This window comes from Scyliorhinus torazame, chromosome 11, assembly GCF_047496885.1.
Source record: "Scyliorhinus torazame isolate Kashiwa2021f chromosome 11, sScyTor2.1, whole genome shotgun sequence".
NCBI classification, from domain to species: domain Eukaryota; kingdom Metazoa; phylum Chordata; class Chondrichthyes; order Carcharhiniformes; family Scyliorhinidae; genus Scyliorhinus; species Scyliorhinus torazame.
This window is the reverse complement of record NC_092717.1, coordinates 84600512-84744690: the sequence shown is the minus strand read 5'-3', so window position 1 is coordinate 84744690 and position 144179 is coordinate 84600512.

The window sequence follows — 144179 nt, the reverse complement described above, 5'->3', positions numbered from 1 at the left end:
TGACGCATGTTTTCTATTGGTTTATTGTAGTTATTCAATTATGATATTGAGGGAGTTTGTGCCTGTATGCAACAACAGTTGGACTTATGATAGGCAAGCCGCATTTGCACCACACAAGTGCCAGGCAATGATCAGCTCCGACAAGGCAGAATCTAACCATCACCCTTGACATTCAATAACATTACCATTGCTGCATCGTCCATCATCTGCATCTTGGGGATACCATTGATCAGAAACTGAATTGGACTAACGATAAATACAATGGCTCCATGCGTAGGCAAGAGACTGGTAATTCTGTTGTGAGTAACTCACCCCTTGACTCCCAAAGCCTATCCATCACCGACAATGTGCAAGTCAGGAGTGGAATGGAATACTCCCCACTTGCCTGAATGAGTGCAGCTCCAACAACATTCAAGAAACGTGACATCATGCAAGGAAAATCAGCCCAGCTGATCAGCAATCCAATCACCACATTTAATGTTTACACCCTCCACCACTGATGCACAGGGGCAGCAGTGTGCACCACCCATAAGGTTCACTGTAGCAGTTCACCAAGGTTCCTTTGATAGCACTTTCTAAACCTCTATCGCCTGGAAGTACAAGAGAAGCAGGTGCTTGGAAACATTTTCACTTGCAAGTTCCTATCCAAGTCACACACCAGCCTAACGTACAACTATGTCACTGTTCCCTCACTGTCAGTCAGTTAAAAAAGTTACAGCACAATGGGTATATCTGTACCACGTGGACTTCAGCAGTTCAAGAAGGGGGCCTAAAATGTTGGCCTTGCCATTGATACCCACATCCCAAGAACAAAATAACCAAAAATCTGGTACTGGAATTCCCCGTTTTTGGGACTATGTCCCCACGCCGTCATGAAAACTGTGGTCTTTTACGTTGGAAAAACAGGCGCCAAAAGGCCACAGATTCACAGTCTTGCAGGGGGCTAGCAGGGAGCCGTCATGGAACTCGCAGTTCCAGCTGCCGGTACAGCCCCCGCACATCGGGGTCAGAGGTGCACGGCGGCGGCCTCCAGCGACCGCGCCATACTCCATGGTAGATTCAACCAACGGACCTGTATCATGGAAATAGTGCCCTCGCTTGGCCGCTCACCCTCCCCAGACCGCCTGCACATAAAAACCCAGTCCCTAATGAGGCCCCCCCTGCCCTTCGATTGGCCCACCACTGACTGTGGCGGGCGCGGACTGAGTCCGCAGCCGCCACGCGAGTTTCCCGAACGGCAGGACCACATTAGAAATACCGGGTGGGCCTCAGGCAATGGCCTCAGGTGGTGGATACTCAGCATGGTGTACTGCCCGAGTACGCTGCTTTTCGGGGGGGGCAGAGAATCGGGAACCGGCGCCGAGTCCAATTTCATGCAGGAAACTGGATTCTCCGCCCCGTCGCTGAATGCGATTTCGGGGCGGGATGCGGAGAATCCAGCCCATGAAATGCAATGAACATGAGTATTTCCAACCATGTGTATTTTCGGAGATACCTGTCTGTCATAGATCACAAGACACATCATATGGTAAATCTTGGTCTAAATTAATTATTTGCTTGCGTTACACAATCCTGGCACTCGTGTTTGGGCTTTATCTAATTTCATGGGCCCTTATCTTTAAAGATTCTAAGGAGGAAGTAAACTCTGGTTAAAAATAGTTTTCAAATTCAGGTGATGCTTACTTGGACTCAGCAGGAGTAGCATCAGACAAACCATAGCTGGTTCGGCACACTGGGCTAAATAGCTGGCTTGTAATGCAGAACAAGGCAGCAGCGTGAGTTCAATTCCCGCCCCAGCTTCCCCAAACAGGTACTGGAATGTGGTGACTAGGGGCTTTTCACAGTAACTTCATTGAAGCCTACTTATGACTATTAGTGATTCTTATTATTATCAAGCATTCAGTTAGAACATCACTGTTGAGATTTAGGGGTCTATTATGTAGGACTGTGAACCTTTGTCCTCTCACTATTCTATGGCTTGTCCGAATGTCTTATTCTCGTACAGAATCTATTTGCTCACGATCATTAATTGTGACAGTGGTTTAAGAAAGTTAATAATGGATGCATATTTTATTGCAAAAAAAATCAAGGTATTAAGAAAAGATGTTATAAATTCCACAATTTTGTTTATTTTTTTAATGCGTAGTATGCTATTTAGCTTATTTTACCGTAGATTGAGGCATATTGCTTGCAAATAATTTAACTCTTTTATTGAGGATTGTTTAGTCCCAATAGGCAGACCAGTTCTGGAATCTCAAATGCTGCAGTATTCCAAAGAAATGAATTATATTATCAGTACAGTCACATGAAGCAGGAATTGCACAAACTTCACAATTTTCATGTGATTCCTATGACTACACCCACCCACATATTCGGCATTGATGTTATAGTGCTATTTCAACTATATATTGGTTATGCTTTAAATTGTCTCTTTAATTCAGGGTAAAGTGGAGTCATGAAACGGGACGTGTAAACTGCGACTAGTTCTTACCAACAATCGACCTGTGTGACCTGGTTAGCATGGGAACAGGGGACCTAGGTCAAGTGCCATTGAAATCTAAGTGCTAAGTTGAACACCTGAAAACAAAGGTCCGAGCAACTAGCTTTACCTTGGATAGAATTAAAGACTCGCAGGCAGTCCAATTAACAACAAAAAAACCTGGGCAGAGAGAGAGAGTGAAAAAGAAAGGAAAACAGCAACCATTGTAGACTGTGGGGGAACTGCTTTTTTTCATTAGCCACCAAGGAGAGCATGAGTGGGTACATGTTCTCTGGTCCAAGAAGCAGAGATCATGGAAATTTAATGTCATTCAAAAATTTGTCCTGACACAGATGGGTGAAGGAATTGCCAGAGTGAGCCTTGCTGCTGGCAGTTACTTCAAGGGAAGACTGAGGGAAACAATTTTCAAATGACAAATCAATGAAATGGGAGAAGCAAGCCTTTTGGAAGCTGGGAACAACTTTGGACCAGTTCCTGCAATGACTATGGCCAGGATCCTCTGTCCCTACCATGGCGGGGCCCGTCATGGGGTAATGTGGCGAGTGAGTCAAAAGTACATTGGCTTTCAGCAGGATCAGACTACCCAGCAGTGGATGGAGGCAGAAAATCCCTCCTATAATTCTGCTGAGAGTGAAGCAAAATGTATGAACATGACTTGGAACTATGGGTTGTGTTAAGAAGCTAAGGGATATATTTTCTGTAGTTACTTACTGAGTAATATTTATTCAATACTGATTATCGTTTGTTTGTTACAGTAAAAGTTTTAAAACTTGTAATCTCGTGCAATTTTTTTAAGTCGCTCACTGGGAATTCAAATCTCTTTTCATTCTCAAGCTATCATTCTCTACAGTGATCATAACAATAGGCTATTTGGTTAATGCTGCTGAAAAGAGCAGGGCATATTCCTGATCACAAAAATTCCAGATCTGCTAAATAATTGACAAGGTGGGGTCAAAAGCCAACTTAATATATTTAAATGCTCTTGATGTACCATTGAATATTGAACTATTTGAGATGCAATAAAAAATGAAAAATAATCACAGAAGTATGCTCTCCACAATACTGAAAGATTGAAATTCGGACCTAAAAAGAGTAAATAACTCTGAACCTGATACAATTCAATTTGACCCACTTTAGAATTTTTAATTAATATCTTGTTCATCATTACAAATTTATATTTCCTGACTTATATTATTCAACTCCACTGCTGAACGCATACATGCCATTAAGTACACAAAAAGACTTACCCCTACAGGAGGTGAGGGTTAGTTATGTATAATATTTCCAGAATACTCATAATCATTAAGAACACTGTGATGAGAATACTGCCATTGCCTTATTTCTAAGGATAACTTGGTATGGCTGCCTGAAAATCCATCTCAAAATATCTTATAATGTATTAAATACAGTCAACATTTCACAAAGCCACAATCCATTCAAATCCTTAATATTTTCCAGATACGTTAGGAACATGAAATATTTCATAATTTATGCAGGCATAGATTAAGAAACTTTTACAAAGGATGTTTTTAATGGTATTCTGACTAACATTCACTGACACATAAATAATCACTGATTTCACATTTGTTGCTCTGCATAAATTGCGAGTGTAAGACTGTCGGAAAAATGTATGGAGTTACCATAATTAAAAAGGAAGTAATGTACTTTTTAATATTGATATGTTCAAATAATTAAAAAATGCTGGCGTGTCAAAACATTACAAAATTAGTTTTGTATAAAAGTAACTTTCCAAGTATTTTTCCAAGTATCTTTCATCTATCTATGCTGTAGTGTAGTGGCTATTATAAATAATCGTCATTCCCACTGCCATACTTCACACAACTGTTAATCAGAGCACGGATTACATACAAAAAAGATAGGAGCAGGAGGAGGCCTTTTGGCCCTTCGATTCTGCGCCGCCATTCATCACGATAATGGCTGTTCATCCAACTCGATAGCCTACTTTCTCCCCATAGCCTTTGATCCCATTCTCCCCAAGTGCTATATCTAGCCGCCTCTTGCATATATTCAAGATTTAGCATCAATTACTTCCTGTGGTAATGAAATCCGCAGGCTCATCACTCTTTGGGTGAAGAAATGTCTCCTCATCTCTGCCCGAAATGGTTTCCCCTGAATCCGCAGACTGTGACCCCTGGTTCTGGACACATCCATCATTGGTAACATCTTCCCTGCATCTACCCTGTCTAGTCCTGTTAGAATTTTATAAGTCTCTATGAGATCCCCCCTCATTCTTCTGAACTCCAGTGAGAACAATTCCAACCTAGTCAATCTATGACATATGATTGCCATATGACAGTCCCACCATCCCTAGAATCAGTCTGGTAAACCTTCGCTGCACTCCCTCGAGAGCAAGAACATCCTCAGAGAAGGAGACCAAAACTGCATACAATATTCTAGGTACGGCCTCACCAAAGCCCTGTATAATTCCAGCAACACATCCCTGCTTCTTTACTCGAAACCTCTCGCAATGAAGGCCAATACCATTAGCCTTCTTTACCGTCTGCAGCACCTGCATGTTTACCTTCAGCGAATGGTGCACAAGGACACCCAGGTCCCGCTGCACACACCCCTCTCCCAGTTTACCCAATTCATGTAGTAATCTGCCTTCCTGTTTTTCCTTCCAAAGTGGATAACCTCACACTTATCCAAATTATACTGCATCTGCCATTGATTTGCCCATGCACCCAACCTGTCCAGAGCATGCTGTAGGATCCCTGCATCTTCATCACAGTTCATCCTCCCACCTAACTTGATATCATCTGCAACTTTGAGATGTTACATTTTGTTCTCTCATCCAAATCATTAATATATATTGTGAATAGCTGGGGTCCCAGCACCGATCCCTTTGATACCCCACTGGTTACTGCCTGCCAATTTGAAAAGGACCCATTAATTTCTACTCTTTGTTTCCTCTCTGCCAACCAGTTTTCTATCCACCTCAATACATTTCCCCCAATCCCATGCGCTTTAATTTTGCGCAATAATCTCTTATGTGGGATTATGTCAAACGTCTTCTGAAAGTCGCCCCCCCCCCCCCCCCGCACCCGCCCTTGTCAACTGTACTGGTTATATCTTCAAAGAATTTCAACAGATGATTTCAAGCATGATTTTTCCTTCATAAATCCATGCTGACTCTGACTGATCCTGCCACTGCTTTCCAAATGTTCCACTATACAGTCCTTAATTATGGATTCAAGAATTTTTCTCACTACCGATGTTAGGTTTACTGGTCTATAATTCCCTGCTGTCCCTCTACCTCCCTTTTTGAATATTGGAGTGACATGAACTATCCTCCAATCTGCAGGGACTGTTCCAGAGTCTATAGAATCCTGGAAGATGACTACCAATGCATCCACTATTTCCAGAGCCATCTCCTTAAGCACTCTGGGATGCAGATTCTCAGGCCCTGGGGATTTATCTGCCTTCAATCCCATTAATTTTCCCAGCACCATTTCTCTACTAATGTTGATCACCCTCAGTTCTTCCCTCTCACTAAACCTTTCCTTCTCCAACATTTCTGGGATCCGATTTGTGTCCTCTTTTGTGAAGACAGAATCAAACTATGTATTCAATTGGTCAGCCATTTCTTTGTCCCTTATTATGCATTCCCCTGTTTCTGTCTGTAAGGGGCCTACATTTCTCTTTACCAATCTCTTTCTCTTCACATATCTGTAGAAACTCTTAGTGTCAGTCTTTATGTTCCCTGCAAGTTTCCTGTCGTACTGTACTTTCCCCTTCTTAAACAATCCCTTCGTCCTTCTTTGCTGAATTTTGAACTGCTCCCAATCCTCAGACCTATTATTCTTCTTGGCCAATCTGTATGGTTCTTCCTTGGATCAGTTACTATTTCTAATTTCCTTTGTGAGCTAGTGATTGGCCCTCTTACCCATTTTGCTTTTGTGCCAGACAGGAATGAACAGTTACTGTAGTTCCCCCATGCGTTCCTTGAATGTTTGCCATTGGCAATCTACTTTCATTCCTTTAAGTAACTCTCCCCAATCTATCAAGGCCAACTCACGCCTCATATTTTCATAGTTCCCTCTTATAAGATTCAGCACCCTAGTCTCCGAATCAACTACTTCACTCTCCATCTTGATAAAAAAATTCTATCATGTTACGGTCGTTCATTCCCAAGGGGGCTTGCACAGCCAGATTGACAATGATTCCCTTCTCATTACACAGTACCCAGTCTAAAATGGCCTGCTCTCTAGTTGGTTCCTCCATATATTGGGGTCAATAAAACCATCCCTTATACACTCGAGGAATTCCTCCTCTACAACATTGTAGATAATTTGATTTGCCCAATCTATGTGAAGATTAAAATCACCCATCATCACCCCAACATCACCACTGCAGTTTGGGGGTCGAAATATAACACCCACTAATGTTTTTTGCCCCTTGGTATTTCTCAACTCTATCCATTCAGACTCCACATTGTCAGAGCTAATATCCTTTTTCACTACTGTGTTAATTTCCTCTTTAAGTAGCAGTGCCACACCACCACCTTTTCTCTTATGCTTGTTCTTCCTAAATACTGGAAACACTGGGACATTCAATTCCCATCCCTGTTCACCCTGCAGCCATGTCTCCGTAATCCCAATTATATCACACCCATTTATATCTATCTATGCAATTAGTTCATCCATTTTATTGCAAAGTTATCTGCTTCGTGCTTTAAACTTTTTTTTTTACACCGTGAGTTGGGTACCATTATTGTAACTATAAAGTATCATTAAAATATCTGCACAGTCATCTTAAATCAACCTATTGACTAGTTAGTATCTTGGGATCTCTGTTTCCAGCTGCCATTTTATTATTCCCCTTTTTGCTGTCAAACTAATTCACACATACTTCTGATCCAGGCTGTCTTGGGATTACTATTTTTCTGACGGTTGAAGGTCGGGTACGTACTCCCACATGTGCTTATGTCGCTTTTTCACTTTCACTAAACTGCCTGCTCACTATCCTGTTAAGAGCATAATATTTCAATGCTCTTGAACAGCAAATATATGTACAATTTAACTCAGGGTTTCTTTTCTGTTTTTTGTGCATGCAATTCCACCCCACAGTATTACACATCCTTCTAGAATTATCAACGGCTTTTAAATCATTAATGTGAATTCTTAATTTCAAATTAATTGATGGTTTGATTGACCTCAAAGTTCAAAGGTAAAGAGGTGTGAAGCAAAATCATAAATTTATGCAATAATAAATGTGATGATTGAGGTTTAAGTCCATCATAAAGAAAGGCAAGAATCCCACTCTATGCATGATTTCTTTAACATACTTTGCTTCCAACCTTCTGAAATGCTTTAACAATTTAATGTATTGTAGACATAGCTCATGGGCATGATTCAACCACCGCTTTGCCCCCGGCGCGGATCTGGGCGTGTCGGGTAACTAGCGGGAAAGGCCAAAATCGAGATTCGCGCTAGGCACCTACCAGTTTGCAATTCACCAAGGCCGCTCCCGATGGCGAGCTCTGGATCTTGCCCCAAAATGGTGAGCTTATCATTAACCCCCATTTACATTCATTTAAACCTGATCAGTGTGATTGCATTTGAATGCAGCAGCCTCCTGGGAATTATCCGACTCGCCAGCGAGAAATCACGTCTTTTAGTACTCCTTTTTCAAAACATGAAGCTGGCACAATGGCTGCTGAGGGAAAGTAAGGAGGTGAGTAGCTCTTCCATTTTCCAACATGCAGCTCCAAAGGCACTGGAGCTGCTGCGGCAGTGCTCGGTGGAGGGACACGCGGCGGGGGGGGGGGGGGAACCCCTCAGGGCTTGGTCGGGGGTGGAAGCATTTCAGGTCCAGGGTCGCCCCTGGGCCGGGGGTGTGAGGGTCTGTACATCTGTGAGACTTTCAAGCCATCTTCAAAAATTGTCAAGACCCATAACAGAGGCAACCACAGCTGCAGCCCGTCTGTCCCACCAAACACTTCCAGGGCAGAGCCCTGCCGTGCCTTCAACGTGGAAATTCAATTTCACTTCCCTTGACAGCGAACAGCCTCTAGCTGCACAGTTGAAGCTTATTGCAAGTGAAAAATTAACCGTGTTAGTTGTGAGAGCATATCACAGTTGCCGGTTGTGTTTGCTGCTTAGCTGCAAATGCCTCGAGCCTGTAGCTGAGAGTTTGTTTGCAGTTTACCGCTGCCTTTTCTGTTTGCCTGCTGCTCTTCTCCTTGGGCTTACTTACTGCTTTCTGGATGAAGGGGAGGAAGATGGAAGGTAATTGCCTTCCGGTCTCTTTTATCTGGAGTGCGGCGAGGGAAGGATTTTGCCGGCCTACTACCGGGTTGAGGATGTCGGAGGACTTGCACAAAGCAGTCTGTGGATGGTTTTAATGATCTGTTTTGTGTGTTGACAGTATATTCTGTTCTGGACATGTGGATCACCTGTTAATGCCCCCTTAGTTCCTCGGACAGGGCGGTGATGGAAGATCAGATGCTGATACTGCAGGAGCGGAGGGGCGATGGCCTAGCTCGACTGCACGGCCCGGAGGCTGCGTCGGGACAGTTTGGACTACCAGTGACGTTTTATGTTCAGTAGCCACCTGCTGCTCCCATTATGGGAGCTGTGCACGTCACTGGTGCTCCTTGTTTTCCTTTTGTTCTGTGTTTTGTCTATGTTTATGTGTGGGGAGGGAATTATATGATAGATACCATGCCACTGCAGTTATTGTTTTTGTCAGTTGCAGCCCCTCCTGCCTCTGAGACCCAGGATTCGTTGGTACAAGGCGCTGCCAGTGCTAGAGAGGGGGAAATGGTTTTCACTCTCTCTCCCCGCTCTGCTGTGATCCATGTCGGTACAACCTTCCAGTGGTTAGCTCAAGCGGCTTTCCACTGATGCAGGTCCACTGTAGGAGCGGGGTGAGTCATTTTTGTACCGTTGGCAGCGCATTTCTTTTTCTTGTGTCTGGCAGCTGTGTGCTTGTCTGCTGCGTCCTCTCTTGCTTCTATGGCCTGGTCCCCAGGCAAATTACAGTGCTGGAGAATGAGTGGGGTTTTCTATCTTCTTCCAGTGTCTGCGTGATGTTTTCCAGTGGTCTGTGCTGCTCATTCTCATGCACACATACTCTCACAGGCATGCATGTGCACAAACTCTTTATGCATGCACACTCTTACTGATATGCACCCACTGATGTTTACATACATACTTTCCTGTACAAGCATTGTGCGCTTTTCCACAACGTAGGTCTGCTGCTCTTGGGGGCGGGGGCATTGCCCCAGCAGCTTGTGGCGTTGTTACTTTGTTTCTTTTCTTTGTTTTTTGTCCTTGCTGTACGGCTGGTGACTTTGTTGTCTTCCTGCCTGTTATTTGTTCTCCTTCGAGGTTGATCTATGTTTGGTTTTGTTTATAATGTGCCGGATCTGCTCTGGGATGAACTCCTCTTGGTTAGGATGGAATTCTTTCTCTCTCCTCCACCGTGCTGCCTGTTGGAGTGGAGTTTTCCGGTGTGCTGGGCTGGTGTTTGTTTCGGCTGATGTAGGTCAAGGGGGGGGGGAGCGGGGGGGGGGTTTGTGGCGGTGAGTGTGTCCTGTGTGCCAAGTGGACTGGTGCCTCAAAATATCTTTAATACTTTTGATACTGTCAACTGTTCTGGATACCAAGTGATAGGCAGAGGGCCCTGGATGTTCAGGCCCACAGGTTACTGAAAGTGACAACGCAGGTGAAGAAGGTAGTCAGGAAAGCATACAACATGCTTGCCTTCATCAGATGGGGCATTGAGTCTAAAAATTGGCAAGTCATGCTGCAGCAATATAGAACCTTAGTTCGGCCACACTTGGAATATAGTGTTCAATTCTGGTCGCCATGCTACCAGAAGGATGTGGAGGCTTTGCAGAAGGTACAGAAGAGGTTTAACAGGATGTTGCCTGGTAAGAAGAACATTAGCTATAAGGAGAGGTTGGATAAACTTGGTTTGTTTGTTCTCACTGGAACAACTGAGGTTGAGGGGCGACCTGATAGAAGTCTACACAATTATGAGGGGCATGGACGGAGTGGATAGGCAGAAGCTTTTTCTCAGGGTGGAAGAGTCAATTACTGGGAACATAGGTTTAGTTGTGATGCGCAAAGCACAAAGTTTCGAGGAGATGTGCGCGGGAAGTTCTTTTACACAGAGGGCATTGTATGCCTAGAATTCTCTATTGAAGGAGGAGGTGGAAACAGGTACGACATTGATGTTTAAAGGGTTTTGAAAAATACATGAATAGGATGGGAATAGAGGGATACAGGGCCCAGAAGTGTGGAAGGTTTTAGGTTAGCTAGGCTGTGTGGTCAGTGTAGGCTTAGAGGGCCGAAGGGCCTGTTCCTGTGCTGTAATTTTCTTTGTTCTTTGATTGTGTCCTCATTGTATTTTTTTCTGTATTTTTGACACTGTCAATAAACTAAAATATTTGCAGATTGTGTTTGCGGCTGCTTGTGGCTGCAAATGCCTGGAGGCTGCTGTTGCTGTTTCCTTCCTTTTCTGTAGCCGGAAAGAAGGACAATTGTTTCTTAGATACCTGTGTCCTAGAATGGCAGGCCCAGGGGATGTATGAGTCCTGAAGACAATCCGGTTAGAGGCAAGAAGACGCTGTGAGACCTGGTACACGACATTGATCCAAATGGGCCACCTGATGACACCATTGAAGAAATCTTTTTACAAATTGCTGATGCTTTTGTTGCTGGTGCGGTGAGTGAAGCATGTAACTGGCAGGTCACTGCAGGTTAAACACACTAGAGGTTAAGGATGCTCAACTGCACCTTGAGTGCCAGTGGAATATGTAGAGGCCAGGATTTGGTTGCGGTGAGATTGGGCCGAGTCAGATTGGGCCAAATGGGAGCGCCGGCACAGCTGCTGCTCCTGAACGGGGAATGGCACTGATACATGGAACATGTCAACATTGATGGACAGATCATTTCTATGACAAAGGCCTGGACATAATTACATTTTCAGGCCTATCCTCCATTTCTGTTGAGGGGTGATACCATGTGTTTTTTTTGTGAAAATGAGCAGATATTGCTTTGTGTTGGCACCAATATGGAACAATGACATTTCCTTATTGTTTACTGGTTTGTGTGATATGTGGATTGTTACAAAGCTGATTTTCAATTCATTGTTACTGTTGATCGTTTAATAAACAAAATATTCTCCACCCTCAAGTGAAGAGAGAGAGGCAGATTGATCCAAATGAGCAATTTGATGAAGGTGTTGAAGAAACACATTTACAGATTGCTGGTCACTCTATTGTACTGTGGACTGTTTAATGTTTGGAGGATGTGTGTTTGTTTACTGTCATCCCTTTGCTTTTGTGGCCTCGGGTAAGGAAAGGAAGGATGCAAGATGACCTGCCAGTGCTGGAGAAGTGGAGAAGGAACTCTTTCTCTCTTTTGCTGTGCGTCATGTCAGTGTGGCCTTTTGGTGTTGGTTATGCACCCCGGAGTGAATTTCTACTGTTGCGGGTCTGCTGCTGGAAGCTGCAGGAGGGGGCGAGAACGGTGGATTGATCTGAATGTGGAACTTGATGAAGGTGTTGAAGAATTACTTTTGCAGATTGCTCGTGATTCTATTGTACCCGTTGATTGTTTAAGGCTGAATTGAATGGCTGTATATTTGTGTTTGTATCGCTATTCTGCAGTAAAAAGCTGTGTGTGTGTATGGCATGGTGTCTGTTCCTCATTGGTTAATGGTTAGTGTGATGTATGGACTGTTAAGTAGTTTGTTTTCATCTTTTTGTATAAAGGTACTGGTGACAGTTTAAGATGCAAAATATTCTCAAGTACCTGCTCCAAGGACATGTGCCATGCCTCACAGGGTGATTAATGCACAGCACCTTGAGGAAACTTTGAAGCCTGAACAGTGTGCCTGAACTCTAGGAGCGTCAGGACCATAGAGGCAGCTACCAACAATGAAACACTAAAGAGCAGGACTTCAGCACTGGGGATCCTCTTGTGACCAAAGGATAAGTGCATGGATCAGGGGAGGACACTGGAGCACGACATACCTAATGTTCCCGGCAGAGGTCTGGAGGCTAATGGCTCTTGATGTGGCCGGGATGACTGTGCAGCGCAAGGTTTGCCAGCACAACGGGATCGTTGGATGGCATTCCGAGAGAAGGCAGGAGAGCCATGGTCAGGGTTGTTGGTGGTGGTGGTGGGAGGGGGGGTGCTTTGGGATTTGAGGGTCCCAGGCTGCAAAATGCAAGCCCCAATTTGTTTGTCAGTCTCTCTCCATCTCCAATTCCTTCCAGGTTAAAAAGTGTTTGTTGGTGTGGATCCCGCAGAGGGTGCCCTCATATTGCTGGTAGCAGTCGGGCCAGGCAGACGCCAGAGAAGGGGGCAACTGCCATGACATGACAGGAAGTGGCACCCCAGGGGGCAGCAGCACACCATGAAGACACGGCCACACATAAGGCTGAGGAGGAACCCAAAGGGGAGGGGCAGTGACAGCCTAAAAGGTACAGTCGCTGTTGGTCTTTCATGAGATGGCTGACAGCACATGCCTCAGGAGATTCCGTCTCAAAAAAGAGACAATGTGGCACCTGTGCTACCTCCTCGCAGACATGGCACCCCAAGCAAGAGGAGGACACCTGGTCCCGGTCGCCGTGTAGGTCACCGCAGTGGACCTTCACCTCTGTGGTGTAGGCCAACCTCCCTGTTGGTGACTGCACTCTCCTCACTCAACCCCGCAATCTCTAGGGCCCGTTCTTCAAAGGGGGTGAGAACTCGGCTCTCTGGGATTCCTCCCCACCCTCCCATCTTGGCCCTTTTCTGATTATTATGGGCTATCTTCCCCTGCGAGGACAAACAGAGGGTATTGTGAGCCGCACGCTTGATGGGTCAGGAGGGGTCTATAGCAGTGGCCATTTGTGGGCATCGCTCCTAGACATTAAGGGGTTCTGCTGGTGGGTGCCAAGGGGTGCTGAGGAACAAGCACTAAGATATTTGTGGGAGGGTGCAAGGTATCAGCCAGTGATCTGTAGGGATGTGGGTTGGTTGGGAATTTGGGTGGTGGCAGGCAGAATTGATGCCAGGAGAGAGGTGGTAACTTACCCTTGTAGCTTGGTGGAGGTCATTGGTCCTCTTCCACTTCCGACATTTGACAGTGGTCCTCCTAGTCATGATGCCTGTACTAACGGCCGCTGCCACTGTCTCCCAGGTTGCATTTCAAAGCAGCTCCCACTTATTAGCGGTGAGACGCTAAGGTTCCTGTCTGGCTAATCTGGCGGCGAGACATCCAGTAATGGCGAGATTCACATGGAGGCTCATTTTCGGCACAAAGTGCCATTGAATACAGGCTGCTATCTTGCCAATATAGCCATCAAGGACCACCCCACCCAATGCTCCCAAAATGACACTTTGTAATTTTTCAGTAGAATCATGCCAAGTATCTTCTATCTCCACAATTTAATTACTCTGCTTATTTATGGTAGGAGAACATTTTGTGTCAATGTTTTCTATCAGCCTTCCTGTTCGCAATCCGACATCATTCTGCTAGGTTAGTTGAGCAAAGGAAACAAGAAATCCAGGAGCAGGGAATGGAAAATGGAGAGGACAACATAGAAGCAGAATAAATAACTGCTATCCCCACACCTATGAGCTTTTCTGATTTTATCACGTTTATCTTTGGCACAAGACAGTGTTTCAGATGTATAATCCACAATTGAATATCTCCAGTATATAACCTTGAAAGCCCTGAATGCAAATTCTAACAAATAACAATCTTCTCCGCGTTAATCAAAATTGTAAAGTGTTTTGCTATTGTGGTAGTCACCACTGATGTATTGGGCAAGCTAATGGGGCTAAAGGTAGACAAGTCTCCTGGCCCTGATGGGATGCATCCCAGAGTGTTAAAAGAGATGGCTAGGGAAATTGTAAACGCACTAATGATAATTTATCAAAATTCACTAGACTCTGGGGTGGTCCCAGAGGACTGGAAAGTAGCAAACGTGACACCACTGTTTAAAAAAGGAGGTCGGCAGAAAGCGGGTAATTATAGGCTGGTAAGCTTAACTTCGGTTGTAGGGAAAATGCTGGAATCTATCATTAAGGAGCAAATAGCGGGGCACCTGGAGGGAAATTGTCCCATTGGGCAGACGCAGCATGGGTTCATAAAGGGTAGGTCGTGTCTGACTAATTTGGTAGAATTTTTTGAGGACGTTACCAGTGCAGTAGATAACGGGGAGCCAATGGATGTGGTATATCTGGATTTCCAGAAAGCTTTTGACAAGGTGCCACACAAAAGGTTGCTTCATAAACTAAAGATGCATGGCATTGAGGGTAAAGTGGCAGCATGGGTAGAGAATTGGTTAACTAACAGAAAGCAGAGAGTGGGGATAAATGGGTGTTTCTCTGGTTGGCAACCTGCAACTAGTGGGGTCCCTCAAGGATCAGTGTTGGGCCCGCAGTTGTTCACAATTTACATAGATGATTTGGAGTTGGGGACCAAGTGCAATGTGGCAAGGTTTGCAGACGACACTAAGATGAGTGGTAAAGCAAAAAGTGCAGAGGATACCGGAAGTCTGCAGAAGGATTTGGATAGGTTAGGTGAATGGGCTAGGGTCTGGCAGATGGAATTCAATGTTGCCAAGTGTGAAGCTATCCATTTTGGGAGGAATAACAGCAGAATGGATTATTATTTAAACGGTAAGATGTTAAAACATGCTGCTGTGCAGAGGGACCTGGGTGTGCTGGTGCACGAGTCGTAAAAAGTTGGTGTGCAGTTGCAACAGGTGATTAAGAAGGCTAATCGAGTTTTGTCTTTCATTGCTAGAGGGATGGAGTTCAAGACTAGGGAGATAATGCTGCAACTGTATAAGGTGTTGGTGAGGCCACATCTGGAGTATTGTGTTCAGTTTTGGTCTCCTTACCTGAGTAAGGACAGATTGGCACTGGAGAGAGTGCAGAGGAGATTCACTAGGTTGATCCCAGAGTTGAGGGGATTAGATTATGATGAGAGGTTGAGTAGACTGGGACTGTACTCATTGGAGTTTAGAAGGATGCGGGGGGATCTTATTGAAACATATAAAATTATGAAGGGAATAGATAGGATAGATGCGGGCAGGTTGTTTCCACTGGTCGGGGAAAGCAGAACTAGGGGGCATAGCCTCAAAATAAGGTGAAGTAGATTTAGAGCCGAGTTTAGGAGGAACTTCATCACCCAAAGGGTTGTGAATCTCTGGAATTCCTTGCCCAGTGAAGCAGTTGAGGCTCCTTCTTTAAATGTTTTTAAGAAAAAGATAGATACCTTTCTAAAGAATAAAGGGATTCGGGGATATGGTGTACGGGCCGGAGAGTGGAGCTGAGTCCACAAAGATCAGCCATGATGTCATTGAATGGCGGAGCAGGCTCGAGGGGCCAGATGGCCTACTCCTGTTCCTAGTTCTTATGTTCTTATGTATTATATTGTATATATATGGGTTTTACGGTAAGGCCCCTGCACTACAGGTACGGGGGTAGATCCCTGCCTGCTGGCTCTGCCTACTCAGAACATGTGCGGCCCGTGTGCGCCGCCATCTTGCCTCCCCCAGGACACGTGCGGCACATGGGCGCCGCCATCTTACCCGCCTCAGGATCCCTGCCCGTCGGGCACCTCATCAGGCTGCTCATCGCCTGCAACCGCCGATGACCAGCCGTGTCTCGCCTCGGTCACGATCGACCAGTCTCGACCACACAACCTCGCGACTGCTTCGACAAAGGTGAGGGTCGACGGGCACAAGATCTCCTGCCTTCTGGACTCCGGGAGCACTGAGAGCTTCATCCACCCTGATACGGTAAGGCGCTGCTCCCCCGCGGTACACCCCGCTAACCAGAGAATCTCCCTGGCTTCCGGATCCCACTCCGTGGAGATCCAGGGGTGCTGCATCACCACCCTCATCGTCCAGGGCGTGGAGTTCAGCGGCTTCCACCTCTACGTCCTCTCCAACCTCTGCGCTGCCTTGCTACTTGGCCTGGACTTACAGTGCAACCTCCAGAGCCTAACCCTGAAATTTGGCGGGCCCTTACCACCTCTTACCATTTGCGGCCTCGCGACCCTTAAGGTCAACACGTGATGCATGATCAATGGCCACTAAAACAAGGTTGTAGTCCAACTGAAGGCTTTAATGAGCTAAATATTTCCCCCAGCAGCTCAGGTACAGAATGAGGGCTGCTGGAACAGCATGGGTTCTTATACCCCGCCTATCAGGGCGGAGCTATTATACATTTGAGCCAATAGCAAGCATCAAGGTTCTACCAATGGTACTTCAGCCTCTCAGGTACCGTAATACATATAATACCACATTCATCCCTTGTTAAAAAAGAGTCCGACGGGGGTGGTGGCCAGCAACTACAAAACATAACAACATGGTACAATTAGTTATGGAGGTACCGTAATACCCCCGTACAGTGTTTAGTAACTATTTACAAGTCTGGTAGCTATGTACATTCGGTGTTTTATATTTACAGATTACAGTTAAAATGAAGCAATCAGTTGATCGGGAGCCCTGGTCATCCTCTGTGATCATCGGAGCATCTGTGGTGACTCCGGTGGAGGCTCGGGTGTCTGTGACTCCGGGAGCGTGGCTTCGACCTCCATGGCAGCTTCGTCACCCCTAGACGGCGCTGGTGGGGAAAATGGCTGACCTGGGGAGGGAGCGCCTGCGGGTGGCATCGGTGGGTGGGGTGGCCTAGGCAGGGGTGGCGGAAGGACCGATCCTCCTGCTGCTGCGGTGGAGGGGAGGGTGGGACTGGTGGCTGGAATGTGCGTGGAGTTCCGGCGGGTGCCAGGTCCCGTAGGCACACCGTATCTTGTCGGCCGTCGGGGTACGCCACGTAGGCATACTGGGGGTTAGCATGGAGCAGATGGACCCTCTCGACCAACGGGCCCGACTTGTGCGCCCGCATGTGTTTTCGGAGCAGGATGGGTCCGGGTGCTGCCAGCCAGGTCGGGAGCAAGGTCCCGGAGGAGGACTTCCTAGGGAAGACAAGGAGACATTCGTCAGGTGTCTGATTGGTGGTTGTAAAAAGTAGTGACTGGATGGAGTGGAGGGCATCCGGGAGGACTTCTTGCCAGCGGGTGTCTGGGAGGTTCCTGGACCATAGGGTCAGTAGGACGGTCTTCGAGTCCGTTCCGTTCTCCCTCTCAAACCTGTCCGTTACCCCGGGGGTTGTAACTGGTCGTCCTGCTCGAGGCGATGCCCTTGCTGAGCAGGAATTGACGCAGTTCGTCGATCATAAAGGAGGACCCCCTATCGCTTTGTATGTATGCGGGGAACCCGAACAGTGCAAAAATGCTATGGAGGGTCTTAATGACGGTGAAGGCGATCATGTCGGGGCAGGGGATGGCGAATGGGAACCGGGAGTACTCGTCAATCACATTCAGGAAGTACGTGTTGTGGTCGGTGGAGGGGAGGGGGCCTTTGAAATCCATGCTGAGGCGTTCAAAGGGACGGGAAGCCTTTATCAGGTGCGCTCTCTCTGGCCGGTAGAAGTGTGGTTTGCACTCCGCGCAGATTTGGCAGTCCCTGGTGGCTGTCCTGACCTCCTCGATGGAGTAGGGCAGGTTGCAGGTCTTGACGAAATGGAAAAAGCGAGTGACTCCCGGGTGGCAGAGGTCCTCGTGGAGGGCTCGGAGGCGGTCCACTTGTCCGGTGGCACATGTGCTTCCCGGGACGAAACAAGATCTAGTAGTTGTAGGTGGAGAGTTCGATCCTCCACCGCAAGATCTTGTCGTTTTTTATCTTGACCCGCTGTGCGTTATCGAACATGAAAGCCACCGACCGTTGGTCCGTGAGAAGAGTGAATCTGCTGCCGGCCAGGTAATGCCTCCAATGTCGCACAGCTTCGACTATGGCCTGGGCCTCCTTTTCGACTGAGTGGCGGATTTCGGAAGCATGGAGGGTACGGGAGAAGAAGGCCACGGGTCTGCCCACTTGGTTGAGGGTTGCCGCCAGAGCTACATCGGACGCATCACTATTCCCCCCTATTGACAGGGGGAAAACTGGATTGGATCAGGGGACGGGCCTTGTCCGCGTAGTTGGGGACCCACTGGGCGTAGTAGTTAAAAAACCCGAGGCAGCGTTTTAGGGCCTTAGAGCAGTGAGGGAGGGGAACTCCATAACGGGACTCATACGTTCTGGTCGGGGCCTATAACTCTATTTCGCACTATGTAGCCGAGAATGGCGAGACTGTTGGTGCTAAACATGCATTTATCCTTATTGTATGTTAGGCTAAGGATTTTAGCAGTCTGGAGAAATTTTTGGAGGTTGGTGTCGTGGTCCTGCTGGTCGTGGCCGCAGATGGTGACATTATCGAGATACGGGACTGTTGCCCGTAAACCGTACCAGTCAACTATTCGGTCCATCTCGTGCTGGAAGACCGAGACCCCGTTAGTGACACCAGAGGGAACCCTTAAGAAGTGATAGAGCCGCCCGTCTGCCTCAAAGGCAGTGTATTTGCGGTCACTATTGCGGATGGGGAGCTGGAGGTAGGCGGACTTGAGATCCACCGTGGAGAAGACCTTATAATGCGCGATCCTGTTTACCAGGTCGGATATGCGGGGGAGAGGGTACACATCCAGCTGCATAAACCTGTTGATGGTCTGACTGTAGTCGATGACCATCCTATGCTTCTCCCGGTCTTTACCACCACTACTTGAGCTCTCCAGGAGCTGTTACTGGCTTCAATGACCCCTTCCCTCAGTAACCTTTGGACCTCTGACCTAATAAAGATCCAGTCTTGGGCACTGTAGCGTCTGCTCCTGGTGGCGACGGGTTTGCAATCCGGGGTGAGGTTCGTGGATCTGCCAAAAACCCTTCGAGGCATCAAGCTTTGTGAAAATTTTAACCCGGGCCATTTCGCTCGTGATCTCTTCCCGTTTGGGTATGGGGTAGTGTTCCCTCATGATGTTGTTGTTCAGGTCTTTCGGGTCGATCCGGAGTTTGCCAGAGGGCTTCTTAACACACACCATGGAGCTGACCCATGGCGTGGGCTCCGTGACCCGGGATAGCACCCCTTGGTCCTGGAGATACTGCAGCTGCTGCTTGAGGTGGTCTTTGAGTGGTGCTGGGACCCTGCGGGGTGCGTGAATGACCGGGGTGGCATCCGGTTTGAGCCGTATTCTGTAGGTATAGGGCAGTGTGTCCATGCCCTCGAATGCCTCCTGGTTGTGGGCGAGGAGCGAGTGGAGCTGTGCCCTAAATTCTGCATCCGGGAAGTCTGATGTGCCTTCTGGAGACAGAGCGTGTACCGCTGAACGAGGTGGAGAAACTTGCATGCCTGTGCGCCTAGCAGGGAGTCCTTCGATGATCCAACTATCTCGAAGGACAGTGTGGCCGTGTATGTATTGTGTGTCACCTGGAGCTGGCAGCATCCCATGGCTGGGATAACGTTTCCATTGTAGTCGACCATCTTACAACGGGATGGCCGAATTGGTGGTCTGACCTTCAAGGCGTAGAAGGTTGGCCATGTTATTAGGTTGGCAGAGGCACCAGTGTCCAAACGGAATGTTATTGGTGATCGGTTGACCGTTAGGGTGGCACACCATTCATCACCCGGATTGACACTGTTCACTGGCATCGGCTGATGGGCCCTGCTTGCAGACATCCGGTTCCTGTCAATGACTGCAACACAGAAGGCTTCCCGGTCGTCTGTATCACCGGTTTGTATATCGTCCGGGTATGACTCGGAGTACAGAGGCTGAATGGTCCGCACGTCCATGCGAGGCTGTCGGAATTGGGGAGCGTTGGCAGGTTGAGCGTGGGCAGCGTAGTGCCCATCTTGCCACAGCAGAAGCATTGTCGGTTCTTTGCCGTACATTGCCGCTTTAAATGTGCGGATCCACAGTTGCCGCACGTCGTGACGTCATGGCGTTCGTTGCGCCATTGCGCATCCGCAGTTCGGTCCTGCGTAGAGCACGCCTTTTGCGTCACGTCCCTCTGCGTCGATGTCTCTTTTGACGCGTACAAGCGCGGGGAGGCCTCGGAAAGTGCGCAAAATGGCCGACCTCATCCGGGCCGTGGGCCGGGAGGAATTCGATCGCCTGGACGCGCTTGGCCTCGTAGGACCCCCGCCTTGCCGATTTGGCCGTGTAGGACACCTGCCGTGCCGATTCGGCCGCCTGGAATTGGGAGTAGTGGCTGGTCGTGTTTTCATGGAGGACGCAGGCTTCGATGGCAGTGGCTAGGTTGAGGCTTTTAATTTTGAGGAGCTGCTGGCGTAGGGTGCCCGAGGTGACCCCAAAAACTATCTGGTCCCGAATCATGGAATCGAAGGTGGCCTCGTAACCGCAGGACTGCGCGAGGATACGGTGGTGTGTTAGGAAAGATTGAAAGGCCTCATCCTTACCCTGCAGTCGCTGCTGGAAGAGGTACCTCTCGAAACTCTCATTTACCTTGACGCTGAAGTGTTGCTCGAGTTTGAGAAGGACCGTCTTGTACTTCGTCTTGTCCTCACCTTCCGCGAACACCAATGAGTTGTAAATCTGAATGGCGTGTTGCCCTGCCGTGGTGAGGAGGAGGGTGATTTTCCTGGTGTCCGAAGCAGTCTCCCTTTCTGTGGCTTCTAGGAAGAACTGGAAGCGCTGTTTAAACAACCTCCAGTTGACGCCGAGGTTTCCAGCGATTTGGAGCGGCTGCGGCGGCGGGCTGATGGTGTCCATGGCGCAGAATGGCGGATTGCTTAAGATGCGTAGGTAGGTCTCACAGTTACTGGGTTCTTATCCTGGTACTATGTCACGTTGGGTGCTCTGCTACATAGACAAACCAACACGGTTGCGGATGGTACAACTCAGTTTTATTACTAACAATAACAACATCTGTAAACTGGTTACTGTGGTTCGTTCATTACCCTCTAACCTGTGGACCTAGCCCTAACACTATCTTGGAGAAGCACTCAGCACATGGTGAATGTCTGAGTGGCTTGCTGTGAGCTCTGTGCCCTGAGCTGTCTCCTGCTGGAATCAGCGGGAAGTGTCGTGTTCCCCCTTTTATAGTGTGTATGCTCTTGCCTGTGATTGGCTGTGATGTTGTGTGTGTATAGATTGGTCCGTTGATCTGTCCATCAGTGTGTATGTATGTTTGCACCATGATGTTTATCTGAATATCATGACAGTTCGCAAACAGGGAAGGCGGGTCGACCTTAAGGGTCGCGAGGCCGCAGACAGTAAGGGGGGGTATAGGGCCGCCGAATTGGAAGGTCAGACTTTGAAGGTTACACTGGAAGTCTAAACCCAGGAGTGTAGCCACGCAGAGGTGGGGAAGGATGTAGAGACGGAAATTTTTGAACTCCCTTCCCTGGACTGTGAGGTTTGCTAAACAAAACCTCTTTATCTCTACTGAGTGGGAACTGGAGGCCAGTGAGATTTTTTGATTAACAGGGTGGATGAGGAAGGAACAGCGCCTTAAGGTGTCGGGGTGTATGAAGCTCTCCGTGCTCCCAGAGTCAATTAAGCAGGACGTCTCGTGCCCGTTGATGAAAACGGTCGTCGTAGCGGTTGAGAGTGTTCGAGGTCGAGATTGATCCAGTCACCGAGGCCAATCGCAGTAGTTGGGAATTCTGCTCAGGCAGTGTGTGGTCGGCCGAGCTGGGGTCCTGGGGGTTCATCCAAGATGGGGTCTCCCATTGGTCGCACATGGCTGGGGGTGCACAAAATGGCGGCGCCCATCCCTCAAGCGTGGCGTCCGTGGAACAACATGGCGGCACCCGGGGTCTGCACGTGACCCTGGGATATGGGGGTGGCGGCGACCGCTGGCCACACAGGGCCCATGGAGAAGTTTGTGGTGGCGGTCTGGATTCGCCGCTGGAGACCGCGGCCAGCGCTCGGGCCTGCAAAAGTAGCAGCGGGGCGCCTCGGGGTTGGCAGGCCACCTTGCAGCGCAGACCTGCGGGGGAACGGGGGAAGTCTCTGGGTCGGCCGCTGCGGGGTTCCATGCTGCCCAGGGGGCTGCCGCGCGGTCGGGACGTAGGCGTGGGCGTTCCTGGAGGCCACGTCCAGGGAGCCTGCAAGGGCTCGTGCCTCCCTAAGACCCAGGGTGTCTTTCTCTAAGAGGCGCTGGCAGATTTGTGATGAAAGCATACCTGCCACGAAACCGTCCCGGACTAAGAGCTCCGTGTGTTCGCTCGCCAAAACTTGCGGGCAGCCGCAGCTTCTGCCCAGCACCAGGCGTGCGCGGTAGAATTCCTTCAACGATTCGCCAGGGGTATGCTGTCTTGTTGCAAGGAGATGCCGGGCATAGACCTGGTTTACCGGGTGAATATAGTGTCCTTTTAGCAGCTCGATTGCTGCATCAAAGTCTTCCGCTTCCTCGATGAGGGTGTAGATCTCAGGGCTCACCCTTGAGTGCAGGACGTGCAGTTTCTGCTCTCCCGTGGGTGCGTTTTCTGCCGTCTCGAGATACCCCTTACAACACGCCAGCCAGTGCTTAAAGATCGCCGCTGAGTTCGCCGCGTGGGGGCTAAATTGCAGATACTCCGGCTTGATTCGGAGCTCCATCCTTTCTTCTTAAAGCCTAGCTTATTAAATTGATGCACGATCAATGACCACTAAAACGAGGTTGTAGTCCATCTGAAGGCTTTAATAAGCTAGATGTTTCCCCCAGCAGCTCAGGTACAGAATGAGGGCTGCTGGGACGGCACGGATTCTTATACCCCGCCTATCAGGGCGGAGCTATTATACATTCTCGCCAATAGCAAGCAAATAGGTTCTACCAATGGTACTTCAGCCTCTGAGGTACCGTAATACCTATAATACCACAACCCGCCTTCCCTTTTTGCAAACCTAACCCCGGATTGCAAACCCATCGCCACCAGGAGCAAACGGTACAGCGCCCAGGACAGAACCTTCATCAGGTCTGAGGTCCAGCGGCTGCTGCGGGAAGGTATCATCGAGGCCAGCAACAGCCCCTGGAGAGCCCAAGTGGTAGTGGTGAAAATCGGGGAGAAAAACAGGATACATGCAGCTCGACGCGTACCCCTCCCACGCATATCTGATATGGTCAATCATATTGCACAATACCGGGTCTTCTCGACAGTGGACCTGAAATCTGCCTACCAACAGCTCTCCATTCGCAAGGCGGACCACCCATACACTGCTTTCCAAACAGACAGCCGCCTTTACCACTTACTTCGGGTTACCTTCGGCGTCACCAATGGGGTCTCGGTCTTCCAACGGGAGATGGACCGAATGGTTGACCGGTACGGATTGTGGGCCACCTTCCCGTACCTGGACAACATCACCATCTGTGGCCATAACCAGCAGGACCACGACGCTAACCTTTCCAAATTTCTCCACACCGCCATTCTCCTCAACCTCACGTATAACATGGAGAAGTGCGTGTTCAGCACGAACCGATTAGCCATCCTTGGCTATGTGGTCCAGAACAGAGTTCTGGGGCCCTCCCCCATTGCCCCAAGACCCTCAAACGATGCCTGGGGTTCTTTTTGTATTACGCCCAGTGAGTCCCAAACTATGCGGACAAGGCCCGCTCACTCATTCAATCCACCGTTTTCCCACTGATGGCCGAGGCTCACCAGGCCTTCGACCATATCAAGGCCGACATCGCCAAGGCCGCAAAGCACGTGGTCGACGAGACGCTCCCCTTCCAAGTTGAGGGCGATGCACCAGACGTCGCTCTGGCCGCCAACCTCAACCAGGCAGGCAGGCCCATGGCATTCTTTTCTCGCACCCTCCATGCCTCCGAAATTCGGCACTCCTCCATCGAAAAGGAGGCCCAAGCCATTGTTGAAGCTGTGCGGCATTGGAGGCATTACCTGGCCGGCTGGAGATTTACTCTCCTCACTGACCAACGGTCGGTTGGCTTCATGTTAATAACACACAGTGGGGCAAGATCAAAAACGATAAAATCTTGAGGTGGAGGATCGAGCTCTCCACCTACAACTACGAGATTTTGTATTACCCCGGTAAGCTCAACGAGCCCCCCGATGCCCTGTCCTGAGGCACATGTACCAGCGCACAAGTGGACCGATTCCGGACCCTGCATGACAATCTCTGTCACCCAGGAGTCACCCGCTTTTACCATTTCATTAAGGCCCGCAATCTGCCCTACTCCATCGAGTAAGTCAGGGCTATCACCAGAGACTGCCAGGTCTGCACGGAGTGTAAACCGCACTTCTACCGGCCGGACCGTGCACGCCTGGTGAAGGCCTCCCGCCCCTTTGAACGCCTCGACGTGGACTTCAAAGGGCCCCTCCCCTCCACTGACCACAACACGTACTTCCTCAGTGTGGTAGACGAATATTCCCGATTCCCCTTTGCCGTCCTATGCCCCGACATGACGTCTGCCACCATCATCAAAGCTCTCAACACCATTTTCGCTCTGTTCAGTTTCCCTGCATACACACACAGTGACCGGGGATCCTCATTTATGAGCGATGAGCTGCACCAGTACCTGTTCAACAGGGGCATTGCCTCGAGCAGGACGACCAGCTTCAACCCCAGGGGAAATGGGCAGGTGGAGCGGGAGAATGAGACGGTCTGGAGGGCCATCCAGCTGGCCCTACGGTCCCGAAATCACCCGGCCTCCCGCTGGCAGGAGGTCCTCCCCGATGCACTTCACCCCATTCAGTCGCTCCTGTGCACTGCGACTAACGAAACCCCCCATGAACGTCTCTTTGCCTTCCCTAGGAAGTCCACCACCGGGATTTCGCTCCCGACATGGCTGGCAGCTCCAGGACCCGTTCTCCTCCATAGACACGTGCGCTTCCACAAGGCAGACACGTTGGTTGAGAGGGTACAGCTACTGCTCACCAACCCGCAGTACGCTTACGTAGCGTACCCCGACAGCCGCCAAGACACAGTCTCCCTCAGGGACCTGGCACCAGCTGGGTCCCCACACCCCCCCCCCCCCCTGCCCCGGCACCACCCTCCCCTCTCCCGGCGCACCCCACCGCAGCCCCCGCTCCAGGCCAATCCGTCCTCCCCTTGCTCCCACCGGGGATGAAGAGGATTTCGACATGCTCCCGGATTGACTGAAGACCAAGCCGATGCCTGAGTCGCCACCAGCACTGCGGCGCTCTCGACGACAGAACAAGGCACCGGAACGCCTAAATTTGTAATATTCTCTGTGATTTTTAAAAGCAACTTGTCTGTATATAGTTCTCCACCCCCCCCCCCCCCCCGCTGGACTCATTTTTAACAGGGGGTGAATGTGGTAGTCATCACTGATGTATTATACTGTACTGTAGGCAAGTTCAAGTTCAACGCCCGCTACCAGACGGATGAGCCTAGCTGAGCAGCAGTTACTTCTACAGATCTGAACAACGGCCACTGTTCCTCTGACCTAAGCCAGGTGCCTGAAGTTAAGTGCAGGTTGTCATAGTCGATAGGTGTAGTTTAACTAGTAGTGTTTATGTTGCATGATTAATTGTGTGTATAAATAAAATACCCTTGACCTTGAACTATCTAACTGGCGTTTGGCTCTTTGATCGATATCCAGTTGAACCTTTTGGTGGTATCATTTGATACCTGGCGACTCTGAGCATTATAATATTGATTTCCAAAGAAAGGAGGGCAACCTCACTGACTGCCATATTTACAGTAGGTAAAAAAGGCAACACTTCCACAGCTATATAATTTCACAAATGTAAACAGACTTGCATCATTTCATGTCCCCTCTTGTGTTATGACACAGCTGATGATAAATGCTGAGCGGCTAAAATCCCAGAATGGAAACTTGAAACAGCAGCCAAAAGATCTGTATAGTATGAGGACAGGTTCTGAAATCCAGAAATGATGTCCCCATCTATTTGTGATGATTTTATAATGAAGTAGATGTTTATTAAGAACTAAAATCTGTTCAGCTAAAACTATACTGGAAAATAAAATGATTCTTGAAAAATTACTGAATTTGCTGGAGCATGATCAAATTATAAAAAATTGACTGAACTATTAAACCCTGACCATGACTGTCTATAGATAAACGTTGCAAAAGATGTACAGTACAAATGTGGCTGGAGAAGCAATACAAAGGTACATTCAATGAATTTGCAACAATGTAGTAACAATGGTATAAGCTGAGGCTAGGCATGACGCAGAGTTTGACCGTGGGGCACAATGCATGGGAACAGTGCTGTGTCGAGGGAAGGATAATTAATTTGAAGTAATTGATTAATATCTGATTAACTAATCACCTGATAAGTGAATGACTTTCCTGAACAAATCAGGGGGGTCTCAGCTGAGAATTAGAACCAATGAGAGTAAATAAGAGGTTGGACTATCGATGGATTCCCTGAAAAGTAAGATCTCATGGGCGAGGTTTCGTTCTTGAATTCATGCCTTCCTGAGTTCTTGAATCACCTATCTGTTTGTGTTGAAGTAATTTCTTTAATTTTTTATATTTAACACTTTTTGCTCTGTTCTGACCAGTTTATGTATTCTTTTGATCTAAGCTTTTGATTCAGTTTTATGCATGTGCATTAAGTAATTCTTTAAAATTAAAGAGTGTTTTGGACACTTCTTCAACCGGACTGAGTACCTCATTCCAATGAGAAATAAGACGATCTTACAGAGGTTAACAGCCACTATTTCTTCAGCTCTGGCTTTATTCACACTGCTTTCTGGGAGTTAACCAACTATTCCTGCTGCCTGTGGGAAGTTTAAAACAGTTACCTCCCACATAGTTTCAATATTTCCTTCAATACATTATTTCCCTTTGATCTCTCCATTGTCTCCTCCAGTCTCTTTAAAAATGCTCTCTCCAGGAATTCAATAAATTAATTTCTTTACTTTAGCTTTTCGGATTTTAAAGACAAGTAAACTCACCTATCTTTAATTTACTTCCTTACACCTTTCTTTTGTAACCTCTATATAGTCTCCTTTGAACAAAAACAATCCATTCAACTCTGACCCCGCCGGGTCGGAGAATGCGGAGCATTCCGCACCTTTGGGGCGGCGCGATGTTCGTCTGATTTGCGCAGTTTTGGGCGCCAGTCGGCGGACATCGCGCCGTTTCAATATAATTCCACCTCAGTATTAGGGTGACGATAAATGGTGGTCAGGATCCCTAACTTTAACTGTGGGGTGTCAGTGTTATTTTGCGTCATGTACCACAGCGAACTGAGTCATCTCTAAGTGCAGTCACAGCAGCGGTATTTTACCTGGCTGCATTGTGCCTGGTATTATTCTTCTGTTTCACCAATACGTAATACATCATGCGCTACTGCATTGGTTCTGATGGATCTCTTTGAGGAGGCTTGTCAGATTGGAGACATGCAGCCACTAACCCACTGGGGACAATGCAAGTGCCCCTGGACGTTATAAGGTTCTGCTGCAATTGTGATTGTGGATGGACATGTGAAGAGGTAGCACTTTCTGATGCCTGAAGTCAGGATGCCCTCCTCCAGCTAGCACCTCATTTCAGCATGGACACATGCCCTCGAGATTGTCTCATTCTTCAAAACATTGGGTCAATTTGAGTGTGGTGTGCAACGATGCAGTGCACTGTGTAATGATATGTATATAGGTACGCCAGTGAAGGGTTAATTATTACATCTCAGTGTAATTCAAACACTAGAGGGCACCACTAGTTCCCAGTATAAATATCAGGTAACTTAATTGCAATATTAATATAAGCCTACTTGTGACAATAAAGATTATTATTATTAGATGTGAGACCTTTTGGGGAGTGTACTTGAGTGCTCTGTCCAGGCAACAGAATCACACTTTCAGGATTCTTGTGGTGTATCCACCAATGTCCGGGTTACAGCATGAAACGTCTCTCCACATTCGCCCGGCAAACGGAGAATCCCGCCCGAGGTCAATGGTGTTCTCCATTGTACGCGGCTCGCCCGTGGTGCTATTGCGGCGGGCGGGGCGGGAGAATCCAGCCCAATATCTGTGATTTCCTCATTTCAGAAACAATTTGAAACATTTCAGTGGTGTGGATTGACAGGAAATAGCGGGGGGGGGGAGCCTCTGACCCCGGGGCCGGGTCGGAGAATCGCAGGACCAGGTGCGATTCACACGATGCCGCCCCGACGCCAGTCCGCCGATTCCCCGGTCACGGAGAATCGGCGCCATTAGCGCCAGCGCAGCGCCGGTCGGGGGCCGCTCTATGTGGCCCCCCCCGGCGATTGTCCGCACGGGTTGTGCCGCGTGGCCGCCAAGACATCCCGGGTCCCACCGGCGCCGTTCATATGTGGTCTTACCCGGCGGGACCTCAGTGTCCATCCTGCGGGGGCGTGGCCAATGGGGGGGTGAGGGGGCGTCCAACCCGGGGGGGGAGGGGCCTTCCGATCGGGGGGCTGGCTTCTCCTGGTGGGAGCCTCTTTTACTCCGCGCCGGCCCCTGTAGCTCTCCGCCATGCTGCATCGGGGCCGGTGCGGAGAAGGAAGCTAGCGCGCATGCACGAGTTTGCGCAGGTCGCAGCACACATGCGCAGACCCGCGGCGCCCGTTTGACGCCGGCATTGGCAGCTGGAGCTGCGTGAGTTGCTCCAGTGCCGTGCTGGCCTCCTGTAGGACGCAGGATCGCTGCTCTTGGGGGCCTGTTGATGCCATCGTAAAACGCAACGGCGTTTACGACGGCGTCGACACTTAGCCTCAGGATCAGAGAATCCCGCCCAGGGTCTTTCATACTCGCCAGGGGGTTCAGAGTCTGTCTTCATCCTACTTGATGGAGGAGGATGAAGGAAGAATGAGCAGTCAACAGGAGATTATATCTACCCAGTGATTTTCTTCTCTCAATATCAATGAGGAACAATACATGAATGAACTGGTATGACAACAATAATCTTTCCCTCAATGTCAGCAAAACGAAGGAGATTGTCTTCAACTTCAGAAAGCGCATTGGAGAACATGCCCCGTCTACATCAATGGGAACGAAGTAGAAAGGGTCGAGAGCTTCACGTTTTTAGGTGTACATATCACCAACAACCTGTCCTGGTCCCCCCATGCCGACACTATAGTTATGAAAGCCCACCAACGACTCTACTTTCTCAGAAGACGAAGGAAATTTGGCATGTCAACTATGACCCTCACCAACCTCTACAGATGCACCATAGAAAGCATTCTTTCGGGTTGTATCACAGCTTGGTATGGAGCCTGCTCTGCCCAAGACCGCAGGAAGTTACAAAAGGTCATGAATGTTGCCCAATCCATCATGCAAGCCAGCCTCCCACCCATTGACTCTGTCTACAATTCCCACTGCCTCGGAAAGGCAACCAGCATAATTAAGGACCGCACGCACCCCGGACATACGCTCTTCCACCTTCTTCCATCAGGTAAAAGATACCAAAGTTTGAGGTCACGTACCAACCGACTCAAGAACAGCTTCTTCCCTACTGCCATCAGACTTTTGAATGGACCTACCTCGTATTAAGTTGATCTTTTCTTTACACCTTGCTTCAACTGTAACATTATATTCTGCAGTCTCTCCTTCCTTTCCTATGTACGGTATGCATTGTTTATACAGCATGCAAGAAATTTTACTTTCCGCTGTATATTAATACATGTGACAATAATAAATCAAATCAAAATAATAAATCAAATCAAATCTAATTTCTCCATCTCCAACTTGTCCTGTCAATACAATGTTTCAAATCAGTGCTTCCCATGCGTCTTCCTTTACCTACAATTTAAGATTTCCCTCCACTGCGATTGACGTGACCCTCAATCACATCCATATCCCACACTCTGCTCTCACCCCTTTCCCCACAAATCAGATGGCTAGCAGTTCTGTAGTCCCAGCACCAGCAGCACCAGGGAGGAGCTGTGGCCATTGCTGGGATGACAGTTAGTCCCCAATGGAGATTGTCCCTGGAGCTCAACACCAAGGTAAGTCTGGGGGTGGGGGGTCTGGTTGGCAGCGCACGGTAAGGGATGTGAGAGGGGTAGAGCGCCTGGTTTGAGAGTCCATGGAGAGCAAAGGGGCAAATTGACCTTGGGGATGACGGGGTGATTGCCTTCACTGAGCACATGGGCCCACAAAAGAGATGCCCCCATCTTGCTCAATACCAGCCGGTGCAGCTAAAGCTGCCGGGCTGCTCATTTGGCTTGGACCTTTCATGGGTAGATTACCAGCAGTGGTGGGATGAGGTGCTCAAGTGGAAAAACATTGGCCACTTAAGGAACCTAACAGGCCCAAGAGGTGTAGAGCTACCTGTTGCTTCCACCAGCCCTTGTAAAGTTTCATGGGTGTTGGGGGCGGACGGGAAAGGCTACGCACTGGATTTTATAACCACCACCCTTGCTTTCAAACTTGCCACTGGAGGGGCGTACAATCCAAACTATTGAATTTTCTGTTGTTATTTATCCTCTAAACCCAATCTTGACTCTTTTCTTCTTTCCCAACCACCTTCTTTTACAATGCAGTCTCATCACTTTTGTCATTTAAGTGGCTCCATTCTCCCACATTGTCTTCCCTCACATAGCCACCCCTGCCTTTCCCCATGTCCATGCTTGCTTTAATCCTGTTATATCTTTGTCACCATCCAGTTGTGATAATAGGTCACATACTTGCAATGTAATCTTTTATTATTGTCACAGATAGGTTTACATTAACACCGCAACAAAATTACTGTGAAAATCCTCCAGTCGCCACACTCCAGCGCCTGTTCGGGGACATAGAGGGAGAATTCAAAATGTCCAATTCACCTAACAAGCACGTCTTTCGGGACATGTGGGAGGGAACTGGAGCACCCGGAGGAAACCCACGCAGACACGGGAAGAACGTGCAGATTATGCACAGACAGTGACCCAAGCCGGGAATCGAACCTGGGACCCCGGCACTGTGAAGTAACAGTGCTAACCACTTGCTACTGTGCCGCCGAATGTTTCCCTCTCAACAACTGCTGCCTGACCTGTTGAGCATTCACAGCATTTTATGTTTATATTTCAGATTTCCTGTATCTGCGGTATTTTGCCTTTGGGGGAATAGGCATTGTTTGTCTTAAAAAAGCCATTGCATTGTACAAACCATTTAACTGTTGATTTGGGTCAGTGAAAAATTGATGACAAGGCTGAGAATTGAATCACAGTGCTGTAAGATAAAGGATTTGTTCAAATTTGGTTTGGTTTGACTTAAAATAATTCTGAGAGCTTTGATTTCTTGATGTTGGCTCAGGGCTTCAGTTTGCAGTACAGTTGGTGATTTTGGTAAAAATTGGGCAAGTTTTAAAAATGTGACTCTTTTTGCTCAAGTTTTGACTCACACTAATTTGCATATCAACAAATGCAAATTCTTCGATGAACCAGCTTGCTCAGGCAATGTTTTGGAATGTGACTTCCTTTTAAAAATGCACATGAAAAATATCCTTTGATATATCTTCAGATGATAACCCAGTACAGTTTTATTAATAGAGCTGAAAATGGCATTTTTAGAGAACATGCGGGGCCAAAAATGAGTAAAAAGCCCATTTTCAGGTGTGTTTGTCACAAATTACGATCTGCCAATTGTAGCATTGGTCCAGGTAGAGGCCTGTGCGGCTGGCTGCCGTGATTACTCAGCAACTCTTGCTCCTCTCTGTATCTTGCACCATTACTGTCCCAGTCTGTTTGGATAATAAAAGTCCCACATTATAACTGTATTTCTTTCAGCTCTCGTCCCTTATAAATGTGTTCCTTTACATCTTTCCCGCTAGTTGGGCAATGTAATTGCATAATTTTTGCTCCTTAGCTCTGGCAAAAAGAGTCTCTCCTCAGCTCTTCTGGGACATCATCCTCTTTTGCCTCCTGAGCACCATTGGATGGTAAGCTCTGCAAATTGGACATGTGCTCTGCTGCTCCATTGCGTTGTGATGGCGGCTGTGGTTGCAGTAACATGGCCGGAGTTCTGGTTGGTTTTGTCCAAGCGGTGATTGGAGCTACTACTGCAGGTGTGGGAGAGGGAGGGGGGGGGTGGACGAGAGGGTGGCCTGGCCCTAGCTATACTAGCTGCTGATGCTGGGGGCCAGCCTGTGTTGTTGCAACCCCTCAGAGTGCTCTGTAGCCATTCAGTGATGTCCTTGAAACCAGGATGGTGTTACCTCCAGGTGCCAGGCTCATGTCTACAGTCACAGAAATACCTGCTTATTCCACTACCGATTGAATCACCCGTCATTGTTGCTCTTCAAGTCTTCTTTGTCTCTCCCATACAGCTAGGCCAACTGTGGTGCTATGGACTTTGTAAGAATCCTCTTGTAACTCCTTGTCTAATCCTTGTGTCCTTTTTAATCTTAGTTTTGCTGACTGCTTTTTGCTGGCTGTTTTTCTGGTTGCTGTTTTAAAGCTACAGACTTTTGGACTGACCTACGTCTTGATGCAACGTACTCTGTGGCTTAGATCATTAGTCATTTTGATGAACTGGGTTAGCAGCCAATTCCCTCTTCTTAAATTCCGGAACATTTTCTATTTTCTATTGGGATTGGTGGAGCCCTTCAGAAGATTCTGGAAAACCCAGGCAGGTCCTTTTTGGCTTTCAGTTTTCTGCTGAGACCTCAAAGGCAGCACAGCAGGTCGATTCTCTCACTACTCTCTCTCTGGTGATTTAAAAGTCTTCCAGCTAGCCTGTTGAAGTTAATTGGAAGGAAAAGCATATATCTCAACTCTCTGTAAAGCATATATCTCTGGTGATTTAAAAGGCTGAAGCCTAGGCAAGCAAGTTCTGATCAAATGGCTGCAAATAGTCTCCAGGCAAGTCTGTGGAAGCCTAACATCTGGTTGGAAGGCTGGGGAAGGCACAGTGATGATAGCTCTCCCCTGAGAACTCCAGAGGCCTGGAAACGGGCCTTTCATTTTCTCTTCAAGGCAGGTAATCTTGATCTGCAGAAATGGCAGACAAGCATTTGATAAGTGGAGTGGACAGACAATTCATTTAAATTCTCAGGTAGAGAATTCTAGTATTACCTCAGTACGTCTGAGAGTCAGTCTGGTGCAGGCCTGTACAACTTAAATTGACTCTCCGGAGAGAATTCTACAGTCTACATGTTCTAATGGAATTCAAACATTTGACGATCCAAACCAACTCATGATTTCAATTCTTTGCGTCCTTGGAAGATCACCAACTAGAATGTCTACAACTTCAGCAGCAAAGATCTATCACTGATCCGCAGTTTAATGCCTGTTATTTTTAACCTTTCCTTTGTGTGTGTCTGTCTTGTGTGTGTCTGGGTGAAGGGTGGGATAGGGTTAGGGGAATAATTAGATTAGTAGATCATTGTTCTATTTTTCCAACACAGGTCTGTCTTTTATCTTATTATAACAAGCAGTTTTTTAATGTTTTACTTACAATTCTGATGCCTGCAACTCATTGGGCAATCAAGGGTCAAAGATCTCAGGGACATACAGAAAGTATTGGTTAATTCATTTATGTTGGGACTCCAGAGTCTGTGGGGTTGGAATTGACTGCACACTCACCCATGGTGTCTAACAACTTGACTCTGGCTGCATTCCCCAGGTGAATGTCCAAATTCTGACCATGACGTCCTGGAAGCATTGCCGCAACAAATTCAACGACCTCAAGAGGAGTCAAGGTCCGTGAATGCATCTTCAAATGACACCTATCCATCACTCTGCCAACCTCTCAGACTCCTCAATGTTCCACAGGCTCATCATTCACCCAGCAGCATTTCCTTGCACTCAGGTCTCAGGTCTAACATTCACATATTCCACCTCACCCTCACACAACTTCCAATTATGCCAACTTCATCCCCACCTCTTACTGCTCAACATACCTTCAGATATGGCAGGCACATCACCCAAAAAAACTGGTGGAAATAGTTGTCATCTTTCAAAGCAGAACTGAAGAAATTAATCAAATTGAGCGCAATGTGGAAACGAACCTTGGTGTGACATGGTACGAATTAAGTCATGGCGGGAAAACTGGTCAATGGGAAGACTGGTCAAAAGGTTTGATACTATACAAGAAAGACTGAAACTACTCATTCCAGCGCCCAAGGCCCAGGTAAAGAATGCTGCCCTAACCATTTTCAGACTATTATGGCCATAGGCCAACTCTGAATAACTTGAAGTCTGAAAAGATCAGCGAAGGTCGAGCCATTCCAAAACACCGGACCTCGGCAACTCCTGATAAAACTAACTCGTCATAACCCAGGGCCTAGGAATTTAAAACAAAGATAAGTTCAGGAAGAAACAAGTCTATTCTGACCTTTCAATGTTCCCTCCGAGGACTAAATAATGGTATGAGTGATATGACCAATCATGGGCTGGTCTTTGCTTCCATTTGTATTTCCGATCAAACTCCTGACCATACTGTTGTCACATAATCTTGATAAAGATAATGTATAAATATTGATCTAATTCTCCGCGAAAAGCGCGGAACTTGTGAAAGACTGAGCAGTTTTGTTGACTGCTCTCTTACTTCAAGTTTCAGCCATTACTGCAAGCAGTTGCTTTCAAAAATAAAGCTTGTTATTCTGTCTTAACGAGTGTGTTGAATTTTTCTACCACAGAAGCGGGAAAATATTGACTTTGCCATTGGGATAACAAATCTTCCAAGTAACAGACGTGACCCAGTATAGGCTGGTTTTTTTCCCCATCTAGAAGCAATCTAATGCAAACTATTTTCCTTTTCTTTCACAGCCTTCTGACACTTAATCAGCTGGCAGGTGAATGCGTGCTCCTGCGTGAGTGGATGACACGTTCATTCAGCGAGCCCGTATGATCCATGTTTCAAGAACACTCGTCAAATCAGAATGGCAGTTTGGCCTATCTGGTCAGTTGGGATGCTACTAACACACCAACAGCATGTCCACGGTTGCCATTATTCCCAGCTTGACGCATCAGGTAAGTCATAAAGGACCTCATCAATTACGCATCCGGGTGTTTAGTACCATATTCCGAGGTGGTGTGAAATGATGATGCGAGTCTCGCCAACATATCTCGGTGCCATATTTAAAAGGCACCCAACAGCACTGACCCACCACTGAAGAGAGATGGACATCCTGAAAAAGAAAATGGATCTTCGGGAACTTTGAGGCTGAATAACGATTCTTCGTTAAAAGAAGACAGATCTCCAGAAACATTCTGAGGCCAGAAGATGGACCTGTTCGTGGCACTAAATCTGGAAGATACACCTGTAAATGCATCCCGACCTACTGCTGAGGTGCTCCGGGGTCTAGGGTTGCTGGCGACCTCCATCCCAAACTCCAGAGGCAGTCCCAAGCATTGTTCAGGTGAGTCCAGGCTTCTGCACACCACGTTGTTCCTGACGTGTTGTTGACCAGCTTGTATTCCCATTGGCGTCATGGGGAATCGTGCATGGGTGGAAAATTCCAGTGAGGCCTTTATCTGCACACGATTTGCTGATGCAAATCAGTTTCTCACCTACCTTTGGCAGGATTCCTGGTCTTCCCTGGCGGGCACCAACAGAAGATGCTACGGGAAATCCACATGGGCGTAAAAACTATTTTTGAACTGTCGCTGGATTCTCATTGAATTATGCCCAATAATTTCAAAAGGAAATATGACAGACACTCGGAGGAAATAAACCTGCAGTGTTACCAGGATTGAATGAGAGACTGGGACTGACTGGATTGATCTATGAGGAGCCAGTATGGATTAATTGGGTAAAATAGTCTCTTTCTGTGCTTTTGTCATGGCAACAAAGAGTCTACATCAAGTATGTCGAAAGAAAAACTTACATTATTTTAAAATACCTATGTATGCAGCTCTAGTAGTTCCCTACTGGATCTTCTTTAGTCGGTGGCTTACTGGCCAGCTCTTATTTATAGAAAGCCAAGTATTATTAATAGTCCCCCACCACCTTATTGGGGAGCTTGTATTCTGTTAATCATCACTACCCCGTAACACCCATGCAGATTATAATATGTGCCATCTAGACTTGATGCCTGATAAACATAAAAGGCTTAATTTTCAGAACCTTCTTGAAAGCCCACAAATGACTGAAAGGGACAGAAACTCATAATGACGTCTAATTTGATCTGGGGGTGTGGCCAACTTTGTGAGTACTTCCAACTTATAACACACTGTGGATTGGATTGGATTGGATTTGTTTATTGTCACGTGTACCGAGGTACAGTGAAAAGTATTTTTCTGCGAGCAGCTCAACAGATCATTAAGTACTTGGGAAGAAAATACATAATAGGGCAACACAAGGTGTACAATGTAACGACATAAGCACCGGCATCGGATGAAGCATACAGCGTGTAGTGTTAATGAGGTCAGTCCATAAGAGGGTCATTTAGGAGTCTGGTAACAGTGGGGAAGAAGCTGTTTTTGAGTCTGTTTGTGTGTGTTCTCAGACATTTGTATCTCCTGCCTGATGGAAGAAGTTGGAAGAGTGAGTAAGCCGGGTGGGAGGGGTCTTTGGTTATGCTGCCCGCTTTCCCCAGGCAGCGGGAGGTGTAGATGGAGTCAATGGATGGGAGGCAGGTTTGTGCGATGTACTGGGCGGCGTTCACGACTCTCTGAAGTTTCTTGCGGTCCTGGGCCGAGCAGTTGCCATACCAGGCTGTGATGCAGCCAGATAGGATGCTTTCTATGGTGCATCTGTAAAAGTTGGTAAGAGTTAATGTGGACATGCCGAATTTCCTTAGTTTCCTGAGGAAGTATAGGCGCTGTTGTGCTTTCTTGGTGGTAGTGTCGATGTGGGTGGACCAGGACAGATTTTTGGAGATGTGCACCCCTAGGAATTTGAAACTGTTAACCATCTCCACCTCGGCCCCGTTGATGCTGACAGGGGGGTGTACAGTACTTTGCTTCCTGAAGTCAATGACCAGCTCTTTAGTTTTGCTGGCATTGAGGGAGAGATTGTTGTCGCTGCACCACTCTACTCGGTTCTCTATCTCCCTCCTGTATTCTGACTCGTTATTCGAGATCCGGCCCACTATGGTCGTATCATCAGCAAACTTGCAGATGGAGTTGGAACCAAATTTTGCCACGCAGTCGTGTGTGTACAGGGAGTAGAGTAGGGGGCTAAGTATGCAGCCTTGTGGGGCCCCGGTATTGAGGACTATTGTGGAGGAGGTGTTGTTGTTCATTCTTACGTATTGTGGTCTGTGGGTCAGAAAATCGAGGATCCAGTTGCAGAGTAGGGAGCCAAGTCCTAGGTTTTGCAGCTTTGATATGAACTTGGCTGGGATTATGGTGTTGAAGGCGGTGCTGTAGTCAATAAATAGGAGCCTGATGTAGGAGTCCTTGTTGTCGAGATGCTCTAGGGCCAGGGAAATGGTGTCTGCTGTGGACTGGTTGCGACGGTATGCGAATTGCAGTGGATCAAGGCATTCTGGGAGTATGGAGGTGATGCGCTTCATGATCAACCTCTCGAAGCACATCATTACAAGTCAGGGCCACCGGACGGTAGACTTTGAGGCATGTTGCCTGGTTCATACCGGGCACCGGTATGATGGTGGTCTTCTTGTAGCAGGTGGGGACCTCGGAGTGGAGTAGGGACAGGTTAAAGATGTCCGCGAATTCCTCTGCCAGCTGGTCCACGCAGGCACTGAGATCATGACCAAGGATCCCATCCGGGCCCATCGCCTTCCGATGGTTCACTTTCAGGAAGGCCAATCTGACTTCAGAAGCTGTGATGGTGGGTATGGGTGAGTTATGGGCTGCTGGGGCACTCGACAGCGGATTGTTGATTACCTGCACGAACCAAGCATAGACTGCATTGAGTTCATCGGGGAGGGGTGCGCTGCTGCCGGAGATACTGCTCGGCTTCGCTTTGTAGCCCGTCATGTTATTTAGTCCTTGCCACAACCGCCGAGAGTCTGTCTGTGACTCTAGCTTGGTCTGATATTCCCTCTTGGCATCTCGGATGGCTTTGCAGAGGTCGTACCTGGATTTCTTTTATAGGTCAGGGCCGTCTGATTTGAACGCCTCAGATCTGTCCTTCAGTAGGGAATCAATCTCGCGATTGAGCCATGGTTTCCGGTTGGGGAACGCACGTACTGCTTTCTTTGGCATACAGTCATCCACACATTTGCTGATGAAGTCTGTGACGGTGGTGGCATACTCATTTAAGTTGGTCGCTGAGTTCTTAAATATGGACCAGTCCACTGTCTCGAGGCAATCATGTAAGAGCTCTTCTGTTTTCTCGGACCAGCACTGCACGACCTTCTTAGCTGGATTCTCCCGCTTGAGTTTCTGCTTGTATGCCGGGAGAAGGAGCACCGTCTTATGGTCTGATTTCCCAAAGTGCGGTCAGGGGATGGAACGGTAAGCGCCCTTGATGTTTGAGTAGCAGTGGTCAAGAGTGTTGACACCCCTGGTGGGACAGGAGATGTGCTGGTGGAATTTTGGCAATGCACTTTTGAGGTTGGCCTTGTTGAAGTTTCCGGCCACGATGTACAAGGCCTCCGGGTGTTCTGTTTCGTAGTTATTTAGAACTGTGTACAGTTCGTCCAGCGCCTTCCTCACTTTTGCCTGGGGTGGGATGTAGACCGCTGTGATAATGGCTGAAGTGAACTCATGTGGAAGATAGTATGGGCGGCGCTTCACGGTCAGGTATTCAAGATCCGGGGAGCAGTAGGTCACCAGGGTTGCCACATCCAAGCACCAGGAGGAGTTGATGAGGAGGCAAACCCCTCCACACTTTGCATTGCCTGATGACGCGGTGTGGTCCACCCGGTGAATTGAGAAGCCTTCAGTTTGTATGGCACTGTCCGGTGAGGTGGGGGTGAGCCATGTCTCTGTGAAACAGAGCAACAGCAGCTCTTACTTCCCTGTGAGAGGTAAGTCTAGCGTTAAGTTCATCCAGCTTGTTTTCGATCACTTGGACGTTTGCCAGGAGTATGCTGGGGAGAGGGGTATTGAAACCGCGTTGCTTCAGTCTAACCTGAAGACCGCCGCGTTTTCCTCACTTCCTCGGACGGCGGCTGCGGCTGGATGGTGCCAGGATCCGATGGGAGACGTCAGCCCTTGTGGAAGGTAGGTGGTTGCGTCTGGCGGGGTCCAGGGCGCTGGCGGGGACCAGGACACTAGTTATGTTTCCGGGGTCACGACTGGCAGGGTCCCGGGCGCTGGTTGAGGTAGAGGGGTTGCTAGGGGGGCATGTTTGCAATCCGAATGGGTCCCGGCGTTCTGCGGGCACCGGAATACCTTGCGGCGCGTTCGGGTCCTCGGGCGGGGTCTCCGCCATTTCGGGGATCCTGGGTCGTGGGCAAGGGCTTCCTGAGTGATGCACGATCAATTGAACAAAGACTAGAGTTGGATTACAGTTGCTCTAAGATGTGTGGCCTCCCACAGCAGCTGGCGAAATGGCTGCTGAATGGAGGACACGCATATTTATACTCCGCCTACTGGCACCAGCAGGCAGGGACTACCGGTGTAGTGCAGGTCCTACCTTACATCACCTAATAAAGGTGTAACAATGGTTTACCACATTCACCCCCTGTTAAAATTGAGTCCGGGGGTGGGGGGGCGGGGGGGGGGGGGGTGAGGGTGGAGAACTATATTCAGCAATTAATCTATATTTACAGTATTTGAGCAGAAAGAAAATGTCTTTTGAAGTCCGGCGGGCCAGTTAGAGGTTTAACCGGTCCGGTGCCTTGATGTTCCACTGGGAACGACGTAGTGGTGGCGGCGATGCCGATGCTGGCCCGATGTTCGGGAGCGTGCCAAAATCCTCTTCATCCTCGGGCGTGGGCAGGGGAAGGACGGATGGTCCTGGTGGGGTTAATGCTGGGAGCGCCGGGGGAGGGCAGGGTGGCGCCGGGCCGGAGGGGTGTGTGTGTGGAACCTGCTGGTGCCAGGTCCCTGAGGGACACAGTATCCTGGTGGCCGCTGGGGTACGCCACGTAGGCGTACTGGGGGCTTGCATGGAGCAATTGCACCCTCTCCACCAACTGGTCCACCTTGTGGAGTCGGACGTGCCTACGGAGCAGGACTGGTCCTGGAGCTGCGAGCCAAGTCGGGAGCGACACCCCGGATGTGGACTTCCTGGGGAAGGCAAAAAGACGTTCACGGGGTGTGCTGTTAGTGGCGGTGCACAGCAGTGACCGAATGGAGTGGAGTGCATCAGGGAGGACCTCCTGCCAGCAAGAGGCTGGGAGGTTCCTGGACCGTAGGGTCAGTTGGACGGCCCTCCATACCGTCCCGTTCTCCCTCTCTATCTGCCCGTTTCCCCGGGGGTTATAGCTGGTCGTCCTGCTGGAGGCGATGCCCCTGCTGAGCAGGAACTGACGCAGCTCATCACTCATGAATGAGGATCCCCTGTCACTGTGGATGGAGGCGGGGAAACCGAACAGAGCGAAGATAGTGTTTCGGGCTTTGATGACGGTGGCAGACGTCTTGTCGGGGCATGGGATGGCGAAGGGGGATCTGGAGTACTCGTCGGCCACACTGAGAATATACGTGTTTCGGTCGGTGGAGGGGAGGGGCCATTTGAAATCCATGCTGAGGCGTTTAAAGGGGCGGGAGGCCTTCACCAGGCATGCACGGTCCGGCCGGTAGAAGTGCAGCTTGCACTCCACACAGACCTGGCAGTCCCTGGTGATTGTCCGTACTTCCTCGACGGAGTAGGGCAGATTGCGAGCCTTGACAAAATGGTACAACCGTGTGACTCCTGGGTGACAAAGGCTGTCGTGCAGGGCCCGGAGTCGGTCTACTTGTGCGCTGGCACATGTACCTCGGGATAGGGCGTCTGGGGCTCGTTGAATTTGCCGGGGCGATACAAAATCTCGTAATTATCGGTGGAGAGCTTGATCCTCCACCTCAAGATTTTATTGTTTTTGATCCTGCCCCGCTGCGTGTTATTCAACATGAAGGCTACGGACCGTTGGTCGGAGAAGAGGGTGAATCTCCTGCCGGCCAGGTAATGCCTCCATTGCCGCACAGCCTCAACAATAGCTTGGGCCTCTTTTTCGACGGATGAGTGCCGAATTTCTGAGGCATGAAGTGTGCGGGAGATGAATGCCACGGGTCTGCCTGCCTGATTGAGGGTGGCGACTAGAGCGACGTCCGGTGCGTTGTTCTCTACTTGAAAGGGCAGTGTCTCGTCTACTGCATGCATCCCTGCCTTGCCGATATCGGCTCTGATACGGGCGAAAGCCTGTTGTGCCTCAGCCGCCAGGGGAAAGTGTGTGGACTGTATGAGTGGGCGGGCCTTGTCCGCATAGTTTGGGACCCACTGGGCGTAGTATAAGAAGAACGCCAGGCAGTGTTTGAGGGCCTTGGGGCAGTGGGGAAGGGGGAGCTCCATGAGGTGGCGCATGCGGTCTGGATCGAGCCCCAGAACTCTGTTCTGAACCATGTAGGCAAGTATGGCTAAGCGGGTCATGCTAAATACGTACTTCTCCTTGTTGTAGGTGAAGTTGAGGAGAGTGGCGGTGTGGAGAAATTTGGCAAGGTTGGCATTGTGGTCCTGCTGGTCATGGCCGCAGATGGTGCTGTTGTCTAGGTACGGGAACGTGGCCCACATACCGTACCGGTCGACCATTCAGTCCATCTCCCTTTGGAAGACCGAGACCCCGTTAGTGACACCGAAGGGAACACTGAGGAAGTGATAGAGACGACCGCCCACTTCGAAAGAAGTGTATGGACGGTCTGATTTACGAATGGGGAGCTGGTGGTAGGCGGATTTGAGGTTTACCATTGAGAAGACCCGGTACTGTGCAATCTGATTGACCATATCAGATATACGTGGGAGGGGGTACGCGTCGAGCTGCATGTACCGATTGATGGTCTGGCTGTTGTCCATGACCATTCTGCGTTTCTCCCCAATTTTAACGACTACCACTTGGGCTCTCCAGGGGCTGTTGCTGGCCTCGATGATGCCTTCGCGAAGCAGCCGCTGGACCTCAGACCTGATGAAGGTTCTGTCCTGAGGGCTGTACTGTCTGCTCCTGGTGGCGACGGGTTTGCAATCCGAGGTTAGATTTGCGAAGAGAGAAGTCGGATTAACCTTTAGGGTCGAGAGGCCGCACACATTGTGGGGTGGTAGGGGCCCGCCGAATTTGAGGGTCAGGCTCTGGAGATTGCACTGGAATTCCAGGCCTAGCAGTAGAGCAGTGCAGAGGTTAGGGATGACGTAGAGGCGGAAGCCGCTGAATTCTACACCCTGGACCGTGAGTGTGACCGTACAGTACCCCCGGATTGCGACGGAATGGGATCCGGAGGCCAGGGAATAGTCTTTGGTTGGCGGGGTGTACCGTGAGGGTGCAGCGCCTTACAGTATCCGGGTGTATGAAGCTTTCGGTGCTCCCGGAGTCCAGCAGGCAAGAGGTCACGTGGCCGTTGATTTTCACGCTGGTCGATGCGGTGGCCAGGTTGTGCGGACGGGACTGGTCTATCGTCACTGAGGCGAGCCGTGGTCGGTCATCGCTGGTGTCGGATGATGGGGAGCCTGGGGGGCCCAGGTCCTGGAATGCTGTCGGTGTCCATGGCCCGTGGGGGAGACAAGATGGCGGCACCTGAAGATCCTGCTGTGAACAAAATGGCGGCGCCCATGGGCCGCATGTTCCGGGGGTTGGACAAGATGGTGGCGCCCATGGGCCGTACGTGGACTGAGGGGGAGAAGGTGGCGGAGCCCACTGGCCGCGCATGGTCCGGGGAGTTGAAGATGGCGGCGCCCATTGTGTGTCGACTAGGGGCATGGGGGCGATAGCGGCGACTGCGTGGGCCTGGCCTTTTTGCCGTAAGCCTCGGGCCGGGCAGCGTTGGCGTGGGTGTTTCTGCTGGCCGCAGAAGTAACAGCGGGGATCCCTAGTGTGCGCGGGCTGGCGCGTGGCGCAGGTGTACTGGCTGGGTAAGACCCCCGCTGGGGCGGCCGTCTGTGGGGGTCCAAGATGCGTAGGAGGGGAGGGCCGTGCGGCTGTGGGGGGGTAGGCCTGACTGTTGCACGAGGCGACGGTCATAGAGAGCGCTAGCTTCTTTGTCTCAGCTAGATTGAGCGTGGCCCCTTCTAACAGACTTTGGCGTATGAGGTCTGACCCAATCCCCGTTACGAACGCGTCCCGCAGAAGGAGGTTCGAATGTTCAGTGGCCGTAACGGCCTGACAGTCACACTCCCGGACGAGTGGGATTTGGGCCTGCCAGAAGTCTTCTGTGGACTCACCAGGGAGTTGAGAGCGAGTGGCGAGTACGTGCCTGGCGAAGAGCGTGTTCGTCTTCTCTGCGTAGTTTTCTTTGAGAAGCGCCATGGCATCGGCATAGTTCAGTGCATCCTGGATCAGCGGAAACATGTTGGAGTTCAACCTTGAGTACAGGGTCTGTATCTCCTGAGCCTTCGGAACAGGGGTGGTCGCTGAGTTGATGTACGCCTCGAAGAAAGCTAGCCAGCGATTAAAGTCCTTTTTGGCGTTGCTTGATTGTAGATCCAGCTGCAAGCGAGTTTGCAAGAAAAGATAAAAGAGAGAGGTTAGTAATCATGTTAGTATTAGAATTAAATTTGAAAAGATTAGAACGAGTATAAGTTAAGTGATGCGACCATCAATTCACTCGAGACAAGAGTAGAAATAAACTGTTCCTTTTATCAACTAGAACAGTGCCTGCCTGTGACTGATCTAACACTGAGAGCCGCATACAGGTCGACTGCTCTTTATACCTCCCTTCAAGGGGAGGAGCCATGGGCGGAGCCCATACAGGCCCCAATATGTTACCTTATGGATAATGCCATACAATGGCCCATAGGTGGAGCCCACAAGGGTAACAACATAGAACAGGTACAAATGCAAGGGCAACAGCATAGCACAGATACAATGGTGGATTGTTAATATAATACATTCACCACATTCACCCCCTGTTAAAAAAATGAAGCCCGGCGGGGGTGACGGGTTATCAGTTCAGCCGGTCCGGCGCACGGATTGTGTGCTGTGATCGCCGAAGCTCTGGCGTTGTTGCTGGCCCAGGTGCCGAACTCGTCCGTGCTGGCATCGGTAGTGAGGGCGCCGGTGTGGATACAGGCGTGGACTCCAGGTGCGTCTCTTCTGGAGCTTCATTCCTCTGGATCGGTGAAGGGGGGATGAGGGGCGGGAGGGAGTGCGGGAGTCATATAGGGGTGGGGGCGCTGGTCACCCTAGGGTGGGATAGGGTGGAGTGGCAGTGGTGGTGGTGGTGGAACCGGCTGGTGCCAGGTCCCAGAGGGAAACCGTATCCTGTCGGCCATCGGGGTGTTCGATATATGCGTACTGGGGGTTGGAGTGTAGGAGCTGGATCCTCTCTACCAGAGGGTCGGACTTATGGCTCCTGACGTGTTTTCTGAGCAGGACGGGCCCCAGTGTCTTCAGCCAGGATGGAAGCGAGGCCCCTGAGGTAGACCTCCTGGGGAAAACAAATAGGTGGTCATGAGGGGTCCCGTTTGTGGCCGTGCAAAGGAGGGACCTAATAGCGTGGAGCGCATCGGGGAGGACCTCCTGCCAGTGAGAAACTGGGAGATTCCTAGACCGCAGGGTCAGTAGGACGGTCTTCCAGACAGTCGCGTTCTCCCTCTCCACCTGCCCGTTTCCCCATGGGTTATAACTGGTGGTCCTGCTCGAGGCGATGCCCTTACTGAGCAGGTAGTGACGCAGTTCGTCGCTCATGAACGATGAGCCCCGGTCACTGTGGACATAATTGGGGAAACCAAACAGGGTGAAGACACTATGTAGGGCTTTAATGGCGGAGGATGTGGTCATGTCGAGGCAAGGGAATGCAAAGGGGAAGCGGGAAAACTCATCAATAATGTTGAGAAATTATGTATTGCGGTTATTGGAGGGGAGGGGCCCTTTGAAATCGATACTGAGGCGCTCAAAGTGCCGGGATGCCTTTACCAGGTGGGCTTTATCCGGTCGACAGAAGTGCGGTTTACACTCCGCACAGATTTGGCAGTCCCTGGTCATAGCTCTGACCTCCTCGGTGGAGTAGGGCAGGTTGCGGGCCTTGATGTCGTGGATAAGCTGGGTGACCACCGGGTGGCAGAGGTCATCGTGGATAGCACGTAGTCGGTCATCTTGCGCGCTGGCGCATGTGCCGCGGGACAGGGTATCTGGGGGCTCATTGAGTTTCCCAGGACGATACACTATATCGCAATTATAGGTGGAGAGTTCGATCCTCCACCTCAAGATCTTATCGTTCTTGATTTTGTCCCGCTGCGTATTATCAAACATGAAGGCTACCGATTGTTGGTCGGTGACGAGGGTAAACTTCCTACCAGCGAGGTAGTGCCTCCAGTGCCGTACGGCTTCCACGATGATTTGGGCCTCCTTTTCGACTGAGGAGTGCCGAATTTCGGAGGTGGTGAGGGTGCGTGAAAAAAACTCTACCGGTCTGCCTGCTTGATTAAGGGTAGCGGCGAGAGCGACCTCTGATGCGTCGCTCTCCACCTGGAAGGGGACGGACTCGTCCACCGTGCGCATCGCGGCTTTGGCGATGTCCACCTTGATGCAACTGAAGGCCTGGCGGGCCTCAGTTGCCAGTGGGAAGATGGTGGCCTTGATTAGTGGATGGGCTTTGTCCGCATAGTTGGGGACGCACTGGGCATAATATGAAAAGAACCCGAGGCACCTGTTCAGGGCCTTGGGGCAGTGGGAGAGGGGGAGTTGCAGGAGGGGGCGCATACAGTCAGGGTCGGGTCCTAGAACCCCGTTTTCCACGACGTAGCCGACGATGGCTAGTCTGGTTGTGGGGAAAACGCATTTCTCCTTGTTGTAAGTGAGGTTAAGGGTTTGGGCAGTTTGGAGAAATCTGTGGAGGTTGGCATCATGGTCCTGCTGATCATGGCCGCAGATGGTGACATTGTCCAAGTACAGAAATGTGGCCCGCAGCCCGTACTGGTCCACCATTCGGTCCATTGTTCTTTGGAACACCGAGACCCCGTTCGTGACACCAAAGGGGATCCGGAGGGAGTGGGAAAGGTGGCCGTCTGCCTCAAAAGCCGTGTAGTGGCGATCCTCCGGGCGGATTGGGAGTTGGTGGTATGCAGACTTCAGATCCACCGTAGAGAACACATGGTAGTGTGCGATCTGGTTAACCATGTCTGCGATCCGGGGAAGGGGGTACGCATCGAGTTGGGTGTACCAGTTTATGGTTTGGTTGTAATCTACAACCATCCGGTTCTTTTCCCTGGTCTTGATGACCACCACCTGAGCTCTCCAGGGGCTATTGCTGGCCTCGATGATTCCCTCCCGCAAGAGTCGCTGGAACTCGGACCTGATAAAAGTCCTGTCCTGTATGCTATACCGCCTGCTTCTGGTGGCGACTGGTTTGCAGTCGGCGGTGAGATTTGCGAAGAATGGGGGAGGGTCGACCTTTAGGGTCGCGAGGCTACATATGGCGAGTGGGGGTACGGGCCCGCCGAATTTCAGGGTTAGGCTCCTGAGGTTGCATTGGAAATCTAGTCCCAATAGTAGAGGAGCGCAGAGGTCTGGGAGTACGTATAATTTAAAATTGGCGTACTCGGCGCCCTGTATTGCTAGGGTTGCGGTATTGCACCCTCGGATTTGCACCAAGTGCGACCCAGAGGCGAGGGAGATGGTTTGGTGCGCCGGGAAGATTGGGAGCAAGCAGCATCTTACCGTGTCCTGATGAATGAAGCCGTCTGTGCTCCCGGAGTCGAAGAGGCAAGGCGTTTCGTGCCCGTTTACGTGGACGGTCATCATGGAACTCCGGAGGTGTTTGGGTCGTGACTGATCCAGAGTGACCGCGCTGAGTTGCGGATAGTCGGTGTGGTCGGAGGCGCTGGGGCAGTTCCACGATGGCTGCCCTTGTTGGTCGCACGTGTCAAGCGGCGTAGCAGATGGCAGCCAAGATGGCGGCCCCGTTGGTCGAGCGTGTCGGGCGGTGTGGAATATGGTGTCCAAGATGGCGGCCCCCATGGATCGCATGTGGCAAGCCACGTGGGGGAGGAGGGCCACGATGGCGGCCCCCGTGCTGTGTGGGTTGGAAGATGGCTGCCCCCACGGATAGCATGAGGCTGATGACACACCTACAGGGGGCGGAGTCGGCAGACACGTTGCCACACTGCGGGGTCTCTGGGCAGTGCTGTCGGGGGTGCTGGGGCTGGCCGCAGAAATAGCAGGATAGCCCCCCGTGGGGGGCGGGCGGCCGCGCGGCACAGGCCTGGGGTAGTCTTTGGTCGGGGGTCCACGAGGGGGTTGCGTGGTCAGACGGGAACGCGTTAAAGCTTTGGAACGCTACTTCCAGAGAGGAGGCTAATTTTACCGTCTGATCCAGGTCTAGGGCCCCTTTTTCGAGTAGGCGCTGTCTCACGTAGTTGGACCGGACTCCCGCCACGTAGACGTCTCAGACGGCGAGGTCCATATGCTGAGTGGCCGTAACGGCCTGGTAGTTGCAGCTGCGTACCAGGACTTTGAGATCCCGTAGGTAGTCTTCTAACGATTCCCCGGGACACTGGCGGCGAGTGGTGAGGATGTGTCACATGTATACCTCGTTCACGGGCCATACATAGAGGCGTTCGAGCATCGCGAGGGCGTGTGCGTAGGAGGAGGCTGAAGTGTTGGGTACTCTGAGACACAGACGAACCAACACGGTTGCGAATGGTACAACGCAGTTTTATTTCATTTAACTATAGACATCGTAAACTCTGGTACTCAGCACATGGTGACTGTCTGAGTGGCTGGCAATGAGGTCTGTGCCCTGAGCCGTCTCCTGATGGACTGCCCAGGAAGTGTTGTGTTCCTTGTTTTGTACTGTGTATGCTCTTGTCTGTGATTGGCTGTCATGTTGTGTGTGCTAATTGGTCTGTTGATCTGTCCATCATTATGTATGTGTGTATGTGCTGTGATGTTCACTTGAATATCATGACATCCCTCCTTTTTTACAAGATTATGTGCCCACGTGGTTATGCATAGAGATGTGTACTGAGTGCAGCTAAATGTGTGTGTGTGTAATATTTACAGCATGTACATGGGGCTTAACTATATACAAGGGGCGATGTCGGGTGTGACATAATAACGAGGTTGTACCATAACAAAGAACGGGGAAATGTGGAACGATAAAACGAATTCCTGTAACGATAAGAACATAAACATGTTAATACAGTGGTTGCATGAGTTCAACGTGTAATCAGTTTCATAAGTCCAGTCTAGTAGGTGGGCGACGAATTCGGGTTGACCGCCTCAAGGGTAGGTCTGGAACCACCGGCTGAGGTGCAGGCCTGGCCACGGGCGACGTCGGAAGGGGCATGGTAGCAGGTAGCTCCATGAAGTCGCTATCAGGAACAACAGGAGGACACGGTATCAGTCAGGTCTCGTAACGAGCGTGGAAGTAGGCGAAGAGCCCGGCGATTGCGCCTACGAATGGAGCCATCAGGCATGCGAACCAGGAACGAGCGGGGAGCCACGCGTCGGAGAACTTTGGCAGGTGCTGACCAGCCACCTTCTGGTAGGTGGATGCGGACTTCGTCTCCAGGGGCCAGGGCGGGAAGATCAGTTGCCCGTGTGTCATATGACCTCTTCTGGCGACCGCGCTGCAGTTGCATCCTGTGCAGTACCGGAGCATGGTCTATTGCGGGTGCCAGGATGGAAGGCACAGTGATCCAGAGGGCGCGACCCATCAGCAGCTGGGCTGGTGAGAGACCAGTGGCTAGTGGGGCCGAGCGATAGGCCAGCAGGGTGAGGCAGAAATCTGATCCGGCAGCAGCAGCCTTGCAGAGGAGCCGCTTTACAATGTGAACGCCCTTCTCTGCCTTTCCATTGGACTGGGGGTGCAGGGGGCTAGGCGTCACGTGTGTAAAGCCATACGAGGCAGCAAACGATGACCATTCCTGGCTGGCGAAACAGGGCCCATTGTCCGACATGACAGTCATCGGAATGCCGTGGCGAGCGAATGTGTCTTTGCAAGCCCTCATGACAGCAGACGACGTCAAATCGTGCAGGCATATGACTTCTGGGTTGTTGGAGAAGTAGTCAACGATGATAACATAGTCCCTGCCGAGCGCGTGAAATAGGCCCACACCCACCTTCGCCCAGGGGGACGTCCCCAGCTCATGGGGCAGAAGCGTTTCAGGAGGTTGCGCGGCTGAAACCTTTGGCAGGTGGGACAGTTGAGCACCATGTTGGCAATATCGTCACTGATGCCCGGCCAGTATACCGCCTCTCAGGCCCTCCGTCTGCACTTCTCGACCCCCAGGTGGCCTTCGTGTAGTTGGTCGAACATAGAACATTACAGCGCAGTACAGGCCCTTTGGCCCTCGATGTTGCACCGACCTGTGAAACCACTCTAAAGCCCATCTACACTATTCCCTTATTGTCCATATGTCTATCCAATGACCATTTGAATGTCCTTAGTGTTGGCGAGTCCACTACTGTTGCAGGCAGGGCATTCCACACCCTTACTACTCTCTGAGTAAAGAACCTACCTCTGACATCTGTCTTATATCTATCTCCCCTCAATTTAAAGGTATGTCCCCTCGTGCTAGACATCACCATCCGAGGAAAAAGGCTCTCACTGTCCACCCTATCCAATCCTCTGATCATCTTGTATGCCTCAATTAAGTCACCTCTTAACCTTCTTCTCTCTAACGAAAACAGCCTTAAGTCCCTCAGCCTTTCCTCATAAGATCTTCCCTCCATACCAGGCAACATTCTGGTAAATCTCCTCTGCACCCTTTCCAATGCTTCCACATACTTCCTATAATGCGGCAACCAGAATTGCACGCAATACTCCAAATGCGGCCGCACCAGAGTTTTGTACAGCTGCAACATGACCTCATGGCTCCAATACTCAATCCCTCTACCAATAAAAGCTAACACACCGTACGCCTTCTTAACAACCCTCTCAACCTGGGTGGCGACTTTCAGGGATCTATGTACATGGACATCGAGATCTCTCTGCTCATCCACACTGCCAAGAATCTTACCATTAGCCCAGTACTCTGTCTTCCTGTTATTCCTTCCAAAATGAATCACCTCACACTTTTCTTCATTAAACTCCATTTGCCACCTCTCAGCCCAGCGCTGCAGCTTATCTATGTCCCTCTGTAACTTGTAACATCCTTCCGTATTGTCCACAACTCCACCGACTTTAGTGTCATCTGCGAATTTACTCACCCATCCTTCTACGCCCTCCTCCAGGTCATTTATAAAAATGACAAACAGCAGTGGCCCCAAAACAGATCCTTGCGGTACACCACTCGTAACTGGACTCCAGTCTGAACATTTCCCATCAACCACCACCCTTTGTCTTCTTCCAGCTAGCCAATTTCTGACCCAAACTGCTAAATCACCCTGAATCCCATGCCTCCGTATTTTCTGCGGTAGCCTACCATGGGGAACCTTATCAAATGCTTTACTGAAATCCATATACACCACATCAACTGCTTTACCCTCATCTACCTGTTTGGTCACCTTCTCAAAGAACTCTATAAGGTTTGTGAGGCACTACCTACCCTTCACAAAACCGTGTTGACTATCTCTAATCAAATTATTCCTTTCCAGATGATTATACATCCTATCTCTTATAAACCTTTTCAAGATTTTTCCCACAACAGAAGTAAGGCTCACTGGTCTTTAGTCACCGGATTATCTCTACTCCCCTTCTTGAACAAGGGGACAACATTTGCTGTCCTCCAGCCTTCTGGCACTATTCCTGTAGACAAAGATGAATTAAAGATCAAAGGCTCAGCAATCTCCTCCCTAGCTTCCCAGAGAATCCTAGGATAAATCGCATCCAGCCCAGGGGGCTTATCTATTTTCACACTTTCCAGAATTGCTAACACCTCCTCCTTATGAACCTCAAGCCCTTCTAGTCTCGTAGCCTGATTCTCAGTATTCTCCTCGACAACATTGTCTTTTCCTGTGTGAATACTGACAAAAAATATTCATTTAGCACCTCTCCTATCTCCTCGGACTCCAAGCACAACTTCCCACTACTGTCTTGGACTGGCCCCTAGTCATTCTTTTATTCCTGACATATCTATAGAAAGCTTGAGGGTTATCCTTGATCCTACCTGCCAAAGACTTCTCATGTCCCCTCCTGGCTCGTCTTAGCTCTCTCTTTAGGTCCTTCCTAGCTAACGTGTAACTCTCGAGCGCCCTAACTGAACCTTCATGTCTCATCTTTACATAAGTCTCCTTCTTCCTCTTGACAAGTGTTTTGACTGCTTTACTAAACCACGGTTCCCTCACTCGACCACTTCCTCCCTGCCTGACAGGTACATACTTATCAAGGACACGCAGTAGCTGTTCCTTGAACAAGTTCCACATTTCCATTGTTCCTATCCCCTGCAGTTTTCCTCTCCATCCGATGTATCCTAAGTCTTGCCTCATCGCATCATAATTGCCTTTCCCCCAGATATAACTCTTGCCCTGCGGTATATACCTATCCCTTTCCATCACTAAAGTAAACGTAATCGAATTGTGGTACTATCACCAAAGTGCTCACCTATCTCCAAATCTACCACCTGTCCTGGTTCATTACCCAGTACCAAATCCAATATGGCCTCGCCTCTCGTCAGCCTATATACATACTGTGTCAGGAAACCCTCCTGCACACATTGGACAAAAACGGACCCATCTAATGTACTCGAACTATAGCGTTTCCAGTCAATATTTGGAAAGTTAAAGTCCCCCATAACAACTACCCTGTAGCTTTCGCTCCTATCCAGAATCATCTTTGCAATCCTCTCCTCTACGTCTCTGGAACTTTTCGGAGGCCTATAGAAAACCCCTAACAGGGTGACCTCTCCTTTCCTGTTTCTAACCTCAGCCCATACTACCTCAGTAGACGAGTCCTCATCAAACGTCCTTTTTGCCACCGTAATACTGTCTTTGACTAACAATGCCACCCCTCCCCCTCTTTTACCACCTTCCCTGAGCTTACTGAAATATCTAAATCCCAGCACCTGCAACAACCATTCCTGTCCCTGCTCTATCCATGTCTCCAAAATGGCCACAACGTCGAAGTCCCAGGTACCAACCCATGCCGCAAGTTCACATGTTATTATGGAGAGATATGGGTTCAAAGACAAGGAAAATTAGGAGAAAGGGTAAGAGGAAAAATAATTTGCGAAAAGTTACTGATCAAGGTGTTAGGATTCATAACAAAGACATAAAAAACAGCATAGGTGTACTTTACCTGAATGCTGGTAGTATACGAAATAAGGTAAATGAGTTGATGGCGCAAATCATCGTGAATGACTTTGATTTAGTGGCCATTACTGAAACATGGTTAAAAGATGGTCACGACTGGGAGTTAAATATCCAAGGGTATCAGACTATACGAAAGGATAGAATGGACGGTAAGGGCGGTGGTGTAGCTTTTTTGTTTAAGGATGGCATCCGGACAATAGTAAGGGATGATATTGGTGCTATGGAGGACAAGGTTGAATCAATTTGGGTGGAAATCAGGAATAGTAAGGCGAAAAGGTCACTGATAGGCGTAGTCTATAGGCCACCAAATAGTAACAGGATGGTAGGGCAGGCAATGAGCAAAGAAATAACGGATGCATGTAGAAATGGTACAGCGGTTATCTTGGGAGATTTTAATCTGCATATCGATTGGTTTAACCAGGTTGGTAAAGGCAACCTTGAGGAGGAGTTTATAGAATGTGTCCGGGAAAATTTCCTGGAACAGTATGCAATGGAACCTACAAGGGAACAAGCGTTCCTAGATCTGGTCCTGTGTAATGAGGCAGGATTGATTAATGATCTCATAGTTCAGGATCCTCTTGGAAGGAGTGATCACAATATGGTGGAATTTAAAATACAGTTGGAGGATGACAAGGTAAAATCAAACACTAGTGTTTTGTGCTTAAACAAAGGCGATTACAATGGGATGAGAGAAGGTAGACTGGGAGCAAAGACATAATGGTGAAGCTGTTGAAGAACAATGGAGAACCTTCCGAGCGATCTTTCACAGTGTTCAGAAAAGGCTCATACCGACAAAAAAGAAAGATGGTCGAAAGGGGAAAAATCGACCGTGGATATCTAAGGAGGTGAGGGAGAGTATCAAATTGAAGGAAAAAACATACAAAGTGGCAAAAATTAGTGGGAGACTAGAGGACTGGGAAGTCTTTAGGGGACAACAGAAAACTACTAAAAAAGCCATAAAGAAGAGTAAGGTAGACTATGAATGTAAACTGGCTCAGAACATAAAAGCAGATAGTAAAAGCTTCTACAAATATATAAGACAAAAAAGAGTGGCTAAGGTAAATATTGGTCCTTTGGAAGGTGAGAAGGGAGATTTAATAATAGGAGACGGGGAAATGGCTGAGGAGCTGAACAGGTTTTTTGGGTCAGTCTTCACAGTGGAGGACACTAATAACATGCCAGTGACTGATGGAAATAAGGATATGATAGGTGAGGACCTTGAGATGATTGTAATCACTAAGGAGGCAGTATTGGGCAAGCTAATGGGGCTAAAGGTAGACAAGTCTCCTGGCCCTGATGGAATGCATCCCAGAGTGTTGAAAGAGATGGCTAGGGAAATTGTAAACGCACTAATGATAATTTATCAAAATTCACTAGACTCTGGGGTGGTCCCAGAGGATTGGAAAGTAGCAAACGTGACACCACTGTTTAAAAAAGGAGGTTGGCAGAAAGCGGGTAATTATAGGCCGGTAAACTTAACTTCGGTTGTAGGGAAAGTGCTGGAATCTATCATTAAGGAGGAAATAGCGGGGCACCTGGAGGGAAATTGTCCCATTGGGCAGACGCAGCATGGGTTCACAAAGGGTAGGTCGTGTCTGACTAATTTGGTAGAATTTGTTGAGGACGTTACCAGTGCAGTAGATAACGGGGAGCCAATGGATGTGGTATATCTGGATTTCCAGAAAGCTTTTGACAAGGTGCCACACAAAAGGTTGCTGCATAAACTAAAGATGCATGGCATTGAGGGTAAAATGGTAGCATGGGTAGAGGATTTGTTAACTAGCAGAAAGCAGAGAGTGTGGATAAATGGGTGTTTCTCTGGTTGGCAATCTGTAACTAGTGGGGTCCCTCAAGGATCAGTGTTGGGCCCGCAGTTGTTCACAATTTACATAGACGATTTGCAGTTGGGGTCCAAGGGCAATGTGTCAAAGTTTGCAGTCGACACTAAGATGAGTGGAAAAGCAAAAAGGGCAGAGGATACCGGAAGTCTGCAGAAGGATTTGGATAGGTTAGGTGAATGGGCTAGGGTCTGGCAGATGGAATTCAATGTTGCCAAGTGTGAGGCTATCCATTTTGGGAGAAATAACAGCAGAATGGATTATTATTTAAACGGTAAGATGTTAAAACATGCTGCTGTGCAGAGGGACCTGGGTGTGCTGGTGCACGAGTCGCAAAATGTTGGTGTGCAGGCGCAACAGGTGATTAAGAAGGCTAATCGAGTTTTGTCTTTCATTGCTAGAGGGATGGAGTTCAAGACTAGTGAGGTTATGCTGCAATTGTATAGGGTGTTGGTGAGGCTGCATCTGGAGTATTGTGTTCAGTTTTGGTCTCCTTACCTGAGAAAGGACATATTGGCACTGGAGGGAGTGCAGAGGAAATTCACTAGGTTGATCCCAGAGTTGAGGGGATTAGATTATGACGAGAGGTTGAGTAGACTGGGACTGTACTCATTGGAGTTTAGAAGGATGCGGGGGGGATCTTATTGAGACATATAAAATTATGAAGGGAAGATAGGATAGATGCGGGCAGGTTGTTTCCACTGGTCGGGGAAAGCAGAACTAGGGGGCATAGCCTCAAAATAAGGTGAGGTAGATTTAGGACGGAGTGTAGGAGGAACTTCTTCACCCAAAGGGTTGTGAATCTTTGGAATTCCTTGCCCAGTGAAGCAGTTGAGGCTCCTTCTTTAAACGTTTTTAAGAAAAAGATAGATGCCTTTCTAAAGAGTAAAGAGATTCGGGGATATGGTGTACGGGCCGGGGAGTGGAGCTGAGTCCACAAAGATAAGCCATGATCTCATTAAATGGCGGAGCAAGCTCGAGGGGCCAGATGGTCTACTCCTGTTCCTAGTTCTTATGTTCACCCACTTTTTTCCGGATGCTCCTGGCATTGAAGAAGACACACATTAAACCACCTTCCTGCCTGCCGGTACACTCCTGCAACTTTTAAACCCTACTCATGACCTCACTACTCTCAACCTCCAACTGGACCTACAATTCAGGTTCCCAAGCCCCTGCTGAACTAGTTTAAACCCTCCCGAAGAGCATTAGCAAATTTCCCCCCCAGAATATTGGTACCCCTCTGGTCCAGGTGCAGACCATCCCGTTTGTAGAGGTCCCACCAACCCCAGAATGAGCCCCAATTACCCAGAAATCTGAAACCCTCCCTCCTGCACCATCCCTGTAGCCACGTGTTCAACTCCTCTCTCTTCCTATTCCTCATCTCGCTATCACGTGGCATGGGTAACAACCCAGAGATAATAACTCTGTTTGTCCTAGATCTAGGTTTCCACCCTAGCTCCCTGAATTCCTGCCTTACATCCCCATCCCGTTTCCTACCTCTGTCGTTGGTACCTATATGGACGACAACTTGTGGTTGCTCCCCCTCCCCCTTAAGGATCATGAAAACACGATCCGAGACATCACGCACCCTGGCACCTGGGAGGCAACACACCAACCGTGAGTCTCTCTTGTTCCCACAGAATCTCCTATCTATCCCCCTAACTATGGAGTCACCAATGACTAATGCTCTACTCCTCTTCCCCCTTCCCTTCTGAGCAACTTGGACAGACTCTGTTCCAGAGACCTGTACCCCATGGCTTAACCCTGGTAAGTCCCCCCACCCCAACAGTATCCAAAGCGGTATACTTGTTACTAAGGGGAACGGCCTCAGGGGATCCCTGTACTGACTGCTTCCTCCCAGCCCCTCTCACCATCACCCATCTATCTTTATTCTTCGGAGTAACTACATCCCTGAAGCTTCTATCTGTGACCAACTCTGCCTCCCGAATGATCCGAAGTTCATCCAACTCCAGCTCCAGTTCCGTAACGCGGTTTCTGAGGAGCTGGAGATGGGTGCACTTCCCACAGATGAAATCAGCAGGGACACTGACGGCGTCCCTCACCTCAAACATTCTGCAGGAGGAACATTGCACTACCTTCCCTGTCATCCCCGCTAGATAAAAAAAAAAGAAAGAGCTTACGTGTTATTCACTCCCCTTCTCAGCAAGCACTCACTCAGCAACCTCTGCACCCTGCACGATAACACCTGAGGGAAAATAAATAAAAACTACTTACCAGTCACCAGATAATCCCTTACCTGCAGGCTGTGACGTCACGGTTCAACTTTCCACTTCTACCTGCCCTCGTGCCTTCCTCTTGATCCTTAAAGTGGTTGTTTTCTTTTTGGTTAGAGGAGGGGGTAGGGTGCGAAGCACTGAAGAAGTGTTTCGGGTTTAAGTGTCACTTGACAAGAGCTCCTCCATAAACCACCTCCAAGTTAGGGTGAGCACACGGACGTATGCAAATTTCCCCTGCAACGGCCAATCAGCATCTCCGCTCTATTGCACTCTGCTGGATGCTTGTCTTCACTTGAACAGCTAGGGTCTCTTGTTCAGGTGCACCTCCAAGTTAGGGTGAGCACACGGACGTATGCAAATTTCCCCTGCAACAGCCAATCAGCATCTCCGCTCTATTGCACTCTGCTGGATGCTTGTCTTCACTTGAACAGCTAGGGTCTCTTGTTCAGGTACGCCTCCAAGTTAGGGTGAGCACACGGACGTATGCAAATTTCCCCTGCAACGGCCAATCAGCAGCTCTGCTCTACTGCCCTCTGCGGGATCGAGAACCAGCTTGTGCATACTGTGCGGAATCACAATCCGGTCCAGCTTCAGAAGGACACCATCAATGACGGCCAGGTCATCTCGGACATTGTAGAACTGCGGGTACTGCCCTTTGAGCCAACCTCCCGTCATGTGGCACATCACACATAGTAGAAGGGGGTCGACCGCACTCTCTCAGCGAATACGGGCCAGACTGGAGTCGTCAGCTGGCAGATTTGCCGATGTGAAAGACACCTGCGCCTCGACCTGACATACAAACCCCTCCGAATCTGGCGGCGTGCTCACTGCTCTGGATAGGGCATCCGCAACGATGAGTTCCTTCCCTGGGGTGTAGACCAGTTGGAAGTCGTACCTCCTGAGTTTCAGTAGGATGCGCTGGAGGCGAGGGGTCATCTCGTTCAGGTCCTTGTTTATGATGCTGACCAGGGGGCGGTGGTCAGTTTCAACAGTGAACCGGGGAAGACCATACCCATAATCATGGAACTTGTCTAAACCGGTTAGCAAGCCCAGGCACTCCTTTTCGATCTGCGTGTAGCGCTGCTCTGTGGGGGTCATGGCTCGCGATGCATAGGCAACTGGGGCCCATGACACCGTGTCATCCCGCTGCAGGAGCACTGCCCCAATGCCGGACTGGCTGGCATCAGTCGAGATTTTGGTGGCACGAGACGTGTAAAAAAAACGGCAATACCGGTGCACTGGTGAGTTTGAGTTTGAGCTCCTCCCATTCCAGCTGGTGTGTGTGTTGCCACTGGAACTCTGTGGACTTTTTGACGAGGTGGCGCAGAGCTGTCGTGTGGGAGGCAAGGTTGGGAATGAACTTCCCCAGGAAGTTGACCATGCCAAGGAAGTGTAGCACTGCTTTCTTGTCTGCAGGCTGCGGCATGGCTGTGATGGCGCTCACCTTGTTTGCATCCGGACGGACCCCTGACCGGGAAATATGGTCCCACAGGAACTTCAGCTCGGTTTGGCCAAAGGAACACTTGGCTCGGTTGAGACGCAGGCCATTTTCCCGTATGCGGGCAAAAACGCGTTGAAGACGATATTTGTGCTCCTGTGGTGTGGTGGACCAGATGATGACGTCGTCCACGTATACGCGCACCCCTTCGATGCCTTCCATCATCTGCTCCATAATCCTATGAAAGACCTTGGATGCCGAGATGATGTCAAATGGCATCCGGTTGTAGCAGAACCTGCCGAAAGGGGTATTGAAGGTGCACAGCTTTCGGCTGGACGGATCGAGTTGGATTTGCCAAAACCCCTTAGAGGCATCCAGTTTCGTAAATATTTTCGTCTGGGCCATTTCGCTCATGATCGCCTCCCGTTTGGGCATGGGATAATGTTCCCTCATGATATTGTTATTGAGGTCTTTTGTGTCAATACATATCCGGAGCTCACCGGAGGGCTTCTTGACACACACCATGGAGCTGACCCACGGCGTGGGCTTCGTGACCCCGGATCGGACCCCTTGGTCCTGGAGATCCTGCAGCTGCTGCTTGAGGCGGTCTTTGAGTGGCGCAGGGACTCTGCGAGGTGCGTGAATGACTGGGATGGCGTCTGGTTTGAGGCGAATTCGGTAGGTGTATGGCAGTGTTGCCATGCCCTCGAATGCCTCCTGGTTGTGGGCGAGGAGCAATTGGAGCTGTGCGTTGAACTCTGCATCCGGGAAGTCAGACGTGCCATCTGGAGAGAGAGAGTGGACCCGTTGCACGAGGTGGAGAGCCTTGCATCCCTGTGCGCCTAGCAGGGAGTCCTTCGATGAGCCGACTATCTCGAATGAGAGTGTGGCCGTGTGTGTGTTGTGTGTCACCTGGAGCTGGCAGGATCCCATAGCCGGGATAACGTTCCCGTTGTAGTCGACCATCCTGCACCGGGACAGCCGGATTGGTGGTCTGACCTTCATGGCGTAGAAGGCTGACCATGCTATGAGGTTGGTGGAGGCGCCAGTGTCCAGGCGGAAAGTGATCGGCGATCGGTTGACCGTCAGGGTGGCACACCATTCATCACCCGAATTGATCATGTTGACTCGGTTCCCATCAATGACCGCAACCCGGGAGGCGTCTCGGTCATCTGTGTCACCGGTCTGGATGTCGTCTGGGCCCGATTCGTAATGGGGAGGCTGAATGGTCCGCACGTCCCTGCGAGGTTGTTGGAGATGTGGAAGATCGACAGGTTGAGCTGCTCGACAGTAAGCAGCATAGTGGCCCACCTTGCCACAGCGTAGGCATCGTCGGGTTCTTGCGGGACATTGCCCTTTTAGATGTGCAGCTCCACAGTTGCCGCATGTCGTGACGTCATGGCGTTCGTTGCGCCACTGCGCATGAGCAGTTCGGTCTTGCGTCGAGCGCGCCTGCGCATCACGTCCCTCAGTTTTGGCGCGCACAAGCGCGGGAGGCCTCCAAAAGCGCGGGAAACGGCCGCCCTCGTTCGGGCCGTGGGCCGGGAGGAACTCGATCGCCTGGACCCGTTCGGCCTCGTGGGGCACCTGACTCGCCGCTCCGGTCGCATAGGACCCCCTCCGCGCCGATTCGGTCGCCTGAAATTGGGCATAGCGGCTAGTCGCGTTCTCGTGCAGGTCACAGGCTTCGATTGCAGAGGCTAAGGTTAGGCCTTTTATTTTTAAAAACTGCTGGCGTAGGGTGCCCGAGGCGATCCCAAAAACGATCTGGTCCCGGATCATGGACTCTGAGGTGGTGTCGTAACCGCAGGACTGCGCGAATATGCGGAGATGCGTCAGGAATGACTGAAAGAGCTCATCCTTACCTTGCACGCGCTGCTGGAAGACATACCTCTCAAAGCTCTCGTTGACCTCGACGTTAAAGTGTTGGTCGAGCTTGAGGAGGACCGTTTTGTATTTAGATTTGTCCTCACCTTCCGCGAACACCAGGGAGTTGTAGACATGGATGGCGTGCTGACCTGCGGTGGTGAGGAGGATGGCAACCTTTCTTTTATCTGAGGCGCTCTGTTTGTCGTTGGCTTCCAGAAAGAGTTAGAAACGCTTTTTGAACAACGTCCAATTTACGCCAAGGTTCCCAGCGACTTGCAACGGCTGCGGTGTGTTGACGGTGTCCATGGCGCAGGATGGCAGATTTGTGGATAGGTATTAATTCACTTCTGGTACCATGAAGTGTTGGGTACTCTGAGACACAGACGAACCAACATGGTTGCGAATGGTGCAACGCAGTTTTATTTCATTTAACTATTGACATAGTAAACTCTGGTACTCAACACATGGTGACTGTCTGAGTGTCTGGCAATGAGGTCTGTGCCCTGAGCCGTCTCCTGATGGACTGGTCAGGAAGTGTTGTGTTCCTTGTTTTGTATTGTGTATGCTCTTGTCTGTGATTGGCTGTCGTGTTGTGTGTGCTAATTGGTCCGTTGATCTGTCCATCATTATGTATGTGTGTATGTGCTGTGATGTTCACTTGAATATCATGACAGAGACATCATCGAGTTGAACAGAGATTCGATGCCTCACCAGTGTGTGGAGGAGGCTCAACCTCTGTTCGTCGGTGATGGAAGGCTTGGAGGTGGCGGCGAGATAGGCCTTGAAACAGCGGAGCCAGTGCGAAAACATTTCTTCCACCTCCGCGGCCTGCAGATCGAGTTTGAATCGGTCAGGTTTGAAGGCCGATTCCATAGTTGCGTTGTAGTTGATTAAATTGATGCGACCATCAATTCACTCAAGACAAGAGTAGAAATAAACTGTGGCTTTAAGCAACTAGAACAGTGCCTGCCTGCGACTGATCTAATACTGAGAGCCGCCTACAGGTCGACTGCTCTTAATAACTCCCTTCAAGGGGAGGAGCCATGGGTGGAGCCCATACAGGCCCCAACATGTTACCTTATGGATAATGCCATACAATGGCCCATAGGTGGAGCCCACAAGGGCAACAGCATAGCACAGATACAATGGTAGATTATTAATATGATACATTCACCACATTAAGTAAAAAGTGGATCTGTTGGGGAGAGCTCGCAGACAGTCGCCTCGCTCTGGCGCCACCTTGGTACTCCAGATGGAGATAAACTCATACAGAGTATAACCCTGAACATAATTTGGGTTTGGATTTGGTTTTTTTGTCACGTGTGCCAAGGTATGGTGAAAAGTATTGTTCCCCGTACAGTCCACGCAGAACATTCCACATGTGAAAAAACATTGGGCATACGATAAATATACAATGTAAATACAGACCATCGGTGAAGCATACGGAGTTCAGTCCAATCAGTAGAGAAGATGGGTGAAGAGATCAGATCAGTCCATAAGAGGGTCATTCAGAAGTCTGGTAAAAGCGGGGAAGAAGTTGTTTTTGAATCTGTTAGTGCGCGTTCCCAGATTTTTGTAGCTCCTGCCCGATGGGAGAGGTTGGAAGAGAGAATAACCTAGGTGGGAGGGGACTTTGATTATGCTGCCCGCCTTCCCGAGACATGGGGAGGTGTAGACAGTCAATGGATGGGAGGCAGGTTCTCGTAATGGACTGTAATTTCTGCTTGAAATTCCTTAATCTTTTGCATTAGTTTGGCCAACTTTAGACAATTTCTGCTAAACAAGGTAGTAATCCGAACAGAATCAACCATCCAAGACAATACTATAAGTGTAGAAATTACTCTTTGCTATGTAATTAGAAGAACATTTAATAAATTGATGGGCCATACCATTGTTCACTGTTGTAATGCATCAATAGTCCATTTCTTTGAAGTGGCTTTATTCCTATGCTAAAATATCAGACAAGGGAATGATCACTTCAAGCATCATTGATTGATATCGGCAACAGTCAGTTCAGGGCTATAGTTAACTCTACACAGTTAAAACAAACATTACAGTTGGTAATTATGTGGTCATGTAATCAATGGACTTTCAGATTATATAAAAGAGTAACTGCAAATTATATGAGCCAGAATTAAATCTGCTTAATAGAAGTGATCTGTTATTCAATAGCAATTGTTAGATTTTCCATTGCTTTGTAGCGCTTAGACTGAATTACTGCCTGCAGGAAAATTGAAATCTAGGCAGGAAATCAACCTTGGGCATAGTTATTGCGTGCTTGATTTTGCATTGTAAGTTAATCACAAATGCTAATGGTTGCTGTCAAATTAGTTGAGGAGCGATTAAAAGAATAATTAGCAAGCAGAACAACTGGAAAGCAAAACTGTTACAGTCTCTATTGTTAATTTTTGCAGTAACTGCTGGATGTATTAAGGTTCTTGAAACCAAGATTTTAAAAACCCACATTATGGTGAAATATGCTTTTCGATGTCCTGAAATAACAGTTGTAGCAGCAAATTCTCGAACTGAAAATGGAGAAACATTTCAATTGCTTGCAATAAAATGTTTCAGGGACTGTAGGATTTCTGTTGTCATCTGCTATTCCTCGATTCAAGGATGATCTCCAGTCATAGTTGCAAGCTTCTGTATAGGTTTTCAAGTGACTGAATGGGCTAATTATCAACTTGCGGATCTTTGGACATATGGAGCAGGATTTTGCATGTGGAAGAGGGATCCAGAGACAAGGATTTGCTTCATTTTCTTTTAAGACCATAAGACCATAAGACATAGGAGCGGAAGTAAGGCCATTCGGCCCATCGAGTCCACTCCACCATTCAATCATGGCTGATTTCAGCTCCATTTACCCGCTCTCTCCATAGCCCTTAATTCCTTGAGAAATCAAGAATTTATCAACTTCTGTCTTAAAAACACTCAACGTCCCGGCTTCCACCGCCCTCTGTGGCAATGAATTCCACAGACCCACCACTCTCTGGCTGAAGAAATTTCTCCTCATCTCTGTTCTAAAGTGACTCCCTTTTATTCTAAGGCTGTGCCCCCGGGTCCTAGTCTCCCCTGCTAATGGAAACAACTTCCCTACATCCACCCTATCTAAGCCATTCATTATCTTGTAAGTTTCTATTAGATCTCCCCTCAACCTCCTAAACTCCAATGAATATAATCCCAGGATCCTCAGACGTTTATCGTATGTTAGGCCTACCATTCCTGGGATCATCCGTGTGAATCTCCGCTGGACCCGCTCCAGTGCCAGTATGTCCTTCCTGAGGTGTGGGGCCCAAAATTGCTCACAGTATTCTAAATGGGGCCTAACTAATGCTTTATAAAGCTTCAGAAGTACATCCCTGCTTTTATATTCCAAGCCTCTTGAGATGAATGACAACATTGCATTTGCTTTCTTAATTACGGACTCAACCTGCAAGTTTACCTTTAGAGAATCCTGGACTAGGACTCCCAAGTCCCTTTGCACTTCAACATTATGAATTTTGTCACCGTTTAGAAAATAGTCCACGCCTCTATTCTTTTTTCCAAAGTGCAAGACCTCGCACTTGCCCACGTTGAATTTCATCAGCTATTTCTTGGACCACTCTCCTAAACTGTCTAAATCTTTCTGCAGCCTCCCCACCTCCTCCATACTACCTGCCCCTCCACCTATCTTTGTATCATTGGCAAACATAGCCAGAATGCCCCCAGTCCCGTCATATAGATCGTTAATATATAAAGAGAACACATGTGGCCCCAACACTGAACCCTGCGGGACACCACTTTCTTCATGTCAGAACTTTTAGTGTTCAATGTTTTAAATGATCTGTGTTTGATTGTGTGAGTCTGGTAACTGATCTATCTCCCAAGTGCTTGGTGATCTGCAAATGAATGCAGATGCTGAAATCTGAAACAAAAACAGAAAATTCCAGAAAACCCCAGCAGGTCTGATAGCAGCTGTGGAGAGAGAGCAAAGCTAACATTTCGATCTGTTCTCTCTCTCCACAGATTCTGTCAGACCTGCTGAGACATGCCAGCATTTTCTGATAATGTTGAAGATGACTTGGAGCTTAATTTCTCCAACATTTCTATATAAACCTGCTGTGTAATCTTTCACTAGCCTTTCTTTTGACACCAACCATTTCCATGTCCCCTAATCTCACTATTGCGTATGATATTCCTTCACCTCCATCTGTATTTTGTAATATTCTCAAGATGGAAATAATTTAAGGTAACCTTTGCCCAGCCATAGCAATGACATATAGGGGTAGAGGAGATAACATTTTCACATGACCAAACATAAAGATAAACTGGATAAGTTCATAGAAATAACCATTGTCACTCTTTGGCCTTTGAATGAAACATTCTTTGTCTCAATCAGCTTTTAACGTGCTGACTAACATCCAGTAACAAATCATTAATGGACAGTAACAACCACTGATTAAAAATCAGAAAATGCAGAATCACTGAGGAAAATGTGGATTGTCGACCAATGTGACAGAGCGAGATGATTTAGAACAGAAATGTCAATCCACCCAAGTCCCAGAATAAATGGGACGCCTCTGAGGGAATGGATTTTGAGTTCATTGCAATTCCCGCAGAATGAAATGGGGGCATGAGATTGGAAAGTAATTCCTAATATAAAGAACAGCAAGGGGAAGAGTGATGCAGGGCTGTGCAGAGAATGAGTGAAATCTGAATGGATTCACTGAAACTGACTGGGTCAAGCCAGTCATGGTGGCCAACATGGTGGCCGAGCCCAGTTAATCACAGGGGAGGTTGCACTTTCATTTCCCAGGTGATGGGAAAGTCTCCCATGGTTAAGTGAGAGGCAAAAGGGGACCATGTGGCAAACCCGCCTGCTCGCAATGGGTTGTCATGAGCTCAGCACAATTTAGCATTAGCTCAAGGTTTAAATGGGAGTTGCATAGCTTTCCAATGCCTCCTGAAAGCTGCTCAGCAAACTCTGTCTGGTTCGCCAGTGAAATAGCTGGGGCATCGCTTATTGTCAGGCACTCCGTGCCCGATTGAAGGATTCTGCATCAGGAAAAGGGGTCACTGGCACTGAAATTTGCCTGTCTCTACCCCGTGCTCCCAGCCCACCATTTCCTGTGACCTCCTCTCCATGTTCCCAATCCTGCCCTCAGTCACCTGAGTCCAGGGATCCCATGGTGACCATTGGTGAAGATCTCACTGTATTATCAGCTGACTGGCTGGCAGCTCTTGGAAGGCAGAATTCCTGCGAACAGGGTCCTAAATCAAAGGATAGGCCCAACGCTAGTCAGTGAAGTACCTGAGAGGCAGTTAATTCAACCATGCTTCCTACATGGATGTGATACAGATTTCCCACAGATTCAGCAACTGTTGAATGGGACCCGCACCGTAACATTAGGCTTGGTGAACTGGTTGTGTTGCGGCAGAAAGGCAATGCGGCGTGGCCAATAGATGCTGAAAGGTCCCTCTTCCAGGATCTACCCGGCTCACCACCACTTGCGAGATATAACGTGATCTCGTGAGACGTCGTGATGTGAATCACGCCCATTGTGAGCGGGAATCAATTTTTAGCAAATCTGTATTTTTGTGAAACAGCTAGTCACACTCTAAAATGCACTCCCACGATTCACCCAGGTGTTGGGATCTAATCCTCTTGCCTCAGAGACCTCGGGCGAACGCTGTTCAGTGCCAGTCTCCACAAATGGGGAGCAGAGATAGAACAGCACTCGTAGGGGTCTCCAAGGGGATTGGAGGCCCCAAGTGCTCGCCCTCTGGGCAGTGTAGCACTCTGGCACTTCTGGCGTCGCCTAGGCACCCTAGCACTGCCAACTGTGGGCCAGCCTGGCACTGCCCATGTAGCACTTCCAGGGTGCCAGGCTGGCAGTGCCAAGTTGGCATTTTTCCTGCGACTAAGATTGGGCCCAGGGGGTCAAGGGATCAGGACATCATTTAAAAATGGCCCAATCTCATCCTGCACTAACAAGCCCCAATCCTAATTTATTTCAAATGTGTATTAGTGCGGCCTCGGCTGTGCGTTGCCCGCTGATCCCCCCGTTATACCGGAATGGCCGTTCGATAGCCTGATGTTTCCCGGTGCTCCGAGCGCCGGGAAACATCCGTCTAATGGCACGTGCAATGGGACTCTGTTCCCATTTGGATAGATCATGACCATTGTGTTCCATCCATTGAATGGGCAGGAGAAATAAAAACACTTCTCAAATTTACTTCATGCAGTTGTTAGCTAAGAATATTTGAATATACCTGTTAAACTCATAAATTGAGGTTAGCAGTCAGGTCGTCAACTTTTTAAGTTGTCAATGGATTGGATTTGTCAATTGTCACGTGTACCGAGGTACAGTGAAAAGTATTGTCCTGCATACAGCCCAGGCAGATCATTCCGTGCATGAAAAGATAATACATAGGGCAAACATAAAATGTAAATACACAGGCACAGGCATCAGGTGAAGCATACAGGAGTGTAGAACTACTCAGTAGTGAAGATGTGTGAAAAGATCAGATCAGTCCATAAAGGTTAGTGACAGTGACACTGTTAGTGTTAGAATTAAGTTTTAAGAGTTTAGTACGGTTATAGGAGATGTAAGAAGCAGATTTGTGTGAGAGAGGTCGCAGAGAGTCGCCACGCTCCGGTGCCATCTTGCTTTGTCATCTATAAAATGGACCAACCTGAAAGTCCAAAATAAATTTCTCACAGAGGTTTCGAAGCCTCACCATATTATTCGCGAAAGAGTGTTATCCGAAAATGTAAAAACAAGCTAGATATCTCAGCACAGTAGTTGCCCACATAATTTTCTCACTCATTTCAGGACCTCCAACGACAGGTCAAAATGGGGAACCTTAACCTGCACTTGGAAGAATGACCATGCAATCTTCCCAGTGACAGCCTCCTAACTGGTCACCTACCCATAAACTGTCCACAAAAGGCTAGTGGATGGGCCGCTGATGGTGCCAGCCTAATCACAGGGCCAAAGGATCCACAGCTTTGGCAGCCCCACAAGGAGAGGTGGGTGCTGCTGAGGCACATAGAAGAATGCAAAGGGCTCTCAAAATGAAGGTCCTGCCAGAGGCATTTATTTAATTGAAGGTTTTGGAAAGGCCAAACCTGGAACGCTGCACTCCTACATTGGAAGAGTTCAAGCCATGGGTGCAACAGTTCCTATGAGCAGCCCCCTCCTGGGGGCATGGAGACCCCAGCTGTGATGGCACAGCCTGCCGGTTGCATGGAGGATGCTTCCAGGCACCTGACAGTCTCGGCACGTGACTGCTCTGATGCCAATAGAATGCTGCATGGTGATGCAGTATTACCCTTGTTTGAGGCATTGAGAATTTAAATTGCTTGTCTGCCTCCTTGCACCAGACAGTAAATTTGCTTCCCAGCCCACCCCTGCTAAAGTCCCCAAGCATTGTCAATACAGTCAGGTGTCTTCCCTATGCATTCGCCCTATTTTTCCAGCCTCCTCATCTCTAAGCCAGCGAACATGGGGTCCGGAGAATTCGGCCCTTAATCTTCATTTCTCCTCCCTGACAGTTTCTTTAATGTGAACCTTCTTCACAGTGGGAGGGTGAGGAATATTTCCTTGATTGATGTGCGAAGAAATGCACTGGGGCAGCAAATTGGTTTCCAATCAATCTGATGGATGACAAATAAGAAATTGATCTTTGCTCTTGTGGCTTTTTTTATTGAAACATTTGTTATTTACTTCTTGTAATGTAGCTGAGCTGTGCATACTCTTTGGTATATCATGCAACCGTTGTCCTTGTCCAAGGTAGTGGAGATCTTGAGTTTGGAACTTCCTATCGACAAAGTCACTACGAATTGCTGCTGTGCAAGTTACAGATAGTAGACACTGCATTCGAGGTAGAGGGAATCAACTAGAGGTAGAGGGTATCAACGTTTAAGGTGGTGGATATTAGCTTATTCTGATCAAGCAAACTGTTTTATCCTTGATCGTGTTGAGCTTCTTGATTATTGCCGCATGTTTACCCATCCAGACAGCGGAGATTGTTCTCATCATACAACAGAGACCAGAGCATCACTGGAGAGGATTGAAGTTACGCAAACAATGAAGTGGAGCAGGAGAGACCAGAGCATGATGGGACTCAAAGGTGGGCAATAAATCAACAAATAAAAAACATCAAGGAGTAACATCACAGGAAAGAGAGTAGGTGATTGGTTGGTGCATATTGCAGTTTTAAGCAGGGAAAATATATCAAACTTTATTTAACTTACTATTTCTTTACATTATCAAATTAATAATGTGGATAAAAATGCTTTATAATATATTTTTTTAATAAGTCTGTAGTTATTTCTGTGAGTGAAAATGATAGGTTATCCCAATCCTTTGTTCCCCAACAGACAATATTAGACCACTGCTTTTCTTGACATAGTAAGAAGCCTTACAACACCAGGTTAAAGTCCAACAGTTTTATTTGGAATCGCGAGCTTTCAGAGCATAGCTCCTTCCTCAGGTGAGTGATCAGGTCAGGTCAGGTGGCTTCACTCACCTGATGAAGGAGATGTGCTCTGAAAGCTCGTGATTCCAAATAAACCTGTTAGACTTTAACCTGGTGTTCTAAGACTTCTTACTGTGCCCACCCCAGTCGAACACCGGCATATCCACATCATTTCTTGATACATATCAATGACTTAGGTGTACAGGGCTTATTTTCAAAAATTTCAGATGACACAATACGTCATAAGTATTGTGAACTGCGAGGAAGACTTCAAAAGGACATAAACAGGCCGGTGGAATGGGTAGAGCTATCGCAGATAAAATGTAATGAAGGAATTGTGACGTGATATATTTTGCGAAGAAGAATGAGAATAATATAAAATGAAGGGTACAATTCTAAAGTCCTGTGGAATTAGTGAGACCTTGGGCTATGTGTGCACAAATTATTGGTGTTCTCAGGGCATGTTGAGATAGTGGTTAAAAAGCATTTGGTATCCTGGGCTTATAAATTGAGGCATAGAATACAAAAACAAAGAATAGTCACTTGCTAGTAGAGAGTTTGAGTGTTGCTGAAAAAAAGAGATATAATGTTGAATCTTTTCAGCTTGCACTCATCAGGAATACCAAGGAGAAAAGGTAGACCAACCAAGTTACTCTCACAAGAGTACAAGGTCGACCAACCAAGTTACTCTCACAAGAATACAAGATCTCAAAGGGGATAACAATGTATACTGCATGAGAATCAGGTACTGCTTTGTGGGTAAATGGACTTTGATTAGTAGAGGTATTGCAATGGAGAATGCACCAGGGAAAATTTACTCCCCAAGATTTTGTTTAGTTGTAAAAGGTGTGATGCCTGACATATTCTGTCTGTTTGCAAAAGACATAGGCCTGTGTATGAGCATAAGAGGTTTTGAGCATGCATGAGTGAGTCACACTGTGAGCCTGACTGATTGCCTTAAATTGGTTGTTCATGTAATTCTTAGCACAATCAGGATTGTTTGCAGAGTGTTGACCAATCTCAGAATCACATCTGATGGTGGACACGATGTTTTGAGTTTTGTAAATATGGGTTGGTTCGGGATGATCTGTACGTTGCCTGTTGTGAACAGCCAAAGGGACATGTTGTTTGGTACAATCCACCAGGTGTTGGGACATGCGACTTTCATCAGCCTGGTACTGAAATTCATGCACCACGTTGCTCATTTGTGTGAGGGGTAGAATGTCTTTTTGGTTTGATAGCATTATCGAGTTAGTGGAGAATACTACTACTTGTTACTGCATAGCAGAAGGGTAAAATAGCTAGCTTCACCTGCTGCTCAAAGTTTTGAGACATCTTGGGCTAGATTCTCAGTTCCTGAGACTAAGGGCAGGATTCTCCGATTGCCGATGCCGAAATCGCATTCGTCCATTGGCTGGAGAATCCCTTTTGACGCTGAAATCAGGGGCGACGCCGTTTTTCACATGCTCCGCCCCTCCAAAATGGCATCATCACTGAGTAGGCTGCACGCCGTTGGGACGGCCTCAGGACGTCACCTGAAGGCACTCCACCGATGCTCCGTCCCCAATGGGCCGACTTCCCGATGGCGTGGATCACTTGTGGTCTGAGGTTTAGTCAACCTTGCGCGGCGGCTGCAGACTGTGCCCAGCTCCGCCACAGTTGGGACGGGACGGCGGGGAAGCAGTTCCACTGGCCGGGGGTGCTTTAGCGGGGGCTGGGGGGACTGGTGGGGGGTCTTCTGGGGGTAGCGAGTGGGGTTACAGGGTGGCGCTATCTGGCAGGCCGGGTCCACCACATGGCTGGCGCCATATTGTACGGCGCGACCGGTGCAGGTCGCCGCCGTGCATATGCGCGACTACGGACCCGGCAATTCTCCATCCGTATCTGCAAGTAAAGCTGGGCTTTCCATGGCACGGCTGCTAGCCCCCCACCAGGTGGAGCATCGATGCAGGGGAGGCGCCGATATTTTGGTTATAAGACTAGAAATATGCTCCGGACATTGCCTCAAAATCAGAGAATCCAGCCCGAAACGTTGATGCCAGGTGGTGGTGTTCACGGTGTTCCACGACAGCAAAATTGGCGCCACAACTGGACCGATTCAGTGACTGTTGAGGGGCTAGCATTGGCACCACATGGAATACAATCGATTCCAATGAGAAACGGTGCCGGATTCACCTGATTCACAATTGACACTCATGCGGCTGCAACTTGTCAAAGCGGCCGTGGGTGTGGAAGTGAGACCTCGCTGGGTTGCGGTCCCCCATGACGTGTGCAAATATCCCCTCCTCCCCCACCCTCAGGCCCATGGTATAATAATACATCTTGTCTTCTGTCTTGCAGGTCCTGCTTGTGATGGGGTAAGTCCATATGGTGTCCCCCCGCACCCAGCCAGTACCAAAGCCGGAGGCCACGCCATGTATCAAGCAACGATGAGGAGAGCAGCACAGATGGCAGCCCTCGACAAGAGACCCAAGGCACCCTGAGCTCGAGTTATTGACACTGACATCCTGTCACAGCTGTCTCCAACACCCTCCATGATCCCAGAGGCACTCAACGCGGTTGGGAACTTGAGTGAAGAGGCTTCTGAGACACCATCTGGTGTGCTATGGATCAGTATGTCCAAAGCCTGGCCCAGGCCCAGGACAGGGTTGCCGCCTCACAGGCAGCCATATGTGCGAGCAACCTGGAAATTGCAGTGGCACTTCTGAGCGTGGCCCAGTCACAGCGAACCTTGGATGAGAATGTGGGCAACATTGTCCAGGCGCTGGTTGACATGGTGCAGACACAGAGGGAGGTGGCCCAGTCCCAGAGGGAGATGACGCAGTCGCTGACTGATGTGACACAGAGTCAGAAAGTGGTGGCACAGTCAATTGGTGATGTGGCACAGTCTCAGGCGGTGAAGGTCAACTTCCTGTGCTCCATGGGCGTGAGCATGCAGACCCTGGTCGAGACCAGAGAGGGCCTCCAGGACTGTCAGTGGCAGCTGGCCGGGGAGCCTCGGGTTAGCTCCGCTTGCAGCCCATCCCATAGACCGGTCGCCCCAGAAGATGGCCACCAACGGGGACCCAGGTCGCAGGGCGGGAATCACAGAAGGTCGTCTCCACTTCTGATTTACCATCAGGGAATCCACCTCGGCGTAGCGTAAGCCCGTAAGAACAGAAAGTTAATTACCAGTTAATTCGACACAGGTGCAGGGCAGTTTAGTTACAGGGGCTGGGGCACGTATCTGTAAATATTTGTGCACATTAAACACCTGTTAACACTCTTACAACCTGCCTGAGTGCTCTCTCAGATGCGTTTGATGGGTGGGCTAGTCTGGGCTGGCCAAAGAGGGAGTGTGGAGGGGAGGGGGTTGGGGAATGGACGGACGTTGTGGGTGGCTTGGGCACCCTCCCCCGACCGTCCCCACCACCGTCACCCCACGGATCTGATGGGACCGTGTGATGGAATGGTCAGCTCACGTGCAGGGATCACCCAGGTTGACGGTGGAATGTGCCACCATGGGCAGTAGTCAGACATTATCAAACGATGTGGAGCACCAATGCTCTTCTCAAAGCAGGTTGTCATCATCCTCCATCCCATGGACCAGACACGCTGTTACTGCCAACCCAGAGCCCACAACCTAGATAACGAAGGGGGGTTGCAGGTAGGGGTGTGGTGGTGGTGGTGGTGGTGGTGGGGGGGGGGGGGGGGGGGGGGGGGGGGGGGGTGAGAGTGGTATGCGGTATCTGTGTCCCTGGCCAGTTTCCACACCTCCTTAGTTAGTGAACCTGGAGGCGATCAGAGTGTCCCATGCACGTTGGCCCTGATGCATAAGTTGTGCGACCTTCCGCACCCTCCCCTGCATCCTCCTCATTGGATGAGGGCTGGTGTTCACCCTCCTCCTCCTCCTCCAGCACGTTGCCCCTGTGCTCCGCAATGTTTTGGAGAATGCAGCAGACCGCCACGATGCGGGCGACCTTCTAACCATCATACTGGATGGCCCTTCCACAGCTGTCCAGGCACCTGAACAGCATCTTTTTTGTTTTCTTTTTTTGAAAATTTAGAGTACCCAATTCATTTTTTCCAATTGAGGGGCAATTTATCATGGCCAATCCACCGACCCTGCACATCTTTGGCTTGTGGGGGGAAACCCACGCAAACACTGGGAGAATGTGCAAACTCCACACGGACAGTGACCCAGAGCCGGGATCGAACCTGGGACCTCAGCGCCGTGAGGCAGCAATGCTAACCACTGCGTCACTGTGCTGCCCTCTGAACAGCATCTTTAATCTGGTTGCTGCGGTTGGTATCTTAACAGGTCTTGGCGTCAGTCTGTGGCCTCCAGATAGGCATCATCAGCCACGATCGCAGCAGATGGTAGCTCCTGTCGCCCAGGAGCCAATCCGCCAGCCGGGGGCGTCATCACGAACATGTCAGGAATTGCCAAGTCGCTGAGTGTGCCAGGATGAAGACATCATGCACACTGCCCTGGTATCGGGCGCAGGCATGCATGATGTGCTTCTGATGGTCACATATCAGCTGCACGTTCATCGAGTGGAACCCCTTTCGGTTTGTGTAAAGCGAACTGTCATCTGCCGCCGCTTGTAGGGGAAATACAATCCAATTGATCACCCCCCTAGACCTGGGGCATCCCATTGATGGTAGCAAACCCTGCTGCCTGGGCATCCTGGTGGGCTCGGTTAACATTGAAATGGACGTATTGTGCCAACTGGGCATATAGGGCAACCATGACGGCACGGATGCACCAGTGCATCGAGATCTGTGAGCTCCCAGACAGGTCCCCACTCGCTGCTTGGAAGGACCCTGTGGCGTAAAAGATCATGGCAACCGTCACTTTGATGGCCAGTGGGAGCGAGTACCCTCTCCCATTCCCCCGCCATGCCAGGTATGGCATGATCTGGCAGATATATCACACTGTCACTCTGCTCACCTGCTTGCCCTTCTGGCAGGTCCTCGAATGACAGGCACTGCCTCATGTGGTGCCTCCTTTGCACCTCCTCCTCCTCCTTAGCCTATTGGGCAGCCGGCTCTCCATCCTGGGCGGCTGCTTCCTGTTCCTCTTGGCCAAGTTCTGCTGCTGCAGCTTCTCCTCCTCAAGCCGCTCCAGTTTGTATAGCCATAGATCATCCCCCCGGGTTGCGAGGTAGGCCACCATTTTGGTTGAATTCCAATATCCATTGTCTGCAGGGGTTGAAAGGCCGACATGTTAGTATGGTGCGTACTGGGGTACATGGTGGCCCTGGTTGGCACTGCTGGCTCTGCCCCCACATGCTCCCCCATCTCCACGCCCCTGTACCCCGTCCAGGGGTACCATTGGCTGGCTCTACCCATGCAACATGCTCTGCGGCACCCGCCTGGCGTCCCTGTAGGGGCTACTGTGGGTGATGCTAGCAGGTGGCGCCGGTTGGTTGGTTGGGGGTATGACAGAGTGTGGGGTGCGGGGTTCAGGGCACCCATAGGGCCAGTGTCACTCTTAGGACCAGGGGCCATGGTGGGTGGTCACTGGGATGCGCAGCAAGATGGCTGCCTTGCAGACCACGGCAATGATGGTACGTGCCTGGACATCGCCCCAGTCCCGTGGGGGGTCACTCCGGCCGAAGAATCCAGCCCGAGGTGCCTGGTGGATAGTATCAAACAGCACATCTCTCCCTGTTCACAGCCGGCAGTGTACTGACCGTAATCAACCAGCCTGGGCTTTCAAAATTGAGATTTTGTGAACATTCCCTTTGTCAACATTGGTATATTAACATATGACACAGCTCAAAGTGTACACATTGCATAGAGTGTCCATGCAAGCTCATTTGAGATCTGCATGTCACAGGAATGCTACAACAAATGCAATACAACAGAAGTTGAACAACTATCAATTCTAATATTAGACAATGAAGAGAATATGAAACACTGAAGAGGTCTAATGATGCAGTCGCAAAAATAGAAAACCGGGGAGAACAAACAGTCAGCAGGTCTATCATACGGTTGATGAAAATCAAATGCATCACATGAATCACAATCAAATGCAAAGCAACTGCAGCTATCTATTGGCTTCTGGTGAAGCATGTTTGTGGCATTTATATTCCATTGTAATGAAATCTCTGTCATATCGACTCAAACTAACTTGACAGCTTGCAAAGTATTTCAACAGAATCTCCCCTGATTGTCATCAACATGATAAACAACGCCATAAAAGCTCCTGGTAGGATAAAGTTGCTTCCTTTCATCAGAAAAAAGCATTTTCCTAAACATATCTTGTCTGTTGTGAAGTGCATTTCCGGGATTTTCCAGTCACACTGTGGCAGGACCCATCGTGGGAGATGCGGCAGGCCAGCCAAATGTCAATTGACTTTTGGTGGAACCGGCCAACCTCCGGGGTATCGTGGTCAGAAAACCCCACTGCCAATTAAACAGTTAGAGCAGGATTGTTTGGATGGCAGGTTTTCCTGCCTGTAGCTCAAAGAATCAGCGGGTAACATGTCCCCACCAATCAGGTAGCTCTACAGCCATTTAACACCCATTACTTGGGCAGAAGACCGGCCGCCCTGTAGTCCCAGCAGTGCTAGCAGCAGAATGGCCAGGATTGGAACTATAAGCCACCTTTAGATTTTAAGACCTAGGGCTGGATTCTCCGTTCGGCGAACGGCCGGAGAATCACACTTCCCGACCGAATTTGGAGGTGGGGGGCGCCGCTTTCGCGATGCTCTGCCCCCTCCAAACGCGTCACATATCGACGGCCTCAGGACATTGCCTAAGGCCCACCCCCCAATGCTCTGTCCCCGACCGGACAAGTTCCCGACGGTGCAGGATACGTGTTATCTCGTCCATCACGAACCCAGCATAGTGGCTGCTGATTCAGTCCAGCGCCACCACAGTTGGGGGAGGGCCAATCCCCGGGCGGGGGAGAACATTATTCGGGGCTGGGGCACTGTGGTGGGACAGTCCGTGGCGGGCGAGTTGGCCGAAGGGGATTCTATTTTGCGGGCCGGATCCGCATGCGGCCTCCTCCATGGAGCGCGGCATGGCCGCTGTAGGCCACCGCCGTGTGCATGCGCGGCCCAGACCCAGCAATTCTCCGGGGCATATCGGCAGCTAGAGCTGGGTGCTCTACACTGCTGCCCTGGCTAGCCCCCAGCAAAACGGGGAATGTAGCGTACAACGCCATGGTTCCCACGCTGGCGTGGGGACATCACCCCTGATTTGGAGAATCCAGTCCCCAGCATCCAGCTAAGTGCAGGGGGTCTCATGTTGGGGGGGGAGAGGTGAGGCCCAGGAGTGGGTGCAGAGAGAGAGAGGTTAGTAATCTTGATGGAGGGCTCAAGTGGGGAGGGAGCGCATGCAGATCAGTAAAACACAGCCAGGGAATTTCATGCCCCTCTCCCTACCAGAAAATCCACCGCAGGAGACCATAAAATTCTTCCCCTCTATTGATAAAAGTTGGCTGCCACCCTGTTAGAGATTTTACAGCCCCACAGGCCGGGCATGTTCTCAGTCTGGGGACACATGAAATATGTTTGATGGTCAATTCCTTTTCCACCAACCAACAACACTCAAGTGCCCAATTATTGCCCACTTAAGGCCTTTAATCTACCTCCACTGCTGGAAAGTGGAAAGCGGGCGAGAATGACAAGGCCCTTTTTTCAGCCAAGTAGGTGAAAAGGCTACAAGGAGGAGGTGTGCATATTTTGGACAGTGCCCTGTGCACATCGGGGGAGCCCCACCTCAGATTGTACCCCCATTTTGTGCCTCCCTGCTTGCTGCCTGAAACCTGATCCTGACTCCACCCACACCCAATCTCCCCCCTTCCTTGGGTGCGTGATCACTCCCGCCCTCGAGAGCCACGGCTTACCTGGGTCAAGATGCCATTAATCCTCTTCGTGGAATTCCTTACGGTCCCAGCCATGCCCACTCTCGTGCTGCTGGGACTCAAGAACCGGTAGCCAATCTGATTGACTGCCAGCTCGCAAGAGCGGGATTCCCATTCAGGAGCAGAAGTCCGACCCTCAGCTTATTATGACCACCTTCAGTGTGTTACTAATGCATAATAACCTTGTTTAAAGTCAGTTGGTTTGGGACCAACTGTTCTTCTTTGGCATGGGTGGGTTTGGAGGATGCGAGCGGTACAACTCCCTCCCCCCCCCCCCCCCCCCCCCCCCCCCGCCACCCCCCCCGCCCCGATGCACAAAATACAACCCAGAGTATTTCAAATAACTACCCACATAAATTATGAAATATTATCACAAAGTACACACTGCTAACAGATATAATAATGCATCAGAATTCTTAAGGGCACTACTCCAATAAATTATTCAGCAACGGTCCATGATTGCATCTTTACAAGCTGTGCAAAATCTTGTTAGCCTCCTGCACTTATTGGAAAGGATAGGAAGCCACCGTCTGTTAATTTATTATAATAGAAGAGTATCAAAGTATCCAATATTTAGATGAACAGCTGACTGTTACGAGGTAATAATGCAGTTCAGGTTTTTGTAGTTGCCATAAAGCAGTAGGTCAAAACCTACTGCTTTATAGAATCTTTAATTTAATTTTGCATTGCATTTTGGCATCCAAGGTCACCCATGTATTATACCTTCCACAACTGATCTTGTCCTTCAAAATATTTAATTACTACCATCAAATGATGTTTGTTATTTACTTTCTTACTTTGCCAAAGCTCTGTCAATCTAGTGCTTATTTTCTATAACTGCCGAATTTTATAGACCAGCTGTGAGGATTACGGTTTGTTACAGAATAAAAATCCTCCTGAACATTTTTTCCTCAGTGAATTTGTTGAATAGAGACACCTGTACTCATCAAGCATTAAAAAAAAGATCAAGACATCTGGACACATGGGAGACCCACTGACAATTTTTCAACAAGGTGAAACTTTTTTGAAATATGCAACATGATATTTGCTATCTTTTATGGAACAATAAATACAGCAAGTTGAATAATGATTATGAGGAAAATGGCTGGCTTCCTTCCAATATTTGTAATGTTCTTTTGACAGGGTCCCAGAGGGAACAATAAAATTATAATATAACTATTCTAAGTATGTCTGCTCTACTGGAGCAGGGCTTAGCATTATTCATGGACTTTGGCAACGTTGCCATTATGAGCTGAATTTTTTAAATTACTTTTCTGTTGTGCCATTTATCAGTGCTTAGATTTTGATGTTTTGGCCATGTGGAATCTTTGAAGTATTCAATTTGGTATCTTACTGTGTCTCTTACCCGTTACAATTCAACGCAGATTAAAGAATTTTCAAACAAGTGGAACAGCTCCAAAGGAATGATTGGATGAAACTGCATAGTCAATACGTTCAAGAATTTCAGCAATATAAAAGATTTGTAATGTTCTTCCTATTATCTACCTGCCATTGTGATCAAATGTACCTTGATTCTCTAGTAACGTGCAGTTCGCCGTTTTAAGATGGATGACCATTTTCATCTGCTTATGCTCCTATGAGGCACTTTGGGACAAGATAGTACATTAATGGTGCTATGAAAAATCAAGTTGCTGTTGAATGTGTGGCTGAGATTGAAATTCATTTCAAAAGGATTTTTAAATCGTAGCTGTTTATTAGGGAATTATAAATATCAATCTATTAAATAATTGTACTCGAGATTATTTCAATTTCCTCAAGGTTAATTTTACCTCTGCTGACACACTGGCAATAGAATAGGCAATTTATATTTTGCCAAGAGCCTGCACTAACTCTGCTGCCTTCCCATGTATTGCGATCTGAGTAGGTGTGAGGGGGGACTCGACAGAAGGCTGTGGCATCTTTGTTTTTCTTTTTTTTGATAAATTTAGAGAACCCAATTCATTTTTTCCAATTAAGCGGCAATTTAGCGTGGCCAATCTTTACCTGCACATCTTTGGGTTGTGGGGGCAAAACCCACGCAAACACAGGGAGAATGTTCAAACTCCACACAGGCATTGACCGAGGGCCGGGATTGAACCTGGGACCTCGGCGCCTTGAGGCAGCAATGCTAACCACAGCACCACCGTGCTGCCCCAGCTCTGGCATCTTTAAATATACAGATCAGGCTTGAATGACAGAAAGGTAAGAGATTTGAAGTTTTTTTTTGATTGGTTTCCATGTGGGGAAACAGGAGGAATTGTGCTCTATTAGGCCCGACAAGAAATCTTTGATCTCCCCTTCTTCAATTTCCCTCTCCTAAAGGCAAAGTTTTCCCAACCATTAACCCCTAACTCGCTGCCCATTTCTCAACCACTTAATAATAACAATCGCTTATTGTCACAAGCAGGCTTACTGTGAAAAGCCCCGAGTCGCCACATTTCGGCACCTGTTCGGGGTGACTGGTACGGGAATTGAACCCGCTCTGCTGGCATCGTTCTGCATTACAAGCCAGCTGTTTAGCCCACTGTGCTAAACCAGCCCTTACCAGGGGCGTCATTCTCCGCCGGCGGGAGTCTCTGTTTTGCCGGCGCCCGGGGGTTTCCCGACGGCGTGGGGCTGCCCCACAATGGGGAACCCCATTGACCGGCCGGTGTTACGGAGACTCCCGCCGGCCGGTCGGGGCAGAAATGTGGAGGGGCGGGTAGGAGAATTTCGCCCCTGAGCACCATGAAACATTTCACTCGAGCTCCAGTGGTTGTTGTCCACTGCCTGAGGCAGAGCCCCCATCTGATAGCCAGCAATCACCTTTCAGTGGCTTTGGACAGGAGACCAACAGGACCCGGGCAGATGAACCCTGGAGAAAAAATGTAATGTGGAGGACTAAACAGTTAGTCTCTACTTAGGAGATGACGTCAGGACATTTCTTTTTGTTCGCCTTTACATATAAATTTTGCTCCACTGACAGCATATGTTTTATTAGTTATGGCATAAAGCATAGCTTGTTTCATGGGGCATTTTGTTAATAAGATTGGTATGTACTTGATGCATGGTGTGCAATCTGTTCAAAATATAACTGATGAATCAATATAAAAATTCAGCAGGTCTGGCAGCATCTGTGGAGAGAGAAAACAGTTCATGTTTCGAGTCCATATGACTCTTCTCCAGTTGGATTAAGGATTAATTAAAAGCTTTTGACGTACCAATTTTTATCAACGCCTCTTCCAGTTCCATCCAGATGGTACCTCTTTTTCGTGGTAACGATTGAGCATGAGTGAGACACAATTCATTCCCTAATATAATTCCCATAGCAGTGGCTACGGTAGTCGGATTGCTCGAAAATTCCCCCGACTAGATGCTGCTGCTAATTTCTTCCGGGATCTTCAGAATCTGGTTGTCAAGGAAATGTGCACTGCAACGCCATTCAGGGAGTTCCGTCAGAGTGATGGAAGCCAAGCCATGTTCCTCTTTTATGGCACTTGCTGCTGTATTTGTAAGTTTAAAGGTTCAGTTTGAAGGTTATTGCATGGATGAGCGAATCGGTGAGTGCGTGAATGATTTGGTGGGCAGGTGGATAAACACTTAAAGTGCATAAGTGAGTAGGTGGGTGAGTGGTTAGGTGGATGAGGGGCAAGGAGGGTAAGTGTGTAGTTGTGTTGGTGAGTGAGGTGGTAGGTGGATGAGGTATGAAGTGGGTGAGATGCATGTTTTGGTGGAGGGTTTGTGGATGGTCAGGTTGGATTGGGAGGGTTGATATGTGTATTTGGGATTATTCAGGGGTTCGGGGGATAGTTGGGTTGTCGTCAGATTTTAGTCAGATTTGGTTGGTGGGGTAATTGGATCGGGCCTTGTTGGCAGGGGTGTAGTCAGGTGGTTGGGGAGCAGTTGGATCATGGGGATAGTCAGATCAGTGAGTAGTTGGATTGTTTGTGGTGGCTGGTAGGTGGGCAGGAGGGAGGTCAGATCGAGGATTAGTCAGGTGGTGAGGGGATAGCGGCTCAGATCAAGGTGTAGTTGGGCCTGGTCAGAGGGTTTGTCAGGTCGGAGTTGGGGAGTCTGGAGTAGTCAGATGGTCATGGGATAATTGGAGGGTCTGAATGGTGGGTCAGTTGTGTAGTGGCCCATATGTTTGACTCGTTTTTTTTCTGTCTAAGATTTCCAAAATAACTACCCATGCAGGCATTGCGGAACTGGCCGAAGTCTCTGACTCTAGCTCAGGGTTGGAGGCATTCACAGAGGATCACTGAAGGAGGGGAATTGCTGATCGTAAGTTAAAACTGCCCTGGAAGTTCCCGCATAGGCCCACGTCAGGCCTTCTACAGGGTCCTGAAGTGCAGGGCGGCACGGTAGCACAGTGGTTAACATTGTTGCTTCACAGCGCCAGAAAGCCGGGTTCCATTCCTGGCTTGGGTCACTGTCTGTCCTGAGTATGCATGTTCTCCCCGTGTTCCTCCGGGGTGCTCCGGTTTCCTCCCACAAGTCCCGAATCAAGTGCTTCTGAATTCTGAATTCTCCCTCAGTGTACCCGAACAGGCGCCTCAGTGTGGCGACCAGGGGATTTTCACAGTAACTTCATTACAGTGTTAATGTAAGCCTACTTGTGACACTAATAAAGATTATAATGATTATTTTCATTTCTACGTCTGGTCTCTAGATCTTCGGAGAGCATTGGGTGGAGATTTGGCCCATATTCTTCAGCAGCAGTTGACAAAGAATAATATATCAAACGTACTTGTCCTTTCAGTGGTAGATCTCACCTATTTATCACTCCCACTCACATACACGTCACTGTATCTGTTGCATATTCTCTCCAGACCAGATCCAATGCTGTACAAACTTGCACACCTACTATCGATATCTGCTCATCATTGACCACCTGGACGTCTCGAGGCATTTAAATTTCTCCATGTCTTACCAACAGATGACAGGTACCTTCCATGATGAAGGTATTCCCATTGGAGTCCACTAGTCGCCACCCAGACTTCCCTATGGTCGGTGTTTTATTTGCTTTCAGCAATGACTTCCACGAAATTATATTTGCGTCGGCACCTGTATCCATGCTAAATGGTGTTTCTATGCCATTCAGACTGAGATCTACAATTCATCTATGACTGATCATTTGTTGGAGAGGCGTAGTGGATTCCTCACCTGAATCCTTTGGAGCAATCTCAGTGACTGTCGCTATCAGGAAGGTGTCCTCTTCTCCGAACTGCTCGTGTTCACTGTCTATGGTTAAGTTTTCAAACTCCTTATCTTCTTTCTGGACACTTCTCGGGCTGGAGGGTGGTGTGGGGGTGAGGGTGAGGGTTGTGTGAGGGTGAGGGTGGTGTGAAGGTGGTGTGGGGATGAGGGTGGTGTGAGGGTGGTGTGGGGTGAGGGAGGTGAGGGTGGTGTGGGAGTGAGGGAGGTGTGAGGGTGGTGTGAGGGTGGTGTGAGGGCGGTGTGAGAGTGAGGGAGGTAAGAAGGTGGAGTGGGGTGAGGGTGGTCTGAAGGTGGTGTGAGGGTGAGGGAGGTGTGAACGTGGTGTGGTGATGAGTGTGGTGTGAGTGTGGTGTGAGGGTGGTGTGGCGTGAGGGAGGTGAGGATGGTGTGGGGGTGAGGATGGTGTGAGTGTGTTGTAGGGATGAGGGTGGTTTGGGGGTTGTGTGGGAGTGAGGGTGGTGTAGGGGTGAGGGTGGTGTGGGGATGAGGGAGGTGTGAAGGTGGTGTAGGGGTGAGGGAGATGATGGTGGTGTGGGGATGAGGGAGGTGTGAGGGTGGTGTAAGGATGAGGGTGGTGTGGGGGTTGTGTGGGAGTGAGGGTGGTGTCGGGGTGAGGGTGGTGAGGGTGATGTGGGGTGAGGGAGATGAGGGTGGTGTGGGGATGAGGGAGGTGTGAGGGTGGTGTAGGGGTGAGGGTGGTGAGGGTGGTGTGGGAATGAGGGTGGTGTGAGGATGAAGGGTGGTGTGGGGATGAGGGTGGTGTGAGGATGGTGTTGGAGTGAGGGTGGTGTGGGGTGAGGGAGGTGAGGGTGGTGTGGGAATGAGGGAGGTGTGAGGGTGGTGTGGGGTGAGGAGATGAGGGTGGTGTGGGGATGAAGGGTGGTGTGGGGATGAGGGTGGTGTGAGGATGGTGTTGGAGTGAGGGTGGTGTGGGGTGAGGGAGGTGAGGGTGGTGTGGGAATGAGGGAGGTGTGAGGGTGGTGTGGGGTGAGGAGATGAGGGTGGTGTGGGGATGAGGGTGGTGTGGGGATGAGGGTGGTGTGAGGATGGTGTTGGAGTGAGGGTGGTGTGGGGTGAGGGAGGTGAGGGTGGTGTGGGAATGAGGGAGGTGTGAGGGTGGTGTGGGGTGAGGAGATGAGGGTGGTTTGGGGATGAGGGTGGTGTGGGGTGAGGGAGGTGAGGGTGGTGTGGGAATGAGGCTGGTGTGAGGTGAAGTTGCAGTGGCGGTGACAGCGGTCTGAAGGTGAGGGTGGTGTTGGGGAGGGTGACACACGTGTCACGGGGATGCGTATCTCGGCGGGATCTCACTGCCTTGCCTCACACTGATCTCCACCCTAGCAGCTGCCCTTTCCTCAGGCCTGCCAACCATATCCAGGGCTCCCTGCCCTGCTGCATTGAGGGGCCAGAGGTCTGGCGGTCCTCTTCCAGTCTTCTCCCGCTCCTGGCGGTTATGGACTGCCTCCTCTTATGGTGTGGGGGGCGGGGGAGTCAGAAAATGCAGTGTAGACAGTCCAACGCAGGCAGCTCGGATTGAGGGAGGGGGTGTGGTATCTGGTGGCTTCAGTGGCCAGGACACCCGGCCATGGCAGTCGACATGGGGGCCAGCGTGTGGTGCAGGGTTGGGGTTCAGATGCCCTCCAGGTGGGGGCTTGAGGTTACGGGTGTGTGGGACGGGGGTTAGTGCCAGGGCACTATGCTGCCGACCCGCCCTGGCTGCCCTGAGGAGGTCGTGCAGCTTTTTCCAGCATTATTGGCCGATTCGGATGGTGTTACTGATGGCGCTTACTAATAATCTTTATTAGTGTCACAAGTAGACTTACATTAAAACTGCAGTGAAGTTACTTTGAAAGGGGAGGCTAGTACGCCTTTCCGTACCAGCCTCCCCGAACTGGCGCCGGAATATGGCGACTAGGGGCTTTTCACAGTAAATTCATTTGAAGCCTACTTGTGACAATAAGCAATTTTCATTTCATTTCATTTCATTCATTTCAAAAGCCCCTGGTCGCCACATTCCGGCGCCTTTTCGGGTACACAGAATGTGAATGTCACATTCAGAATATCCAAATTACCTAATAACACGCCTTTCGGGACTTGTGGGAGGAAACCAGAGCACCTGGAGGAAACCAACACAGACACGGGGAGAATGTGCAGACTCCACACAGGCAGTGACCCAATCCGGGAATCGAACCTGGGATCCTGGTGCTGTGAAGCAACTGTGCTAACTTGTAGAACATTTTAAAAAAGCATAAAGCAATTGTCATGGACCGTGAATTTATTGCACTGCACTCTTTTTGTCACTGAACCGTTCCCTGTTGAGAAGATCTGTAGTTTTATCCTGCATTCTTATGATCTGGAATGCACTATGGTTACATGAAAAGGCAATTGGGCATATAATTGGAAAAGGAAGAATGGCAGGATCATGAAGAAAAAGGAGAATTGTGGAAATCGCAAACAACAAGGATTTCATTTGGAAAATGGCATTACCATCATCAAATGCAACACCATCCACACACTGAATGATCAGAAATGTAACTGGATCATCCATATAAATATTGAAGCTACAAGAGCAGGCTATGGAAAATGACTCACCTCCTAACTCTTCAAAACCTTTGCATCATTTGCAAAATACAAGGAATGTGATGGAACACCCTCCACCTGCTTGAATGAATGCAGCTGTCGCAACGCTCAAGTGCTCAGCACTGTCTCACATAAACACGGTGGTGCACCACATCAGTCGGATGTACATCCAAGAGACAGATTTTTGATTGACAAGGGAGTTAAAAGTTATGGGAAACAGATAGGAAAGTGGAGCTAAGGGCACAACAGATAAGCTTCCATATAAACTTCCAGACTGGCGGAGCAGGCACGAGGGGATGAATTATCTACTCTTGCTCCGATATTGTTATGATCTTATGAAGATGCACAGCAACAGTTCAACAAGGTTTCTTTGCTTGCACCTGCCAAGCCCACAACCTCCACGACCTAGACGGACAAGGACAGCAGATGCATGGACATTATCACCTCCAAGTTCCCCTCTAAGGTATGCATCATCGGTACACCAATCTTTCAATGTCAAAGTCTTGGAGTCTCCCACACAGCACTTTGGGAGCACCTTCACCACACAGAATGAAATGTTTCAAGAAGGCACCTCAACCCCACCTTCTTAGGGTCAAGTCAAGATGTGCAGTAAATGCTGGCCTTTCCAGCATTGCTCACCTCCCACAAATGAGTAAAAAAAACTTATGCAAGCACAATAGTTTGGGCACAATTGATTTTATGCTGAGCAACATTTATAAAGCAGTCTTATTATGTGTATCTTTTGTCAAATTATATAATTTACACTCAAAACTCAGAGTATTATGAACAACACAAGTTCCCGAGAAGCGAAAGCTCCAAATATCACAAATTTATTTTTTAAATTAACTCTGTATTGATTTTACTTTCTCTCTATTCCAAGTAAGTATAAACCATTAAGCAGTAGGAAATAGAGCAGGGATTTATAAACTGAATAAAAGCATAAAAATGAATGTTTCAATTTTTCACACTCAACTATAAGATCGTGCCCTTTGCCTTACAAATGACCTGCAGTCCGTACAGAATAAAAAAGAATTCACATCTGGGGCGCAATTCTCTGGTATCGGCGCGATGTCTGCCGACCAGCGCCAAAAACGGCGCAAGTCAGTCCGGCATCGCGCCGCCCCAAAGGTGCGGAATCCTCTGCATCTTGGGGGGACGAGCCCTAACCTTGAGGGGCTAGGCCCGCGCCGGACTGATTTCCGCCCCACCAGCTGGCGGAAAAGGCCTTTGGTGCCTCGCCAGCTGGCGCGGAAATGACATTGTCGGGCGGCACATGCGCGGGAGCGTTAGCGGCCGCTCACGGCATTCCCGCGAATGCGCGGTGGAGGGAGTCTCTTCCGCCTCCGCTATGGTGGAGACCGTGGTGAAGGCGGAAGGAAAAGAGTGCCCCACGGCACAGGCCCGCCCGCGGATCAGTGGGCCCCGATCGCGGGCCAGGCCACCGTGGGGGCACTCCCCGGGGCCAGATCGCCCCGGCGGGGGGTCGGAGAATCTCGTCCCTGATGCCTCAGTTCAGAATCCATCTCAGTGGCAACGTATATTTGTACAGGTTGAAAAAGCTGCAGCCTCAGCACAGAACGAACAATTTGAAATTCAGGAAAAGCTGAGAGTTTGATAAAGCTGTTAGGCTCAATAGATTTGCCCCTTTTTAGCTATTGATAACTTCATTTTCCCTACACCTAAATATATAAATCGATGTTTTTTTGCTGGAAGTACATCAAGACATTATAAAGCGGGCCAGACTATTGCCGCATCAACATTCCTGGTTGGTTAATTTGGACGCAAGAGCATTCTTTGAAGTTGCATTTTATTGAGTAATCCAGTTAATGACAGAGGTGGTGCTTGTCACTCAACATTTCAACAAGTACATCAACCATGTAAAAGGTTATATTTTTCTCAAAAATATGGTGGATGTCTTTTATAGAAACCATGCACAGCTCTTGCATGAGACTCAAGTGACATTTATCAATTAAGCTTGAATTTTATGCATCTTGTTTTAAAGCATTGCCATGCAACTAATGCAAACTGTCAATGCAAACTGGATCGACTGCACAGTTGCAAAAACAGATTATAAGAAAAATATTAGATTTAATGACTCTTCAAAAAGTCTTTCATTTTGAAGATTGGCCACTGGATGTTAACAATTAATCCAAAAACATATAAAGTTATTTATGTTTAACACCCATATACATTTGTTCCAAACATTAAGATTCTGCCTTAAATTAACAGATTGAATTAGAAAGTAGCATTTGATTAAGCAAGACTTTCAGATGGACAGGGCTTGCATTTACACCTTCATAGAATATTGTTGCAGAATATTGTCAGATCTAAATGAGAAAATATTCATTAGCTAGGGCAAACAACTTATAAAAAGAAAGACTTGGGGTGAGATTTTCTGCCCCCCCACCATTCCCTTTGGGGTATTTTCCGGCAGCAGAGACAGCCTGTCATTGGCCACCGGCAGGATCTTCTGATCTTCTGATCCTGCCGGTGTCTATGCAGCTTTGTCTGAGTCAACATCCTTCGCCACCAAGGAATCCACCACAGGGGCCACCATCAAGATAGGAAGATTCCATTGGCGGAACAGCCAAAGAATTCAGCCCTTGGGCCTAGATCTTTTCCACAATGGAGTGGATGCCCGTCATGGTGAAAATTATGGGCAATCCCGGAAATTGCAAGTCCCACCCCTGAACACGGCAGTTCCTATATTTGCAGAGATGGGAATGGGCACTGTTTACAATATGCGCAGTTGGCCATTTAAATAATCAGCTGCATCCACTCGCATTGGATTTTCATAGCCCAGGTGTGGGTAATCTGAACTGTACAGAAAAGAACCGGTAAGAGCAGTTCTGAACTTTGTGCATATCTTTGGATAGTCTGGGTACATACCCCTTTAGAGAGGTACGGTCCTCTTTTGAATCTGGCACCTGGACAGCTTTTGGGGGAGGTCAGGGCCATTTGGAGAGACTTGGTACACTTTGAGGAAAGTTAGATGTCCTTTGGAATTGTTAAATTGTTAAAGTTATGTATGAATTTGTGTAAAAAATGCAAAAACTGTCAAGCTTATTGGAACTGAAAACAGACCTGTCAAAATCAACTGTCAAAAATGTCAAACGGACCTGCTAAATGTGTCAAGAAAAACTGTCAAAAGTAGTTGTCAAAGAAAGTTGTTAAGCTGACAAAACATTCAAAAGTCCAGCTCTTTAAATCTTTGAAAAATAAGTCTGGACTGTTAAAATTAATCATTGCTTGCTATTTCATGCTGTGTACTGTCATAATCTGGGGTCTTCCATTACTGAATTACGGCTGCATGACTGATTTAAAAACCACACATTATCACAGTAGGGTGCCTACCATTTCACAGTTTGACTGACAATTAGAATTGCTTCTGAATTATTTGAACTGATTATGAATTCCAAAATTTGTTGTTATCAAGGATTGTGCTCTTGAATGAATGTTTTTTGTTATAAGGATTTATGTAAAAAATGTTTTTTTATGCATTTCAGTGACTTTGTCAATATAACAAAATCTGCAATCGACATTTGTACCTTTATTTTATAAAGCAGTGTTTTATTTAATCTCTGTATGAGTCCTGGGGACTATCCATGGTTGATAGTGAATGAGCTGGTATGGTAAATCAAAGGACAAAGGGCGATATGTGGTGGCTGGAGTTGGCATTAAGTTGGCATTGGGTTGGTCATAATGGCCCATGGGTGTGTGTATGGGGTCAAAGGTTGACATGGAAGGTGTGAGAGGTTATAGAGTGATTACAGAGGCATACATTGGCAGAGAGGTTATGATGGGCCATGAAGCTGGGAGCATGAGGATGGTATTATGCTTCCGCTATTGTAAGCTTCTCCCATCCCACTTATGATTTACTTTCTGCAGATGGTGCAACCATGTGTCTCTTGCTGTCCTCTTTTTCTCCCCACTCCAAGAACTGTCAGCTGGCCAGCTGGTTAGATGCAGAAGCCAAAGAGGCAGAAGAGACTCAAGAGAAAGGAATCTATCACTTGATATGACACATGCTGCCACCTGCTCAGATACTAGCGCTGCTCCTTCTTTATAGGCATGCATCAAGGTGGGATTGTACATGGCAAAAGTGGATTATAAATCTTACCCCTTTTTGGGATGTTTCTATTCTGGATTAGGCATACTCCTCGGAAGATCTCTCACACTGATGGTTGAGAAGGACAGGTGTCAAAGACACTTAAATAGGTCTAACTCTCCCCGAAGGAAAGGGGCCACAAAAGAATAGTACTGTCCTCCATATAATCCTTTTGACAAGGTTTAGCTAAATTATAACAACTTGGATATTATAAAGGTCTGAGCATCTCTCCTCAACAATGTACCTCCCCACTAAAGGGTGTATGGTGGTGGGATCTCAAGATTAAGTACAGAAGATGACATGAGGCAATATATTTTCTAAACTATATAAACATTTATTAAAGAACTGAACATGCAATTCTGATGGTAAATTAATTACAACATTGACTGCCTAGAAAAGTGAAATATAATTTAATTTCTAATAGAGACTTCAAGTCTTATGTCTAAATGTTACAGAGAGATGTTTTAGATATCGATCAATATTTAAATCAGTATTTATCTTAAATCCCTAAGGGGAAGGCAACCAAATCTAACAAGGACATTTCTATCCCAATTAAGGCGAGAGCTATAATCATGACACCATAGCAGCATACGTCTAACCGAGAGATACCAAGGTGAATCCAATGAATCAAAAAATCCTACTGTGTACTTCCAAGAAGCCTGCTGAGCACTCATACTGATCAACATCCTTTGTTCTCACCAATATCCTTCAAACAAATATTATACTGAGAGGTGACGATAGTGATCACTTCTTTGCAACACTGGTTTCCAAAATTCAGCTAACAATTTATTTCAGGTCATCCTTAATTTTATCCATTATTGGACTGCAGCGTCCTCCAATCGATTAATACCTTGCTGAGGTGCTGTAAAGGCCAGGTTCCTGTTCTTTTTTTCAAACCTGCCTTGTGTTAAATAATATGTTACAGGAAATTGTTCTACATTTATAGCCTGCATGTTTATAAGCTATTTAAACATGTTCCTTTGGTCCAACAGATGAACATTATTTGAACCCTATTTTTAATTTTTAATCCCTACTTTATAGAAGAATTATATTTTAATCTTATTAAATTGTTTATAACTTAAACTTCATATTTAGAGTGGCACAAGTGGGCCGCAGCCAACTCAAGGTAAAAAGGTCACGAGTGCCAGCTCCACAGAGGATAATGTCACACATAAGTTCTGCTCTCGAAGAGGGTTTTTCAAAGTGCGGGTTGTAACTCGGAGGTGGGTCGCGGGCGGTTGATGGAAGGTTTGCAGAGCGATCGGTTGTGACATTCCTGCGCTCGTCCCGATCACGGGAGAAGCGCCAACGTCCGCTATTGGTATCTTCATTGAGAATGGTGGCCGCTGCCGCCTTTTAAATAAGAAGGAAATGAGGCTGTGTGAAATCTTCCGGCCAGAAGTGGTAGCATTGAGCAGGCTATGTACATTTGACATCAAGCGCCCCGTATATATGTGTTTTGCCGCCAAATCAGGAAGAAAGCTTCTTCCATTTTCTAGCTGCAGGCAAGCAAGGAAAGAGGACTGTGAAAATGAATGGCTTTCTTACAAGTAAAAGACGGCCGGGACACAAATAAGCTGTGTACCTACTGGACAGGATCTCACAACGGAATCTGCAATTGAGAGCTGCACAGGAGAGTCCTGGGCAAGACAGAGCAATGCTAGTGTTAGCTCTTTTCAGAGCTCCAAGGTGTAACAGCCTACAAAGAAGATACTTAACTTGGGAACAAAGCAGTTTAACAATGATTTCTTGAGGTATGGTTTTGTCAATTCTGCCAATGCAATTAAGGATGTAAATCCCATGTGTGTTATATGCAGGGAAGTTCTGGCAAATGATAGGAGAAGTTTCAGATTTTGAAAGAGAAGTGGTGGGTGAAAAATTCCTTTTGACGTTGAGACCCCAGAATTGGTTTTAACTTATAGCTGATTGCAAATGAAAGGACTAAACTGCTGTACCCGACCTTTGATGGCAGATTAAAAACATGCCAAAAGCTCATGAGGCTGTCAGCATTCTGGAGTAGCATCTCCTAGGAGCATTCACTGCTGAGTAACACAAGTGTTTTGTTCCTCATGTCCTTCAAGACAGCCTACATGTGCGAGGTTGGATTTTACATTCTCACAAAGATGAAGATGGCAAAAAGGAACTGGCTGAGGTGTTCCTCTGATATGCGCATTGCCCTCTCCTCCAGTGAACCTGACTAGAGTGAAATCATGAGGACCAAGCAGGTTCCCCTTTTGCATTAAAGATAAGAGAACATAGAGTGGGTCGCGAAGGTCGGCCAGCAGGGATTCTGAAGTTTAGCCGGTTGGCAAAAGTGGGTCTTGGGAAAAGCACTGCTATCGAGGACACAGTGGAGAACTCAAATTGGATGGCTGACAGAAAAAGGTTGGTGGTCATGTACACATAAATGCGTAATACATTGGCAGGCCTGCCAAAGAGCTTTCTGTCAATGTCAAGGAGCATGGAGGAGTCTGACACAAACTGGGTACAGAGCTTTGTGCAGAATTTGGAAACCATCTTTTCCAGTGTGCATGTGGTGGCCAAAACTCCTTAAGAATACTTGCAGAACAAATTATGCTGTAGCGCCTGATGGCTCATATCTCAGCTTCCATTGAAGCACAAGCATTCAAACGATTTACTGGAGCTGAGGGTGAGGCCTTGCAATCTCAGCTTGGTGCCATGCAAGGTCAGACTGCTGCCAACATGGCTGTGGGTACCATTGCTCAAAGGGACTTGCAGTATCTCACAGCAGTCCAGATGTTTTTTCTCAAGCAGATTAGCGAGATAGATGAGACATTCACAGCTTCCCAGTCCCTTAACCCCCATAGCACCATGGAGGACAAAGCTGCTGTTCCCTTTCAGGGTGACAGTATTTGACTTCCCATTATTGCGACTTTGACAGTGCCCTCGCTGTTGTCCATCATCCAACCAGCTCAGATTATTGCTTCATGTGCCATAGTTGTCAGTCCAAGTTGCTGGGCCTTCCAGAACCAGAGCTGCTTGAGAAGGTCCTGCAAGGCCATCTGAGGCTTTCTGCACTGCAAGTCAGCAGCCGTTCTCCTGATATTCTGCAACCACTGGCGTAGATCTGCAAAGGAGCACCAACCAGATCAAGTAAAGAGACCGGCAAGACAGACACGAAGGAAATGTATAATTGTGATTTTTAAAAATTATAATAATCTTCATTATTGTCACAAGTGGACTTACATAAACACTGCAATGAAGTTACTGTGAAAATTCCCGAGTGGCCACATTCCAGTGTTCGGGCACACAGAGGAAGAATTCAGAATGCCCAATTCGCCTAACAAGCATGTCTTTCGGGACTTGTGGGAGGAAGCCGGAGCACCCGGAGGAAACCCACACAGACATGGGGAGAACGTGCAGACTCCGCACCGACAGTGACCTAAGTGGGAATCGAACCCAGGACCCAGGTGCTGTGAAACAACAGTGCTAATCACTGTGCTACCGTGCTGCCCTGTTTGTGTATGGTGCTCCAAATGTTTTGTTGGATATAGTTGATGTAGAATGGTTTTGTTGCGGATGTTTTCGTTTCATCATTATGGCCAAGTGGACCACAACAATGGCTCATTAACAGGGGAAGGTATGATGTGGAAATGTTGAATAATGGGTATTTTGGGTTTTATTCATGGGAGCCAGAGATGAATGATGATCTGAGAGCTATCCCATTCAGAATGTGAATGTGTCAGCTGCTTCCTCTCTTACTCCTCCTCTACATGTCAAGTTATGCACTTTGGTAGGAAGAATAAAGGAGCTGAATATTAATTAAATTGAGAAAGGCTGCAGAAAGCTGCAGCACAGATGGATTTGGGGGTCATTGTGCATATATCATAAACATCTAGTATGCAAGCTCAGCATGTGATAGGGAATGCAACTGGAATGTTTACCTTTATTTCAAAGGGAATGGAGTATAAAAATAGGAAAGTCTTGCTAAAATTATACAAGGCCTTAGTTAGACCATACCTGGAATATGTAAACAGTTTTTGTCCCCTTATGTAAGGAAAGATATACTGGCGTAGGATGCAGTCCAGAAAAGGTTCACTCGGTTGATCCCATGTATGGGGGATTTTCTTATGAGAAGAGTTGGTTAGATTGGGCCGGTACTCATTGGAAATTAGAAGAATGAGAGGCGATATTCCTTGGACATATAGGATTTCCAGGTGGCTTACCAGGGTAGATGCTGAGAGGATGTTTCCTCTTGTGGAGAGTAGAGGGCCATGGCGGCATGATGACACAGTGGTTATCACTGCTGCCTCACAGCATCAGGGACCTGGGTTCAGTTTCAACCTTAGGTGACTGTCTGTGTGATCCTTACAAATTCTCCTCGTGTTTGCTAGGTTTCCTCCAAGTGCTCCGGTTTCCTCCCACAGTCCAGAGTTGTGCAAATTATGTGGATTGGCCATGCTAAATTGCCCCTTAGTGTCCAAAAGGTTAGGCATGGGTGTGGGCCTAGGTAGGGTACCCTTTCGGAGAGTCAGTGCAGACTCAATGGGCTATTTGGCCTCCATCTACACTGTAGGGATTAGATGATTCTGAGTACATAATCTCAGAGCAAAGAGTCACCCAGTTGAGGCAGTGATGAGGAGGGACTTCACCTCTCAGACAATGGTGAAATTGTGGAATTTTTTACTGCAGAGTGTTGTAGAGGCTGGATCATTAAGTGTGTTCAAGGCTGAGCTAGACAGATGTTTATCGGTAAGGGAATCTAGGGTCATGGTGATAAGGTGGGAAGTGAAGTGGGGGTTATCATATTAGATCAGTCATAATCTCATTGAATGCTGGAGCAGACCCGATGGGCTGAATGGCCTACTTCTGCTCCTACGTCTTATAGTCTCTAGTTTTTCATCTCCTCATAATCCTCTGCTGAGGTTCTCATTGAATCCTTGCTGACAAGGACTGGGTTCTCATGATGGTCAGATATTAAAGGATGCAACAGGCCCCAAAGTTCAGGACATCCATTCCAGTAATTACTGCAAGACTTCATCAGAATGCTTGAGGCAGGGGAGCTATTTCTTCAGCTGCCCAATGGGATGTTTAATGGAATAATTGATTTCATTCTAATAGGTCTGGCCACTTGTATTTAGGTTGTGGAAGGAAGTCACCTGTCAGGTATAGAGCAGCAGTATTGCTGGAAAAGCAGATTGGCACAAGATAAATGGATCATGACTGTTATTTGGTTGGAGGACATGATATGCTGGTGGTCATACACCAACTGCACATTAAATAACTGATACTCTTTGCGATTTTGGTACTCCTCATCATTGACACAAACATCAATAAAGCCATCTGTGCAGTCGATGACTCCCTCCACCATGGGACAACCTGTTATCCTGGCAAAGTCATGTGTGTACTTCTCCTGCTTCTCATTGGTTAGCAAGAAGACAGTAAAGTCCTCATATAGTGCCGCAGTCACCTCTAAGATGTAGCCAGAGATGGAACAATCAGATATTTGTCATTGTGCCTGTTCCTGCCTGAAAGTATCCACTCCCAGAAAGACTAAGGGCCACTGTCACCTCCACGACCACCGGCAGTGCCATCTTCACCCTCTACTCAACCTGCAAGTCTGGCTCCAAGAGATGGCGCAATTCTGTAAAAACCCATTGGGTGAATCGCAGCTGCTGGACACACTGGACCTGGCTTAGGTGCAGGTTGGAGAAGTGCTATATAGGTGTCTTCGGCCTCCTGCTGGGAACCTTCACTTCCTTTCTCCCCCTCCCTCTGAGTGCTTGGCTCTGCTACCGGGGCTCCATCTCATTCTGACCTGCAGGCTAATGGGGACTGCTACTAAAGCCCTCAGAACTGGGAGAAAGTGTGATATACCATCAATTCACTGTGAGAACATAAGGCTTTATTATCCAGGAACTTGCCTGCCAGTGTCTGCTGTACAAATGAGTGCCGCCCACAGGTGGCAGGTCTTTATATTGCCCCAGGGGGCGGAGCCAGAGGCAGAGCCCACCGGGGTTCTAGTACAATACCTGGAAGTAGATCGTATGACCATTTCCTGGCCATAGGTCACAGTACTATACAGACAGCTCATATTCAGGTGAATACATTCACCACAAAGTGGTAGCCAATGCCTTCTCTGCAAACATCTGCATCCTCTGCCATATTTATCAACTATTATGACCCTGTCCAAACACCCAGCACTTCCACAACCTCAAAAAGAGTCAGTCGAAAGTAATCTGTGAGATCGTCTATCTAATTAGAACTGGCGGGGGCTCATCAATGCAGTTCATTAATTCGGTTGTTTAGGAATAAGCATTAACTTGAGAGGTAATTAAGTTAAAAATAGCAGGTCTGGTCTCAAAGCATTGTTTCATGCTGCCGGATGTCAATCTTCCCACTCTGTATATTTCTAATGCACACAATACTTCCCACACTAAGGAGTGCTGCGTTGTAAGTAGGTGGAAAAAGCTTGAGAACCACTTGCTACTAAACCAGTATTAGGGAACTGAATTTTGCATACAAGTTTTCTTTGCAGAGATATTTGGCAGAAGAGAGATGCATTGATCCGCAGACACAGCGGCAAGAATAAGGTAGATGTGCAGAGATATCAAAATATGTTCATAATAGCAAATTACTGCGGGTGTTGGAATCTGAAACAAAAACAGAAAATACTGGACAATCTCAGCAGGTCTGGCAGCATCTGTGGAGAGAGAAGGGAGCTAACGTTTCAAGATTGGATGACTCTTTGTCAAAGCTGGAATATGTTTGCATGATTTCATAGAATTTACAGTGCAGAAGGAGGCCATTCGGCCCATCGAGTCTGCACCGGCTCTTGGAAAGAGCACCCTACCCAAGCTCAACACCTCCACCCTATCCCCATAACCCAGTAACCCCACCCAACACTAAGGTCAATTTTGGACACTATGGGCAATTTATCATGGCCAATCCACCTAACCTGCACATCTTTGGACTGTGGGAGGAAACCGGAGCACCCGGAGGAAATCCACGCACACACGGGGAGGATGTACAGACTCCGCACAGACAGTGACCCAAGCCGGAATCGAACTTGGGACCCTGGAGCTGTGAAACAATTGTGCTATCCACAATGCTACCGTGCTGCCCAACTGAACTCAGTTTGTAATTTTCATAGGAAACAAGTACAGAAGAAAAACAAATTGATAGCTTTAGCTGAAATACGCAGACTTTTTAATTCAAGGTTGTCTAAATACATGTCTGAATATAAAAGCATTCAGTGAGTCAGACACTGAAATTCTTGCAGAATGGGCTCTTCAGTCATCATTAGTGCCCTTATTGCAAAGATGCTTCGGTAGTTCAGTTTTATAGCAGCACATTAATAATTTGGCATTGACTTGGCTGAATACATTGAATTCAAAAGGGGCAAACAAAAGTTTTCAAGTGGGAGAAATAATGTTCAAAATTTATCGCCACATCTTGAGTCAGCAGAGTCAGCTTTTTGAAAACCTGAAAAACCTCGCTTGAATATACCACTGTGATTTTCAGACACTAATTACTTTGCAGACAAGCATTTTTTAAGGGCAATGACACATTTTAATTTGTTTTAGTGGCAGAACTAATTACACTGACTTTACCAGTCATCAGCAATGTCCCTGCTGGTGACTAAACAATGTGGCTTCCATCCTTATTGCAAAAATTATCCTTCCTTGGTGACACTTGCATTCATCAGATGTTCAATGGTAAAAACACTTTGTCCCCACAGAGAAAAGAAACCAATCATGGAAGATCATTGATTATGGAAAGAAATGGGCAGAATCTTTTCAGCCAGGTGAAAGTCGGTTCCAGAGTGTGTGGGGTGGGAATGTCTTGAAAATTGAAATTGGACTGGGATCCTGATTTGGTCCGACTCTCATGGCTTTCCCCAAGATAGGTGGAGAATCCCATGAAGAACCTGAAAGGTCTGATTGGAAGGCAACTGAGCTGCTTTCAAAGGCAATTAAGAGTCTTTTAATGTATGGCCTCCCATTTTCCCAACAGTGCACAGATTCCACACTGTGTTCTATTCTAGCCACTTGTTGAAGAATGATACTGGAGTCAATGTTGACTCAGCCTTCTGGTATTTACAGAGTGAAACATTACAAACATGGACTTCCTAATGCTTCTTTATATGTGCTCATGTAGGAAAGGCAATGTTAAAAAAATATTTTGTACTTCAGTTATGCGTCATGTGAAGTAATCAACATATATCATTTAACCTAATAATATATTCTGCTTAAATGTCATTGTTGCAAGGCATGATGTATCACACCATGTGAGTCTATGGGTGGAGTCTTCCAGACCCGCTGATGTCTACGGCATTTGCATGGCTCATACCCTCTGCTGCTGGAGGACCCACTATGGGTGTCCCTATTGGCGGGTCTAGAAGAACCCACGGGTTGGAAGGGCGAGAAAAATCAGCCCATGGTCTATCGTATTGTATCCTTACTTGACAAGTGAATTACACCACATGGCCCTGGTCATGTGCAAAATGCACTTCCATGGTTTAATTATGTGAAGGATGATCCCATAAACAAATGCTGTGAAGTTAGTCATGGTTGAGTATGGAACCATATACTCCCTATAGTATAAGTCCTGTGGAGTTACAGTTGAGTTAGAAAGTCTTATTGCGTGAAGACAATGGTTGTCAATTTTCAAGCCTTATGTCTTCAATTATTTTAGCCTTTTTACTTAAATGCCTTTTAAAGAAATGATGTAAGAAACTTTTGTTTCTGTACTTGGTTCTGTACAGAAACTTTAGATTCAAATTCTATGATCACTTTTGCAGTTACGTAGTTCTTGCAATTTTTATTCCTTGTGAACATGTATCATACTGTACCTTATATGTGTTTCTTGTTAGCTCAGTTTTAGAAAATTGGTTGTCTCTATGCATTGATTTTTATACACACCTTGAATAGGATTTATTTTGTAGTAAGTTTATAATTAAGTTTGCGTATCTCTTGTTATTTTTAAGTAAAGATGCTCCAAGCATCAGCAGTCACTAGGAAGTCAGATATAGGTGTGTGAACTCTGCAAAACACTTAAAGTGTATCAATTAGCCATTTTAGGAAACAGAGGCCAAAGTATTAATCATTAGGAAGTGATACCACACAGTCCCTTATCTCAAATAAAAAGGCACATAAATTACCTTGTTATCTTAGTGAATAGCTATAAACTTAATAATTTAACAGGGCAAAGATATAATTGGAAGGATGATCCCATAAGTGACTGACAGCTTAGGGAACCAGTCAGGAATTAACAAATGGCATCATTAAGGTGACCATCAGCCTTGAGATCAATCGGACAATAGTCATTCACCACTTAGCCAGGAAGGAACATTGCTTGGATCAATCAGAGCTCAGGGATGCTACTTATCATGCACAGAGATAGTGCTTAGCAAAGTTAATAAACACCAACTTTTAGCAGCCAGGTGGGAAACATGAAGAAGCAAGAAGAAATAAGATAGATTTTGTTCAAGAAAACAACCACCCTAGTCAACCAGAAGTCAAGAACCGGTGTTCCAAAGTTTCTACTGGCTATACGAAGAATTTAATTTTCGTACTTATTGCAAGTAATGTAATAACTTCTGTAAAACCTATGACAATATACTCATACCCAGAATGGACTGTAGCTGGTTGGATCAACAGGTTCCTGTCAGATAAGCTCTCCCAACTTAGTCAAACAATTGTAATAGACTTAAGTATTACGATTTAACTTAGAGTGAACCCCAGATCTTACATTCACATTAAACCTCAATTAATACCCTCCGTTGTCATTTAATTAAACACAACTTATCTGGAATTAACAGATTTAATTATTTCCATTCAAATAAAACTTAGAGTTAAGATGCATAATCAGAATTACAAACATATCTAAACAACTTCTATGTTATGTGCAGAGCATTACATTATCCGGTACAGGCTTGGAGGGCCGAAGGGCCTGTTCCTGTGCTCTATTGTTCTTTGTATTAAAAGCCTTTCCTTGAATTGTCACCTTGCCGTGGTGGAGAGGCTTGAACGTTCCATTCTGGGCTGTGGGAACTACCGAGGAATCTCCCATCTCTGCATCGCCGGAAGATCATCATCCAAATCCTTGCTCGCTGCCTTCTCCCAGTCTCTGAAGAAAACCTTCCATAAAGCCAGTGTGGCTTCAGACCAAATCGTGGAAAGGAATAAATATTTAGCACTCAGAGGCTAAGCACTTTGTGGATTAAATCAATGAGCAGCATTATTTTTCTTGGCGTACTGGAATATTTTGCTCTCACTGTGGTTCAGTACCACATTTTACTATCAAATCATTAGATAGCTTCCAGCGCATCATTTCCATCTGAATTCAAACAAAGTAATAAAGGATCAATACTACAGCTCCATAGTAACCAGGTAAATGATCATAAAGACACATAGTTCCCTTAATATCCATTCTTGACCGTTGACATAAATCTGACTTCCTGAAGCTGCGAATGACAATTCAGTGGACAATTGTGAAGTGCTTATCCAAAACTTACAAGCTGCACATACATTCAGTAGGTTTTGAAAATCTATCCTTCACTACCATGTTCATCATGGTTAGCTACAATGACCATATACCTGACCCTGACCCAAGTTGACACCATCCCATCAGCAGCATAACAATCATTGTTGTTGTATTGTCAAATGAAGTGTTTTGGCTTCACCAGCCATTCCCTATATGGGTTGTTGTGCATCATGGCATTGTAAATTCATTTTTTTGAGAATTTCACATTTTGATTTTAGCAACCTCATTCCTATGAATGAAAGACAGACCTGGGGTGGGTTTTCCAGCCTCCCAGACATGTGTTTCTCGACGACAGGAGACAGCGCACCGTTCGCTGGTCAGAATTTCCTGCTCCCGTCTCAGTCAATGGAAAGTCCATTTGAAGCCATCCCCACTGTCAGGAAACCCACGGGTGAAGGGTGCGCTGCCAGTGGGACCAGAGAATTTCGCTGCCAACGAATGACCTGAGAATTCCGGCCCGGATGCCTATTATAATCTCAGAAGCTCCCAATGTGTTTTCCTGCCAATTAAATACTTTGTGAAGTGTTGCCACTGTTATAATATACTACTACTACTGCTACTAATAATAATAATCTTTCTTGTCACAAGTAGGCTTACATTAACACTGCAATGAAGTTACTGTGAGCAGCCCCTAGTCGCCACACTCCGGCGCCTGTTTGGGTACACAGAGGGAGAATTCAGAATGTCCCATTCACCTAACAGCAAGTCGTTTGGGACTCGTGGGTGGAAACCAGAGCACCCGGAGGAAACCCACACAGACACAGGGAGAACGTACACACTCCATACCGACAGTGACCCAAGCCGGGAATCGAACCCGGGACCCTGGAGCTGTGAAGCAACATTACTAACCACTGTGCTACCGTGTCACCTACCATGCCCACTAAATATGTAAAATGTTTACAGTTTTTCTGGAAATATGAAACAAAAGAAATCTTCACCTATAGGCATGTGCAGTGTTGGCTACGCTTAACAACCAGGAGAGTTCTCAACCTGGGTACATTTTCATGTTGAGTGATGTTCAGAAAGAGGTGTGAAAGAAAGGGCAGGCATTCTTGTGCAGAGTGGGAAGGAAATTAGTCGGAGAGTCATCTCTAGATTGAGGTGAAAGAACATCCTTTGTAATGTGATCTCTGAGCAGCTAGATAGTCTATCGTCGTAGTTAGGAATGGGCTGATGTGTTGACCCATGAAGACCCAAGGGAAGGAAACATAAAAGGAGGGATTTATTTTCAACAAAATATACATTACATATTCAGCAGATAGGCAGAAGGTGTCAGAAAATGGTTTGACCTAGGGCTTACTATTTAAATGCATTTGCCGTGTCATCTAATAGATTTTCAGGGGACTAAAGGTGAAAAGAAATGATAAGACTACAAAATGATTTCCTTTGAGGGACTGGAGATGTTCTCAGTATAAATTTGTCCAATCACCAAGGAATGGCGAGGAAATCAAAATTTCTTATTTTTGCACCTGCTTCAAGTTATACGGTGATAAATACAGTCAGAATGGTATGGGTTTGGAATAACATTGGTCAAATCAAATTGCACACATTAAGGAAAAAGAAGTGAAATTTATTTGCAATCAATTAAATTAAACTGAGGTGAAACAAAATATATTTTTAACATTCTGCGTCATTCATGCACAAATATGCACAAAATTGCCTTTTAAAAAATTTTTTAAACTGAAAACTGAGAGAGGCTCATCACAATTGAGAGTCCAACATAAGGTAACAAGAATGTTGCCATAAAAGAGCCCAAGGTAAAACTTAAGATCAATGTTTGGACATAGCAGAGAAAGGTTTAATAAGTGAGTGTCAACACATCTATTGATATATTTACAAATAATGGATTTTTACATAGTGATAATTTTACAAGCCTTGACAGATGACAGGGCATCTCGGAAATTCAGGAATTCTGCTTTTCCTGACCTTCAATGGGTAGAGTGTACTGACATTTCTTGGTCCAGAACTTCTAAACTGGGTCAGAAAGATCAGACAAAAGTTACCAACTGACTTGAAATATAACTTAGCTCCTTAAGAGTGAAGTTTGGGACGTCCAAATCCAGACTGCTCTTGGGAGGTTTGCACATTTTGTAGAATCATAGATCCACTGCAGTGCAAAAGGAGGCCATTCAGCCCAACGAGTCTTCACTGACTATCTGAACGAGTGCCTTATATAGGCCTACACCCCCAACCTATCCCCAAAACTCAGAATTCCCAACTAACCTTTTGGACACGAGGGGACAATTTTAGCATGACCAATCCACCTAGCCTGCACAACTTTGAACTGTGGGAGGGAACCAGAGCATCCGGAGGGAACACACACAGACACTGGTTCAAACTCCACACAGCCACCCAAGGCCGGGTCCCTTGCGCTGGTGAGGCAGCAGTGCTAACCACTGTGCCATCATGCCGCCATGGGCCAGGGGTGGGTTGCGCATGTGTGATCTGACATTTTGGCAACGACGGGCCCAGTGTGCATTTGCAAATAGAAAGCCCAGATCACGTGAGTCAGAGCGGAGAAAGTCCCCGGCAGTGGTAGTGAAAGGTTCCAAGAGAGGAGACACCGACAGGGAGCAGATACTGGGGATAGAGAGAGGTGCCAGTTAAGTTAAGCGTAAAGGGAAGAGCGGAGAAAGTTTCTCCAAGTAGAACAAGGGCTGCAGTTGACATACTTCAAGTAATGTGGGCTTGGAGTTTGCACATTCTCCCCGTGTTTGCGTGGGTTTCGCCCCCACAACCCAAAGATGTGCAAGGTAGGTGGATTGAACATGCTAAATTGCCCCTTAATTGGAAAAAATGAATTGGGTACTCTAAATTTATGAAAAGAAAAGTAATGTGGGCTTGAGAGAAGGCAGCAGACGGTTGGTGACTCTGTGCTGCTGGCTGTTGTGGTGAAGGTAACCCTTTAGAGCACGACAGTTCAAAACAACTGAGGAGCTAAAGTTGTGCTTCTGAGTTGGTGCTGGAATGCAGACTTTGGAGATGAGCCATAACTTGGAGTGACTTTTGGAGAGAAATACAAGGCCATATCTTTGAATATGAAGACAGGATTTCCTCATGAGAGAGACAGAGTTTCAACAAGATTGGTTGACTCACAGTATTTACTGATATCTGGGTGGGTGGTTGAGAAATCCGTGGAATCTTGGTTGCATTTGCCACTTATTGTGTAGTGTGGTATGGTCTAGGATCATAACTTTCCTACAATTTGATGGGACTATCTTCTAATAAAAAACCCTTCCAAACTCATACGTGCAGCAATCCTTGAGGGATTGGTGCATAAAACCATTGTTGAAACCACACCCCGTTGTCTGGCACTAGCTGCCGTATTCCTGTAAGTAGAACATTTAAATGTCCAGACTTTGAGAAGGTACAGAGAGAAGATAAGTGTGTAAGATAAGTGGATGAGGGTATAGGATGGCTGGTGAGTTGGTGAGGGGGTAGGGTGGTAGGTGAATGGGTGAGGGAGTAAGGGCAAATGGTTGAGTGGGTTAGGTGGCAGTTGGGTGGGCAAGTGACTCTAGTGGTAGGTTGGTGGGTGAGGTGATAGGGTGGCATGTAAGTGGGTGAGGGGCTAGGGTGGAAAGTAGGTGGCGGTAGTGTGAGGACAGTAGTATCCAGGTCAGAGTAGTTAGGGGATTGGGGTAGTTGCAGAATCAAGAGGGTAGCCAAGTGGTCAGTGGGAGCAGTTAAGTTGATAGGAGAGGCTTTTTGGATTTTAGAGTGGTAGTCGGGGGTTCCAGAAGAGAGTTGGGGATAGTCTGTAGCATTGGAGTTAGAATCATTCTAATTTTCCCTGGATAATTATTTTGGTAAGTAAGGGGGAGCCATCTGAAGTCTCCAAATCTTAGGGAAAACTTTGGAGGATTCCAGATGCAGGGGATTTGTCCATCAGAATTCCAAACTTCCTGGAAAATTCCCACGGAGACTGTTCATTGGGACCTCTGAGAAGTCTGCTTGCACACCCTTGGGTTTATCTCCGGAGCATGTCCAACTGGAGATTGCAAGTTCTGAGCCTTTACTTCTAGCCAAAGAGAACCAGGGAGACTCAGCAATGTTTGCATGTGGCAGCATAGACTCATGAAATGATATAATCCTCTAGCCCACTTGAATCATTTTAGAATATTTTACAGCACAATGTTAAATAAAATTGAATAACACAGGAGCACGAGTTGGCCATTCAGCCCCTCTAACATTCTCCAGAATTCCGTTAGAGCAAGTCTGGTCTGCATCACAAATCCATCCATCCATGTTTTCTTATATCCTTTGATATTCTTTGTTAACAAAATCTATTAATCTCAGTCTTGACATTTTCACTTCATAAAACATATCTTATGGGGAAGAATTTTAGATTTCCATAACCATGTGTGGAAAAGTATTCCCTGATTTCATTTCCAAATCGCCTGTCTCTGAATTTAAGACAATTGTCACTGGTTCTTGAAAAACTCCACCACAATGCTTCAAATCTTCTTAAAATTTTAAACCACACAATTATATCACCCCCAAACTCTTTTTGGAAACAAATTCAAATCAATTTTTCACAATTTCTACTTATCCTCTAAGCCTCAATGCAGTTCCTCTGATATTGTAAACTATAAGCCACTTTAGCACAACATCTTTCCAGTTATACGCCAAACCTTTACTTAAGGGAGTTGTCCTAAACTTTATTGTAACTTCCTCCAGTTTAAAAACCTATGAAATATTTGTGTTCTGACAAATTAGCCTTTTGAGCATCCTTGCTTTTAATCACCCCATCATTGGCTGCAATGACCTCAACTGTGAGGCCCTAAATTTTGGAATTATCTCCCTCAGTCTCTCTACCTCTCTTTTCTCCTTCATCATGCTCCTTTATGCCTACCTTTTTGAACATGCTTTGGTAATCTGCTTTAATATCTCTTTTTATGGAGCAGGGTCAAATTCTGTTTCAAAGCACCCTTGTGAATCTCTTTGGAGTGTTTTCCAATGTTAAATGTTCCACATAAATACAAGTTGCTGTTGTAAAAGGAGGAGAAAATAAGTTGTGATGTGGTCATTGTCCGGCAGAAAAAGAGAAGTTCATCACAAATTCATCAGAATTCATCCTTATTATCCTTCAGTTCCAGATTTATCTGCTGCACGTCTCATGGTTTCTTCAATTTGCATAATTTGGGTATTTTTCATCGCAGCTTTTGAATTAAAATTTTTTATTCCATCTTTACAGTGGCACAGTGGTCATCACTGCTGCCTCACAGTGCCAGGAACCCGAGTTAATTCCAATCTGGGTGACTGTGCAGAGTCTGCACGTTCTCCCCGTGTCTGCGTGGGTTTCCTCCGGGTGCTCCGGTTTCCTCCCACATTCCAAAGATGTGCAGGTTAGATGGACTGGCCATGATCAATTCCCCTTAGAGTCCAAAGGTTATGTGGGGTTATGGGGTTCCAGAGATATGGCGGGGTAGTGGGCTTAGGCAGAATTCGCTTTCGGAGGGTCGGAACAGACTCAATGGGCACCTCATACTCCTCGTCAGATGAGGACTGACGTTCATCTCCTCCTCCAGCAGGTCACCCCTCTGCTGCGCGATGTGATAAGGAGGCAGCAGGCCACCAGGATGTGGATGACCATGCCACAGGTATACTTGAGGACCCCTCCAGAGCGATCCAGGTACCTGAACCGCATCTTCAGGATGCAGAAGCACAGCTTGATCATGCCCGTGGTCGCTGCATGGGTGTCGTTGTAGCAGGTCTCCCCGTCGGTCTGTGGCCTCTGGATAGGCATCATCAGCCACAACCGTAGGAACAACCCCTCTCGCCCAGGAGCCAACCCACGAGCCGGGGGTGGGGGGGGGGGGGGGGGGGGGGGGGGGGGGGGGTGATGTGTCTCAAAGAGGTCAGGAGCCATCGAGTGTGCCAGGATGAAGGCATCGTGCACACTAACTGGGTATCGGGCGGAGAAGAGCATGATGTGCATCTAATGGTTGCACACCAGCTGCACGTTCATCGAGTGCAATCCCTGTTCGTTTGTCAAGATCCGGCTGTCATCTGCAGGTGCTCATAGGGCGACATGCATCCCGTCGATCACCCCCTGGACCTGGAGTGTCTCAGTGAGAGTGGCAAACCCTGCTACTGAGGATCCTTGGAAATTCATGCACAGATGTCCTGTTAGCTACTGCGTTCAAAGTCCTAACATGTTGTACTGTACTTGCATTACAAATTCAAAAACATTTACCCAAAAATGTCCTCATGTTTGTTTTTGAGCTACTGACCCCACCAACACTTTGCCACTCCTCATGCATTGCATCCAAGATAATATGTAGATGTCAATTAATAGATAATGCAGTGTTTGCATTATCAAGAGTGGTTCATAAATTATTTGACGAAAAGTTTCACAAAGATTATTTTGATGAAACTTGCTGCAGTATCTGATAATTCCACAGATAAAAAATTAATTTATAACATTCCTGTGTTTGACAGTTTTGTTTCATGGACAACTATTACGAATCTATGAGACGTATGTGCTGACGTCCTGTATGCTACAGCAGTCTTTTGCCATTGGACAGAATTTAATGCCCACCCCCAAGGGGCTGTTTAGCACAGGGCTAAAATCGCTGGCTTTGAAAGCAGAACAAGGCAGGAACGGTTCAATTCCCGTACCAGCCTCCCCGAACAGGCGCCGGAATATGGCGACTAGGGGCTTTTCACAGTAACTTCATTTGAAGCCTACTCGTGACAATAAGCGATTTTCATTTCAAGTTTGGTGGCAGGGGCATATAATCCGGTGGAGATGGTGATGTGTAGAGACCACGCTGGTTTCCCCCCCTTCACTCCGATGAAGTCCATAGTGGGCAGGTAGGGTGGCCTGCATTGGAAAGATGTGGAGGGGACTTGTCATGCAGGGAACATGATAAGGAAACCAGTGTGCCCCCAAGACAATCCTTCATTCAAAGGCACTCAGTGCCTGCTTGAACCAATATCAGGAAGGGGGAGAATCCTGCTTAGAGACCACTGCCTACCTTTGCTGCCAACCCCACTGCTAATATTTTATGGGTGGTACTTAACGGAGTCAATGAAGTTCTCGCTCCCCTTATTTGAGACCTGGTATGAGCCCTGCTAGGTTTCTTTTAGGAAAGGCGACTGAATTAAGTGCCACTCAGGCAGTTACCTGGACAGCAATGTGCCTACCCTGGATCAAGGACACTGGGTCTGGTAGTCCCATCCACTGGGAGTTGCTGGCCAATCAGACACTGACAGCTTTATTGAACAGTAGTGAAACCAGGGAGGTGATGGCTGCTGCCGATACAACACCACCTGAGGCCGAGTATCATTTTTGATCCCAAACCGCGGGTGAATGCTGGTGGGTGAAGGAACATAGGAGGGAAGAGGATGAGAGGGGGGGTGGGGGTGGCCAAAGAGGAGATGGCTGACTTGAGCTCAGCTCCACCCACTCTCTGACATCACTATTTTCTTAAAGGTACATTGCTTAAACATCCAAGTCTTAAAGGTACTCTCACATGACAAGTTGAACGTGCGTTTTATATCGGATCAATGTTAACCAGACAATTATGTTGGGCGCAATCTAATGGCCGCGTTGTGCCTGGCACGGATCCATGCGAACAGGTTGGGTCGCAGGAGAGACTAAAATAAGGATCCACGTCGACCACCGATCAGTTTCCGATCTAAGCAGCCCACTCCCATTGGCGGGATCCGGATCCCACCTAGACATGGTGAGATACCAAGAATCACCAATTAAGGCAAATCTCCATATTGTTAACGGGACAAACCCTCAATCTAATGGCCTCCTGTGATCTAACCGGCTCCCCAGCAAGCGGTCATGTAGGCATCCTTTAGTACTCTTGTTTAAAAATGTGAAGCTAGCACAATGGCTGCTGTGGGGATCGGAAGAGGTGAGTAGCCATCTTTGAGATCGAGTGCGATGGAGCTGCTTCCCTAATGCTCGGGAGGGGGGAGCCCCCAAGGATAACGGGACTAGTTGGGGGTTGGCCCTGGGCAGGGTGGTGAGGGTCTCACCACCCCGGGTCCAACACGCCACCCAATCCGCATTGATGTTCTGCACCCCACTGCCCGCCAATGGTGTTCCGACCTCTCCTGCAGGGACAAAGAGAGACCATTGTAAGCTGCATGCCACATGTATTGCTGGGAGGTGGAGGGGAGACACTATGGCAGGGGATATGCTTGTGCACCTTGGCTGTCCATGGTTGGGGTACTCTGGTGGGTGCCAGGGTGTGCTGAGGCACAGGTGCGATATCATGCTGGGGGTCTGTGGTGCCAACCATCAGGTAGTAGGGTGCCAGGCGGCCAATGCCAATTCACTCTCGCAGCCCGGTTGAGGTCCTCCTGGTAATATTCACCGCTGCCACTGTCACTGCCTCCCAAATGGCACAGGCTGACCTCGGGCTGACCCTCCAACCTCCTCAGGGGAACAGGGTGTCTCAACGGGACTCCACCGTGTCCAACAGTCTGGCCAGTTTGGCATCTCGGAATCATTGTTCCACTTGTTGGCATGGCTGTGTGCAGTCTAGGGGCTTGCTCAGAGGGAACGGTTTAAGAACTGCTCGCCCTTGTTGCCAGAGAGCAGCCAGGCGTGGTCCAGCGAATTCCGCCGTGAAGCCCGTGGATCATCATTACCAGCCCTAATTGGCGTTAGATACTGGTTGCGTCCTCGCCGTGTTGGCCGACGGGAAGCACCCAGCAATTCATGCTCGCTACTGCACTCAGTGCTTCTCCCATTAGATCGAGCCCATTAATTCCACAAGTGCTTGAATTTGACTTGTGTCCAGTTTTGCTTGTTTCAGACAATAGAAAATCATGCATTTTGACTGTATAAATGTTTAGATTATTTTGTGTTATATCTCTTCAATATGTGTAATTAATCCAAAACCTTATTCCAAATGCAAATGCGGACATGGGGGCGGGTGGGGGCCAATAATTTTTACAGTCATTGGAAAGATTCAAAGGGCTTTTTAAATATTCAGCAGTCTTGCCGAAGTTGAAAGCTGAAAAATGTGCCAGGCATAATTTAACTGAAATTGAAAGATAATGTGTGGCCCTTTGATGGAGCAGCTCAGCCCCTGACCCTGGATTCATGGTCAACAAAGCAGATATTATTTTGTTTTCTCACACTCCTGCGAATTACCTTGGGCTATTTTATTGTTTTGAAGATGTTATACAAAGGCACATTTTTTTTGTTGGAGTGATTGCGGTAGATATGAAAAGAATTGCTTTGCTTTGGCAGCCAAAAATATAATTCTCATGGGACAGCAGTGGAGAAAGGTATGGGGCATAAAAGATAGGGGCAGAAGTGACCTCCATATTCATTGACACGTCTTTAAATGTCTGCAGCTGTCCCAGGTAACCTGTCCTCAATACACTGAGCTCTCAAGAGGAATACTTTGGAAACAATTGTGCTTTAATATTTCATGGATGAATGTTTACCAGCTCAGTACTGGAGAAACTGAAGAAATCCTGCTCAGTCCATACCAGATTCATGGCCTCCCTTCCACTTGGTGTTCGATTATCCAGACTGAACAATGTACAAATTTGTTCTTACAGGTATCTCTGAATTCAGTTTATAAATCCTCATTAAGTCCATTTCCAAAATCACTCAGGTTCTCCTCCAATATTACCCACTTCCACTCCTGGGCTTTCTAAACTCCTCCCTTCACAAAAATCGACTCATCTAATGCCCACATCTAATTTCACTCTTTTCCTCCCCCCTCCCCCCCCCCCCACCCCCCCCCCCCCCCCCCACCAGTTTTGGAGGCATCTGACTTCCTGCCCTCAGTGTATTAATTTCAAAATCGCATCCTTTTTTTAAGTCCACCATTGGTCTTGCTTCACCCCAACTCTGCAACATCCTACAATCTAGCTGACAACCTCCATATTTCTGGGTGCGATTCCGCGACCCCGTTGCTCCTGGCCGGTATCCTGGCACAACAGGTGAATCACGCGAGAGCCCCATATCGGGCTCCGCATCGGGCGCCAGGCCAATCGCAGGCCATCCGACTCACTCCTTCCAGAATGATCTGGATCCCTCTAAGTGCAGCCTCGATGGGGAGAAGCTCCCCGAGGCCCCAAAAAGCTGGCAAAGTGCACTGAGGCTGTCGCAAAACACCCTGCTAAACGCGGACTTTTACAGTTGTCCGCAAAATCGCACCCTCTGACTCTATATTTCTGTCATTCCTTTACTTCAATCTATAAACTGTTGACAAATATTCTGCCAATCTTCATTTTGAATTTCTCTTTCCATCTCCATCAATTCTCAAAATCTCTCCCCACTTTCAAAACCCTCCTCAGATTGTTTTTCAATGCTTTAACGGTCAATTTTTGTAACTTCCTAGTTTCAGTAATGATGATCATGAAACTACGATAGCAAACATATGAAATAGAAGCAGAAGTAGGCCATTTGGTCCCTCAAACCTGCTCCTCCGGTCAATAAGATCATGGCTGATCTATTTGTGTTTTGAATTCCAACATTCCTATTTATCCCCAATTACCTTTGATTCCTTTGTCTAACAAGACCCTTCCACCAGTTTCAGAGGCAGAGTTCCAAAGCTGTACAACACTCTAAGGGAAATAAACTTCTCTTCATCTCCGTACTTAAGGGGACAACCTGATTTTAAAACAGTGCCCCAAATTCTGGACTCACCCACTCACCTTGTCGAGACTGTTCAGGATTTGAAATACTTCAATCAAGTCTCCCTACACTCACTCGAAAAAACTCCAGTGAAAACAAACCTAAACTTTTAAACCTTTCCTCATGAGACAACACACTCATTCAAGGTATCAATCTCGCAAACCTCCTCTGAATGGCCTCCAGCATTTACATCCTTCTCTGAATTAAGGAGACCAAAACGGCACACAATGGGCGTCATTCTCCGACCCCCCAGAGGGTCGGAGAATGGCCGTTGGCCGCCGTGAATCCCGCCCCCGCCCCCGCCGAAGTCTCCGAAGGGAGAAAAGTCGGCGGGGGGTTAATGGCGCCGCTGCCGCGGAGAATGTCACGGGTCTGCGCAAGGCAGCCGATTTTCGGCCTGCCGATATTCTCCCTTCCGGATGGGCCGAAGTCCCGTCGACGTGATGACCGTTCACGTCGACGTGAATCAAACCTCCTTTTCATCGGCGTGACCCGGTGCTCCAGGATCACGCCGACCAGCGAGGAGGTGAGTGACGGCCTGGGGGGTTGGCTCTGGGCAGGAAATGGCGTGGCCGCAGACTGATTGCGTGAGGAGAGGTGTGTCTCGGCTTGTGTGTGTGTGCGGCGGTGGGGGGGGGGGGTGGTTAGAGTAGGCTGGGCTCCGGGGGAGTGCCGGGAGGGGGTCTGTGCTGGGGTGGAGGTTGTGGAGGGGGTCCGTGCTGGGGTGGAGGTTGCGGGTTGGAGGGGGTCCGTGCCGGGGTGGAGGTTGGGGGGGGGTCCGTGCTGGGGTGGAGGTTGGGGAGGGGGTCCGTGCTGGGGTGGAGGTTGGGGGTTGGAGGGGGTCCGTGCCGGGGTGGAGGTTGTGGGGGGGGTCCGTGCTGGGGTGGAGGTTGGGGAGGGGGTCCGTGCTGGGGTGGAGGTTGGGGGTTGGAGGGGGTCCGTGCCGGGGTGGAGGTTGGGGGGGGGGGTGTCCGTGCTGGGGTGGAGGTTGGGGAGGGGGTCCGTGCCGGGGTGGAGGTTGGGGGTTGGAGGGGGTCCATGCCGGGGTGGAGGTTGGGGGGGGGGTCCGTGCCGAGGAGGGTGATGGGAGGGCAAATGAGTTGGTCCACCTGGCCAGGTGCCAGCCTCCAACAGTTGGACCCATGCGGTCCATGCCACCTGGCTGGGGGGAGGAGGGGATATGGGCAATGATGACATGTCGTCGTTCCCCTCCCCCCCACCAGGCCGTCATGTTTTCAGATCATCCAGCGATGTTGGCCGCCGTGGTGGCAGCCGCTCATGTCTATGTTGCCCTGGATGAGGAGGAGGAGGAGGAGCGTGCCAGAGAGGCGGCGCAGGCTGCCGCAGAGGGGCAGGCGGCAGCCGCCCAGGCTGGAGGGACACCTGACCGACAGGACGAGGAGGGGGAGGAGGACGTCGCGGCCCCACGGCAACGGAGGCACCCGAGGGCGCCCCGTGTGTACCGGCCCCGGCAGTCATACCAGGACCTTACGGACCGGGAATGCAGGAGGAGACTCCGGATGAGCCGGGAAACCGTGGCACACATCTGCCACCTGCTGGCACACCTGTCACCACGTGGCACTGGCGGGGGACACCCTCTCCCCGTGTCCGTCAAGGTTACGGTGGCCCTGAACTTTTATGCAACGGGGTCATTCCAGGCACCGAGTGGGGACCTGTCCGGCATATCGCAGACATCGGTGCACCGGTGCATCCGGGCAGTGACAGATGCCCTTCATGCCATGGCGCACCGCTACATCCGCTTCCCCGTGGACCGGGCCAGCCAAGATGCCCGGGCCGTGGGCTTCTCTGCCGTGGCCGGGTTCCCCATGGTCCAGGGCGCGATCGATGGGATGCACGTCGCCGTGCGGCCACCTGCAGATAACAGGGCCGTGTTCACTAATAGGAAGGGGACCTATTCGATGAACGTACAGGTGGTCTGCGACCACCGCATGATGATCCTGCACGTCTGCGCCCGTCACCCAGGCAGTGTACATGACTCATTCGTATTGTCGCGGTCATCCATCCCCGGCATGTACGAGGGACGCCATCCCCGGCTGAGGGGCTGGTTGCTGGGCGACAGGGGCTACCCATTGTGATCGTGGCTGATGACGCCTATACGGAGGCCACGCAATGAGGCGGAGACCCGCTACAATGATACCCATGTAGCGACAAGGGGAGTGATCGAGAGGTGCTTTGGCGTGCTGAAGATGCGTTTCAGGTGCCTGGACCTCTCTGGGGGCGTCCTCCAGTATCGGTCAGATAGGGTCGGCCGCATCATTGTGGTGTGCTGCGTCCTGCACAACATAGCCCAGCAGAGGGGCGATGTGCCGCAGGCAGAGGAGGGCGGAGTGGAGGAGCAGCAGGAAGAGGCACAGTCCTCCCCAGATGAGGGGGATGGGGGCAATGGTCAGGGCAGACGGGTTAGACACAGGCGGGTGGCTGTCCACCGTTACCGGCTGGCCCAGCGGGCACGGGACAGACTGATAGCCGCCCGCTTCACTGACTAGATGGGCGTGGGAATCGGGTAGTATGGCCACAGACCGCACACCATGGCAACAGCCGACCACCCACACCCCCCACCCATCCACCCACCCAGCACCCTCACCCCCCCCAACCCCACACACCCCACCCGCATGCACACCACCACCCCCCCCATTGCCGATCCACCGGCGGCACAACGGGCCGGGCTCACCCAGTTGCGGGTGGACGCGTGTCTATTGCAGGCCATGGAGGATGATGACAACCCGCCCTGCAATGAGCTCCTGGCTCTACATCGTTGGACTATGTCTGACCCATGGCCACAGTACCACCATCCACCCGGACCATCCCTGCATGCGGCTGTGACACTGCAGCGCACGGTCCCGTCCTCTGCCCGGGGGATGTTGATGGCGGCCCAGGGGGAAGGGGGCAGACTCACCTGGGGCTGAGGTAAGACCACCCCTCACACACACACTTGCGCTCAACGTACATGACACGCCCGCACACTTTGGACAGAGCACAAAGGCAGCTTCGGTAGGTGTAACATTGACTTTAATAACCAAAGGAGTTCATGCACGTGCCCTAGCCCCTAAAACTCATCTGTGCCCTGCACCCGTGCCAACTTACTCAGTGTCTAATTGTTTGGCCTTACGGGCCCTTTGACTACGTGTACGTGGTTCCCCAGACGGTACAGCAGAACTGGAGGTGGACTCCTGTGATTCCTGCCCTCTGACACTGGATCCCTTTGGCGGCCGTTTCTGGGGCGTCCTGGCCCAGATGGGCCAGGCTGCGGCCCGGGCGACTGGGATGGCGAGCTGCCAGCCTGTCCTGCCCGTTGCCCACCCGATGCACCTGGAACGGAAGGGGGGGGAGTCCGAGGTGTCGCGGTGTACCGGGACCTCCCCTACAGAGGGAGCCGGGACGGACCACACCACCTCCTCCTCCCTCGGGGTGCCCAATGGCCCCCAGGCCTCTACATGGGTGGGGGATGCGAACGGACTGGCCATCCAACGCCCCCCCGATATCTGGCGCTGCCAGTCCTGGAGGCCCGTGCTGGTATCGACAGGGGTCTGCAGGTTTGCAGCCATGGAGCCCGGGGTGTTGTCAAACCCTGTCTGTGACAGTGCGACGCCGGCTCGCACATGGCCACTGGCGCCGATGCCCTCAGCGATGGCCTGCTGAGACTGGGCCATGGCCTGCAGAGACTGGGCCATGGCCTGCAGAGACTGGGCTATGGCCTGCTGAGACTGGGCCATGGCCTGCTGAGACTGGGCTATGGCGTTGAGCGCCTCTGCCATCTGGCGCTGGCACTGGCTCATGGCCTCCTGTGAGAGGGCAGCCATTTCCTGGGCCACAGACGCCGCCTGCACGGAAGGCCCCAGGCCTTGCAAACCGTTCCCCATGTCTGACACCGTCGCACCCATTGCCTCCACCGCGGACGCCATTCGTGCGGTGTCAGCCTGGGTGGCACGCATGACCACTCCCAGCTCCTGGACGCGGGTGGACTCCACCTGCGACCGCAGCCGCCGCAAGCCACCCGTCACCCTCTTCGCTCGTCTCCGGGTCGGTGGTTGCATCGGATCTATGTGTGGGTGTGGTAACTGCAGGAACCCGGGATCCATCTGGGCGGCAGATGTTCGCTTGGCCTGGGCTGCCCTCCGACCGCCCGGTCCCTCTGCTGCTCCGACCTCCACCTGCTGTACCGGGACGGCTGTGTTGTGCGCACCAGTGCGTGTACCAGACGCCTTATCACTAAAGTGCCCAACCGTGGTGAGTGTTTCTGCGATGGTGGAGGGTGTTGGTGACAGCAGTGGCGTTGTGTCGTGCTCTTCGTCCCACTCTGACTCCATGGCACTTTGGGGTGGGGGTTCGTCTCCACCCATCCACTCTGAGTCACTGTCCGGTATTTCGTCTTCCCGGGTAGGGGTGTCCTGGGTAGTGCTGTCCCGGGAAGGGGTGTCCTGGGTAGTGCTGTCCCGGGTAGTGCTGTCCCGGGTAGGGATGTCCTGGGTAGTGCTGTCCCGGGTAGGGGTGTCCCGGGTAGGGGTGTCCTGGGTAGTGGTGTCCTGGGTAGTGGTGTCCTGGCTCGGATGTGACGGGGGCCTGTGGCTGCCCCCCTCATCGCTGGGTGGTCGCTCCCGCACGTGACGGGGGTGTCGTCTCCCTGTTGCTCCAGGTCTCTCCGTCTCCCGTGGTGTGCGAGGGGCATGCTGCGGGCGTCGCATGCTGGAGGGTCCGGGTCTCTCCGTCTCCCGTGGTCTCCGAGGGGCATCCTGCGGGCGTCGCATGCTGGAGGGTGCGGGTCTCTCCGTCTACCGTGGTCTCCGAGGGGCATCCTGCGGGCGTCGCATGCTGGAGGGTGCGGGTCTCTCCGTCTCCCGTGGTCTCCGAGGGGCATCCTGCGGGCGTCGCATGCTGGAGGGTGCGGGTCTCTCCGTCTCCTGTGGTCTCCGAGGGGCATCCTGCGGGCGGTCTGCATCTGCGGGGATGGGTGCCTGGACGTTTGGTCCTGCGATACACAATGAAGCATGCATGGTTAGACATCAGGCAGTGATCAGGTGATACGGGGGAGGGGGATATAGGGGAGGGGGGATATGGGGACGGGCTATCGGTGGCTCACTTGCTGGTGGGCCCCCGACCTCTGCATCAGCAACCTCCCGGTCCTCAGGTCCGCCAGCCAGTTGCTGGGCCCTTTCCTCGTGTACGGTCAGTGGGCTCTCATCAGCGGGCCCTCCTCCAGTCCTCACATGCTCCCTATTGTTGTGTGCGCGCTTCTCCTGTGGGGCGGGGGGGTGGTGGCAGGGGTAAAAGGCAACAGTGTTAGGCAGGTATATGAATGCACGCCATCGGTTGCGCGTGCATTGCAGAGGTTAAGGTTAGGGCTGGATTCACTTGGGGATATGGGGGATATGGGGGAGGGGGGATATGGGGGAGGGGGGATATGGGGAATATGGGGGAGGGGGGATATGGGGGAGGGGGGATATGGGGGAGGGGGGATGTGGGGGATATGGGGGAGGGGGGATATGGGGGATATGGGGGAGGGGGGATATGGGGGAGGGGGGATATGTGGGAGGGGGCGATATGGGGGATATGTGGGGGGGATATGGGGGAGGGGGATATGGGGAGGGGGGATATGGGGAGGGGGGATATGGGGAGGGGGCGATATGGGGGATATGGGGGAGGGGGGATATGGGGGAGGGGGGTATGGGGGATGGGGATATGGGGGAGGGGGCGATATGGGGGATATGGGGAGGGGGGGATATGGGGGAGGGGGGATATGGGGGAGGGGGATATGGGGAGGGGGATATGGGGGAGGGGGGAATATGGGGGATATGGGGCGATATGGGGAGGGGGGATATGGGGGATATGGGGGAGGGGGGATATGGGGGAGAGGGCGATATGGGGGAGGGGGGATATGGGGGATATGGGGGAGGGGGGATATGGGGAGGGGGGATATGGGGGATATGGGGAGGCTCACCCTGCCTGCTCTGACGAGGTCGTTCACCTTCTTGTGGCACTGGGTGCCTGTCCGTGGTGTCAGGGCCACAGCAGTGACGGCCTCTGCCACTTCCCTCCACAGACGCCGGCTGTGGCGTGGGGCAACTCTGCGGCCGTGCCCGGGATACAGGGCGTCCCTCCTCTGCTCCACCGCGTCCAGGAGCGCCTCCACATCGCGTGACTCGAACCTCGGGGCTGAGCGACGGCCAGCCATCCAGTCGGGTGTTGCGGTCGGGTGTTCCGGTCGGTTGGGGGGGAGCTGCGCGGCCTTATGAGCCGTCACGCCGTGCAGCGCGTATGACGCTGCACGGCGTGAACCACTGCGCAAGCGCGGATCCCGTTACGTCGCTGCTAGCCCATTTCGGGCCGGAGACTATCGTCCCATTTTTATGACGTGACGCAAGTGGGATTTGCGCCGTTTTTTGCGCCGATCGGCGGACTTTCCGCCGATAACGGAGAATTTCGCCCAATATTCCAGATGTGGGTCGGAGCATTCCATTTTTGAGTGCCTGCTGAGGCGAGAACACCGGCATGCAGCTCGCAGGGCACACAGCAGCTTTTTAAGCAACATTGTGCAGCAGTCTCTGCAGAAAAGATCTGCAGGCATGGCCCACACCTTCATTCTGGCGGGCGATGCTGGAAAACACTGGCAACGCCTGGAATTCTGAGATTGAGTGCCATTTATAATAGATGGCTCTATCTCCGATCTAAAATAAAGAACCCACATAGACAAAGACTATGACAACCCCCCCCCCCCCCCCGCCACCGCCACGTGTGGCTGACGAGGATGGAATTCCGAATGCAGGGAGGCAAACTGCAGGAAGCCCATTAATGAGATGTTAATTTGTTGAAATGAGGTTGCCGACCTCTCTGGGTGGTAACCTTCTTCTGTCATCAGTGAGGAGCCGGGAAAATGAGAAAGCAAGATCTTACCAGTGTATTCTTGCTTCTGACTCCCGCGATATTTTGAGCCAACATTGCCGGTTACGCTTGCGGCAAAAGTACGACCGTGGGATCACCAATGCCCTCTTTAACTGAAACATGACATCCTTACTTTGATGTCCAATTCCTCTCATAATAAAGGAAAGCATTTTATAAGGCTTCTTCAACTTTTTAGCAGTCTTAAACCACCTAAGGTACCCTTGAGCTATAAAACAACGTGAACATTTTATTAGAGGCATCAGAAGAAGTAAGTTGTATTTACATCTGTGGGCATTCACATTAAGTTTAAATTAATCACTGGATTCTCGCACCCCGCCCGCCGCAAGAACGCCACGGGCAAGCCGCGTAGAATGGAGAACTCCATTAACCTCAGACGGGATTCTCCTGTCGCCGGACGGACCCGGTCGGAGAATCCCTTCTCATTTGTGTATTAAAAAGGTGAAACCTGGATCAAGTTTCATTTTAGAGCGGAGACAGCAGGTCTGAAGCTGTTTGTGTATCTATTTTTAATGAGGTATTACCACTCTTGAAGGAAAGTTAAAGCAAAGGCAGGATAGAGAAATGGGCATTTGTCCAGCAACAGAGAGACCAGAGGGGATCAGAAACAGTTTGTGGTTCAGTTGGTGATTATGTTCCAAGGTGAAGGGAACAGTTTAAATCGCTCGAACTGGACGTACCAGCTGAAATAAAGAAAGTAAGGTTAAGAATTGCAGATGAGTTGCTCTAACGTTAAGTAACAGTGAATGCTGAATGAGTTCTGGATCTTATGGGAGATAACAAGTGGCCATCAGTACACACAGAGCAATGTTGGTGTATGGTATATGAATCGATACAAGTCCCCCTTAACTTCAGAGAGTTCTCAACGGCTAATGCAGTTGTGCAGAGATTTGTGTCAAAACATTGTCTGGAAAAGGTACTGGTAAGTAAAGAAAGAGTGTGAAGCAGAGGAAGGCTCCAGATATAAAGAGAGAAGACTGTTGGAAGCAGACTTGGAACAATGTGGTCTTGCAAAAAACCAGAAGATCTCAGGAGATAGCCAAGGGTGGGTGACTTCTTATTATGGGACTGTGAAACTGTAACGTTCAGTTGGTATGTCTGAATACCTGAGATTGTGTGTGGATGGCAAAATCTTGAATGCATGTGGCGATCCGGGGAAAGAAATATCAGAAGGAGAGGCTGAAACCCTGGATATGGATCTTTGGTGAAGACATCCAAGAGAAAGATTCATTTGGGAGAAGATTCTAAGGCATATTCTTTGATATTAGAGATTGGAAACTAAAGTGTGTCTCTGTGATGTCAGGTGGTTCAAAGTGTGAATAGCATCTGGAAGGAGTTGATGAGAAATCCATAAAAGTTGCTTAAGTGGCCTGTGTCACTCGGAGGTTAATGTTGGACCCGTGTTTGCCGCCAGCACAAATGGCAATGTGAAGTCAAAATCCCCCTCGAGCTGGAAAATGAGACACTCTCCACCAATGACCTGACCAGTTCCTGCCCAGGATTCCCTGAGTAGGGGCAATCCCTTGTTCGGGTGGGGGGGGCGGCGGTTGGCATGTGCATGAGGAGGGCTCTCCGTCTTCATGGAGGGGTATTTTGAAAAGAAATTAAGATTGGGGCACCCTTGGTCCACCGCGCCATGGCCATGCTTAAACGTAATTATGCGTAAATCCGGGCTGAGATGCCAGGAGCACCAAGAAGGAGGGGGGGGGCAAAGACTCGGGCTTCCAGATAATTAATTGGATACAATTTTGTGCTAACGACCCATTTGCATCTCCCTGCCGACGTGAGGCTTGGAGCTTGCTACTGCCGTCGGCGGAGGACCGGAGCATCAAAACGGCGCTGACTCATTTTTAGTCCAGTGCTCGATTCCATGCTAGATCGGGAAACCCACAACGGTGGCCGGCAGCGGAGAATACATCCCGTTAAACAAGATAAATTACAGGGGGTCGATTCTCCACTCCCACGCCGAAGTGGCCGCGCCGTCATGAACGCCGTCGAGGTTCACGATGGCGCAAAACGGCCCCAGTCCTGACCGATTCAGGCCCTGACAATGAGCTAGGATCGGGGCCGCGTCATCTACACGCGCCAGGCCTTGTCGCCCGCATAGATGACGCAGCCGGCGCCGCATAACGGGCGTCATCCACGCATGCGCGGGTTGGCCGGCGCCAACCCGCGCATGCGTGGTTGCCGTCCTCTCTAAGTCCGCCCCGCAAGAAGTTGTCTGATGGAATCTTGCGGGGCTGCGGAAGGAAGGAGGTCCTCCTTCAGAGAGGATGGCCCGACGATCGGTGGGCACCGATCGCGGGCCAGACCCCATTTGAGGTACCCCCCGGTGCAGGATTCCCCCTCACCCCCCCGCAGGCCGCCCCCCCCCAGCGTTCACGCACCGCTCACGCCGGCAGCGACCAAGTGTGGACGGCGCCGGGGGGAACCTGCTGTTTTGGCCTGGCCGCTCGGCCCATCCGGGCCTGAGAATAGCGGGGGTGCCGGAGAATCGCCATCTTGGGTGTCTCCGGCGATTCTCCGGCCTGCGGCCCGCGAAACTCGACCGGGCCGTTCCCGCCGCTTGGGAGAATCGCGGGAGGGTGTCGGACCGGCGTCCCGGGAAATTTTGGCGGCCCAGGCGATTCTCCCAACCGGCGTGGGAGTGGAGAATCGCGCCCACGATTTTTTTGTTGGTATTGGCTGGCAATAACATTGGAAGAACATTTTACTCTGTAAAAAGTGGCCACTTCAACCAGCAGATGAGGCAGTATCGTAACATTGGAAAGGACGCATTCTGACAATATTACATTCCTACAGTTCTTGAAATTTGGTTGTGCAATAGGTTCTAGTGTCGGCTTTAAATCTACACCCTCTGGCTCAGTGGTAAGCATGCTATCCCTCAACTAAAGTGGAACAATTTATTGTCACGCCTTGTATACTTTCCCTGATCTTCCAGGAGCATATTTTCCGTTGCTGTGAGGAAACAGTGTTCAAAGTTGGTCTGGTTAAAAATGAAGCCCAATCCTCTTCCCTCAGTTAAACAGATGAATCCACAATCCTCTCCCTATCTGGAGTGAAATGAATTGCTGTGAGGAAATTGTGCTCAAAATTCTGCTAATTTCCTCCTCTGCATGATTTTAATTGTGAACTCTGAGTGAGGCTGACTCTAGCTATACTGAGTATGCGATGCCCATTGGGAGAAAATGGATTTGGAAGAAAATGATGGTTTACTTAATATCAGTAAGTTATGACACCCAAAAGATTTATTAATTGATGGTTTTAGCTGAGGAACAATAAACTATGAGCTCTTTTAATTCTTTACTGGGGAAAAATACACTCTGATCAGAATACTATGAAAAGCATCTGAAAGGGCCATTTTCCATTGGTGAGCTGCTTGAGATTCCATAGAAGACCGAACCAAATATTTTATTAATATATTTGAAAGAACACACAAAAGTCACAGAGTCAACAATCTGACAACACACGCAATACCACCAGGTTGCACTGGCAGCAATATTGAGGATTCTCTTGCCGCTCTTCCTTTTGTCAGTGGAACTTCTTGTCATATTTATATCTTGTCGTCCCTTGTTTGTATTCATTTTAGTCCATCCACTGTGGGAGATTGGTAGCTTGTTAGATCTAACAAATGACCCCTCTCTAATCTTGTTAGTCACAGACTGTTCATTTGGCGATTGTGGGAAACTGAATGTGCTTTGTTTTTGTTCCAGTCTGCACAATGTCTGAATAATCAAGTACAGATGTTCCAGACCATATCCTACAGCAATAAAGTTACTAGTGTCCCACAATTGTGCCATTGTTTATTGGTAATTTGTTCTTCGAGTATTCAAACTTATTTTTTAATCATTCATGGGGTTCTCATTTAATAACAAAAAGTAAAAAAACAAAGCATCAAAACACTCACAAACACCCAAAAAGGACTATTTCAAGCAATGGTCTTTGTAGCATTACAAAACAAGCATAATTACGTCTCTCAGCTTGTCAGTTTGAATCTTACTTGTGATTAATATCTCTGTTGTCTCCAATTTTAATATCCAACCATCTGATATACAATAAAGTAATGAAAAAATACGTGACAAGAAGTTGCTTCCTTGCTGTTGAATTACTTACCTTACTTGTCATGTATTTAAGAAATACATCGCTGAGGGCTGAACGCCACGTGATCTGTAGAGTGTTTCTGCGGGCTTCAATTCTCCATCTTGGTATAGTGTGAGCAGCATCTCCTGAATAAACCTTGCATCATGTTTGGAAGAAGTGTGTGGCACCTCCGTACCTTTTCTCCTTGCGGAACATAGAGAATATAACATAACTGAACAATATTTCTCACTAGTACGACACAGATCAATGATCATTTTAGATCTTAAGTTAGCTTCAACTAGGGCGGCATGTGATGCAGTGGTTAGTAACGGGACTACAGCGCTGAGGACCCGGGTTCGAATTCCGGCCCTGGGTCACTGTCCGTGTGGAGTTTGCACATTCTCCCCTTGTTTTTCAACCCAAAAATGTGCATGTTAGGTGGATTGGTTATGCTAAATTGCCCCTGAATTGGAAAAAAACTAATTGGTTACTCTAAATTTATTTAAAAAGTTAGCTTCAAATAATAAAGAAAATAGAATGAGAGGGCACTGATCTAAATTCGCAAAGATCAAGTTGAAAACAGATATCAGTAAGAGCTTCCTTATTCAAAGAAAGGTAAATGTTTGAAATAAGCTGCCAAATGGAGAAAAAAATAGGGATGTTACAAATACAGTGATAGGCTAAAATGGAGTAGTTCGTCTACTGAAGTCATGAACGTTAATGGGCTGAATGGTCTTTCTTAAATTGGCTTTTTTATGTTCTTATGGGTAGTTTTGAAAGGAGCTATTTAGATCAGACATATTTATGTTTCCTATTATTCTGTAAAAAGCATTAGAAAAATCAATATTTACTCTCACCATGAACATTATGTGAAAATTTGAACTGAAGTTAATGACTGGTTGTGTATCAAGTAGAAGTAACACAGATGGATTGATCCAATTGCATCGGCAAATAGCAGAGCTATGTGTTTAAAAGGCTGCTGGATTAACTCAAAACAGCAATTGAATAACTAGATTTGTTTCTAAGTATTGAAGGGTCCTGTATTATAAAATTATTTATTCTGCAAGGAAGGCAGCAGGAGCTCAAATACATCCATTAAGGTGACTAAGTTTGATAAGGAGTTGCAGTGGGCATTATGATTGGTAGCATAAGGGGTTTACAGATTGGATATGTCAATGTATGGCACAGAAGGTGATGTATGACTGACACTCGTCAGTCATGCATTAGATTTGAGAGAGAGAGAGAGGGAGAAAGAGGGAAAGAGAGAAAGGTTGGAATAATATCTTGGTTTAAACAACCTGGGCTAGGGCATCATCAATTCCAATGTCCTTTGTCCCGGAATCGCAACTCAATTGAATTAACCAATAATTCTGAGGAAAAAAGTATTTTGCCCTTGGCTGCCCTAAAATTACAATCACCGGGTTTTTAAGTTTAAACACAATTATTTTTTATTTATAACAACAACTGTAATTAAATATGCAGCAAATACAACTGCTTAACTGTTACCTAATTCCTAATCTCATTCTTTAACCTATCCCCACCCTCAGTACACACACACAAGGAAGACAAATACCGAGGGGAGGAGAGGGGTGAAAATAATAAGTAAAAGGAAAAAGAGTCTCTGTTTTAGATGGTGATCTTTTAGCAGACCTTCCTTCAAAGTCAGCTTTCAGATTCAGGTCTCTGTTTGCAGCCTGTAATGGTTTCACTGTAGATTCAGTCATTCTGGTTCTCTGTCGGTTCAGATGTACATCAACACAACCGGTCCCCAGGTGAGGGTCCCCAAATTTGTTAACCTGGATAAGATCCCTCAATTTGTTCCAAACCGGCTGGAATACTCTCAAATTGCTATGCACCGGGTGAGGAGAGATGAACTGGCTCCACTTCTTTATTCAACCCTCTCTGCTGGTTGCTATGAGTTGATCCAATAGGTATCCCTTTCTTCATGGATATCTTCTCCCAGTCGCAACATGCTTTATAAGGAGCCAATTTAACCAGACTTCCTTGAAGAAAGAGTGAGTTTATCAACTTTTAAGGTAAGATATGATAAAACACACACATATACATTCAAATCAATAAAAGTGAGAATTGAGTCCAAAGCAAGTTAAATAAAAAAGTAGACAAAAGAGCCCTTGAGTTGTGAGGAGTAAATGATTGAGCGTCGTAGCCTTTGTGGTTCGATACTCCAGCAGCGCTGGCCTCAGCAGGCGAATAGTCAGTTTAAAAATTCCAGTGACGCTGACTTCAGCAGGTGAATAGTTGGCCTTGGGATTCTGGTGCTCTGCAGTTGGTGGAGAATCTTTGCTCATTCTGTTTTAACTGTGGTCTTTCCTAACTTAGCTTACGTCAACAGCGAGAAATGGAGATATCCCTGCAAACAGCTTTTGCAGGGGTGTTGCTGCTGGCTGGCGTTTTGCTTCTGTCACACATGGTCTAACACCCCAGCACTGGTTCACATACACACACCTGGGGCAGCCTCTCAGCTGGCCTTTATCCCAGTCTTTGTATATTCCTGGAACTCAAAATCCACAAATGTGGCTGGACATTATGCACACGACGGGCAGAATCTTCCCATAATTTGCCAGGAGTGTTAGTTTCAGTGAGAAACCTGTGTGCACGGTAGCAGGTTTGATTCCCGCTTGGGTCACTGTCTGTGCGGAGTCTGCATGTTCTCCCCTGTCTGCGTGGGTTTCTTCCGGGTGCTCCGGTTTCCTCCCACAAGTCCCGAAAGAAGTACCTGTTCGGTGAATTAGATATTCTGAATTCTACCTCTATGTACCCGAACAGGCGCCGGAATGTGGCGACTAGGGGCTTTCCAATGTAACTTCATTGCCGTGTTAATGTAAGCCTACTTGTGACAATAATAAAGATTATTATTATTATTATTATGTAGCTCTCCAGCTGCATAGCCGAGTTTTCTCTCCAGATTCTCTGACACATTGTGCACAGAGAATCTGGGAGCATGGTTTCTTCTGTCACTCTGGCAGAGCTCAGCCTGATGGAGCCTGCAATGCTCCACAGCGATTGGGACACCATCTTTAAAGGGTACCCTGATCTGTTTTCAAAATTAACCCCCCCCACCCCCCACCCTCCGCCGCCATGGACACAGAGGAGCCCCTACCACAAGCATCAGGGCGATACCCCAGAACACAGGCATCAGGGTGACCCCTCCACCACACAGGCTTTGGGGCAACACCCCCCAACATGCATGGGTCACCCCCACCCCCTGCCCACCCAAAATATATCGGGGCACTCAAACCCCCCCCATGAGAACCAGGGCGGTCCTACCCTCCTCCCAACAAGCATCAGGACACAATGACACCCATCACTGTTGGGGCCAGAAAATCCCACCCATGGTTCCATTTTGTTTTTAAAAAGTAGAAGTGTACACTTGGGAGGTGTGGTATAAGAGGTTAACAGCTGTTGACATGTGCCAGCCGTATTGACTAGCCTCATTTGATTGGTATTCCTCACTGACAAACCTGGTCTGGCTTCCCTCTCACTGTCCAGTAGCTGCATCCCCCCCAGTCACAGACAGCTGACTACTTCCCGAGCCATACATCACACCGTGAGAGTGCAAGCAGGTGTTGTGCCGGACATTAAGCAGCTTGACGACGGAGCCGCAGGTCATATACTGTCAATCGATGGTGGTGATGAACTGAGCAGTAAGCAAAGGGCAGGCCCCAGTGTGGAGAACGAAGCTAGGGCCATCACTGTTTGCGTTGCGCGCTCACCTGCTCGCCCGTTAGCCCCTGCCCCACCCCCGCATGCAGTGACCAGCACACAGCCAAGTCTTGCGCCATCCCGCCTCCTCAAACGTCGCAGCCAATTGGATATTGTCTGCAGCCGGCTTTCTTAAATAAATGGTCACAGGGCAGCATGGTGGCGCAGTGGTTAGCACTGCTGCCTCACGGCGCCGAAGACCCAAGTTCGATCCCGATTCTGGGTCACTGTCCGGGTAGAGTTTGCACATCCTCCCCGTGTCTGCGTGGGTTTCACCCCCATAACCCAAAGATGTGCAGGGTAGGTGAATTGGCCACACTAAAATTGCCCCTCAATTGGAATAAATGAATTGGCACTCTAAATTAAAAAAAAACGGTCATGGCTGTTGGGCACTTTTCCCCATGATCAGGCGGTGGATACCTGACCACTCCGCGACCCTTCCAACACTCGCCTGCAACCCACCTGCAGGCCACGTCACTAAGTTTGAAAAACCCTGTTCTGAGAGATAGTTTGATGTGAAGCGTCATTGAATGCTATGCAAAACATTGTTTTGCAAAATGCCCAACAGAGCCGCACCTGGAACATACTTTTCCAAAGGCTGTACATTGCTGTGGGGCATGTTGAGTGCCACACTTTCGGTACAAGATGGTGGGGGATGCTCCTGTCGGCCGCTTAAAATGGCCACCCGCACTGAGACCATGTTTCTTCATGACGTGCGTCACAGCACGACTGCCGCTGGCATCTTCCTATGAGATGGCACCAAATTTTTCGAGCAGAGTGTGCTCATTTGCTGTGCTCACCTTGCTCACCTGGCAAATCTTTATTGCTTGTTCCAGCACCAAATCTTCCTCCCGCAGCAACCTTTCATTAGCTACACCAAAAACAATTTGGTCGCGGATGAGCGAAGATTTCAGGCTGCCGAAGTTGCATGACTGGGCCTTCAGCCTCAAGTCCGTGACAAAACTGTTGAACCATTCGCCAGGTTTTTGCGGATGCATACGGAACATGTACCTCTCGAATGTCTCATTCTTTTTGGGGAGCAATGCCGATCAAAGTACCGAACGACTTCATCGTACCTCTTGCTATCCTCCTCATTGTCAAATGTAAACGTATTGTGCAGTTCAATTGCTTGTGGACCTGCCACGATTAGCAGCAACACTATTCACCTTTCATCAGGCTATGCCTACAAGCCTAGGGCTGAAACACAGAGGTTAAACTGTTGCTTGAAGAGCTGGCAGTTTTCATCTACATTACCGGAAATCTGAAGCTGGTGGAGGGTCTTCAGTTCTTCGATCTCGCGCTTCAACATCTTCTAGTGCACTGAGTCGCCATAGGTAGCAATTCACCAGATCGGTCTGACCACCGAATTTAAAATTTGTCACTGTCATCGTTACCTTCAAATCTTCAGCACGCCTGGTACCATGTTCTGTTCGGTGTTCGATGTCTAGCAAGTAATCTACCAAACACCTTGTGCTTGTCCAAACTAGGACCTTTATTAAATCACATGTGGTAAGATAACAATTTGTTACAGAGCAAGTTATCATGGAGTTTCTTTGTACTCCTCTGGAAATGCCCCTAGTGCACATCTGTCCTCTTGTATGGCTTATAACGATCTGCTGATGGCTGGATGTGCCCCCACTTATAGTGGAGTGCCTTGACCTGACAATTGTCTTGGGACTGCTTGGTGTGCCTGTACCTGCTTGCTGGAGACCGCACCACCATCCATCTATTATATTGCTTCCAGGCATATCACCACAGTATCCACCCCTGAAAATTAGCACAGGGAAGACTCATACAGCCTCATTCCTCCTTTTACTACTTTTCCACTATTTATATAACTCTAGAAAACTTTCGGATTCTCTTTTATGTTTTCTGCCAATCTCTTTGCATTCGCCTTCTGTATTAAGCCTGATTCATAATTTTATTATCTCCCTAATATCTGTCATACACAATATTTTTCTGCTTCATTATACTCTTTATCGCTTTCATTACACAGGGAACACTCAATTTATTTGCCTTAACCGTCCCATGAATGAAATGTACATTGACTGTTTTCGAAATATCTTCAGTTTAAAGAAGCAAATGCTATGTGAGAAAAAACTTTTTCACACAACGAGTTGTTGGGGTCAGGAATGCGCTGCCTGGAATTGTGGTTGATGCCGGTTCAATTGAGGCGTCCAAGAGGGCATTAGATGAATAATTAAATAGAAACAATGTTCAGTGGCACAGGAGAAAAGGCAGGGGAACGACACTCAGTCATGATCCTCCTTTGGTGAGCTGGTCCAGACACAATGGGCAGGATTCTCTGATCCTGAGGCGAAGTGTTGACGCCGTCGTAAACGCCGTCGCATTTCTCGGCATCAACATGGCCTCAGGAGCAGCGATTCTGACCCCTACGCCAGCACGGCACTGGAGCAACCCACGCAGCTCCATCTGCTGATCCCGGCATCAGATGGGCGTCACGGGTCTGCACATGCGCAGTTGGACCGGCGCCAAAGCGCGCATGCATATTTCCGTGCATGCGCGGTGGCTCCCTTCTCCACGCCGGCCCCAACGCAACATGATGTAAGGTTACAGGGGTTGACGCGGAACAAAAGAGGACCACATCCTGAGAGGCCAGCCCGCCGATCGGTAGGCCCCGATCGCGGGCCAGGCCAGAGCGGAGGCCCCCACCCCAGGGTCGGACCCCCCTCCCCCGCCACCAGGCCGCCTCCAGATGCATTCACGCCGAGGTCCCTCCGGTTAAGATCAGATGTGAATGGCGCTGGCGGGACTCAGGTGTTTTTGCGTGGCCGTTCGTCCCATCCCGGGCCGAGAATCGCCGGGAGGGCCGCGTAGAGCGGCCCCCAACTAGTGCCGCGCCAACTGCGCCGGCGTTGGGCCAGCATCGCGCGATTTGCACCCGTCCCGGCGATTCTCCAGCCCGACCTGGGCTGAGAGAATCCCGTCCAATGGTTGGGATTCTCTGATCCCGCGGCCAAGTTCCAACGCTGGCATTAAAAGCGGCGAGGACTACTACGGTGTCATGGCCAGCAACATTGCACAAATTCTGCACCAAGGAAGGGGCCAGCTCGGGCGCCATGGGAAGCGCGACAGCACAACCCGGAAAGGCATTACAGACGCGCGCGGCGTAATTGACGCCAACTGGTGTCACTGCTAAATGGACGCCATCAGCAGAGAAACAGTGCAACAGATGGCCGCCCGCCGCACAGCGCCGAGGTTCCAGGAGTGGGATATCGAGGCGCTCCTGGACGCAGTGGAGCAGAGGTGGGAGGCCCTGAACCCCGGACACGGCCGTACGGACGCTGCCAACACCAGCCGGCACCTGTGGAGGGAGGTGTGAGAAGCTGTCAGTGCCGTGGGCATAACCACCAGGACAGGCAGCCAGTGCCATAAGAAGGTCAATGACCTAGTCAGGGCAGCCAGGGTGAGTACACCACCACTGTACCCATGGCACCAACCCCCTAACCCCTAACCCCCCACACATATGGCACCGCCCCCCTCCTCCGCATGATGGGCGGCAGAGCCCTAGCTGAGAGCCACAGGGCTGCACCCACCCTTGCAAGCTGCATTGGCAGGATGGCCTGTGAACCTGTGCCAACATACACCCAATCGATGGGTTGCAAGTATATGTTCGCACCACCAAGTGAGACCCCACTACCTGACTCATCCAGCGATGGGGAGGGCAGCCACACCAACAGCCCCCCGTCCCAGTCTACTCAAGACACCACAACACAGGGGATCCATACCAATGACACTGATACACAGGACACACAAACACAGGAAACCCAGACACAGGGGATGGACGGACAGGACACCCAGGCACAGGGGACGGAAGGACAGGACACCCAGATGCTGGGAACAGACGGACAGGACACCCAGACACAGGGGATGGAAGGACAGGACAGCCAACACAGGGGACGGATGGACAGGACACCCAGACGCAGGGAACAGATGGACAGGACACCCAGACGCAGGGGATGGAAGGACAGGACACCCAGACCCAGGGGATGGAAGGACAGGACACCCAGATGCAGGGGACGGATGGACAGGACACCCAGACGCTGGGAACAGATGGACAGGACACCCAGACACAGGGGATGGAAGGACAGGACACCCAACACAGGGGACGGATGGACAGGACACCCAGACGCAGGGAACAGATGGACAGGACACCCAGACGCAGGGGATGGAAGGACAGGACACCCAGACGCAGGGGATGGAAGGACAGGACACCCAGACGCAGGGGATGGAAGGACAGGACACCCAGATGCAGGGGACGGATGGACAGGACACTCAGACGCTGGGAACAGATGGACAGGACACCCAGACGCAGGGGATGGAAGGACAGGACACCCAACACAGGGGACGGATGGACAGGACACCCAGACGCAGGAAACAGACGGACAGGACACCCAGACGCAGGGGATGGAAGGACAGGACACCCAGACCCAGGGGATGGAAGGACAGTACACCCAGATGCAGGGGACGGATGGACAGGACACCCAGACGCTGGGAACAGACGGACAAGACACCCAGACACAGGGGATGGAAGGACAGGACACCCAACACAGGGGACGGATGGACAGGACACCCAGACACAGGGAACAGATGGACAGGACACCCAGACGCAGGGGATGGAAGGACAGGACACCCAGACCCAGGGGATGGAAGGACAGGACACCCAGATGCAGGGGACGGATGGACAGGACACCCAGACGCCGGGAACAGATGGACAGGACACCCAGACGCAGGGGATGGAAGGACAGGACACCCAACACAGGGGACGGATGGACAGGACACCCAGACGCAGGAAACAGACGGACAGGACACCCAGACGCAGGGGATGGAAGGACAGGACACCCAACACAGGGGACGGATGGACAGGACACCCAGACGCTGGGAACAGACGGACAGGACACCCAGATGCAGGGGATGGAAGGACAGGACACCCAACACAGGGGACGGATGGACAGGACACCCAGAAGCAGGGAACAGATGGACAGGACACCCAGATGCAGGGGACGGAAGGACATGACACCCTGACACAGCTGATGGATGGACAGGACACACCATCCCAGAGGACGCCGGGTCTGATAAGGACCTCCACGGAACATCACTGCTATCTCCTACACCCTGCACCATCGCAGAGGCACTCACCTCGGTTGGGCACTTTAGTGATGAGGCACCTGGGACACTCACTGGTGCGCACAACACAGCTGTCCCGGTTCAGCAGGTGGAGGTAGGAGCAGCCGAGGGGCCGGACGGTCGGAGGGCAGCCCGGCCCCAGCAACCAACTGCCGCCCAGATGGGTCCCAGGTTCCTGGAGTTCCCACACCCACCCACAGACCCGATGTAGTCAGGGATGCTGGGACAAGTGGAGGGGGTGACAGCCGGCTTGCAGCACCTGCAGACGCAGATGGAGGAGTCCAACTGCGTGCAGGAGCAGGGAGTGGTGCTGGTCATGCATGCCACCCAGGCCGAAACCGCACGGGCGGCGCCCGCGGTGGAGGCAATGGGTGCGACGGTGTTGGACATGGGTAGCAGTATGCAAGGCCTGGGGCTTTCCATGCAGGTGGCGTCCGTGGCCCACGACATGGCTGCCTGCCAGAGGCATCTGCAGATCACAGAGGCGCTCAACGCCGTGGCCGGTCTCAGCAGGCCCTGGCCCAGTCTCAGCAGGCAATGCCCCAGTCTCAGCAGGCCATTGTTGAGGGCATCGGCGCCATTGCCCAGGTGCTGGCCGGCGTCACCCAGACACAGACAGGGATGGCCAACTCCCTGAGATCCATGGCTGCAAACTTGCAGACCCTTGTCGATAACAGGGCGGGCCTCCAGGACTGGCAGCTCAGATGCCAGGGGTGCCTCGGGTGCTGGTTCCGCTCGCACCCCCGTCCCATGGAGAGCCCAGGGGGCCATTGGGCACCCCAAAGGGAGGAGGAGGTGTTGGGGCCTATTCCGGGTCCTCCGGCAGAGGAAGTCCCGGAACACCTCGACACCTCAGACTTCCCCCTTTCTGTCCCAGGTGCATCTGGTGGGCAACAGTAGAACAGGCTGGCAGCACGCCATCCCGCTCGCCCGATGCGCCGCCTGGTCCATTCAGGCAGGGCCGCCCCAGGAAACGGCTGCCGAAGGGGACCCTAGTCAAAGGGCACGAATCACAGGAGTCCACCTCCAGTTCTGCTGTACTGTCTGGGGAAGCACCTAGGCATGAACATAGGGCCCGTAAGGCCAGAAAATTAGACACTGAGTAAGTTGGCACGGGTGCAGGGCACGATTAGGTATCGGGGCTTGGGCACGTGTATGAACTGTTTGCAATTAAAATAATTTTCACACCTACAGAAGCTGCCTCTGTGCTCTGTCCGATGCGTGCGGGGGGTGGGGTGGGGGAGTGGACGCCAGTGTGTGCGAGAGGTGATGAGACGTCGAGCTCAGATGAGTGTGGCGTGCGACTCCCCCCCCCCCACCCCCACCCCCCGCTCCCCCCACCCTGTTGCCAATTCGCACCGGAGACGTTGCAAGTATCCATGTTTCCTTTGTAAGTGGCCATCCCAGATGGCTACAACTCCCCCCCACCCCCGGGTCGCCCTCGCCATCCCGCCCCCAGCCAGACAACGGGACCGTGTGCTGCAGTGTTCAGGCCGCATGCATGGACGATCCAGGTGGAGGGTGTTACTGTGGCCATGAGTCAGACATTGTCTGATGATGTAGAGCCCGGGGCTCATCGCAGAGCGGGCTGTCATCACCCTCCATGGCCTGCAATAGACACGTTTCCACCGACGACCGTGTGAGCCCGGCCCTTTGTGCCGCAGGTGGATGTGCAATGGAGGGGTGGTGTGCATGCAAGTGGTCGGTTGTAGGCAGGGTGAGTGTGGTCGGTGGTGGGCAGGGTGAGTGTGGTCGGTGGTGGGCGGGGTGAGTGTGGTCGGTGGTGGGCGGGGTGAGGCTGGTGGGGTGTTGGCGTACTGTGCTGTCCCTGCCCATGCTCAGTGATACCCCCCTCCCCCCGCCCCACTAGTCTGTGAACCGTGCGGCTTCAACTCTTCCCGTGCCAGCTGGTCCATCCGGTATTGATGGGAAGCCTCCCGTCGCTGTCCAGCCCATATGTCCTATACATTGCCACCCCCCTCCACATCCTCCTCACCTGGGGAGGCGTGCCCATCATCGTGGTCTTCCCCCTCCCCCTCCTCCTCCTCGTCTGTATCCAGCACATCGAACCGCTGCTGGGCTATATTGTGCCGGACTCAGCAGACCACAACGATGTAGCCGACCTGCTCCGATGGGTACTGGAGAGCCCCTCCAGAGCAGTCCAGGCACCTGAAGCGCGTCTTCAGCAGCCCAAAGCACCTCTCGACCACACCCTTGGTCGCTGCATGGGCATCGTTGTAGCAGTTGTCTGCGTCGGTCTGTGGCTTCCGTATAGGCGTCATCAGCCACGACCACAACGGGTAACCCCTGTCGCCCAGCAACCAGCCCCGCAGCCAGGGGTGGCGTCCCTCAAACATGCCGGGGATGAAAGATTGTGCCAATATGAATGAGTCATGCACACTGCCCGGGTACCAGGCGCAGATGTGCAGGATCTTCATCCAGTGGTCACAGGCCATCTGAATGTTCATGGAGTAGGTCCCCTTCCTGTTCATGAACACAGCCCTGTTATCCGCTAGTGGCCGCATGGCGACGTGCACCCCATCGATTGCTCCCCTGGACCATGGGCATTCTGGCCACAGCAGCGAAGCCCACTGCCCAGGCATCCTGGTAGGCGCGGTCCACAGGGAACTGAATGTAGTGCTCCGCGATGTCATACAGGGCGTCAGTCACTGCACGGATGCACCGGTACACCGATGCCTGGGAGATGCCGGAGAGGTCCCCACTCGGCAATTGGAAGACCCTGTGGCGTAGAAGTTCAGGGCCACCATCACCTTGACACCACCGGGAGAGGGTGTCCTCCCCCAGTCCCACACGTTGTCAGGAGTGCCATCAGGTGACAGATATGGGAGACAGTTTCCCGGCTCATCCGGAGTCTCCTCCTGCATGCCTGCCCCTGAGGTCGTGGTAGGACATGCGGCGCCGGTACACATGAGGCCTCATCGGACGCCTCCGTCGCCGTGGCACCGCCACCTCCTCCTCCTCCTCCTCGTCATGTTGGGCGGGTGGCCCTCCAGCCTGGTCCGCTGCCACATGTCCCTGTGTGGCACACTCCTCTGCGACAGCCTCCGCCGCCTCCCTGGCACGCCACTGCTCCAGCTCCCATAGGGCAACGTGTAGGGCAGTGCCCCTGCTACGGCGGCCAACATCGCTGGGTGATGGCCAAACATAATGGTCTGCAGGGGATGGGGGTAGATGACATATCATCATTGCACATTACCCCCTTCGTCAACCAGGTGCCATGGGTTACATGGTCCCCACTGTTGCCAGCTGGCACCTAGCCACGCAAACCCCAACCCCCCCACCGACCCCCTCCCCACTCCACCCCAACCCACCCCCGACACCGGCCCGCACACTCCTCCCCAGACCCTCTCTCCGGCACTCCCCACCCCACCCACCCCACCCCCGACACAAACCCCGGCACCGCCCCGCACCCCCGGCCCTGCACGCCCCCCCCTCCCCCAGCCACGGCCAGGCCGTTTCAACATCTGTGGCGGCCCCCCCACACTGACCCCTACCTCCTCCTTTGTCGGCATTAGCCAGCACGACTGGTTGACGCCGTTAAAAAGGAGGCTTGATTTATGCCAGCGTGTCGGCAGGACTTTGGCCCATCTGAGCCGGAGATTCGCAGCAGGCCCAGGGACCAGCACGCTGCGCCAATTGTGGCGATTCTGCAGCCCGCGTGGCGTGATCCCCGTCGGCAACGTTTTCCCGGGTTGGAGTATCGGAAACCCACCGTCAGAGCGGCGTGGCACGTATAGTTAAACATAGTTAATACTTCTTCTGATTTACTTTATCATCAGTTATAGTTGTGGAGAGTGAGGGCAGCACAGTGGCGCAGTGGGTTAGCCCTTCAGCCTCATGCCATCGTAGTCCCAGGTTCGATCCCGGCTCTGGGTCACTGTCCATGTGGAGTTTGCACATTCTCCCCGTGTTTGCGTGGATTTTGTCCCCACAACCCAAAGATGTGCAGGGTAGGTGGATTGGCCATGCTAAATTGCCTCTTAATTGGAAAAAATGAATTGGGTACTCTAAATTTGTAAAAAGAAATAGTTGTGGTGAGTGAACAAACTCATTAGTATTTATATTCGTTACTCATTAAATGTTATTTGCTTTAAATTGAAGACTGATAGTTTCATTGAAATGCAACCTTCAGACCATTCTGGGAGTAAAGCAAAGAATAATGACATATTACGAGCACGTAATATAACAGCACATTCTATTTGAACAGTGATCTTCCTCTATCCTTTCCCCACACCACAACCTAACTCTCATACTTTATTCATTTCAGATAACCAGGACAATGAATCCTCAGCCAGTGGTGGGTGATGACGAGGGCAAAGATGAAGATGCATTGCTACATGGTCGTACTCTTGCATCAAACCGCTGAGAAACCGACAGCATATCAAAGATTGGTCTTTACTGGAGAGGATACAAGTAACATGCCAGAAATAGCTGTACATCAGCAGCTGGAAGGTGTAGCCACCTAAAATGGCCAACTCCCGATCCAAAATGGCGAACGGCAAAGGCTGATGGGAAAGTCAGCCAACAAGACAAAAACGAGCAGCTGCAGGTTGGCTGTGTATTTACCACTGGAAAGGCCAGACACTATTGATACCAGCAACCATCAGCATAACAAAACAACAGCCATCTGCATATTAATGAGCAATCCCCGGGAACAATAAGCAACATTTAGACACACAAAGCAAAACCAGACTCTTCGGCGCCAGCAGAAGCCTACACAAAAGGAGGTGAACGAGCACCTCAAGACCGCCCATCGATCAGGGAACCGCTCCAGCATTGGAGAAAAGCGAATCAAGCGATTGGGACAAAGTCCAATCACTTGGGACCAGGTACAGGGTCCCCCCCGAAAGGCGGGAAGCTCCTGGGAACTATAAGAATTGAGCCCCAAGTTCAAATCTCCCCTCTTCTCCAGCTCTTCACTCTTCAGCAGCTTCTCTTCAGCTCTTCTTCCTGCCCGGGTCACCCAGCAACAACAAACCAACATTGACTGTGACCGGAGCAGTGAAGATCAAACTCGTAAGTCTTAATTCAACGCTCACTACGAGATAGGCGCTCCTAGCTACCAATCCGTACCAACTTCGAATCCCGCAGGCTCAGAACCCGAACAAAAGGCCATTTGTTTCCCTGACCTGGTGGGCCAGTTCCAAGTTAAATATAGGCCTGTTAGTTGTAGAAGTAGCTTAAACGTAGAATTTGTGCATGAGTAGCGATTACTGTGTATAATAAATATGCTTTGATTTAAATCTTACTAATCGGTGTATTGGAATTATTGATCATTACTCGGACTTGAACCACGTGGACACGGTATCACAAAGATGGCTGGCGACTTGAGAGCAAAGGTAATAAAACAGAGTAATTGAACAAAGCAAAGTTAGCAACATTATTTGGCGACATCCTGATGGGACCCGATCTAGAAGTGGAAAAACTCTCCGGGAGAACCCAAGAATTTGAATTAGAGATCCAATTGGAAACAAAAAACCACAAGTGTTCAAGTAGTTCTGATCAATACTCATAATTCGGAAGTGTGTGCATACATGCGTAAATAACAGAGCGATAAGGTAAAACTGATAGATTTTTTGTTGCGACAAAACTGTCGGAAGTTTGTATATCGGAAAGTAGCGAAAGCCATACCCGTATTTACAGCACCGCCTTAATACCCCTGTTCCAAATTTGAAGAGCAGCATTCGGATTAAAACTCCTATCCCAAATTTGAAGAGCAGCATTCGGATAGGAAAGATGGCAATGCAGGCAATGCAGCGCCTAATGAACCCAGAGGAATTTGCGGTCGCAGCGACCAGCAGCAGTAGAGTGGGACAATGTCCCATTTGGGAGTAAGAGATCAGGAAATATCTCAAAGGGAAAGGATGTCCCCTTTGGAATGAATTCTGTGACAATGAGGAATCAGGCCCCGGGAGTATAGGACATACTTGGTGGGAGAACCTGAGCGAGATCCACAAAAAGAGCTTCGGGAAAGCTTGCAAGCCGATGGCAATTGTGTCCTGCTTGGCACAATTGCGAGGCACAGAGGAGGTCGTTAGGACGCTCCGGAAAGATGTTGAGGGCATACATCGAATGAGTAAGGTCGATGTAAGCGAGGTAGAAAAGGAGAATTTAGAATTGAGAAGGAAATTGGCAGCAAAAGATGGAGAGGTGGATGACGCCAAAAGGGCTCACCAGTCTTGTCTGGCGCACTTAAGCAGCTTCCAGTCTCAATATGAAAAGGCCTATCAAGATTATCCCGCACTTGGGAGCAATCTATACAGAGCAAACCCGCTGTTAAGAATCCCGAGGAAAAGCAGGCCGGCGCAGATATGCAGGCAGTAAAAACCCACCAGAACCCCGCATGGGTGAATGAGGGAAAGAACAGTCCCCCACCCAAGTCACAGGAGTGTTACAACTGCGGACAGTTGGGACACTTCGCAAGAGAGTGCAATGCCCCTAAAAAGTCACAGAGAGCCCAGCAGACGGGCACTCTGAGTAAAAAAAAGATAGAGCCCATTCATAGCGTTAGCGCTCGTTCAGATCAGACGGACTTGACCGGAACGGACTGACGGTGTACGGGCTCCCCCAGTTGGGTCTGCGACACCCTTTGGGATAGGTCCGGACGATCGGTAGTTGCAGCAAAAATTCGGGGACAGCCCATCAAATTTCTATGGGACACAGCAGGGTCCCACACCACAATAAATTCCTCCACCCTGTTTCAAAAAGACACGTGGCCCACTACAGCCACTATCACCCTCAGCAGCTTTACAGGCCACTCACAGCAGGGACACATCACAGCCCCTGTACCCATTCAAATCGGTACCATCACCACCAAGCACCCCATGGTTTTAGTTGACCTGCCCCACACAGCAGAACACATTTTGGGAATCGATTTCATGAATTCCCATAATCTTTCATTCGATCCAGTCAACCAGTGTGTCTGGAAGATGGAAAAATCCGCAAGAGCCCCCGCAACGCTCAACATAGGAGAGTATGTGAACAAAATTAGCGCCGTAGGCAAATTTTGGTTCAGCCCGACCACGCATAGCAAGGACAAGCAGGTTAGGGCAGTTCTGCAAAAGAACATGGCAGCATTCACGATCCACAAGCACGACTGTGGACGGATGACTGGCTCCGTACAAATAACAGGACCTGAACCTAGACCCCCAAAACAGTATGGATTTCCCCAAGAGGCAGAGGGAGAAATCTCAAAGGTAATAGAAAGCTTATTAGAGCAGGGTGTACTTAGATCAGTAGCCTCCACTAATAATGCCCCGATTTGGTCAGTGAGAAAGCCCGATGGATCATGGCGACTGACCATCGATTACCAGGAACTCAACAAAACCACCCCCGCAGCAGCCCCCACAGTAGCAACAAGTCCCGAGACCATGCTCAAGCAGGGACTCAATTCCCGATTCTTTACGGTTTTGGACGTCAGAATTGGATTCTCGTCCATTGGCGAAAGGCGTGCCAGAACAAATTTGCCTTCACCTTTAAAGCACAGCAGTACACGTGGATATGCCTGCCACGAGGCTTCCACAACTCCCCCTCCATATAGAACATAGAACATAGAACATAGAACATAGAACAATACAGCGCAGTCCAGGCCCTTCGGCCCACGATGTTGCACCGAAACAAAAGCCATCTAACCTACACTATGCCATTATCATCCATATGTTTATCCATTAAACTTTTAAATGCCCTCAATGTTGGCGAGTTCACTACTGTAGCAGGTAGGGCATTCCACGGCCTCACTATTCTTTGCGTAAAGAACCTACCTCTGATCTCTGTCCTATATCTATTACCCCTCAGTTTAAAGCTATGTCCCCTCGTGCCAGCCATTTCCATCCGCGGGAGAAGGCTCTCACTGTCCACCCTATCCAACCCCCTGATCATTTTGTATGCCTCTATTAAGTCTCCTCTTAACATTCTTCTCTCCAACGAAAACAACCTCAAGTCCATCAGCCTTTCCTCATAAGATTTTCCCTCCATACCAGGCAACATCCTGGTAAATCTCCTCTGCACCTGCTCCAAAGCCTCCACATCCTTCCTGTAATGCGGTGACCAGAACTGTACGCAATACTCCAAATGCGGCCGTACCAGAGTTCTGTACAGCTGCAACATGACCTCCCGACTCCGGAACTCAATCCCTCTACCAATAAAGGCCAACACTCCACAGGCCTTCTTCACAACCCTATCAACCTGGGTGGCAACTTTCAGGGATCTATGTACATGGACACCTAGATCCCTCTGCTCATCCACACTTTCAAGAACTTTACCATTAGCCAAATATTCTGCATTCCTTTTATTCCTTCCAAAGTGAATCACCTCACACTTCTCTACATTAAACTCCATTTGCCACCTCTCAGCCCAGCTCTGCAGCTTATCTATATCCCCCTGTAACCTGCTACATCCTTCCACACTATCGACAACACCACCGACTTTAGTATCGTCTGCAAATTTACTCACCCACCCTTCTGCGCCTTCCTCTAGGTCATTGATAAAAATGACAAACAGCAACGGCCCCAGAACAGATCCTTGTGGTACTCCACTTGTGACTGTACTCCATTCTGAACATTTCCCATCAACCACCACCCTCTGTCTTCTTTCAGCTAGCCAATTTCTGATCCACATCTCTAAATCACCCTCAATCCCCAGCCTCCGTATTTTCTGCAATAGCCTACCGTGGGGAACCTTATCAAACACTTTGCTGAAATCCATATACACCACATCAACTGCTCTACCCTCATCTACCTGTTCAGTCACCTTCTCAAAGAACTCGATAACGTTTGTGAGGCATGACCTACCCTTCACAAAGCCATGCTGACTATCCCTGATCATATTATTCCTATCTGGATGATTATAAATCTTGTCTCCTATAATCCCCTCCAAGACTTTACCCACTACAGACGTGAGGCTCACCGGTCTATAGTTGCCGGGGTTGTCTCTGCTCCCGTTTTTGAACAAAGGGACCACATTTGCTGTCCTCCAGCCCTCTGGCACTATTCCTGTAGCCAATGATGACATAAAAATCAAAGCCAAAGGTCCAGCAATCTCTTCCCTGGCCTCCCAGAGAATCCTAGGATAAATCCCATCAGGTCCCGGGGACTTATCTATTTTCAGCCTGTCCAGAATTGCCAACACCTCTTCCCTACGTACCTCAATGCCATCTATTCTATTAGCCTGGGGCTCAGCATTCTCCTCCACAACATTATCTTTTTCCTGAGTGAATACTGATGAAAAATATTCATTTAGTATCTCGCCTATCTCTTCAGACTCCACACACAATTTCCCATCCCTGTCCTTGACTGGTCCTACTCTTTCCCTAGTCATTCGCTTATTCCTGACAGACCTAGAGAAAGCTTTTGGGTTTTCCTTGATCCTTCCTGCCAAATACTTCTCATGTCCCCTCCTTGCTCGTCTTAGCTCTCTCTTTAGATCCTTCCTCGCTACCTTGTAACTCTCCATCGCCCCAACCGAAACTTCACACTTCATCTTCACATAGGCCTCCTTCTTCCTCTTAACAAGAGATTCCACTTCCTTGGTAAACCACGGTTCCCTCGCTCGACGCCTTCCTCCCTGCCTGACCGGTACATACTTATCAAGAACACGCAGTAGCTGATCCTTGAACAAGCCCCACTTGTCCAGTGTGCCCAACACTTGCAGCCTACTTCTCCACCTTATCCCCCCAAGTCACGTCTAATGGCATCATAATTGCCCTTCCCCCAGCTATAACTCTTGCCCTGTGGTGTATACTTATCCCTTTCCATCATTAACGTAAACGTCACCGAATTGTGGTCACTGTTCCCAAAGTGCTCTCCTACCTCCAAATCCAATACCTGGCCTGGTTCATTACCCAAAACCAAATCCAATGTGGCCTCGCCTCTTGTTGGCCTGTCAACATATTGTTTCAGGAAACCCTCCTGCACACACTGTACAAAAAACGACCCATCTATTGTACTCGAACTGTATCTTTTCCAGTCAATATTTGGAAAGTTAAAGTCTCCCATAATAACTACCCTGTTACTTTCGCTCTTATCCAGAATCATCTTCGCCATCCTTTCCTCTACATCCCTAGAACTATTAGGAGTCCTATAAAAAACTCCCAACAGGGTGACCTCTCCTTTCCTGTTTCTAACTTCAGCCCATACTACCTCGGAAGAAGAGTCCCCATCTAGCATCCTCTCCGCCACCGTAATACTGCTCTTGACTAGCAGCGCCACACCTCCCCCTCTTTTGCCTCCTTCTCTGAGCTTACTAAAACACCTAAACCCCGGAACCTGCAACATCCATCCCTGTCCCTGCTCTATCCATGTCTCCGAAATGGCCACAACATCGAAGTCCCAGGTACCAACCCATGCTGCCAGTTCCCCTACCTTGTTTCTTATACTCCTGGCATTGAAGTCGACACACTTCAAACCACCTACCTGAACACTGGCCCCCTCCTGCGACGTCAAATCTGTGCTCCTGACCTCTCTACTCTCATTCTCCCTTACCCTAAAACTACAATCCAGGTTCCCATGCCCCTGCTGCATTAGTTTAAACCCCCCCAAAGAGCACTAACAAATCTCCCCCCCAGGATATTTGTGCCCCTCAGGTTCAGATGTAGACCATCCTGTCTGTAGAGGTCCCACCTTCCCCAGAAAGAGCCCCAGTTATCCAGAAATCTGAATCCCTCCCGCCTGCACCATCCCTGTAGCCACGTGTTTAAATGCTCTCTCCCCCTATTCCTCATCTCACTATCACGTGGCACGGGCAACAACCCAGAGATAACAACTCTGTTTGTTCTTGTTCTGAGCTTCCATCCTAGCTCCCTGAAAGCCTGCCTGACATCCTTGTCCCCTTTCCTACCTATGTCGTTAGTGCCAATGTGGACCACGACTTGGGGCTGCTCCCCCTCCCCCCTAAGGACCCGGAAAACACGATCTGAGACATCACGTACCCTTGCACCTGGGAGGCAACATACAAAACGTGAGTCTCTCACGCTCCCACAAAATCTCCTATCTGTGCCCCTGACTATAGAGTCCCCAATTACTAATGCTCTGCTCCTCTCCCCCCTTCCCTTCTGAGCAACAGGGACAGACTCCGTGCCAGAGGCCCGTACCCCATGGCTTACCCCTGGTAAGTCCCCCCCCCCCACAAGTATCCAAAGCGGTATACTTGTTTCTCAGGGGAACGACCGCAGGGGATCCCTGTACTGACTGCTTTTTCCCAGTCCCTCTTACAGTTACCCACCTATCTCCAATCTTTGGTGTAACTAATTCCCTGAAGCTGCTATCTATGACCCCTTCTGCCTCCCGAATGATCCGAAGTTCTTCCAACTCCAGCTCCAGTTCCCTAACTCGATCTTGGAGGAGCTGGAGATGGCAGCACTTCCTGCAGGTAAAATCAGCAGGGACACTAACTGCATCCCTCACCTCAAACATCCTGCAGGAGGAACATTGCACTCCCTTCCCTGCCATTCCTCTAACTTTCTACCAAGATCTGTCTAACAACTAAATTAAATTTTTTATAAAAAAATAATAATAATATAATAAAATATGGTACCTACCTCAGACCAATGGGTTTTATTATTAGGTTAGAGGAGGAGGGCGGGTGGGAGACACTACACGTGTAGTGTCTCGGGTTTCCTCTCCACCAGAATTTATTGGTGAGGGTCTTCCCAGACGTCCGCGGGTCGACTTCCTGTTCCCGCTAAAACACTAATTTAAAAAAAAGAAAAATTCTCAGCTCCTGCTGAAATTGACTAACCAGCCAGCTCCACTCCCGCCGAAATCCCGCCGAAATGCCCCTGCAAAGACAAGTGCTTTTAAAAGACAGACTTACCTCCCAGCAGCCACTTCCGCACTGCTCCCGCTGAAACTGACTCACCAGCTGTTCTCCCGCCGAAATCGACTGATCTTCCACCGACAGCTGGTAAATGGTTTAGCCAAATTCTCTCGCCCCGAATGTCTGGTTCAGTATGTAGACGACCTACTACTGTAGACAGACACCAAGGAAGAGCACATTGAGCTTCTGTCCGAATTCCTGGAACTATTACTCTCAATTGGTTGTAAAGTCAACCCCAAAAAGGCCCAGATTTTGGAAGAAAAGGTGATATATTTGGGAACAATTATCACACACGGCAAACGCGAGATCGAGCATAAAAGGATTGACTCGATTGCTAAATTGCCCCTTCCCCAGAACGTTTCAGCCCTCCGGTCATTTTTAGGACTGGTTGGCTACTGCCGAAACCACATTGACGGTTTCGCCAGCAAGGCAGCACCCCTCTCAGACCTCCTAAAGAAAGGAGCCCCTTGGGAATGGCTTCCGCAGCATATGGATGCTGTGGACTCTTTAAAACAGGCACTCATAGCAGCCCCCGCACTACAAGCTCCAGACCCACTTTCTCCTTCCACCATAGAGGTAGCGACCACAGACCGCACCCTTTCGGCCATGCTCCTCCAGGAACTGCATGATCAGTTAAGGACCGTAGCTTAGGGTTCCAGAATTTTAGATGCTGTGGAGCAGGGATTTTCAGCCTGTGAGAGGCACCTGCTCGCAGTATTTTGGGCAGTGCAGTATTTTTCATATATTACCGGACTGAACCCCATCACAATTCTCACTGAACACACACCCACCCAACTTTTACTGGACGGACGACTCAAGGACGGTACAGTAAGCCAGATTAGAGTAGCTAGATGGACCCTTCTCCTGCAGGGACGGGACATCACTGGTAAAAGGAAAAAGACACACACCTATTTAGCCGACAACTTACAGTACCCCGGAGCCCCCCATGAATGTGAGATTATCTCTCCACACCACAACACAGGCCCTTTATCGCCAAAACACCCCCAGAAAGATAGATAGTTCAACCCAGAGCCCCCAGCACACGGACACGTGTGAGCCCATAAAGATCTATGTGGATGGATCTTCCACAGTCTTGGATGGGAAGCGCATAACAGGTTGCGGTATATATGTCGAGGATGCGCAGGGACGCGCCCTTGAGGAAATATCGTTAAAACTTCCAGGCCACTTAGGCGCACAGGCAGCAGAGCTCGCGGCCATCGCGTATATAGTGGAACATCCAGATTCCTTCCCCAGCCCAGCAGACATATACTCGGACAGCCTCTATGTCTGCAACAGCCTCACGGAATTTCTGCCCCTGTGGAAAGCAAGAGGATTTGTTTCCACAGACAGAAAACCCCTTCCCTCAGCCCCATTGCTCCGTCACATTTTAGAGCGAGCACAGAAAAGGACTTTTGGGATAATCAAAGTCCGCAGTCACCATCGTTCCTCCCCCCTGGAAATGTGAAAGCCGACGCACTGGCCAAAGCAGGTTCCAGGCATGGACATTTTTGGACACCCCCCGAAAGCGCACCAGTAAATGCAATTCAGGTCTCACAGACAAAGATCGAGGATCTAGTGGAGGCCCAGAAGCAGGACAGCAATCTCAGGGAGATTGTAAAAGGAAAATATCCAGCTCCCTATGAGAAGTTCAAAAATGCACTGACCGCACATGACGGTGTGGTGTTAAAAGACACCCTTTATGTGGTTCCTGAACAGGACAGGAATAAACTGATTTGTTTGTTCCATGACGGTTATGGACATCAGGGAATCGATCCCACTACAGCCCAACTCAAGCAGCTTTGTTGCTGGCTGAATTTAAAGGACGATGTAAACCACTACATCGAGAATTGTCTTATCTGTGCCCAGAATAATCCGGACAGATATGCCAAAAAGGCTCAACTCAGCCACACCCGACCCATTAATGGCCCCTGGACTAGTCTCCAGATTGATTTTATAGGACCATTGCCCCCATGCAGGAATGGCTATAAATATGTACTTGTGGTAATTAACACATTTACGAAATGGGTGGAAGCATTCCCAGCCCGCACAAACACTGCAAAAACCACAGCCAAGATTTTGACCCACCACATCTTCACAAGATGGGGACTCTCCCGTAGCATTGAATCTGACCAAGGTTCCCATTTTACGGGACGTGTCATGCAGAACGTCCTCACGATATTTGGCATCACCCAAAAATTCCACGTAGCATACCACCCACAGTCGAGTGGTATCGTGGAGCGCATGAATCGGACCCTAAAATCCACCCTCAGAAAAATGGTCCAGCAGAACAACACCACTTGGGACTCATCCCTCCCTTTTTGCGCTGATGTTTTTGCGTAATACAATTTCTACTTCCACAGGTTACACCCCACACACCCTCATGACCGGACGCCCCATGAAAGGCACTGAATATTTGTTAGGTTTAGACTTGACCAGCCCCGAAGTGACGGCCCTCACACACGAGAAAGCAGTAGAGCAATTAGTTGCAAATGTTAAAACGGCTCAGCTAGCAGCCGCAGTAAAATTGGGCACCAGAAAGAAACAGAGCAAGGCTTGTTTCGACAAGACAGTGCATTCGACTGAGTACCGTATAGGACAGCAATTCATGCTCTCTGTATATAACCCCAGTACATTCCTGTCACCAAAATACTCGGGTCCGTACTCCATTGCGGACAAAGTAAGCCCTTCCGTATATAAAATAAAGTTTCCCAATGGTAAGACCGCGTGGTTCCATATAAACCAGCTGAAGGCATATGGGACACAGTCGAACCACGCACACCACGTCATGCTCGACGCAGCACACCACACCCTGCCCACAGCCAACGTAACCCTACCATCCCCCAACACGTCCAGCCTAGCCACGGACTCGACCTCGACTCCACCCCCGAAATATACACTCCGCCCCAGAATGCCCACAGACTGCAGCAGCAGAGACAGTGACTGTGACTCGGACGATAGCCACGGCATGCCTCCCTACTATCCCCATGCAACAGGCCCCACACCCAGCGATTCCGACTACGATCCAAGTGATCCCTTCGTGATCACTTTCCTGAACAAACCCCACCACCGACCACCGAACTACACTGACGACCCCGATTTTGTCCCCACACAACTAGACACCAACTATTGGCACCGAGATAACTCGTTCCGACTCGTCCGCAACGACGAGAGCGACCCCACCTCACACCATGCAGCCCTTTCAGCCCTGATATACTCAAGAGTTTCTGGAGTTCAAGAGTTTGGCACCCGGGAGAAGATGACGACCTTGGGTCTGACTCCCATACCGAGAACCCCTTTGCGACCCTGTTCGCAACCGCGAACTGAAGTGTCCAGA